The 144,179-nt window shown below is 38.5% G+C and overlaps 5 protein-coding genes across 8 annotated transcripts; 3 read left to right on the top strand and 2 right to left on the bottom strand.

Annotated features, from left to right (window-relative positions):
- Positions 1 to 317: 317 nt before the first annotated feature.
- ppip5k1a (diphosphoinositol pentakisphosphate kinase 1a) lies at positions 318 to 56,182 on the bottom strand. 3 transcript variants are annotated; one of them, XM_088004499.1, is made up of 30 exons: positions 56,071 to 56,182; positions 50,450 to 50,909; positions 49,270 to 49,465; positions 48,428 to 48,518; positions 48,252 to 48,337; positions 46,992 to 47,146; positions 46,066 to 46,167; positions 44,927 to 45,088; positions 42,733 to 42,854; positions 42,549 to 42,650; positions 41,500 to 41,586; positions 41,350 to 41,425; positions 41,153 to 41,262; positions 39,853 to 39,938; positions 39,162 to 39,287; positions 38,752 to 38,873; positions 37,532 to 37,714; positions 35,072 to 35,213; positions 34,764 to 34,987; positions 33,996 to 34,123; positions 33,798 to 33,912; positions 33,597 to 33,704; positions 32,934 to 33,062; positions 32,717 to 32,857; positions 32,432 to 32,522; positions 30,131 to 30,256; positions 15,374 to 15,436; positions 4,690 to 4,827; positions 4,492 to 4,605; positions 318 to 3,614 (listed from the first exon to the last, which is right to left on the bottom strand). In XM_088004499.1, exons 2-30 carry the CDS (start codon positions 50,585 to 50,587, stop codon positions 1,444 to 1,446), a joined length of 5,634 nt encoding a protein of 1,877 aa, XP_087860625.1. In that variant the 5' UTR covers positions 50,588 to 50,909; positions 56,071 to 56,182; the 3' UTR covers positions 318 to 1,443. The 3 variants fall into 3 exon arrangements, with proteins under 3 accessions (XP_087860625.1, XP_087860626.1, XP_087860627.1); XM_088004500.1 differs by lacking the exon at positions 15,374 to 15,436; XM_088004501.1 differs by lacking the exons at positions 15,374 to 15,436; positions 30,131 to 30,256.
- Positions 18,265 to 26,990, bottom strand: LOC148160297 (uncharacterized). The gene is made up of 16 exons (XM_088004594.1): positions 26,933 to 26,990; positions 25,569 to 25,631; positions 24,724 to 24,786; positions 24,392 to 24,487; positions 24,060 to 24,143; positions 22,082 to 22,150; positions 21,783 to 21,848; positions 21,484 to 21,549; positions 21,139 to 21,213; positions 20,812 to 20,895; positions 20,527 to 20,601; positions 20,199 to 20,282; positions 19,902 to 19,976; positions 19,606 to 19,662; positions 19,301 to 19,375; positions 18,265 to 19,212 (listed from the first exon to the last, which is right to left on the bottom strand). The coding sequence occupies exons 1-16, from the start codon at positions 26,988 to 26,990 to the stop codon at positions 19,112 to 19,114; spliced, it is 1,191 nt and encodes a 396-aa protein (XP_087860720.1). The 3' UTR covers positions 18,265 to 19,111.
- Positions 56,183 to 61,157: 4,975 nt separating the features above from the next.
- Positions 61,158 to 78,435, top strand: LOC106924562 (aggrecan core protein-like). Of its 2 annotated transcripts, XM_014998321.2 has the most exons (20): positions 61,158 to 61,500; positions 64,613 to 64,707; positions 64,799 to 64,890; positions 65,547 to 65,838; positions 66,215 to 66,389; positions 66,665 to 66,792; positions 66,873 to 67,166; positions 68,400 to 68,699; positions 69,582 to 69,756; positions 69,829 to 69,956; positions 70,031 to 70,324; positions 70,404 to 70,502; positions 70,578 to 72,284; positions 72,874 to 72,948; positions 73,600 to 73,713; positions 74,579 to 74,737; positions 74,813 to 74,895; positions 75,895 to 76,039; positions 76,469 to 76,651; positions 76,734 to 78,435. In XM_014998321.2, the coding sequence occupies exons 2-20, from the start codon at positions 64,620 to 64,622 to the stop codon at positions 76,799 to 76,801; spliced, it is 4,599 nt and encodes a 1,532-aa protein (XP_014853807.2). In that variant the 5' UTR covers positions 61,158 to 61,500; positions 64,613 to 64,619; the 3' UTR covers positions 76,802 to 78,435. The 2 variants fall into 2 exon arrangements, with proteins under 2 accessions (XP_014853807.2, XP_014853808.2); XM_014998322.2 differs by lacking the exon at positions 73,600 to 73,713.
- Positions 78,436 to 80,225: 1,790 nt separating this feature from the next.
- Positions 80,226 to 103,422, top strand: znf408 (zinc finger protein 408). Its single transcript, XM_014998320.2, has 9 exons — positions 80,226 to 80,639; positions 82,199 to 82,448; positions 84,776 to 84,834; positions 85,909 to 86,078; positions 90,071 to 90,642; positions 91,344 to 91,553; positions 92,038 to 92,161; positions 93,877 to 94,110; positions 96,381 to 103,422. Exons 2-9 carry the CDS (start codon positions 82,203 to 82,205, stop codon positions 96,869 to 96,871), a joined length of 2,106 nt encoding a protein of 701 aa, XP_014853806.1. The 5' UTR covers positions 80,226 to 80,639; positions 82,199 to 82,202; the 3' UTR covers positions 96,872 to 103,422.
- Positions 103,423 to 111,680: 8,258 nt separating this feature from the next.
- Positions 111,681 to 119,151, top strand: LOC106924559 (alpha-2Db adrenergic receptor-like). The gene is made up of 2 exons (XM_014998319.2): positions 111,681 to 112,042; positions 117,945 to 119,151. Exons 1-2 carry the CDS (start codon positions 111,761 to 111,763, stop codon positions 119,070 to 119,072), a joined length of 1,410 nt encoding a protein of 469 aa, XP_014853805.2. The 5' UTR covers positions 111,681 to 111,760; the 3' UTR covers positions 119,073 to 119,151.
- The last annotated feature ends 25,028 nt before the right edge of the window (positions 119,152 to 144,179 follow it).

Genomic DNA, 144,179 nt, shown 5'->3' on the forward strand with positions numbered 1-144,179 from the left:
ACGCCATTTTGTTTTAAATCCTTTTTTTTTTTCAAATCCAGCATGGCGCATGCGCACTGACAATTTCCAGCTATGGTTTCCAGTGTATGGAGAGCCATTTACTTAATTTTGCCTGGAAAAATTAATTAAAAGGCATAATTGGTAGACGTCTCGTTTAATGAGACATCCTTTAATTTAAAGTGAAATCATTTTTGTAAATGTGTTTTTCTTAACCAGTGAAACAGGTTTGGAATAGGTTAACCAGGAGAGAGGATTGTTTAAATTATTTAGCAATAAAAAGGACACAATTTTAAAATAACAGGATGGTTGCAACTGGAGACAAGTCCAAAATGTTTATTTGAGTGAACCGACCAGAAATTTGACACCAATCACATTGGTGTCGTGTTTTATCTGTACACACAGTAAGATCGCAGACTCACAGTTTGTATTTATTTTCTACAGTTCATTGAAATGTACCATGACAGCACACAGCGCTGCGGAAGCTAGCATGCCTCCTTGTGCTACATTGCTGCTCACAATAAAAAGCACAATGAATGTAAAATGCCCTCATTTTTGTTCAGTGATCAAATGAGGCTTGAATGTGTTTTTAGCAAAAATATACACACACCCAAAGCCATGAATACACTATACAGTTAAATATCTAATGTGCAGGTTCTTAAAAATAATTTTTTTCTTTTTTAAAATAAATCTCTGTTTCTCTCTAAATTAAATCTTCACTGAGGGTTAAGGACTTTGGCGATCAGCGGTGCACACTGAACAAAAACACCAACACTGAGGATGGTTCAGTGTTCTTACAGATTACAAACATTCTCAGCAACTCTGACGGAAAAACAAAACTCAGTGAGGATTCACTGCAAAAACACTACATATTACCAAGTACTTTTGGTCAACTTTCTAGAGCAAGTATCTTAGCCCAAAACTAACTTACAAGCACATTTTCAGCAAAATATAGCAGTTTAAGTCCTTAATATTGCCAAAAAAAAGGTACTAGTTCCTCTGGCAGATTAATTAACTTATGACATGGAAAATGTTTTGTTGTAAGTTAAATAAGTTGCCAATGGTAGTAGTGCTTTTTAAGGTCAATATTAAGGAATTGTTTACCTAAAACAAGCTCCTATTTCTAGCTGAAAAGTTGTTTGTAAGTTAGTTTTTTCCTATTTCAAGTATTAAGATGTGTGCATTAGAAACTCAACCAAAAATACTTGGTAGTATTTTGTGTTTTTGCAGTGTAGGACAGACGACTGCAGTAAAATGCTTAAACGTCAGAGATCTGCTCAGCCGACCACATACAAGCGTCTCTATTTCCAGATTAAATGTAATATTTATTATATTCTCCCAGGTATTAAGACTCTCTGCTCTCCTCTGGTTGGTTTTTCACCCAATGGCTGTTGTGAATAACAGATGAGCTTAGATTAAAAACCCAGTCTGACGGGACCGCTCGGTTCACTGCTCCAACGGCTGAGCTGGCTTTGGGTCCAGGGCGGTGTTGGGCTGCGGGGGGGGCTGTGGGGCGTCTTCAGGCTGCGGGGCGTCTTCAGGCTTAGGGGCGGTGTGGGGCTGCGGGGTGGTGTCGGGCTGCAGGGTGGGCTGAGGGGCGGTGTGGGGCTGCGGGGTGGTGTCGGGCTGCAGGGTGGTGTCGGGCTGCAGGGTGGGCTGAGGGGCGGTGTGGGGCTGCGGGGTGGTGTCGGGCTGCAGGGTGGTGTCGGGCTGCAGGGTGGGCTGAGGGGCGGTGTGGGGCTGCGGGGCGTCTCTGGGCTGCGGGGTGGTGTGGGGCTGCGGGGCGGTGTGGAGCTGTGGGGCAGGCTGAGGGGCGTCTTTGGGCTGCGGAGCGGGCTGAGGGGCGTCTCTGGGCTGAGGGGCGGTGTGGGGCTGCGGGGCGTCTCTGGGCTGCGGGGTGGTGTGGGGCTGCGGGACGTCTCTGGGCTGCAGGGTGGTGTGGGGCTGCGGGGCGGTGTGGAGCTGTGGGGCAGGCTGAGGGGCGTCTTTGGGCTGCGGAGCGGGCTGAGGGGCGTCTCTGGGCTGAGGGGCGGTGTGGGGCTGCGGGGCGTCTCTGGGCTGCGGGGTGGTGTGGAGCTGTGGGGCGGTGTGGGGCTGCGGGGTGGTGTCGGGCTGCGGGGCGGTGTGGGGCTGCGGGGTGGTGTCGGGCTGCGGGGCAGTGTGGAGCTGCGGGGGGGGCTGAGGGGCGTCTTTGGGTTGAGGGGCGGTGTGGGGCTGCGGGGCGTCTCTGGGCTGCGGGGTGGTGTGGAGCTGCGGGGTGTTGTGGAGCTGTGGGGCAGGCTGAGGGGCGTCTTTGGGCTGCGGAGCGGGCTGAGGGGCGTCTCTGGGCTGAGGGGCGGTGTGGGGCTGCGGGGCGTCTCTGGGCTGCGGGGTGGTGTGGAGCTGCGGGGTGTTGTGGAGCTGTGGGGCGGTGTGGGGCTGCGGGGTGGTGTCGGGCTGCGGGGCGGTGTGGGGCTGCGGGGTGGTGTCGGGCTGCGGGGCGGTGTGGAGCTGCGGGGGGGGCTGAGGGGCGTCTTTGGGTTGAGGGGCGGTGTGGGGCTGCGGGGCGTCTCTGGGCTGCGGGGTGGTGTGGAGCTGCGGGGTGTTGTGGAGCTGTGGGGCGGTGTGGGGCTGCGGGGTGGTGTCGGGCTGCGGGGCGGTGTGGAGCTGCGGGGCGTCTCTGGGCTGCGGGGCGTCTCTGGGCTGCGGGGTGGTGTGGGGCTGTGGGGCGGTGTGGGGCTGCGGGGTGGTGTCGGGCTGCGGGGCGGTGTGGGGCTGCGGGGCGGTGTGGGGCTGTGGGGCGGTGTGGGGCTGTGGGGCGGTGTGGAGCTGCGGGGCAGGCTGAGGGGCGTCTTTGGGTTGAGGGGCGGTGTGGGGCTGCGGGGTGGTGTCGGGCTGCGGGGCGGTGTGGAGCTGCGGGGCAGGCTGAGGGGCGTCTTTGGGCTGCGGGACGGTGTCAGGCTGAGGGGTGTCTTTGGGCTGTGGGGCAGTGAGGGGCTGCGGGGCGGTGTCGGGCTGCGGGGCGGGCTGCGGGGCGGGCTGAGGGGCGTCTTTGGGCTGCGGGGCGGTGTCAGGCTGAGGGGCGTCTTTGGGCTGTGGGGCAGTGAGGGGCTGCGGGGCGTCTTCGGGACTGTCTGTCCACAGCTCCACGGACTCCTGCGTGTCGAAGAACTCGTCGGGCCCCTCAGGGGACTGGGGCGTCTGCGAGCTGGACCCGGCCTCGCTGCTGCTCTCCCTCAGCTCCAGCAGCACTGGCAGCGACCCGGGCAGGCAGTAGCCCTCCATGCGGCCCAGACTCAGCTCTGCCAGCGCCACGCAGGCCGGCCTCTGCTCCGGGATTGGCTCCAGAGCGCTGCAGGACACCTCCTGTCTGTCTACTGCTGGTTCTGGGTCGTTGGGCTGCTTGTCGGGCTGCTTGTCGGGTTCAGGTTCGGGTTCTTCTTCTGGGGAGTTGTTTGGAGTCAGCGGGACTTCAGCGGGTGGCGGCTGGGCGGAGGCGTTTTGGGAGGAGTGGGTTTCCTCGCTGCTCTGCGGGGTGAGCGACACCTTGTCGCTGAAGCTGAACCGCGGCGAAGTGTCTGCCGTGGTGGGGGAGGACGGGCCGGCGCTGGAAACTGTGCTGGATGGACCGCTGCTGTCTGCGGGGACGGAAAACACAGAAAATCTGCTTACAGGGGCGGCATCGTGTTCATCAGTCACATAGTCTCCATTTTATAACATAATCAAGAAGCTATGATCAGATGGTAAAAAAATGTTGAGACTGTCTCTTTAAGAAGCTCCTGCTGTTTCTGGTCATCACAACATGGCTCCTCTATTAAACCTTGAACAACGTTTTTACCAGAGAAGTAGCTCCTCAGCCAAATGCTGCTGGCTAGTCTGAAGGAGCTGAGTGGAGGAGGAGCTTTGTCCTCAAAGGCGGGGCTAGGCCCACCCAGGTGTTTTACACACTGAATAGTTGCCATGGAGATGAAAGGATTTCTCAAACATGCATGAAAGAATTAAAGCAACAATCCAAATCTGTTTCTGATGAGGAAATAACATTAAGACATGATGAAAAGATAAAAAAAAAAAAGTCAATTTTACATGATACCGCCCCTTTAAGCAATATTCAAACTAAAAGGTTTACTTCTCTCTTTGGAGTCACATTCACTGTTTACTGTCACTCTGCGCTGTGTCAAACCAACCAAACCGTTTGGGGGCGTGGCCAGAAGCATCTTAATAGGATTTAAAGTGACGCCCTAAAACAGCTCAATATAGGTAGAACTGAGCAGACTAAAATCTCATCATCTAAGAATGATTACGTGAAAATAATGTAATGAACATGTTTTGTATAACCTGTTCAATGAGGCACAGTAGGTCACCTTTAAGAGAAACTGTAATAAGCTAAAACTGGTATCAGAAACTGGCCAAAACAGCCTGACTGGTAGAGACTGAAGAGATGGTTGTAAAAGATAATTTTATGTGATACATAATAAACATATTGAAAATGGTTCTGAAGGAGGCGTTGATACTCACACCATGGAGGTCTGTCGGTGCGAGATCTGAGCGACATGGAGGTTGACAAGACCCTCTGAGGGATGTAAGCGTCCACCGACGGCTGATTGTGAGCGCCCAACATGGCCGACAGAGCTGTGGGGGGGAAACACAGAGAGCAAATTAAACTGAAGGAAGTTACTGCTACTACTTTTGAAAAGAACGGCGAGGTTTCCTGACCTCTGGAGGTTCTGGTGTGTGTATCCCCGGCGCTCTCGCAGACTCTGGTGAGGAACTCGTTGACCTGCCTGAGCGACAGCGAGTTGTGCAGCGTCTCCAGCGGGTAGATGGAGGGCACCATGGAGCAGCCTTCGAAGCCTGCAGCAGAGGAGACACATGGCACCCGCGGGCGCATCAGCTTAAACCCCAACACTGCAGGAAAATGGTGACGTCCATCACCAAAAGGCCCGGCAACTCCCACCCAAAACCCCCCGACACGGTGCTGCAGGAACCTGTCTACTGGTCTGCGATCTCCAGCCGTCCCGTTCTGTTTGATTCCATACAGGCAAGTTGCAAAAAAACCATGCTGAATGCCCGGAAAACGGGACACAACTAACAGGTCTCCATATGTTTGCAAAAGCAAGCAGGTTCCTCTAAAGCCCCCCAACCAAAAACATAAAAATAAAAACATAAACATCCACCGTTTCTCTGAGTCCCTGTTCCTCTGACAACACGCTCCCCAAGCTGGTTAGTTCACAACCAGAGCCGTTCATCAAACCGCAGCCGGAACAACCTGAGATGACGGTGCTTTAACTAGGCCGGTGTTCGCCACAGAGACAGCAAACAAGCAGGAGTTGCATGCTGGTTAGGGTCAGGACAGAGGAGCCAAAGCGCCGAGCTGTAGGTCCGGTTCCTGTCTGAATCCGGACTGGGAACTTGCAGACTCGTGCGCCGTCATTCAGGCATGTTTACATCCGTAAAGCACAACCCGCTGCAGTATGACGCTACGCACTGTGCCAACATGCTCACAACAGACGATTTTTGCACTCCACCTTTTCTTTATGTTGCATAAAATTCAACATTATGAGGAAAATAAACTCAGTAAATAAAAGTTTGAGTGAAAAAGTACCAAAATGCTCAAAATAAAACTGAAATTAGCAACAAACACTCCAGATTTAGATCAATCTGAATCTGAAAGTTGATTGTTTTACTTCATCAGTCTGCTTTGATATAAAGACAGTTTCTGTTCATTTATTAAGCTTCTTTAGACCTGAATGTTGGTCATTTTGTTATGTTAGTTCCAATGTTAGATCGGTATTCCTGCTGTCTGCTATTCAGCTATCTTCTACTAAGGCGCTAATAGCTGAGCTAATTTTTTGTTTTACGCTTTAGCTAAATTTGAAAACGTTTAGCGCACTTATCTTCCTGTACATAAATAAATTCTCCAGCGCTAACTTACTTGGATGTTTTGTAAACTTTCAGTGAAATAAGGTTTGACATTTGTGTTGAAGTTTTGGTTACTGACCAAGTCAGATGTTTATATCCATGCTCTTATTTTGAAATGGGTGTATACTGTTTACACATCATTTTTGTTTCCTCTTTTCCCCAAATCACTTTTTAACTAAACTGATCAGAAAAAAAAACTACACAAGTATAAAAACAAAACACAGACGATAGAGAACAAGATGTAAATATAAATATAGTTTATAAGGGAACTGAAGTAAACGCATTAACATTAGTTACTGCTAAATACAATATTGGTGTAATTTTGGCAATAGCTTCCCTAAAGAGCTACACCATGTTGGTGTAGCTCTTTAGGTTTAGCATCCACTAGTATGTTGCTATAGTGCTTTAGCATTAGCTTAAGCTAAATACAATATAGTTATAGTGCTTTAAAGTTAGCTTCTGCTAAATACTGTGCTGGTATATCGCTTTAGCATTAGCTTTTGATAAACACTGTGTATGTATTGTGCTACAGCGTTGGTTTAAGTCAAATACAGTGTTGGTGTAGTGCTTTAGAGGTAGCAGAGGGAGCATCTATGAAAAATGCTTTAGAGTTTAGCACAACTATCGTTTTAGTTAGCGGCGCTCATTACTGGTTTTGGGTAAAACAAGTAACTTCTGTGAAGGCAACACATCAACCAAAATCAACAATATTTGGAAGAAATTATATCAGAGAAAAGCCCAGCTGGCGAAATGTTGAGATGAAGAAACGGCTATTTGTGTGGATCACACCTTCCTACATGAGCATTAGGTCAGGAGGAATCTGGACTTATCCCGGAGTTTAGGAGGCTCCTTACAGATGTTCATAAAAGTATTCACTCCCCTTTGAAGTTTCTCACATTTTGCTACGTTGCAACAAGGAAACAAAAGTAATGCATAATACTAATTAAATGAATTAAAAAGAAAAAGGGGATCTTGTCCTAACCCTGCTCTAAACTTATTTTATTTTACAAAGTTTATTTTACTGCATCCCACAATGCAGCACATACCTGGCTACGGAAAGCCATTTGGCTCAAACCCACCATGGTGTAGCAAGCACACCAAAAACGAAACCGCCAGAGTTTGTTTGGAACCGTTTGGAGACGAATGTTTGGATCCGCAGTCAACATAAACAAACCACAATAAGGAAGGAAAATAAACCACAGTGAACATCATATGGAGGCTCACAGGATTCTCTGGGTTTTATTTATGCGTATCAGAATAATGGGGGCTAAGTATAAATGCACATCAAACTTCTAAGGCTTTAATTTAGAAAGAAAATCCTCCACTTTCTATAAAATCCACCCAAGTGTCTGGCTGAAAGGTCACAAAATGTGAAAAATAATCAAAGGGTGTGAATACTTTTGCTAGTTTCTGCATCTTGAACGATTCTTTGGTTCCAGTTACGCAGATTACCAAAATCTGTCTGGTGATTGAACAGAAATAAGTAAAAAAGTCCCAACAAAACCTTTAAAAACCTGAAAAGAATCAAGAAAATGTGGAGGAATAAATATTTTTCTGTTTTTAAAGACGGTTTTAGATGCAATTTGAGGAAAATTTGAAGATTCCAGTCAAATGGATAATATTTACAACATGGTTTGGTTGCACTACAAAACTAATCCGGTTAACATAATCCTTGTTAAATTACATTTTATAAATAAATCAAACTGAATTTAGCTGATTAAATCTAAATAAATCATCAAAGAGACAGAAAGTACAAACATTTTATTTCTATTAAATAAGCTTGTTTGTGCTTTTTCTACTTTATTTAATGTTATACATTATTCATAATGGTCAGACTTAGATCAAAACTATAATTAATGATATTTAAGGAAATTCTAACCAACATATTTGCATATTTGGAATTTATATAACCTCACAAAATATAATCTAGTATAACATAACTTAATATAATAAGTTAATAACATAAAAGTATCTTTTAAAATACAAAATAATTTTATATTATATATTATAATGCAATATAACATAATTTAACACTGCATAATAATTTTATACAAATATCACAATTCAACCTAATATAACTGAACATAATAATAATTTTATATAACAGTTTATATAATTTCACATAATACAATTTAACATTTTAATATGACATACTTTGATAAAAATTCATATAATAAAAGACAAAATATAGTATAAAATATGATCTAATATAACATTAATATCATAATTTAACATAATATACATGTATAGTCATGTTTGGGTCAAACCATTTATTATAATTAGCATAATTTTATAAAATATAATTTCATGTAACATAATTTAATAGTTTAATATCACATTATTTGGTATAATTTCAATATAATAAAATATAACTTTTAATATAAAATAATATAATATATATTTTTATAGTTAAGTTTGAGTGAAAATATTTAATCCTCAGATGGAAATTTCTGCATATTTGGTATTTATAGAAGATAAAATGGTTGTAAAGTTTCCTTATTTTGAGAAATAATTAATTTCAGCATTTTCAAGGCGATTATAGTAAAATCAGTAATTTGTGTGGTAAAATGGCGGCAGAGCTGAATTTGCTGAGACTTGCGGCTCAGGCCGCCGCAGCCGGCAGCAGAAACAGGCAGGCATGCAGAAACACCAGGAGGCGAAGCAACGGGGGTCAACCACAGAGCAAGCACAGTCCCAACGAAACCAGAGGTTAATCAGAGGCCGGGGGAGCAGGAGGAGGGCGGGGCCTGGGGCTGACCGTGGAGGCACTCTAGGGGGTCCTGGCCGGAGATGAGCCAGTTTCGGAAGAGGCGCAGGTGGTAGGAGCACTGGTGGAGGTGGTGGGCCAGAGCGTGGTCCAGAGAGAGCTGGCGGCGGCCCGAGCTGAGGTCGGTGGATAAAAACCTCAACAACTGGGCCACATGGTGTTCCTCCACGGGCTCTGAGGAAGAAGAGGGAGAGCGAGTGGACAGAGCAGTGGGGGGAACAGAGGATACACAAGGTTTGATGCTCAGGGGGGAGAGAAGGTCTGAGGTACGACAGATGAGACAGGAGGAAGGAGGCGTGTGCAAGGTTGGGCGAATTTATCCACGGGAAGCAGCCGTTTATCGTAAAAACACCTTACCAAAAGGATTTTGACGTTTGTATGATAAAACATTTTATTTCTGCTTTTTTCTCAGCGTTTCTTCCTGGAGAGCTTCAGTGAATAGTGAATAGTTTTTAGGGATGCACCGATTGCATGTACGCGCTGCTAAATGTGCTACTGGGGCAAGCAACTCACCGCTGAAGAAGAACCATTTATCCGCCGTCAGCGTCCGTGGCTATGCTAACTAGCTTTAGCCTTCACAACAGGCTATGCTAGCTGCAGCGTAGCAGAGAGCAATGGGGCAAAGGATAGGGAGAATGAGCAGCGCCACAAATACTGTGATTGACAGCACTAAGACCCGCCTCCTCGCTCTGATTGGTTGTTTTTGGTCCGGAATCGGTTGTAGTAGCTCAGATTGAAAACGGCAGCAGAACTTGATGACCCGTCTCAAACTGTAACGTCACGACTTGGTGACAGATTCAACAAATATGTAAAATATTTTTCAGAAATGTTACCTTTAGTTTTAAGACCGTTTTTGAGCAATTTGGAAAGTTCAAAATAAATATGTATGGAAACTAGACAGAATTAGAACAAGAAGAAAAAACGAAACAACTATTTCTTCTGGACAAAACTCAGAAAAACTGTGATAAGAAAAACGATCATGTTTACGTCATGTGGATTTACTGATGTGCAGGTGGTTAATTTTACCAGGCGGTGCTGAAGACGAGTTCAGAAAATTCACTTATGTGTGTTTTTCTCCAACTTGTGAAATCAAACGATTTTAACACATATTAATATAAATACCATATAAATATTTAATGGTATTTAATTGTTTTTAACCATTTTTAATTATCTTAAACAGTTTTTAACGGCATTTAGTCGAATTTCTGCTGGTAAAATGCTTTTCAGAGCTGGTTGATGGAGCTGCAGCACTTGGTGATTGTGTCCCAATATTGAAAAGAAAATCTAGATTGGGAATCATGACAATGTGCCTGATCTATGAGGGCGGATCTATGCAGTCTAATTCTGTGCTCTAAGAACGCCATTCTTTATTTTTATTTTACATTGGCTGTTCTACTCTTAATTTCACTGTAAAAAGTTGTTCTTACCCATTTGACCATCCTTGTAAAGCTGTTGGTGTGTTTAAAACTGTGCAGTTATCAAATAAATGTGTAATTCAGCACCCTTTATGTCTGTGTTTAAAAACACATTTTAAACAGTATTCACTTTTCACTTCCAAATCAGTATTGGCAGTGATCGGTGCATCCCTATTTTCAGTCCTTTGCCTTGCTTATATCTTTTATCCAGTTAAAGCCATTGGATTTTTTGGCAACTACTTGATCAATTTTTGGACTTTTATGTCCATTTAAATTGTTCCATCCAAATAAAAAGCCCAAATGTCTTTTGTGTGAACATGTCGGCCGTTGTCATTTGCTGTATGGACGGATGTCGGTTGGAAAAGCGTTGCACATCGCCCAACCTTAGTGTGGTGCACCGTGTGTGTGAGGGATTTGCTCTCATTAACGGCAGCAACAGCCAACAATCAGAAGAAGCAGCAAATCATCCGGGAAGTGCCCAGCGTGTCAGTGAAGCTGAAGGCAATGCACAGAAAACGACACGTTGCTCCTCTGCAGCCTCTGGACAGAACCGAGCGACCCGACGACGGACAACGAGAACCGCGAAGGAGCAAGAGACACAACAGCAGCAGCAGCAGCAGCAGCAGCAGCAGCAGCAGCAGTAGCTACAGGAACCAGTGAAGCCCAAACTTCCCCCAGGGTTGTTAAAACATCAACAGACTGCCTGACGCCACCCGGTAATGACACACGGCCCATGGACGTGTTAATACCAGCACAAACCAGCAGCAGGACCGGTCAGGGCTGTACCTGTCCAACTGCACAAGCGGGACGCAGACGATGCGACGGTGGACGAGTCGTCTTGTGTCCCTGCGGTGAATGACACGTCAGTGACAACAGGACAATTTCAGGATTTATCAGCTGCACAGGCACTAAACAACTCACAAAACCACCAAAAAAAAATTTTAATACGGCAATTACTCTGTCTAAAAACGAACAACAGTCCCCAATCCGCCGAGCGGAACCAAGAAACTACCAAGTGGAGTATGAATGAGAGGACATAGTTGCACCTTTCTGCTCTGAAATCTGGATTTTCACAAAGCAACAACACAGAGAAGCATGAGAAGAGCAAACGGGATGACCTTTAACCCTTCCCCTGTCTGAGGATTACAGATTCAGCCGGTCGGGGCAGAGAACAGAGAAGGGTTAAATCCTGGCATGTTGCTTTAAATCGTCATGGCAACTAGGCCTGTCACAATACATTCCACTGGACGATAAATTGTCCCACAAGTTATTAGAATAAACGAGAATATCGTAGTTCTGAGACCATTTTCAAGTAATATTATGTTAATGGCAAAATAAAAATGTAAGAACATATTCTTAAAGATCAATAAACATTAAATTCTAAAAAACATTTATCACTGAAACTGGAAGACTCTTAAATGTCCAACATAAACAAAAACATCAAATTAAATGAACTATAATATCTCTGCATACAAAACTGTTCTTCAAAAAAGGTTCAGTTGAGACCAAAGCAGCAGACTGAAAACTTTTATCATCCAGTTTTTGACAGAAAGAGAAAAACGATAAATCATGCCAATGGAAATTATTGAGTTCATTTTAATTTATTATGCAATTCATTTATTGCGACAGGCCTAATGGAAACAAGTGTGTGTTCAATGTGATTACATGCAAACACACACACACACACACACACACAGACACGCTGCTGAACAATGACTGATGAGGTGGTGGCAACAGGTGTATGCAGGATGTAAAACAGGGTTCCCACCTGAGGTTCATGATTAACAACTTTGATTTAAAATCATGGAAACTGTGAAGAAATTATTCGAATTTTATTTATTTTACGTAATTTTATAAGATTTTAGTAGGGGCTAAATTGGAGAGGATAGTCGTACTTAAAATTCTTAAAATGGCTTTTATTTCCATTCACACCAACATTAAAGTTACTGCATATTTTATTCTGTATCAAGATGCAATAAAAATGTTATGAAATGTGTTTTCAAACGATGGAAAGTGAAGAAAGTTACACTAAAGCTGTAAAAAAAAAAAAGATAATTTTCTTCAAATGCCAAAATTTACACTATAAAGTGACATAACAGCAATGCCTTGGCTTTTAGCCGGTCATAAGAGGAAGAAAATGGGGGTTAGTTTTTCAAAACGCTATTGCTATTCATTTAGTTATTTACATATTTAGTTGAAGAATTTGTTTAAATTAATATGAGTTACAGCAACTTTTAATTTTCCTTTGGGATCAATTGTGTATTTTTGAATTGAATAAATATCAAACTAAATATTTAATTGGGAAGCTAAATATTTGGCTTCAACCTAATATTTAGCTAATAATCCAAGTCACTTGCCAATAACCGAAAGTGGACTACCAAAATAAAACCGCCTTCTATGGTGGCAGGCAACTTCCACTTATTGGCAAGTGACTTTCAATGTCAACTAAATATTTAGATCTGAAGCTAAACATTTAGCTCTAAACTAAATATTTTTCTAACTAACTAAACATTTAGTTTGAAGCTAATATTTAGCTCAGAGCTAGATATTTAACTAATACACAAATTCACTTTCCATTAACCAGAAGTGGCAATCTAAATATTTAGATCCGAAGTTTTGAAGCAAAAATATTTAGCTTCAAACTAGGTATTCAGTTTGTACTAAATATTTAGTTTAAATATTAGCTCGAAGCTGTATATTTAGCTTCTATCTAATTTTTAGCTCTGAGTCAATATTAGCAAATCTTTGCCAAGTATACAAATCTATTAGCCAAGATTTCCATACTAGGCTAATATGCAAATCTCTTCTGAATAACTGGAACTACCAAATTGGAGGCTTTTACTTTGGTAGTGAACTTCCAGTTATTGGCAAGTGAATTTGCATATTACCTAAATATTTAGATTTGAGGCTAAATATCAAATAGCTAAATGTTAATTTAGCTATTCAACTGGAATAGTATATTTTCTTCACATTTTTCAGAGTTCGAGTTCAATTTTTAATAAACTAATGATAATGTTAACTGATTTTTAGCTGAGCAGCCTAATATATGCTATATTAAATGCCTTGACATGCATGCAACATCTAAGCTGCACAGCTAGGGGGTGATGCTGTTGTAATAAACAACATAAAATAAAAAAAAAGCATCCTGAGCATGGCTAAAGCAACGCTAGGCTAAAAATCTCCAAAAACAACACCTTGGTCACTGATCATCCTAACCTCGCACATGTTCGCCCATGAAATCGGCTCCACAGACAATTTTCCTGTGTTTTCACATGGATGCACAACAAACTACTAGAGTTTGCAGTTAAAATTTTGCCTCAGTCAAAAAAGAACTTGAACGGCATCTTCAAATAATGATTATTACTGAAGTCAAAAATCAACACTTTGGAAAGCAAAGCGGCAAAAGTAGCACAAAACTCTGTGTCTTGCAAAGCATGCGTGTTAGTTTTTCTAAATTAATTGTGTTTGATGTAACAATCTTCTGTGAAGTAGAGTTCTGTAATAACTATTAGTGTTTAGTTTGAAGTCAAAATGTGTTACATTTCAGGGGGATTAAATGTATTTCAGCACCTGTTCACAGCAAACATCACATCCAGACTTTATAACACAAACAGCTTATTTCCATGATACAGAAAACCTAATTCTGCTTAAACTCAAATACTGTCTCATTTCTACAAAATGACTTATTTTAATCAGTTTGTGCTCTGCTCCATTATTAGGAAGTGAAGTTAGGGGAAACTTGATAGTAAAAATAAATAAAAACAAACATAAAAATGAAAAACTTATCCAAATCTGCCACATTAACCAGCATCATCATTCTTAAAAAATATGCTTTAGTCCAACAAAAAGGTAACACTTTATTTGAAGGGGTGTGCATAAGACTGACATAACATCTGTCATAAACATGAACAAGTCCTTATGAATGTTTATGACTGATGTCATGAAGTGTCATTCGGTAAATAATGACACTCTTAATGCAAAGTTGCTCTAAAAGTTGCATTGAAAGTCCATTAAAAATGCCAACGTTGCATTAAATTGTCACTATTTACAAAATCATGCAAAGTTGGCACTTTTAATGGACTTTTAATGCAATTTTTAAAGCAACTTTGCATTAAAAGTGTCATTATTTACCGAATGACACTTCATGACAACAGTCAGACATTCATAAGGACTCGTTCATGTTTATGACAGTGTTATGTCAGTCTTATGCACACCCCTTCAAGTAAAGTGTTACCAAAAACACATTAAGAGGGCATTCACACCAGCCCTGTTCTCTTTAATCAAACTGGTTCGTTTGATTAGAACGTCCATTTCGTTTGAATGTGAACTCTAATCCGCCTATAAACCTCGGTCTGGGTTTGATTGAAGTGAACTCTGGTGCAAACGTGAACGGCAAGCGAACCAGAGCCCGTTCCAAAAGTAGGAGGCAGACTACAGTGCAGGGCATTCTGGGTAAAGACAACCAAAACAAATACACTAAGCTACTGCTGGCAGGAGAAATGACTCGTGATATTAAGCCAAAGACAAAAGAAAAATCCTTCAACAGCTAAAATCTGACGCCACTCCATTTTGTTTACATTTCCTGAAGAAGGAAGTTGCGCTCAGTGTCTTCTTCAGAGGTTTTTGTGTTGTTTCCTTCAATGGTTCTTGATGCAGCGCCCCCAGAGGAGAGGAGGGGAACGGGTTGCTCAAGTAGTTTGGTTGGTTTGACTCAGAGCAGAAAAAAAAGGACCACAGCAGCTGGAAATGTAATAAATGTTGCAACTCTGGTTCCCAATCAAACTGAGTTTATCCAGTCTATCAGGTGTGAAAACACCTTAAATAATCCTGGTTCAAACCTCAGGAACCATGGGAAACCATAAAAACAAACTAACAACAACCAGGCAGGAAAAACGTTTCCAGTTACAGCAAGAATGAGCAACAGGAGGATTTCTGCACGGCTCTACATAGACAGTTAGTAAAATGTTTCCAGTTATATTAAAATTGTTCTTTAACAACCTTTGGAAAATATGCTGACATTCCCAACATTTGTTCAAAAGGTTTAAAATGAAGGATTAGTGGGAACCCTGGTTAGACAGAGAATGTCAGTGTTAGAAAAATAAGAGTCCAAAGTGAATGAATTAAAGAAAAATTTGGTACAAAATCAACAAAATAACGGAAACCTGGAAATGCTGGAGGGCCATGTGGAATAAAAAATAAAAAAATATCCAAAGTAGAAAAAAAAAAACTAAAAGTTTGAAGGCATGCGAGACAAAGGGAGGTGCAGTGGAAAAATACTTGAAAGAAGCAGACGTACCATTAGTCGGATGCTTTGCAAACGACACAGAAAATCGTTTTACTGCCGGCATAGACAACAACTCTGAGGAAATAAAAAAATAAATAAATAAAAAATTCACTAGAGTCACCATGAACCAAAACAGCTCACATGTATCATGTTGTGTAATTCCCTGGGCTTCCCTAATGTGCTCGGGGAAAAATAAATGAACCTAAACGAATGAGCGGTTCGAGAATCAGAAGGATGTCCTGGTTTCAGGTAAAACATGCAAAATGTTTGAAGATGTTTTACTCATGGCTGTCAATGGAACATCTTCAGATGAGGAAGTGACATGAAACCATTAAAACTCAAACGAAAAAATAAAGAAAATTCAAGCCTCTGCTTTCCTCAAAGCAACACGAGCCAAACGACGACACTCAGGTATTCTGAATAAGTTGCTAAAGAAAAACATGCACTAACTCTTTAAAATGTGGAAGAACAGGCTGAATTAGTTTGATTCCTTTCATTCCTGAAAACGAGGTGCAACAAGATGGATGACAAAGACCAACGGTGAGACAATCAGGAGGATGGAGGCGAGTCGGCACAGTCCCACACTGACACCTACAGGACAACCGCAGCACAGCAGGCACTGCTCAGCAAATGGTTGCTGAGCAGTGCCTGCACTGCACAATAAATTAATGGGAATTTATTTGGATCTTTATGTTTTCTCCTCTTTTTAAGCATGTCTGATAGATACATGCACAAATGGAGTCCAGATGTTTTCACAAATCTGTCTGCAAGTGGAGGAAGATGGTGGAAAGTGTTGGGCTGGGCAATATGTCAGATTTAAATCTAAAGATCCAGACTCCAAAGAGCCTGGAGAACATCTGATCAAGACCAAATTTAAAGGAATATAAGAAAGTAAAGCTAATCAGGATTAAAAATCACAACAGCTCAACAATAAGACAACTGACTGCTTTATTTTATATTCATCTTTCTTACTTTTCTTGTCAGACTAAAATGTTTCAGAGCATCATTTTAATATATCATGAGGACAGAAAAATGTAGTTTTCCATCATATAATCCTATTTCCTATGAGCATTAGAGCCTTGGTAAGAAAAACATTGACGGAAATAAAGTTACATTGCAAGAAAAGTTATAATATTGTGAGAAAAAAGTCAGGAAAAATTAAGTTACCTTATTATCCGAATAAAGTTGTATGACGGTAAGTCGAAACAATACGAGAAAAAAAATCATATTAATGTAATAATAAAGTCATACAACATAAAGTCATAATATTATAAGAATAAAGCAGAAATAATGTGAGAAAAAAAAGCAATGACCCATAATTAAAGTGCCAATATTACGGAAAGTCGCATTACCATAAATCAGAATAATGCAGGAAAAAAAATTAATTATAATACGAAATTGTTATCGTATAAAATAAGTCAAAATTATGAAAATAAAGTTTAATAAAACAACTGAGTGTGTGATGGACTATATAAACTTCTGTGTGGAAAACAACATTCCCAAGAAAACACAGATAATAATAAACCCTGTATCACCAGCGAGCTAAAGGAACTGCCAAATAAAAAAGGAGTTATTGAGGATTACACAGAATCCTAATCTTAATCAAAGTTAAGATTAACAACAGCAAAGAGAAGAATCTAGAGAAGAAAGTGCAGAGGAACAACATCAGAGACGTCAGAGTCTGGGTAAAGTTCAAAACTGCAACAGAGCAAGAAACTGTTTCTCACTGAGCCATATTAAATAAACATTTAAAACCCAAAACAATCCAAAGAAATCAAGTACATTTTCTTTCTGCTAAGTGAATGTAATAATTACTGACTAGTGAGTAAAGAACATTTTAAAAGTTGATGTTTCCTTACACATTTTGTAGCATTGTTGGTAAGTTTGCATAGGGAGACACAAAGGCATGAAAAAGTTTGGTTTAGTCTGATTTAACTACAGACAGCAAGAAAAAAAGGTGTCTATTTATTGTGTGCATGAAAATATCTGGTTTCAACTGAAAATAATGTTTTCCAAATTTAGGGTTTTAATCAAACATTAGATTATTATAAACCTGCACAGCTGGAATAAGGACTTTATAGAGAAGTCCAGCACTTTCCAAGCCCTAAAAACACCTAATTGCATTTTCAAGGCTTTCAAGTAACTGTATGAACCCAAAGCTTCCAAATAACATTGTATCATTCATTTAAAAAATGATTTGCAGAGTATTACAAATACTTACTATAAGGGTGATAACATACAAGAACAACTTAATAGCAGCTGACAGTAATTAACTCCAGTTGGTAGGTCAAAACAAAAATAATCTACTACTTTTAAGTGCATTTTAAGTTATGATAAAAGCCACAAAAACCCCAGGAAATATAAAATAACCTGAACCGGTTTGCCCACACTGCCACCTGGTGGTGAAGGATTCATGTAACTGCTTTGCAGAAGAATGATTTAATTTACCTGTTCTTACCTGTCTCTCTCCTGTGATTTATGTACGAATCATCTGCATTTTCTGCTGCCCCACAAATATTTCAGAAAACCTTCCAACATGGACACTTATTCTGCTGAAATGTCTACAATAACTCCAAACAGGCAGGAATGCCGTCACTGTTCTGTCTATTGCTCACCAGCATCTTCATCTTCTGGTGCACTCTCGTTCTTTCTGTTTCCATCTTCAGTATTTCCACCATCTTCTGATTATAAAAAATATGCTGTAAGTAATAACTGGATTTCATATAAAGCCTAAGGAAACAAGCTAATAAACAACCAATACATTTTAAATCTGGATTTCACAATAAAAACTGAAGTTAAAATAATGCAAACTCTCCTGACATGAAAATTATTAACCTGGCATCTTTCTCACCTGATTCCTCCGTTTTATCACCCTCACTTGTCTCTCTTTTCTCAGCCTCCTCTCTTTTACCAGGTTCTACTACTTACAAAACAAAAATATAAAATAAAGTGTAAAATACATAAATAAATCCACATAATATCAACATTAGCCTTAATCTCATAAATATTTATATTATTCCATAAAACTGAGTTTAAATCACGGTAAAAAAAAAAAACTGAGCTAAATGTGACAAGTTGAATTAAAGTTAATTTAAAATCACATTAAGGAAATCTGACATGATAATCACTTTGTGGCCTCAACTCAAACCACCTGGCATCTTTCTCACCTGATTCCTCTGTTTTATCCTTTTCACTTTTCTCACTTTTCTTAGCCTCATCTTTTATACTCTGTTCTATTAGTTAGAAAACAAAAATATAAAGTAAAATGTATACATATATAAATATATTCATAATAACATAGAGCCTTACTCGCAATAAATATTGAGATAATTACATAAAACTGAGTTAAAATCAAGCTCAAATATTTAGCTGAGTCTGACAAGTTACATGAATAAAAGTTAATTTAAAATCACATTAAAGAAATCTCCTGAACTAATAATCACTTTGTTGTATTAAATCATTTGGCATCTTTCTCACCTGATTCCTCTGTTTTATCCTTTTTACTTTCCTCACTTTTCTTGGCCTCCTCTGTTTTACAGAGTTCTACTTGTTGCAAAATAAAACAAAATATCAAAATAAAGAGTATTTATAAATCTATGATAATATCAATAAATAAAATAATTGTCAGCAAATATTGAGATTATTACATAAGAATGAGTTAATATCAAGCTAAAAATTTTTTAGCTAAATGTGACAAGTTGAATTAAAGTTGATTTAAAATCACATTAAGGAAATCTCCTGAACTGATGATCACTTTGTTGCCTCACCTGATTCCTCTGTTTTATCCTTTTCACTTTCCTCACTTTTCTCTTTTTTCTCACTTGTCCTAGCCTCATCTTTTATACTCTGTTCTATTAGTTAGAAAACAAAAATATAAAAGTGATATATATATATATATATATATATATCACTCATAATCACTTTGTGGCCTCAACTCACCTGATTCCTCTGTTTTATCCTTTTCATTTTTCTCACTTTTCTTAGTCTCATCTTTTCCATCTTTTATACTCTGTTCTATAAGTTAGAAAACAAAAGTATTCAAATAAAGTACATATGTGTATAAATCTATGAACAATATCAACATATCAACCTAACCTTATTCTCAATACATATTGATATTATTACATAAAACTGAGTTTAACTTAAGCTCAGAAAACTGAGCTAAATGTAACAAGTTGAATTAAAGTTGATTTAAAATCACATTAAGGAAATCTCCTAATCTGATGATCACTTTGTGGCCTCACCTGATTCCTCTGTTTTATCCTTTTCACTTTTCTTAGCCTCATCTTTTATACTCTGTTCTACTAGTTAGAAAACAAAAATATAAAATAAAGTGTATACATATATAAATCTATTCATAATAACATATAGCCTTACTCTCAATAGAGATAATTACATAAAAATTAGTTAAAATCAAGCTAAAAATATTTAGCTAAGTCTGACAAGTTACATGAATAAAAGTGAATTTAAAATCACATTAAAGAAATCTCCTGATCTGATGATCACTTTGTTGTCTTAAATCATTTGGCATCTTTCTCACCTGATTCCTCTGTTTTATCCTTTTCATTTTTCTCATTTGTCTCACTTTTCTTAGTCTCATCTTTTCCACTCTGTTCTATTAGTTAGAAAACAAAAATATAAGTGTATATATAATATCAACATATAGCCTTATTCTCAATAAATATTGATATTATTGCATAAAATTGAGCTTAAATCAAGCTAAAAGAATTAGCTAAATGTAGCAAGTTGAATTAAACTATAATTTAAAATCACATTAAGGAAATCTCCTGAACTAATAATCACTTTGTTGTCTTAAACCATTTGGCATCTTTCTCACCTGATTCCTCTGTTTTATCCTTTTCACTTTTCTCAATTTTCTCACTTTTCTTAGTCTCATTTTTTCCATCTTTTATACTCTGTTCTATTAGTTAGAAAACAAAAGTATTTAAATAAAGTGTATATGTGTGTAAATCTATGAACAATATCAACATATAACTTTATTCTTAATAAATATTGATATTATTGCATAAAACTGAGTTTAAATCAAGCTAAAAGAATTAGCTAAATGTAACAAGTTGAATAAAAGTTAATTTAAAATCACATTAAGGAAATCTCCTGAACTAATAATCACTTTGTTGTCTTAAACCATTTGGCATCTTTCTCACCTGATTCCTCTGTTTTATCCTTTTCACTTTTCTCATTTTTCTCACTTTTCTTCATCTCATCTTTTCTACTCTGTTCTATTAGTTAGAAAACAAAAATATAAAACAAAATTTATACATATAAATCTATACATAATATCCACATATAGCCTTATTCTCAATCAATATTGATATTATTGCATAAGAGTGAGGTCAGAAAATTGAGCTAAATGTGACAAGTTGAATTAAAGTTAATTTAAAATCACATTAAGGAAATCTCCTAATCTGATGATCACTTTGTGGCCTCACCTGATTCCTCTGTTTTATCCTTTTCACTTTTCTCACTTTTCTCTTTTTTCTCACTTTTCTTCGTCTCATCTTTTCCACTCTGTTCTATTAGTTAGAAAACAAAAATATAAAATAAAGTGTATACATATATAAATATATTCATAATAACATATAGCCCTACTTTCAATAAATAGAGATAATTACATAAAATTTAGTTAAAATCAAGCTAAAAATTTTTAGCTGAGTCTGACAAGTTACATGAATAAAAGTTAATTTAAAATCACATTAAAGAAATCTCCTGATCTGATGATCACTTTGTTGTATTAAATCATTTGGCATCTTTCTCACCTGATTCCTCTGTTTTATCCTTTTCACTTTCCTCTTTTTTCTCACTTTTCTTAGCCTCATCTTTTCCACTCTGTTCTATTAGTTAGAAGAAAAAATAAAAAATAAAAAAAAATATATATATATATACACACACACACATAATATCAACATATAGCCTTATTCTCAATAAATATTGATATTATTGCATAAAATTGATATTATTGCATAAATCTGAGTTCAAATCAAGCTAAAAAACTGAGCTAAATGTGACAAGTTGAATTAAAGTTAATTTAAAATCACATTAAGGAAATCTGACATGATAATCACTTCGTGGCCTCAACTCAAACCACCTGGCATCTTTCTCACCTGATTCCTCTGTTTTATCCTTTTCACTTTTCTCACTTTTCTTAGTCTCATCTTTTATACTCTGTTCTATTAGTTAGAAAACAAAAATATAAAATAAAGTCAATATATATAAATCTATACATAATATCAACACATAGCCTTATTCTCATAAATATTGAAATTATTACAAAAGAATGAGTGAAAATTGAGCTAAAAAATTGTATCTAAAAGTGACATATTTAAGAAAAGTTATTTTCAAAATGAAGTGAATTGATAATCACTTTTTGGCCTCAACTCAAACCACCTGGCATCTTTCTCACCTGATTCCTCTGTTTTATCCTTTTCACTTTTCTCACTTTTCTTAGTCTCATCTTTTATACTCTGTTCTATTAGTTAGAAAACAAAAATATAAAATAAAGTCAATATATATAAATCTATACATAATATCAACACATAGCCTTATTCTCATAAATATTGAAATTATTACAAAAGAATGAGTGAAAATTGAGCTAAAAAATTGTATCTAAAAGTGACATATTTAAGAAAAGTTATTTTCAAAATGAAGTGAATTGATAATCACTTTTTGGCCTCAACTCAAACCACCTGGCATCTTTCTCACCTGATTCTTCTGTTTTATCCTTTTCACTTTTCTCACTTTTCTTGGCCACCTCTGTTTTACCGAGTTCTCCTAGTTGCAAAATAAAAAAAAAATCAAAATAAAGAGTATTTATAAATCTATAATATCAGTGACGTGCGGTCAGTGTAGGCAGGTGAGGCAGAGCCTCACCTGTCATCATGGAAGAATAGTAATAAAATCATTTATATTGCTATTTTCACCCTGTGGTTTGTACTATAAAGTACCTATTTTTTACTTAGCTTAACCAATTCTGATTATTTTTTTCTTGAATATTGCTGGATTTTCGTATTTTCACATTCAAATGCTCAGAAGCGAAGCCGGTGAGGCAGCAGGAAGCTGAGCCTCACCTGGACTGATCAACCTCTCTAACTGCACTGGCTGCCATTCTATGGGAGCAGTTCCTCCTGTCTGTACGCCGGCAATAAAATGGCTAAAAAACATTTAATATATGGACTGATTTTCCATAATTTCGCTTATGTATATAATGTACAGTGTTTTTTGTCACCAACTGTGTGTGTATCGTGTTTTGTGTGCGGAGGAGCGATCAGAAACGGCAGATAACAGACTCCAGGGGAGGCAGGCAGTTCTCCTGCCTCATGGCAGGGGGCGCTCATGATCCCAGACATTGTGATTCCACAACTGCAGAGTAAGACACAGTGAGCTAGCCATGGAGCTAGCCACACAGTAAATAAGTACAGCGATATTTTTGTTTTCTCCTCTCTTCCGACGTCAACATGAAAGACTACATTTCTGCACTTAAACAGTTTTCTAAAGTGGATTTTCAGTTGAAGCAGGAGAAAATAACTAAAGGAAGACCAACACCGGAGCTGAAGGTTTTGCTTCCAGACAGTTTGATGATTCTCAGACGGAGCAGAAAAGACATGCTGAGGATAGACTTGGCTTTGGATGAACGGATATTTTTATGCAGAATTAGCGGTGCATGGATTTCATTGATAAGTAAAGGTAAGGCAGCAATAAGATGTTTTTGTTTAGTTTTTTAATGAAATGTGCGTTTTGTGGGCTACAGTTTGTATGTCTAAGTAATTCACTAAAGTAGAAGCGGTAGCTAATCTACCACAGAAATTATTTATTAATAAAACATTAAGCCTAAAACATACAACAACAGACTAAATGTTCTGTGCACAAAATTCTTGAATGTTTTTTTAGTGTTAAATCCTAAAACATGAAGTGGCATTGTTGTCAGTTGCTATGGCAACGAGTCTGCGCAGCTTGGTGAATACCTCTTTCCCTTTGCTGTGGATCATAGCAAGAAATTAATACCTACATTTCTAAGTTTCGCTGAGTTAACGCGGCTATGGATGACATGTAAATGATTAGTCTTTTGCCCCCCAGCGTTGTATGCCTGTGCGAAATTTCCATACGTCCAATAACATGCATGGTGTCTATATAAGTCGTAAGTCAGAGCAATGAACCTCACCGCATGTCACTGGATAATATCAATAAACACAATAATTGTCAGCAAATATTGAGATGGTTACATAAGAATGAGTTCAAATCAAGCTCTGAAAACTGAGCTAAATGTGACAAGTTGAATTAAAGTTAATTTAAAATCACATTAAGGAAATCTGACATGATAATCACTTTGTGGCCTCAACTCAAACCACCTGGCATCTTTCTCACCTGATTCCTCTGTTTTATCCTTTTCACTTTTCTCACTTTTCTCTTTTTTCTCACTTTTCTTAGTCTCATCTTTTCTACTCTGTTCTATTAGTTAGAAAACAAAAATATAAAACAAAGTGTATACATATAAATCTATACATAGTATCAACATATAACCTTATTCTCAATAAATATTGAGATAATTACATAAAACTGAGTTAAAATCAAGCTCAAATATTTAGCTGAGTCTGACAAGTTACATGAATAAAAGTTAATTTAAAATCACATTAAAGAAATCTCCTGAACTAATAATCACTTTGTTGTCTGGCATCTTTCTCACCTGATTCCTCTATTTTATCCCTCTCTCTTTTCTCTCTTTTCTCACGTTTCACATGTTTCTTGCCCTCCTCTTTTCCACTCTGTTCTATTAGTTAGAAAACAAAATATAAAATAAAGTCTAAATATATATAAATTCATGCACAATGTCAAGATACAGCCCTTTCCTCAAAAAATATTGACATTATTGCATAAGAATGAGTGAAAACCAAGTTTAAAAAATTTAACAAAATGTGACAAGTTGAATTAAAGTTAATTTAAAATCACTTTAAGGAAATCTCTTGACATGTAAATCACTTTGTGGCCTAAACTCAAACCATCTGGCATCTTTCTCACCTGATTCCTCTGTTTTATCCCTCTCACTTTTCTCTCTTTTGTCTCTTTTCTCACGTTTCTCACTTTTCTTGGCCACCTCTCTTTTACCGGCTTCTACTAGTTACAAAACAAAAAAATATCAAAATACAGTGTATTTATAAATCTATGATAATATCAATAAATAGAATTATCCTCAGCAAGTATTAAGACTATTACATAGGAATGAGTGAAAATCAAGCTCAGAAAATGGAGCTAAATGCGAGTTGAATAAAAATTAATTTAAAATCACATTAAGGAAATCTCCTGAACTGATGATCACTTTGTGGTGTCAAATCACCTGGCAACTTTCTCACCTGATCCCTCTTTTTTATCCTTCTCACTTTTCTTGGCCACCTCTCTTTTACCAAGTTCTACAACTTAAAAAACCAAACAAAAACATATTAAAATAAAGTATGTACAGTGATCCCTCATTTTTCGTGGGGGGTGCGTTCCAAAAGTAGCCCGCGATAAGCGAGATCCGCGAAGTAGAGTTACTTTTATTTTTTACGGTTATTACACAGCATAGTTAATTACTCCACATTGAAACCAAAGAACAAAACCTGTTTTCATGTCAGCGGATGTGCGTGTGCATCAATCGGGCCTTAATCTGATCCGGTGTCATGTCATCAAAGCGTCTCCTCCAACCTGCCCTGCAAGTTTCACAGCTGGATCTACGGCAGAACGATGGATCTCGTCAAGCGAGCCTCCGGTCGGGTTTTACGCTGATTCTGGCCAGTTTTTTCCAGCAGGCATTCAAAATTTCAGTTTTCATCTCCTGAATGGCGAATCTGTATTACTTATTTAAATACTGTAACGTTATTGGCACATAGGTGGAGAAGGAGCTGGGAGACTTTTTAGCCAATCAGGACGCAGAACACAATGCACTGTGAAAAAAACGGCACAAAAAAATCCGCGAAGCAGCGAGACCACGAAAGGTGAACTGCGTTATAGCGAGGGATCACTTTACATATAAATCTATGATATCAACAGACAAAATTATTCTCAGAAAATTTGGAGATGAATACATAAGAATGAGTGAAAATCAAGCTAAAAAAATTGAGCTGAGTGAGACAAGTTGCAAGAATTAAAGTTAATTTAAAATCACATTAAAGAAATCTCCTGACTTGATAATCATTAAATCACCTGGCAGCTTTCTCACCTGAGTCATGTTTCTTTCCTTTCTCAGTCTTCCTGACCTGCTCTCTTCTCTTTTGTTCTATTACTCAAAAAACAAAAAAAATATTAAAGCAAAGTGTATATATAAATCTCAGGGGTTACATTAACAGATTATTTTGCTTGTTCTGTTTTTAAATGACGGAAAAATCTGAAAGCCATTAGATAATCTGTTCTTTTGACAGATTATAATTTATGCCTGCACTGCTCTGTGCACATCTAATACATCTGACTCAGAAGTGATTCAGAAGTATGCAAGTCCAAAGCTGTAGGAGTTAGCTCAGATATGTGTGAAAGAGACAAATGGCAGCTTTGATTCAAAATGGCCGACTTCCTGCTTGGTTTGGGACATGGCTCCAGGAGACTTTTTGGTTGGTCCTGCCATGATAAACATATGCAACAAATGCCATGATTGTCAGTCAAAGCATGGCTTTATAGACTTCTAGTACTGGACTGGATTAGGACCAATCGTAGTAAGTTTGGTGCAGCTCAGCTCATATCTGTGAAAGTCAGAGCCAAACGTATGGCAATGGCATGACCTCCGACTTCGCCACGCCCATGCCTTACAGCACAAACTCTTTGTGCTTTAAAAAAAGTGAGACCAACTTGTTATCTGTCTTCTGACACAAGATCATCCTGATTAGGTCAAGAGGGTCAGAGATGGAGCTTTCCAAAAAAAAAAAAAGACTTCCTGTTTTGAGGGGGTGTGGCTTTGATGATGTCAGCATATGACCACATATTGTTGTCGATCATCCAACATGGATGCCTCATACCAAGTTTGGTGTAAATTAGTATTTCTATATGAAAGTTATAATGTTTTGTTTGATTTTGCCACTTGGCAAAGTGTGCTAAAAAACTCAACATTTTGATAACTTTTAATCCCCCATCACTAAACTGCATGCTGAGCAAAAATGAACCAGACAGCTTAAAATACCCCAGAGGAGTTAATTAAAGTTCGAGGTGTGAAAAATGGCCAAATTTGCCCTTTGACCCAAAATGGCCACATCCCTGTACATTTTAGGACATACATCCAAGAGAGTTTTTTTCCTTATCTAGGAGGATCTACCTATGTATCAAGCTTCAGATCTCTGCTATGTACGGCTTGGCCTACCTCAGTTCAGCAACGACTCCATTAAAACCCTTAATGGGACAATTTTGACAAAGAATTTTGCAAATTTTTGAAAATGTTTAGGCACCAAATCTGCGACCTCTGGCAGAAAAGAATAATAATGACACAAGATCCATTAAATAAGATCCACCAGGCCTTTGCAGCATTTCGCTGCTCGGGCCTCATCACTCTCAGTAAATATTGAGATGAGTACAAAGGAACGAATGAAAATGAAGCTCAACCTGGCAACTTTCTCACCTGCTCCCTGTTTCTTTCCCCTCTCAACTCTCCTGGCCTCATCTCTTCTACTTTGTTCTATTAGTTAAAAACAAAAAAAATATTAAAATACTGATTATCATGTATATAAATCTGCACAAAATATCAATATATAGCATTATTCTCAGTAAATACTGAGATATTTACATAGTAGTGAGTGAATGAAAATCAAGGCTAACCACAATAGATAAATGCCTTCTGTCATTTTCACAACATCAAATGGGACTCATATGCTGTTAGAATACTTTAAAGACTTTTAAAATTAAGTAGAACAGATGAAGATTCAAAACAACTGACATCTGAGACCTGATCAACCCACTGTGGACAATAAATTCACATTAGTTTGACTTTCACCTGAATTTGGACATTTCAGCTTAAAAAAAAGCCACCAGATTTCCAAAGCTACCTGGTTGGGGGGGGGGGACACACACACGCACGCACGCACGCACGCACACACACATACACGCACGTTTCCATTAGAAAGGTGTGCAAAACTTTGTGTGCAAAACTTTGTCAATATTCGACTGGTGTCAAAAAAATATGATTTCGAAATCTAGCGTTTTCATTAAATAAGAGACACAATTAAAATCACCTGTAAAAAATTTTGTTCACGCAATAAGACAATAAGAAACAGGCTGTATCCAACCACTTCCTGTCGTCTTCTTTGTTATTTCTGCTAATAGTAACTTCCGGTTGTTGATCATGTGGAAAAAATTGTCTCCATTGCAATTGTGCAAAATACACTAGCTTGGATTCTAAAAACCCATCTCAGTGCAAAAACATGTTTTAGATTAGTGTTTCCATTAAGCAAATTTATTTTCATAATCCCAATTTGAAGGTCAATGGAAACGCAGCTTCTGCTGCAAAGTACGGAGGTATTCCTGAATCTGCTAAATATCAGTTGTGCCAAACTTTAACTCCTCCAGAAGGTTCAAAAAACAAAAACCTCAAATAATCCAAGTTATTTTCAATGCCATAGTCCCATCTAAACCAATATATTACATTTTCTCATCCTCACCAGTAAAAAGAGGGAAAAAGCTGCAGCGTCTGAATCTGAAGTCATGCAAATAAGCTTCCAAAGTGCATGCACAGTATGCAGAACAGAAGAAACAGGAACTTTGCTTTTATGACTGCTGGTTGTTTTTTAAAAGTTTAACTCTCATGGTGGCATTAAATACAGTGTCTATAAAGAGTATTCACCTTTTTGAATGTTTTACCCTTCTACTGCTGTTAAAAGCAATCATGATCAACAAGATTTCACTTTTCTGATAAAAAAGGTTAAAAAAAACATTTAATGTAGATTTCTACAAAATACCGACAGAGTGGCAGTTAGAATCCACTGTTGAAGAAAACTCAGATCATGGATTGATTAGAGTTTGCCAAAAGGCACATGGGAAGACTCTGTGGTCAAGAGGAATAAAGTTATTTGGTCTGAAATCGAAATTGAGCTTTCTGGCCACCAGACAAGAGTGTGAAGCATGGTGGGGGTAGCATCATGCTGTGGGGAAGTCTCTGAGCTGCAGAATCAAGGAGAATCCTGGAATACTGAGAACTATGGCTTCCAAGGACATTTATTTGAGGACATTTATTTTCCAGCTAAAGCTACACAGAGATATTTTGAACACAGCAAAATGGATGTTATGGAATGGTCTAGTCAAAGCCCAGACTTGTCAGAGTTTAGCTGGAAGTTTAGCAGGAAGAATGGAGGAAAACTGGAGCGTAAAGATGAGACCGACTGATCCACACAGACTTTATTATTTTTAATACATATTTTTACTTGTCATTATTTTGTAGTAATCAGATTTCACTTTGAGATTAAATGTGTTTTTTTGTTTTTTTATATTTTATTGATCAGGATTTTTTATGAGCTATAAAAAAGGATAAAACATGCAAGGGTGTGAATACTTTTTGAAGACATTGTATACATTGTGCAGCTGTAATATTCCTGCCATATCGCCCAGCCTGTCTGCAGAGACCTGAGAGACAACATGAGGGTGAGATGACGGATGAGAGCTCACCGATGCAGCTTCATGCAGCTCCACCAGGATAAATAAATCAGCCTACATTTTAATAAAAAAGTGTGGATTAACTGTAAATATTACAGTGCAACTACAAGGAAAACGTCAAACCTATCAACCAGCCTCACATTTATTTTATCTGAAGGAGTGTGCATAAAACATAAGCACTGTCATAACTGTGGCTTCACCAGTCATGAGCATGAAGGAGTTTTCATGAATGTTAATGACTGTTGTCATGTTTGGTAAATAATCACATTTTAATTCACATTTTTACGGGAATTTAAAAGTGTCATTAATACCCGAGTGAAGGTGCCCCTCCCACCTTCTCCAAATCTAACAAAATTAGTGTCAAATGTTTGTGCTGCCTTTGTGCAGCTTGAAGATGTTAAAGAAAGTTTAAGGTCAAAAGGTTTGACACCAGTTTTGTTAGACTTTGCAACATGAGTTCGGGGAGTGGTTGACCTCTGATGACCTCTGGAAACGTTTTTATTAATACATTTAAAATGACAGCAGAACAAATGAAAATTTTTACTGCACAAATGTAGCACAAACACTTGACACCACTTTTGTTAGATTTGGACAACGTGGGAGGCTGGTTGACCCTTTCACCTAACATCTTCAAAGCAAAAGCAGCACAAAGGAACATTTTTGCTGCACAAACATTCGTCATTATTTGGTGTCATTATTACACTGAGGTGTCATTATTTCTGTTTGTGGCGCTATCATTTTTTGTTAGTCATTATTTACCGAATGACAGGCACTTCATGACAACATTCATGAAGACTCCTCCATGTTGATGACAGAGGTTATGTCACGTTTATGGAAATGTCAAGTCAGTCTTTTGCACACTCCATCCTGTAAACGTTACCCGATTTCTAACTCAGCCAGCGAGGGGGTAAAAAAAATGTTAAAAAAAGGTGAGGAGGGTAAAATGGTGACGAGAATGAAAACGAACTGACACTTTCTACCACAAAACAAAAAATGAATGAAAGTGATGAACATGTATGGGAGTCCATCACACCTGGTGGATTCCTGCTCTAATGATGAACTGTGTGGCATATTTTTGCAAGCCGGGGCTTGTGTGTCTGATCTACTGCTGGCCTCTGTGCAGGTTGGTGAGGAAGCGCGGCGGTCTCAGACACATACCGTCTTTGTAGGACAGACTGGCGGTGGAGTATTTTTTGCGGTGTGCACGTGCGTAGTCCTGCAGGTTAGGGGCGCTAGAGGAGCCACCGAGGACGGTGGTGCTGAAGAGTCCGGCGCACTGAGAGCCTGCGAGGGTTAGTGACCGGAACATAAACAAGCTGTTACTCAAACAGCTCACCAGCAAGAGAGAGACAGAGACAGAAACTGACAAGCAGAAACAAAGACTGGAGGTTTTTAAACTGTCTAACACGAATGTGGTCCTCATTAGATCTTCAAATGAAACAAATACAACAAAAGAACCTCAGATATTAATACAAAAACTTTCAGAACCATGGTATCTGCAGGTTTCAAGTCAAATTTAAGACCTTTTTATGCCACTTTGAATGAAATTAAAAAGAACCTATGGTGCAAAATTCACATTTTTGATGCCTATATTTCCATTTTGGTTTCCACTGCTTGTAAAAACTATACAAGCGCGAAAAAAAACAACAAACTCATCCAGACATTTCTTTAATAATAATTAAACGGGGTTTTTTTTGGTGTCTGGAAAATGAGCCATCTCAAAAATCTTTCCTAATGCAACACCAGAAATCATCAGGCATTACCCCGTTACCTAGCAACCCCAGCCTGTTACCTAGCAACCCCAGCCTGTTACCCACCAACCCCAGCAAAGCCCAGCCCGCCACCTAGCAACCCAAGGGGAGCTCCTCCACATTTGGTCAGCTGGTTTTACCTACATTTGTCTCCAGAAAGCTTTGGCATATCAGAGAGGTTCATTCCCAGCAGCCCTGTTTAAGCTGCTTTAATCCAATTCCAGTCCGTTTGACTGCAAAGTCCGGTTCGGTTTGGGAGGATAAACTCTCTAAATCATTCCTTAAGGGTGCCATTTTTGCAAATGTGGCATTTTTCTGTAAATTTTTCTTAATTCCGCAATATTTTGTACAAAACCATCTCAGTGCTGCCCTCTATGGGTTGAGCGGTGGTAACTGCAGTTGAATTCTCCCAGTGGCTCCAACAGTGTGGCTTGGTTGATGTCTGCATCTGATAGCCAGCCGTTTGGGTCACTCAGACTCGCCCCCTGGTGGTGACTCAGAAGAATAACGAGCATTTATCGAAAGCGTTTCTGATTTATTTGCAACGTGATCTTCTCACCTTGGATTCACTTCATTTTTAAACCTCTAAGGACTAGTTCAAGTTTTTATTTCCAAAACCTTCCCTTTGAAAAACCTTCAGTCTAAAAAAATACTATTGTCTTTTCCCCTTATCATTTGAATGTGTCAGAATTAGCATCACCATGCAAACAGAGGGCAGAGAAGGAAAAAACTACAGTGGAAAGAGCCGGTGTGAAGGATGAAACGACCAAAACCTGAATATTTATCTGTGATGCTTCAGGCAGCTCAGACTGCAGCAGCAGAAAAGTTCTGATGGTTCTGACTAGAAAGAGACCGCAGAAGTACAGATACACATGGAGAAATGATTCGGAAGAACTGTAAACTCAAACTGTGGCATTTCCTCCTGAAAAGACAAATCAAAGTTCTGAACAGGTGCGTCTCAATAAATTAGAGTACCGACGAAAAGTTCTGTTAGGTTGGTGCCAGCTCCTGGATGGAAACCCAAATCATTACAAACATAAAGCAACCTGGATTTTTCTATTACAGCTTTTCCTTCCACTCAACTTTCTACTTATATTAAAGCTGGAGTCACTGAGCAAACAACTGAATAATTTGAAGAAATTAGCTGGACACATTAGATCTCAATAACTAGAAGCTTTTTCCATAAAACAACTTTTTTCTTGTAATTTTTAGACGACCTTCTGGTAAAAGGCAGCATCAGTCGGTAATACTATGACATTATTCTCATAATTAAACAAACATACTCATACAAAGCTTCATTAGCATTAACGTTTTGCAACTTACTGAAGTGAATTCTGCGTTCATTTCAGTATTTAAACAAACATTTAAAGTATAACTATAATTAATCTATAAAATTAAATTACATTTTTGCTGAATTTTCAACTTTTTGTTAAGTTAATCTAATTTATTGAGATGTAGCTGTTGATTTCAGGTTAAATCTGAACCACAGAGGAAGCAGTTTGAAGTTCTACTTTCTTCATTTTCTTCTTCTAAACTTGCAGTCAAAGTTCAAAGGTCATGTTATGGAAACACACAGCCTGCGCTACATGTTATTACATCTCCTCCAAACATAAACCATAATCTACAGGGAACCGGCTGATGATGTGTGCGGTTGCCGTAGCAACAAGGTGGTTCTTTTTTTGTTGTTGTTTTCTTTTTCTCCACCTACCTAAGCCGCTTTGTTTCATCTCTGGAGACTGACGTGAGATGGAGAAGAGACGGTAGCTGCCGGCTTTAGAGGAGGTGGATTCTGAGAGGACCTGGGGGTCAGAGGGCAGAGTGACGTAGTGGCGTCAAAACCACAGAGGAAAGGCTGCAGCTGCACAGAATAAACCAATTTTGCTCAAAAGCAAATGAATGTGATGTGATTTTATGTTTACAGACTAAAGCATAAAACTAAACAGCCGTTAGAGCTAAAAATGGTGGTTCCACTCCTTCCTGGGCTCAGTCTCACCTCCATTGATCCGGTTTTGTGATTGCGAATGAGCGGCGACCGCCTCTGAATGGTGATCGGCTCCGACACGGGAACGGCGCGGTCCGTTTCGTCTCGCGACAGGTCCTCCAGACTGCCGCGCTCCTCCTTTTTCTGCCCGTTCTGAGGAACACGACGGACACAGCTGGAGCCTGGATGTCCTCCACATCAGGACGTTTTTAGACTTCATGGTGTTTACCTGTCGCATCACCTCTGCTGAGGCGGGTCTGAAGCCGAATCCGTGCGGCGCGTGCTCGTCCTCATCCACGCCCTTAACGCCGGGGCTGAAGTGGAGCTCCACGTGGAACCGCTCCTCAGAGGAAATGTCCTTCAGGCAGACAACGTTTAAGACATTTAAGTTTTTAATCTGTTTGTTACAGACACACTGAATGTTATTGTTTACATCTGGAAATGTCACGCACGCGCACAACTCTGGAGGTCAAAAAGACGATTCTAACTGTTGCTGCTAACTTGACAAAATGAAGGTATCATTAGCTTAGTGCAGTGCATCACAGCAAAGGGAAAAACCGTTGAAGAAAAACTTAAAGCCACTCGTAACCTTCCCTTTTCCCGCTCTCCGTTGGCTATGCTGCACGCAGATCCGTTGCCATAGCAACCGACTAGCAACAGGTCCACTAGTGTATCAGGATTCAACAACAAGAAAAAACACACAAATATTTCCCACACGAAGACGAGAACATTCAGTCCTTTACAGTTTTCTGTTTTCAGGCTTGATGTTTATTAATAAGTGATCGCTGTGACAGATTAGCTGCCACTGCTATTAGCTAATCTAACACAGCAGTGGTTTATTAGCTTATTTAAATCTACTGATGATCGGTCTCATAAAGCATCAGTAACTCACCTTGTTGTTGTCTTCGTAGAGCATGATGACAATCTGCGTCATGTAGTTGAGTTCGGAGACCTCGTTGAGGTAATCCATGGCGCGTTTCCACTGCTGGTCCTTCTCCTCCTGTCTCAGACACAAACGGAGAAAATATCACCCTGATCTTCACGTCTTTTCATAAAAACACTCCAGAACCTGCAGGAATCACTGTTTGCTTACGTCGAGCAGGCCTCCATATCGGAAAATGCTGAGCAGGGAGTGGACGTGGCTCTCACTGGTGAAATATAACCGAGTCCTGACGTGACGACCAGGTGACATAATGCCACGAGAATACCTGTAAACAGGAAGTAAAACAAAACATGGCTACCTACATTTACTCTCTGTTGAACATCTGTTTTGCATTCAAACTTAACTTACAGAGGATGAAGCTTGTGAACAAACTCGTCTCCGTGCGTCCTCTGCAGGTCAAGCTGGATCTTCCTGACCAGAGGGAGGCAGTAAGCGTAAGCTATGTCCAGCTTCTCATCTCTATTTATGCCGTATTCCTGCAAAAAAACACAAAAAATAAACTACTCAGGCGGCTCAATTCATTAACATTTCAGGACTTCGCATCCAGAATGTGATGGGTCATATTAGTAAATATTTACACTTCCCCACAGATTAAAAACATATCCAAACAAAAGAAAACCTAATTAAATATACAAATAACCAGTGGTGGGAACCTTTAGCTGCACTAACCCTGAAGCACTTTATGATCATAAACATCAGTTTATGATCATAAACATCAGTTTATGATCAGTTGATAAACAAACCTTCAACCACGATGTCAAAGTTTATTCAACCAAAACTTTACAAAACAAATTAGTGCTTTAGAATTTATTCAGAAAAAGTAATTTAAGGGAAGCTAAGAGCTCTAAATGTTTTCAAAGTTAGCAAAGATGTTAAACAAAGAATTAGCCCTGCTATTAGTGTGTTAGCATAAGTGCGCCCAATATTTTAAGTATTGTTAATCAAAAGCGTAAGAAACATAAGCATCTGAACACACTAGTAAAAATGTGTAAAAAATTTTTAAATAAACATTTTGTCACAGTACTACAGCAGACCCCACCTATTTTCCGATGGCCTCATATATTACTAACTATTTAATAAGAAGAGCAGCTCTAGGCTCCTTCGTCGTCCTCCCACCTGTGGGATGACGATGTCGGCCAGCGCTCGCGACAGCCGGAACAGCTCCTGCGTGTCCCGCAGGCCGAGCGTGGCGTTGTGAATGACGTCGTACTTCACGCAGTCGTAGATGTCGGGGATCTTGCTGATGTCGTAGCGGCCGTTCTTCATGCGGAAATCCCTCTCCAGCTTGGACCAGCGCTGCAGCATCAGCTCCAGAGTCTCGCTGTGGTACAGCTGCAGGTCTGGAGGCAGAGGAGAAAAACATCCTGCTAGCTGGAGAAACGTAGCCGAACAGGTCAGGAAGGGTCGATTTCATGTTTCTGTACCGGCAGACTTCGGGTCCTCCATTCTGGTGCGGATCTGAGAGGTGAGGCTCTGAATGAGCGTGTAGACCTGATCACATGTGGCCACCGGGTTCTTCACCATTTTCATTGAATTCAGAAGAGAAGCAGCGCAAGTCGGGGCCAGCTGCAGCAAAACAAAACACAGAGCGGCGTCAACAACGAGTAAACAAACAAAACAAAACATGTCGCTTCACTAAACAGACATGTTGGCTGGTTTTTAAAGCAACAGATGCTCGGGTCCAATTTCGTCCAAACGGCTTCTTTTCATGTGACTCTCCAGAGTTTAATGTCATTTAGCTATAAATATGAAAAAAATTAAACCCAAACTGAACTACAGACCTGGAAAGAAAGGATAGAAGTGCACAAGGAAGGAGGGAAACAAAGAGGGAATGAAGAGTAGGAAGGAAGGAAGGAAGGCAGGAAGGAGACAAAGGAAGGATAAGAAGGAAAGATAACAATGTAGGAAGAAATGGAAGATAAATGGAAAAGAGAGAAAAAAGTAGGTAAAGGGACAAATAAAAAGGAAAGATGGATAAGAAGGAAGGAAAAAGGAAAAGAAGAAAGAAAGGATGGCAGGAAGGGTACAAAGGAAGAAAAAATAAAAACGTAGGAAGGAAAAATAATAAAGTAGAAAGGAAGAAAGAAATATAAAAAAGGATGAAAAGGAAACAATGAACAATAAGAAGGGACGAAAAGGAGGGAAAAGGGAGGAGAAAGAAGGATGCAGGAAGAAAGGGAAGATAAAAGGAAGGAAGAATAAAAGAGGAGTTTAGCTTGAAGAGAGAAACAGTTTGATAAATCTGACAATCAGAAAGACAAAGATCAAAAATAAAAATTAACTGAATTTCTCCTCTGTGGGAAAATAAAGGCTCTTCCTGTCTCCATCTTCATTAAGTTATTTTAACTTATATTTTATAATAATGATTAGAAAACAGATTACATTCCTAAAAAAATTTAATTCACAATTTAAAAATTTAATGGATGAAATTTTTTCTAATCTTCCCTCCAACTTTCTGGGGCTCCTCTAGCGCCCTCTGGCGGCCACCGCTTAGAAAAAAACAATCAGCACAACTAATACAAATCTTTATCTTTAGCCATAAAATAAACTTAAATAGTTTATATTTTTTGTTTTTTTCATGCAGGTAGATGATGTAAATGTCCGGGTTTTTATGTTTTCTTTAGATTTTGATCTCGTTCAGCCTGCTTCATTCATGTCGACCGTATCGGACAGTTTCTGCTCTGAAAGCATCTGTTTTCTGGTGGTGGTTGTTCTTCATGGCTACTTTTCACACTCTGACCATTTCCCTGTTGAAAAGGTTCTGCTTCGGTTTAACCGTGATGTTTGTGGGAGTCGTGGCGAGTTAAAAATAACGAGCTGAGGTGGAGCAGCTGTCACGGTTTTGCTTTGAAACATGGGAACAAAATATGTTTTCTTTAAGCAGCAAACCACAGAAACCGCCTCAGTCAGGGCTGGAAACTTTAAAGCATTTATTAGTAGGGATGTACAATACGGCATGAAACTCATATCACATTTTCTATTGTGATGGGTGGCAGTAATGATAAACATCACAATATGTTTTTATAGAAACAAAAAAATCATACTAATTGAGTTGAATGTATATATTTATATATGTTCAAACTTATTTTAGGTCATTTAAATCAAAGTTAAATAAATAAAAGAAATATGTATCGCTACATGGAAACACAATAGCTTTACTGTAACGGGTGTCTGTGTTGAGTCCTGCTCTCCTTCCCAGAGTCGAGGCTGGAACCTGTACTCGGCTTTAGAAGCACATGCTTCGCTTTAAAGTGGTGAAACAAAACGATTTTCTTGTGAAATCTGATTTTTTTCTTTTTCGCGTGGATGTTCACATTTCCATTTGCAACTTGTATGTGATCTCCTGTGTGAACTGCAGAAGACCTGAACGTGTCCTGCATGCGCAGGAGATGGCGCAGCAACGTCACACAGAGAGAGATCGTGCTCAGCGTTTTTCCAACCGCCATAAAGAAGAAGAAGAAGAAGAACAAGAACAAGAAGAAGATGATGATGATGAAGAAGCGCTCCGTGTTTGCGGAAGTAAACATGGATGCTAATGACAGGAGCCAGCTCATTAACGACTTAATCTTCATTATGGTGCTCAACGATTGTTGCTTTTTTCCCCGCTTGCGCTTATCAGGACTCAGAGTAGTGACGTTTGTTGAGTATCAATGACGTTCAGGTCGGATGAATAGCGACCTGGCCATACAGACACAGGTCTAATTTGAAAAGATCAGATACGTGTCGTTTATCCAGGTGGACTGGGTCGCATTCGGAAAAATCCGATCTGTGTTGTTCAGACTGGCCTGATGCAGGTCGCTTTAAGGCAAAGGAGCCAGCGTGAACGCAGCCTGTCGCGGGTTCCTACTTGTTAGTGTGATGAAATATGTTGTCGGACTCGTTACCCGGTCGTAGTCCTCGTCGTTGAACTCGCGGTCCCGCTGCAGGATCTCGTGCAGCCGGGCCTTGACGCGGTGCTGGCAGCTGCTCAGCGAGTCGCTGTCGCTGTCCAGCAGCCCGTTCATGTTGGCGCTCTTCACCATCTGCACCAGGATGGGCGTCAGCTCCCCCTCCAGAGCCAGCAGGCCCTGCTCACACAAACACACACGCACACACACACACACACACACACACACACACACACACACACACACACACACACACACACACACCAAATCTGTCTATTTCTGACAATGTTTCTAAAATGAGTGGAAAACATCTCTTTCTGGACTGGATCTCTGAACCTGTCCAGCTTAAACTGTTTGGGATCTGCAAAACTTCATTCTGCTTCTAAAAAATACAAATGAAACATTTAGATGGTGCCACATGCAGGGCCGTTGCGAAACACAAATGCTTGAAGTTGGACCCACACTCTTCTCCAGCCAACTCCCGAAACAGGAATGATCAATGATTCTGTGTTTTTCAGAGCATTTCTCTACATTTGGTGGAGGAAATTTCAGGTTCACTAAGGCAGCAGATTTGGGAAAAATAAAAATAAAAAATCTGACTTTAAATTCAGAATCCTAACTTTCTTTCTCTAAATTTTGACTTTTTCTCAGAATTGTGATTTTAATCCTCTAAAAGTCAGAATTCTGAGATTAATCTCAAAATAATTTTTTTTCTTTCATTGGCCCTAATCCTCTTCCGTAGAACTGATTGAAATGAGAAAACAAATAAAACTCAAATCAATTATATTTAACAATACAGAAGTAGAAAAAAATCAAAAAGACTTTACAAAGGGAACCGACTCATATGATCACGACATGTTTTGTTTTCCTAAGGAAAATTAGTCAGGAGGATTTTATTAAAACCAGAAAAGTTCTGGAAATCTGCAGATCTTGACGCGGTGCTGGAACATCAAGATCTGCAGATTAATATTAATCCTGCTTCCAATCGTCTGGAAACCAGAAGAAGCTGTGAAATCTGAGTGAACATTTAGCTTTAGATGGATCTCAGGCACCAACTGAACAACTAGAGGTTAAAATGTTAAATTCAATTTGTAAAATGGTGGAAACTCAAATATTTTTCCAGACCCAGAAAAACACACAGTAAATAAAACCTGATAATTTTCCGCTTATTGTTGGTTCATCATTAACGTGATCATTTGCTGAATATCACAGAATACCTTTGCGAAGGAAGCCGCCGTCATCTGCACCCGGCCTTCGTCTGACGCGTAGATCTTCAGGTCGTGTCTGTAGGTGCTGTGTAACCGTAGCAACCCGCAGCCCGGAAATCCAGCATAGTCTCCTACATCAAACCAGCAAAAATGGCGTCAACAAACATGGATGCTGCTTTCTAAACACAATGAGCCATTTCACATTTTGCTTCTTCAGGGGATTTTATTGGGATCTTCTGTGATGAACCAACAGAAAACAAAGAGGTGGAAAGAAATCCCAGTGAAATAAAAATCTGAGTGGTGTGGCAACCAAAACAAACATCTGCAGGCCTGCTGGAGTAAGCGATTAATCAATCAATCGTACGACAGATCAAAGGGAGCTTGATAAATTCTATTCTGATGATTTTAGTAATTCTCACCTTGACCTCCAGGGTACATGCAGCGAAAGGCTCTGCCCAGCTCCTCCGCCTGCACCCGGCCAGCAGGAGTCAGCTCTCCTCCCCATTTCAGCACCAGCAGCAGGGACTGGCCTTCCTTACGTGTGTCTGAAATGGACCGAACCAGGAAAATTAAAAACCGATATGAACATAAACCTTAAAGCTGCAGGATGTAACTTTTATTTAAAAATATGTTTATTTGTTAAAACTGTCACCATGCTGTGCCAGTTTAATATGAGACAGATCACCTGTGAAAAAACAAAATCTCCTTCACCTCCACCATGAGCTATGGTTGCAGTCAACATCCAATCAGAGTCAGGAGGCGGGTCTTAGTGCTGTCAATCAACCTTGTGAACATGCTACCAAGTGGGCTAATGATGGAGAAACAACTCACCACTACAGGCACTGTTATCCACCATAATCCATGGCTATTCTAACTAGCCTTAGCATTCACGGACATGATTGACAGCGCTAAGACCCGCCTCCTGGCTCTGATTGGTTGTTTCTGGTTAGCACTGGGAGAAGGTGGAGAAGCTCGATTTGTTCACAGATCATCTGTCTCATACAATTCTGTCACGACATGGTGACAGTTTCACCAAATATGTAAAAACATATTCCTTATAAAAGTAGCAAACTGCAGGTTTAAATAAATGAACAAATAAAATGTGTGAACCTTCGTCTTCACTGGAGGTTTTCGGCTGCCCATGGGGCAAGTAAGTCAGCTGCACTTTCCTGTTGATCCCAGAGAAGTGACCGTACCTTTAGAACCAGAAAAAGATCAAAAAATAAAATTACTTCCAAAGTTTCTCAAGCAGTTTTGATTTGACAATCATAGCTAATCAACATTAAAACTGTAAGTCAGACCAGTGAAAATTATTTTAAGTGCAGAAATGTTAAAACTGTAACTTTTGAGTCTCTGTTTCCACCAGTAGTGGTCAACCTGCTGGTGTTATCTCTGTCGTTTGTGGCTTATGCACCTTTTTCTACTGCAGATTTTCCTTCCACTTTCCTTTAACATACCATATTTTCTGAACTATAAATCTCAGGTTTTTTTCATAATTTGGCTGGTTTATGCATATGTTTTCTTCGTTCTTCGTTTTGACAATAAGTATTTGGCAATCAGTTAATGTTTTGCTGTGTCTGGAAACAAGCCATTTAATTTCCCTTTTGAGATCAATAAAGTATTTTTAAATTGAGTTCATTGTTATGTCACATTCCAGGGCCGCTGCGCCGTTACCTAGCAACCCTAGCTGAGCAAAGCTCTGTTACCTAGCAACCGAAGCGGAATCCAGCAGGATTGGCCAGCTTTTGTCTTTGACTCACCATCCAGAAACCACTTGCTGCATTCCTGTTGGTTGTGCAGGAGGCTCTACTAATGCTTTTCAAAGATGTACGGTTGTATAATTACGCATCTGCTTGAAGCCATTTTCAGGTGCGAGTTAAACGTTGAGGTGGGGGAAGTGGCCAGCAGCAAATTATTTGGATTTAAAGTGACAAGATGCCCTAAAACAGCTCAAAAATCTGATTATCTAAGGATGATTTTGTTTAAAAGAATTTAATGAACATGTTTTGTATAGGCCATATATCTATTCTAACCTGTTGAAGGAAGTGTAATAAGTAATTTTTACATCACGTCGTGTACCGTCTGTAACTGAACTCACTGCAGGCTTATCAGAACCACGGCCTTGTAAAGACGGATTGGTTTCAATCACAACAGAAAGTCCAGAGCTTTCTGATGAATCGCTGCTATGACCTCATAGGTCTGCTTCCACTCTTTTCTCAGCAGACGTTTATTTTATAAACAGTGAGAAAACTGAGCAGCGAGCTTTTAAGGAAGTTGGAGGAGAACAAAAATGTCCAACAAAAGCTAATTTATCACAGGCTGTGGCCATGCTTGTGCTTTTAATAACCTGGTAAGAAGTTGCCATTTTCAGGAGCTTCCAGGGAAATGAGGTCAATGAGTCTACACCTACATTTCTAAAACGGTCTTCAGCTGCTCCAGTTTGGACTTCTTCTCTTCGATCTCGCAGTCGTTGCGCTGCCCCAGTTCAATCAGCAGCTGCCGGGTGATGTCCAGCACCTCCTGTGAGACGGTCAGAGGGAGAAACCATCAGAGGAGCGGCCAGCGCTGACATTTCTGCTCCTCAGACGTCAGGATCGACTGTTTCACCTGCAGCTGTTTCGGCCTTTTGAGTTTCAACTTCCCGGTTTTGTATCCTTCGTATTTTTCAAACAGATCAAAGAACCTGAAGGGAAACAAATGAACGGTTGGTCTTCCAATGTGGCGTTTAGTAATCGGGCTGCAGAGGGAAGAACTCACATGGGGTTGCGAACTTCCATCTTCATCTTCTGTTTGGGCGTTCTGTCTCCATGACGGATGACGGCGATGACACTGCGCAGCTCCATCCTGGCCAGTTCAGAGTAAATTAATGAGAACATTTAAGCCACGGAAGCTACGTTTCCATTATCTGGAAAGGTGCAAAACCTTTTTCAAAAATACACAATTTCCCAATTTTGGTGTCCCCCTTAAATAAAAGACACGAATAAACCATAATTTGTAATCACTTATCATGCGCCAACGAATGCGAACATTTATAATGCCGGCGATCATCATAAATAATCTATGAAGACATATTATGGCCACTGTAGATAGAAAACAAAACTCTGGAATTTTTAGATTAAACTAAGAAATTTCTAAAAAATAATAATAATAATAATAAAAAAACAAAACAAGACAAAAAAAAAAACGCAGGAATTTCCTGAATCAAAAGATCTAAAATTTGCAAAATATTTTTCTGGAAAGTTTCAAGTGAAAAATTTTCAGAAAATTTCAGATATTGATCTAGAAAGTTTATCACATCTTAAAATTTCTGACATTTTTTCTTGTGAATTTTCAACTTTTGGATCTCAGAAATTTCCATGTTTTTTCTATAACATTTCTGAGATCAATTTCAAAATTCCTGAACTTTTTGGGAGAATTTTTCTCTTCTGTCTACTATGCAGCTGTAGCTGTCAGACGAGACGTCAGCGTCTTCTTCACGACACGCCTCTTATATTTGGGAGAAGTTACTTTTGTTTGCAACCTTTTGGGAAAATTTTAGTCTGCAATTCTTTTTTATTCTTTACAGCCACGGATTCAACACTTTCCAATGAGAAACTCAACTTTGATGAGCTTTGCGATGCTGTCAAGCCTCTGATGTTCAAGGAAGCCAGTGCCAACAAATAAGCTGCTGGAAAACAAATATTTTGCTTTTTCAAAACCGACATGTTTCCATTAAGGAAATGTATTTTTGTAATTCCAATTTGCACAGTTTTAAGACCAAAGGCAACATAGCTAGTGATGAGGTGAGCCCATTAACTGGGTCTTACATGGTTCCTGAAGTGGTGGGAACAATCGGGATGTCCTCTGCCTCCGTTGGGATCGACCAGGGAATCTGGAACTGAGGCGCCAGCTCTCGCATCACGATGTTCCTGAGACATTTCATCAACACCAACAGCTCAAACAAACACTCAGAAACGTTGAAAAAGGCAGGTGAGAAATAAAAGCCGGTACCCGAGGATCTTGGCGCAGTCGTCGTAGTATTTCATCGAGTTCTTGACGAAGCTGAAGCCGTTCACGTCACAAACGTAGGAGTGTCCGTTGGCTCGGAGCAGGTCGAAGCCGCACACCGTTTGCTGCAGAACAAGAGTAAACATGGACTAGGGCTGAAACTAATGATTATTTAGTAATCAATGATTTTGATGATTAGTTGATTAATCAGATGGAAAAAAAAAATAGGCAAACTGCAGAGTTTTCATTTAACCATTGGAGTTTTTCTGTACAATATTAAAAATATATTAAGAAAATACAAATAAACAAATTAATTCATTTTTTAAACATCAAAATAAATTTCCTATTGCTTAAAATCCAATAACAGCATTCCTTTAGAGCAGTGTTTTTCAACCACTGTTCCGCGGCACACTAGTGTGCCGTGAGTGATCGTCAGGTGTGCCGTGGAAATTATTCAATTTCACCTAAGGTACCGTATTTTCCGGACTATAAGCTGCTACTTTTTTCCTAAACTTTGAACCATGCGGATTGTAGCCCGGTGCAGCTTTTCTGTGTATTTTTCTTCAACCACCAGGGGGCTCTCTAGCAGGAAGTGAATCATTAGAAGTCAAAATTGTAAATCAAAGAAGAACGCGTTAATTTTCATTTAGAACAACCACATGCTAGCAGCAGGCACGACGGAGAAATGTTTTCAAACTCATATGATGTAGCTTTTAAGTTGAGGGCTGTCGATCTGGTACTACAGGAGGGAAATAAAGCCGCTGCATTTAAGCTCGGTGTGAACGAAACCATGGTTAGTAGTGGCCAGCGGCGTCATCATGTAATTTTCTTACCGCTAGATGGCAGTAGGTACAGAGCATTTTACATTAAAACAAGAGAATTAGTGGAAAGAACATGGGTCCATTTCCCACAACATGTCTGTGTGAAGTGAGCTTCTCAAGCCTGGTTACTATAAAAACTGAAACCAGAGAGACTGAGAGCTGTTGAGGAAGAGCTTTGTCTTTCTTCAATTTCTGCCAGGAAATCAGCTGCTTTCATCCAAACATGCACAGGTTTCACACTAGATGGGTAAAATATACAGATATTGACATTTTGTACATGCAACTCTTCATATTGTAACAGTGAAATCTTTCCCAAATATTATTGCTTCTTTCAGAATAAGAATTATTTTCTGTATTCTGGCTAAAAGAATGCTTGTGGATTAGTTTGTAAAACACTTTGAAGTTTTCTACAACTTCTTTAAATTTAAGACCACAGTGTTGTGGTACTGTTCAGGTGTATTTTTGAAGTGGACATGTAACGTGCAATTTGAAATAAGAAATGTAAAATGTGATAAAAATAAATTTTTGTGTTTATTTGATTCCTATTCAAGACACTTTGATAAGAATGACTATATATGTAATATAGGTGGCTACAGAGTATCTTTGTTTACATTTTTGGTTGGTGGTGTGCCTCGAGATTTTTTCAATTAAAACAGTGTACCTTGGCTCAAAAAAGGTTGAAAAACACTGCTTTAGAGTACGCTCAATTATCTGTAGGAAAGGATTCATTTACAGACAAAGTCTTGTTTAATCTTAAATCCAAGATGTATACGTATTTGTACAGTTCTGGCTTAATTACTGCTCTGACTGTGTTGTTCTTTCAGTAAATGACATTTTTTTGAGTCTATACTCCAGTAAACGATTAATCGATAATTAAATTTGTCGACACTTATTTCAAGAATTGATTAATCACGAGTAACGCGATTAATCATTTCGTCCTTAACATTTAGGAACATATTTACAAAGGTTTTATGTCTAATATGCAAAATATATATATTATTTGTACAGTTTTGGTTTTAAATTGCTCTGATGACGCAGTTCTTTCAATACAAATTTTAGAGCTTTTATACTCCAGTTAATAATTAGTTGATTATTAAATTAGTTGGTAATCATTTCAAGAATCGATTAATCACAAGTAATGTGATTAATTGTTGCATCCCTAACATATGCAGAACATATTTACAGACAAAAGCATTGTTTTTTATCTTAAATGCAAAATGCATGAATGTTCTACAGCTTTAGCTTAATTACTGTTCTGATTATGTTGTTCTACTAAATTAGTTGGTAATCATTTCAAGAATTGATTAATCACAATAAATCGTTTCAGCACTAACACAGATATGACGGAGTAAACACCCTGGTGGTGGCTGGAGTACCTTGAACGCCAAGCAGACTTTCCGGGCCACCAGTTTCTCCATGGCCGACAGCATGACGGGGTATCGGACCTCCTTCCCCTCGCTGTCACGCTCCACCTTCCCGTCCAGCGCAGGAGACTTCCGGGCCTCGGCGTGGGCGTAGTCCGGCCCGACGGTGTACACCTGCAGTCCGACACAAACCAGCAGTTCTGTTACATCAGAGCTCCAAGTCTCAACCAGTAAACTTAGACCCGTTTATCTGCTGCAAAACTCATGAAAATCAAATGTTTACATGTGCAGAAGCAGAGGTTCTGTTGTGAGTTTGAGAGTAGTTGATATGTTACTGGCAGGTGGCAACAGGGCCTACGATTAGAAATCCTCACGTCCCACCATGTGAATACATAAAAACATTACAAATTAGCTGTAATCTGTGATTCAAACACAAATGTGAAGAGAAATCTAAGTGCAAAACCAATTAATAACTGAATTAATTGTTTTTCTTACAGAATTTAAACCAGGTGAAGTTAAAACGACCGCTTATGAAGTTCTGAGAAAGAACTTTCTACATATGCATACATATTTTTGTGTAGTCTGTATACGAGACCCTATGTCTCGTATTCCTGTTAACAATTACTAAATTAGTTGATGAATATTTCAATAGTCAATTAATCATGTTTAATTGCTTCAGCCCTAGTTTCCACCTTAGCTTGCTATTGCTGATGCGAGGAGCGGCCATATTGGATCTCAAAGTCCATGTCTGAAAAATTCTCAGACTTCCAGAGTGGGAAGTTCGACGTTAAAACTGAATAATCCATTAAATTATTAAAAACCTTTAATTTATCTGATTTTTCTGTATCAGATGAGTAAATGCAAACTTCTGGCCTGGACTGCAGAAGTCTGGTTATTCACAGAGAGAAACATGTCGGCCATTATCATGACGTTCCATGTGAAACACGTGCTGCAGAGCCAGCCTCTGCTCTGCTGCAGCTCCACTCCTGACAGCTTCCTTGGACTGGCTCCATTTTACTCATTTTAAGGCCTTTTGTTTGTTTCTAAATGATTAAATGGACTGGGTGTGAGTGTGAGTAATCTATGTTTATATGAAATGAAAACACAATAACTGTACCAAGCTGAGGTATCTCAGCGTGTTCTGCCCAAACCTTGACATCCGTGCCGTCAGTCGGCATGAACTCTTCATAAATGTAGGAGCCGGTCTTCCTCACGCTGCTCTCTGGAGAGTAGACGCTGCTCCGGCTCCCGATCTGCACAGAGCAGAGACCAACTTAGGTTCTTCTTCTTCTCTTTTCACACAACTGAGACGCAGGTTTAACTAAAATGTAAAAACTTGCATTTATTTGTAAAAAAAAAAGAAAAAAACAAAGCTTCCAGCTATAATTGCAGCCAGGGTCCAGATGATGACAAAAAGCCATAAAACATAACATAAAAGCGTTAAGTGTGCTCTTATTTTGAAATATTTTGAATTTCCTGACTGGAAAATGTGTGGAAATAAAGTCTAACATAGAGAGAAGAAACTTTTTCTGACTCCTGATCAGCTTGTTGCATTTTTAAGAGTCTGTTTTCTTTAATCTCTCCTCAATGTTGGACGCATTTCAATTAAAGAAACTTTTTTTTTGTACAGTTTGGCTCAGTTACTGATCTGAATACATTTTTGTTTTGTTGTTGTTTTTTACGAAATGGCCTTTTTTGACTCTGTCACTAACCAATTAATCACAAAAAAATCTAAATGTTTCAGCTCTAAATTTTTATTCCTCTTCTTCCATATAATTTATTTATTTTTAAAATGTATTTAAAATATATGTTTAAAATAACTATATATTTAGTTACTGATTATAAGATATTAGTAAAGCTAAATATTTTACATCGTTTAAATTTTTATTTAATTAATTAAAAAATATAAAACAATAATAAAAACAATAAAACGTAGTTAATTCTTGACTTTGAAAACACTTAATTAAAAGTCACACAGGAACCCTGTGTATGATAAGGAAATGTGAATGTTTGCTGCCTGTAGTTTGGTCGGACTAATCTGAATCACTGAACGAGTCAGGAGTGTGGAGGTCACGACCTTTCTGAAGAGTCTCTGGCTGCCGCCGCCTGCTGTCGTGGGGTAGTAGATGTAGACGTTGTGGTCCTCAGCACAAACAGGCTTCTCCACAAAAGGTTTCTGGAAGATTTCCCCGTTCACCTCCACGTGGTCCTCCCCTTCCACCAGGTTACACTCTGAACACACACACACACACACACACACACACACACACGCACACACACGCACGCATTGGGCTGGACGATATGGCTGAAAAACTTTTCACGATTAGGCCCGTCACAAAAACAAATGTTGCTGGACGATAAATTCTCCCAGAAGTTATTGTGATAAATGATAATATTGTTGTTTTGAGACCGTTTTCAAGTAATATAATGGTAATAACATAATAATGTAAAAACACTCAGAACTGGAAGACATTTTAATTATCCAAAATAAGCAAACAAAATTAATTATAAAGTCTCTCTAAACAAAATTGTCCTTTAAAAAAAAGTGGCTGGTTGAGGCCAAAGCAGAAGACTGAAAACTTTGTTTTCCAATTTTCAGTAGAAACAGAAAAAGAAAATCTTGCAAATGGAATCAATTTATTACTTGATTTATTGATTTTTTGCGACGGCCATATAATCACTATATAATCAATTATTGATTATCAAGAGATAATCAATAATTATCCTTTGATAATTATTGATTAGTTTTTGTTTTAAATATCTGAAATCCTGCCAAGTAGGTGGCATGATCTTTGTTGTTTTATCCAGTTTACTCTCCACGGCGTTGTTTTTTATTTTTAAACAGATACTTTTATTTTTATTTTCATGAGCCACTATAGGGAAACCTGTGCAAGCTATGCAGCAGGTTGTTGCTAGGCAACCAAAGTTGGGGGGGGGGCTTTAAATCCCCTTATCCAACAGGTTGTTGCTAGGTAACCAAAGAGTCAGTGAGTTAGTTGATTCCAACAACCTAGCTTAGGTAGCAGCGAGAGAATATTCTATAGATGTTAGCTATCGTGATCAATATAGTTATTGATTTATTGTGAAGCCGAAGACACACAGGAAACGTTGACCCTGCGGTGTTCACTTCTGAGGCCTGAGAAGAAGCTCTCCTAAACACGTAAAACATCTGATCCGAGTGCCAGAACCTTTATGTCACAGAACCTAATGAGGGAAACTTGTCCCTGCAGAACATCCAGCACTATATTTATCCCATAGCTGCCACAGAACCAGAACCCGGCTGAATAAATGAAGCCTGATACAATAAGTTCAGAGCACAGAGGAACATGAGGCTGACCTTCTGGTTTATCTGGGTCGCGGTTCAGCACAGCATAGCGCGGCAGCTCGATCCCCTCCTCCTGCAGGATCCGATACACTTCTCTCCTGGAAAGCACACAAAAAACCCTGAGGATAAATAAAAGACACCAATACATGTTTAATTTGTTGGAGACTGGAAGGGTGAGGTGGACGCACCTGTCCTGAATATAGTATTGCATGTTCAGGTCGTTGATGAGTAGAGGGCTCCTCAGAGTGGCGTAGCTCACCGCCTTGTCCAGAGGGAATCCTACGAAAAGAAAGACACTTTTAAACCTTTAATATGGGGAAACTTATCGATTAAAGCTGCAGAATAACTTATGCAAAAAAATATATTCTTTTACATATTTGCAGAAACTGTTAGTATGGTATGAGACCGATAATCTATGAAAAAATTTAGCTCCTCTGCATCTGCTAACTAGAAACAACCAATCAGAGTGAGGAGGCAGGTCTTAGTCAATCACCGTCTTGTGTGGCGCTGCTTGTTCCCTCTCCACTCCGCCCTTGCAACAGCTTTCCCCATCAGCAGATCTTATGTTAATGCTAAGCTGAATAAAGCGCTATTAAAATGAAAACTTAACTTAATGAACTTGTCAATGTTTATATTTATAACAGGAGCTGCATAGAGCGAATGTTTCATCCCACGTCAGATTCTGTTTGGATCGTTTCTCTTTTACGTTCCAATATGGCCGCCACCTTCATTCCTGTATCAAATGGCTCCTTTAAGGATGACCAGCAGCTCCCTCTGCTGGACAACAACCACACTACAACACTAACAGGAGGACTACACAGACGTTATTAGTTAATCGACTGGAATTAATTTTAAATTGATAGTTAATCATAAGTTGATTAATTGCTTGCGTCCAAAGGGGAAACCCAAGCATTCAGAAAAATGTCAGCAGAAAATGATTGGAAAGACACTGCAGATTAAATATGCATGATTTGCATGTCGGCCATTTTGTCAGTGTGCATGCACTGTGGTGGGGGGGGGGGGGAGGCACCTTTGGAGTGGAAGGAGATGAGGCAGTCACACAGCGGCCATTTGTCCACAGGCTCGTTGAGGATGGTGTCCTCTGGGAAGATGACCACGGTGATGTACTCGAACCGGCACAGCCTCTCCAGAATCTGGGTCATTGGCTTGGACTTGGACTTCTTCATCATGCAGCAGATCCCCACCACGATCTGTCGCTCCGGGGGCTGAACGGGACGGAAACAGATCAATCGGACAAATCACTCAGAACTTAGAGGCCTCAGCCTTCAAAGTATTATTATTGCAGTAGCATATTGTTCTCAAAATAAAAATAATTAGAAATATCAAACCTGCAAATAGAAGACATTTATTCAGTGCAGAAAACAATAAAAAGCAGTGACCTATTTTCAGTTTTCTGGCAGAAGCAATGACATTATTCAGTTAACAGGCTTCCAGAAGAAAAACAGATATGAGGCTTTTCCGCATGATCGTCTTTTGTTTTTCGCTGCAGCCACCTCCTCGTCGGGCGTCTGCAGCTGAAAATAAAATCTAAATCTCCTCCAGCCCAAGCATACGGTTCTAGTTAAATCCCTGAAATAAGTTTTGAACTTTTTTTCAGTTTCACAGTCTTTGAACAAAATTCATAGCCTTTTACAGCATCTTAGAACGGAGCTAAACCTGGAGCCATGAAGTAAAAAAAAGATGTTTTTTTTCCAAACCTTTCTGCAAGATACAGGAGGTTGTTTTAAGTCAACAATTTCTTTATATTGATGAATAACTGCTCGTTCCACTGGCAGATTATTTCATTTATAACAAGAAACTTTTTCCGTATTATAAGTGAAATAACCTCCAAATGGAACTAGTAATTTTTCATAAATATAAAGAAATGATTTACTAAAATAGTAATCTATGTCTTGCAGAAAATTTACTTTTAAGTTAGTTTTGTCTCATTTCAACTGTATGGAAATATTTGCACCAGAGACTAGAAAATAAAACTTTTTAGGATTAGGTGTTTTTGGTGCCCATTGCAGCACTTAGGCTGCATAATTACTGACCTCATTAGTATCTATTTACATTTATCAGCATGTGTGAATTTTATGAATTCAGTTTTGAGTCTGTACCTTGAAACTGCCCCTTGGGGACAAATAAAGCAAACTGAATGTCGTGATTTTAAATACAGAAACACTAATAATCAGAAGCGAGATGCTCACCGTGTCTTCGTCGTCCTCATACAGGTCCATGTCTGTCCTCATGCTGTCCTCCTGCACCTCGCTCTCATCGTCCTCGCAGCCCACGAAGAATCTGGGAGCGCCACACTGGCTCTCGCCCGGGCTGTTGGGCTCTGACATCACAGTCTCCCGCAACTGCCCTTAGCATCCCACCGCGCCATCAGACACCAGCAAACGGCCGGAGCGGGCCGCCGATGGGAGGGCCCGAGGCCTGCGGCGAGGGACGAGGACCCCGCTGCTCGGACTGCACAGCAGAGGCAGGTCAAGGTGGCGAGACAGAAAGGACGGGGCTAAAGGAAGAGAGAGGCTGCAGCGTTGCTCCGTCTTTTATTTTCTAGTATTGGTTCAGCTGATTGTGATTCTGTTTGGCTGAATATTCAGCAACAAGCTCCACTTATGCGATTGTAGTTCTTTCCTCCATTTGCAGAAACAATGGGCAGTCCTGCATTAACGCCAAACACAATGAAAAACATTATCAATCAATACAATCAAACATGTTTTTCTTACTGTGGTAACCAAGTCAGTTGCAATTAGGCCTGTCACAATAACAAATTTTACTGGACAATTAAACGATAATATTGTTTCAAGACCTTTTGACACTGATTTAATGGAAATGACTAATAATGCATGTGATTTCCTGCCATGGATAGATGCACTTAATTTACAAAAGAACACATAACACTGGAACTGATAAAGTAAATCAGTTCCAGTGTTAATGAATTAACAACAACCGTACTTGAATGAAAAAACTAAACATGAAGCCAAAGTGGAAATAAATACTGCATTGAACCAAAAGAGTGCAGATTATGAAGTCTGTATACTGTATTGCCCTTCAGTTATCACTAGATTTAAATAAAGAAGATGGACACATCCGACTACCTAATGGAGTAGTTCATACTACACAATTGGGAGCTTAACGCAGCCTGCTGAATGTGACAGGTAGCCAATCAGAAAGAGGGGAAATTACGGAGGGGAATCCCAAACAGCTGACACAGCAACCTGAAGTCCAGCCGACATTGGAGATGATATGTGGAAACAACATTAATATTTATTCAACATTTTGTGCAAAGAATATAGAAATGACCAGGAGAGGAGTTGGAGCCGGGCAGTTAATAAACCCGGTAAGTTTTCAGCTGTTCTTCGTTAACGTGACATAAATAGGTTATAATGATTTTCATTCAGTCAGGACTTTACGCTGACTCTAGCCACATGCATCACAGGTTCTAGTAAAGCATTGATTAATGCCTGGTTTTAAAATTAGTTAACTGGACTTGTAGCCATTATTTTGTGCCCATGTGGCTGGACACCACACGGCACGACGAACCCGATCGAACCGTTTTACCGAGGATTTCTGTCGGCTAATGTGTCTCAGGTTTTGAAAATGGGCCGACAGTCGGCCGACAGCTGGTGTAGAGTGTGCTGGACATTAGACTAAGGAAGTAGGAAGGGAGGGTCAGTGGAGAGCACCGGAGCTGAGCTTTTTTCATTCAGTGTCATCAAGAGAAAGAAAAAAGACAGGAAGAGACGATAAAGCCGATAATTAAAATGAGGTCGATAGGTTTAATTTATCGTGCGATTAATTCATATATCGTTTATCACGACAGGCCTATTTGCAATAATAATCTTTTTTTTACTCTGGTAACTAATACCGTCATAATCAATCATATGATAAATTAAAGCAAGCTCAATAATTTCCATCTGCACGATGTATCGTTTTTCTCTTAAGCAGTTATGAGTCATGGAAGAAAAACCTGAAACTGCCGCTACGCCAGTTACTAAGCAGGTTGTTGCTAGGTAACCGAAGTTTGAGGGGAACTTGAAACTGCTTGTTACCCAGCAAGTTGGTAACAACCATCATCTTAGTAGGTGAGCACAGTGCAAAGATGAACCATGGCTTCCCAACCAACAAAAAGAAAGCAGAGTACTCAAAAATTATAATTGAGTAATAGTTGCAATGTACTTATACCGTTTATAAATTAGATATTAGCAAAACAAGAGCTACTTCTTATATTGTGGCTAGTTTATTGTTGTCATAGCAACTGTCATGATGGCTAGTTACGTATGCTTACCAAGATGGCCGTCACCTACAAAGTTTCCAGAAGTGTGACACCACATGAGAACTACTGTATCTATATAATAAATACTGAATATTCTATCAGATTTATTATTTATTGATATTGATCGTGTCTATCTCGATATATTGATATTGATTTACTGTCCAGCCCTAATTAAACAAAAAGTAAACTAAAAAGCATTAGTTGGAGCCCTTTTTGATTATTGGCAACATGAATTTAAACAAGTCCAAGTCTGGAGACATCAGACTCCAAATGAAATGTTTATAGTTATAATAATGCTGCTGCTGTTCTGTAGACATGTAAACATGAAGGAAAGACTAATGAAGAGGCCAGAGTCTTCAGATTTTAACTACCTGATGATTAGCAGCTTAAAGACAGGAAAGTCAGCAGACAGACCTGATTATTGCTTTGTGACATGTTACAACACTCGCACATCAGGAATGTAGGACTGCAGACTGGCTTTGCAGCAGTGAACATTACTGTTACTGAACGTAGCTCAACACAGCTGAGATAATAAACAACCCGTCTGGGAGGTCAATGCTAAGAAAAACAAACATGGCTGCCAAAAAAGATCAAGATCCCCTTGAAGAATTTTGTTGTTTATCTGAAACCATATTGATTGAATATCAATTACCTCTCATTTCCAGTTAAACAAAATGTCCAACATTTTCTAATGCAACTTAGAACTGCTTGTAATTTTTATTTAAGGCTATTTTAGGAACATTTGTTACCGTCCAGTTTTACTTTTGTCTTGACCTCTAAAGATGATCTGATGATCTTACATGTTAAGCCATAAACACAAACACAGTAAAAGGTGCCTTTGCAGCCTCGACTCCTAAACTAAACTTTTTGCATTGTGGGTCATAATTTTGTTTTTTCCAATTAAAAATTAAATTATTTTATTTATGTCTCACTAAACATCAGTATTTCAATGAAGAAGTAGAAAATTTAGTGTTTTAGGTTATTAAAAAGTCCCAATTTACCAAAATAAAGTTTCCTTTTGAATGAAATATTTTCTATTTTCTTGGTGTAGAAATGTTTATTTCCACCAACAAGAAAAAGTTTCCTTTAAAACCCTTTAACCAAGCTCAATGGATATATGAGAAACAAAAAAACATGGTTAAAAAATAAAAATAAAAAGGGAGGCATTTAACAACAGCTAATTATAGAACAGTAGTTTACTAAGGAGTCTATTGTATTAAAATGTGGCTCTCACCCAGCAGGAAGTCTCTCGGGGCTGTTTTAGTTTGGTTTCATAAACTCTCACATTTCATGAGGCTGAATCTGAAATACTGTTAATGGAAATTTAAAAAAAAGAAACTATTTCCTAAAATAAAGAACAGCTGTTAACAGTGTTTATTGTGATTTTGGTTGCCATGATGTTGATGAGCGTTGGGTCACATTTTTACTTCCTTGCATTGATTTTTCTGCCACATTCAGCAAATGCAAATAAAAAATTTTAAATAATCTGGTATAATCCATAATCCCAGGTGAACAAAACTACACCTCAAATACACCAATATGTCATAACTTTTTAGACAAAATTGGAGTCCAGATGTCTTTTTAAAAATTTAAATAAACTACATTCAAAATATTCTGGGTAAGTAAAATATGTAAACAGTAAAAATAAACATTATGTACTTTATTTTGCAATAAACTGGTTATTACTTGAGTATGTCAGTTGAAGGTTGGTTAGCGTAAATGCATGACAAAACTGTAAATAATGGGAATAGTAGCAGTTTTTAGATAGTAGGATTTAATAAATAAAAAATGTAAGTGACCTTTCAGTGGTTGCTCCTTGACCAATCTAAAATCAGTCACTAATTACATTTTTAGCTTCCTTGCCTTTAAAGATCCGGCTTCAGTCAATGATTTAACCTGACCTTGACTCCTGGATTTCATGTCTGCTTTACTGCATTCATTCTTTATACCTGAACATAAACTAAATTGTTTTAAGGTAACATTTAATGTGAATTTGTGGCTTATAAATAAACTGAAACAATTTGATTTTATTACTCTGATATAATATTATTACATGGTTAATACTGCATTGGTTGTACCAGTGCAACTGACAACTAGTCAAACAAGTTGACCAGGTGCAAAGTTCATTTTTTTTAATAACTGTCTATTAAGCGAATTTTGATTTGTAAAAGATGAATTAACAATCTAATAAACACAACGTTATTTGAATTTGAAGCAGAAATGCACAAGATGTGTAGTATATTTGAAGTAATTTTCCATAATCTATCAATAGTCTATTATACAGTTAATGTGTTTATGTGTCTCCAATGCCAGCAAGAAAGTCCTCTGTTTGTTTTTTTTAATAAACTCTGGTCATAATTCACAAATAAATCATAGCTGCACCATATTAGGAAAACAAGCATTATTGCGATGACAGTTTTAATTCATCCAAACTCATCTCAGTTTTTTATCACTCTTTTCAATCTTTTTTGTTTTTAATCATGATTTCCTCGTCAACCTGCATTTGCATGCAGTGTTTGAATGTCTCCTATCAAACACTGCATTTCAGAAATCCTGAGTGATATTACACACAGTAATATTGCTCTAAAGCTAAAGCAAATTATGTCTGATATTTATGCTTCCCAATTATGATTTGTCTCCATAAAATATGAAAATGACATTGGTCATTTTATAAGCACAAAATGGAAAGAAAGATGCATTTACATGAGTGAATTAAAGGTGGGTGACAATAACTAGAGGAATAAATTGACCCGCTGCTCCGGTTATTTATTCTATAAGAAATTGGCACAAATGGGACAAAAATAATTATATTTGTAGGAGTTAAGTAGTTCACAGGAAATGGACTGCAAAAATAGATTATGAAAATGAGCAAATGGAAATATAAATTATTTAGTCTTCATTAAAATTAGCTAATAACTACCAAATTTATGTTACTTATCATAAGCTGTTAATTGATAATAGACTGTGTATGAGTGTTAAAGTAATTAAAAAGGACTTTTAGTCATGTAAAGAATGAAATTTCAATGAGTTAAAGGGGAAGTGCCATTCATCTGGCTCTACATAACGCTTCAGTTGGCCTGACACCTTTACCTGTGTACGAAATTACGTCAAGGTGACGGATTAAATGAAATATAAAAGTACAGTTCTTAGCACGGGAATGTTAATACAATGCAGTTGATATTATTATTACAGAAACACATTAGTTTACCCAGCGAACATCTGACTGCAAGTTGAGTTTACACTGTTGTAAATAAAAGAAAACTAAAATATTATTTAAAACTGTTATTGTGAATTTAAATGCCACCTTTATTATTTCTCGTTTTGGAAGCAGCTGCCTGAGCTAACGTTAATTTTGACGACATATTTTAGCTGCTGTTAGCTTGCGTTAGCATTCGACTAGCCGCTAATTTGGCAACGTAAACAAGTCTTCTGCTGCCCTTACGTCAGAATTTGACACTGACACTACATAATACCACGGACATCAACACTTATCACTTCCCATTTATTACCATTCATCAGCAACAGGAGGTAAAATATTAAACTTACGGTGCCATAAAAAGGTCTATTGCTGCTACTGCTGCTGCTGCTTTGGAACGCTCGACTCGCTGTTGTTGACAGTTTCCACGAAGCCAATTTGACAGATGAATGATTGGCGTCAGAAACAGCCAATTAGGAAGAAGTTTTGTTTGAGAAGGCGTGGCTAAAACCCAGTGTGGGCCAATAACAAATGGTCAAGGCAGGTAGGAGAACGTCGGCACCGCCTATAGGTGAAAATAAGGACTACACCTTCTTTTCAATGAAGACATGCGCACATACAGCAGCTAAAATAGGATAACTAATTATTTAACGTTAATAACTAAAATAACAGATAGAATAACCATTTTAATGCGACAGACTGGCGACCTGTCCAGGCTGCACCCCGCCTCTCGCCATGCACCAGCAACCCTCCCGACCCCACTAGGGACAAGGGGTATAGAAAATGGAACTATTTTAATTGCATTTTTACTCTTTCAAAGGTTATGTTTTGAAATGTTATAGCAGTGTAACCTACCAAGGGGCAAAATATGCTATTTTTTCCCCTTTTATATGAAATAAAGCAATAACTAACTATAAATATTCAGTTTACTGCATGACTTTGATTAAACCAGTGGTGTCCAAACCTTTTGCCATTAAGGCCAAAAGCTTAGAGAACTCAGTGGCCATATTTTTTAATTAAAATTAAAAAGATTTATTTTATAATTCATTTCTTGTTTTATCTTTCCAATAATATGGTAACTAGACATTATTTTAATGAAGTAAAGTAGTCTAATTCTGGTAGAAAAATAAACTGTGAATTGTTGTTACTACAAAATATAAGCAGAATCTTGCAGAGTTAAATGGGAGGTAAATATTTCCCAAAGCTTTTTAGGGTTATTATCTTTATTTAGTTTTCTTTTATTTCATTGTTATTTTTTAAGTTTGGCAACAAATGTAGTACTTGCTGTATTCAGCAAAAATATAATCAATGAAAACAGAAATATTGTTAACAAAAGAAAAATACTTTGTCTTGCACCTAGAAAAAAATGTCTTGGAGCATTGTATTTGTAAATAAAATAAATAATAATATATTTTATTTGTAGGCACCTCTCTCAACATTTAAGATTATGTTACATAGCTTAACAACAAAAAAACAGACACAATTTTGAATTATACAGTAAAATTAAGTACAAAATATGATTAAAAAAGATAGAGAAGTTGCAATTTCACAGACTTTTGTCTGTGAAAATCTTGAATTAATTATGAATTCACTCTTGATTTGTGGGCCAATCTGTTCTTTGGACATCCCTGATTTAAACTATCTCTCTATCCATAGTTTCATCCATAAAATATTCAAAAGATAAAACTGTCACATTTGAAGCTTCCTCGTTAATGTTGCTGGTAAACCACCAGTCCAGGTCTTGCTTGTCCTATTACTGGTTTATTGCACAAAAAGTTCACTTTCACTGAAAAAACATCAAATTTCACCAAGTATTTTTGTCAAGTTTCTGAATATCTTATTACACTTGATATAAGACAAAACTAACTTAAAATAATATTTTAGCAACAAATATGACATTGTTTAAGTAAATAAGTCCTTAATATTGATGATAAATTATTAGTTCAACTGGCAGATTATTTCATTTATAACATTTCTACCACTGTAACTAAAACTTTTTTTAAAATCAGTTTTAATGAGTTATTGACTTAACAAGCTCCTATGTCTTTCTGAAGAGTTACTTATAAGTTAGTTTTGTCTTATGTCAAGTGTAAAAGGGTATTTGCCCTAGATACTATAGACCAAAAATAGTATTTGGTTTTTTGCCTTAACTGATGCTAAAGTCCAGATATGTGGTGTGATCTTGTCTCCATGCAGCAGGACGAGCTGCAGCTGCAGCATGAAGTGCCAAAGCTGACGTCTTCACCGCGATGATGCGTGTCTGCAGGAGGCTGTTATTGGGGCTATGAAAGGGGCATTCTGGTTTACAAGGCTCCTCTGTGAATAAGTTGAACATGAGGGGTGGAGGGGCTGGGTGGGACGGCTCACACAAATACCATAACTGTGAAAATAAAAACAGCAGAACCTGCAGTTTACCTCTTCAGAGGACAAACTGCACTGTCTGCAGTAAGAGGAAGCTTCTCTGCTTTCTTTTTTGTTAAAGTTATTGACTTCCAGCTGCAGGTCAGAACAGGACAGGATTATTGTTTTAACAGTTCTGGCCTTTGCTTTTGGACTCGGCTGCCTTCTCTTCAGCAGGCGGCAGATCTCCAGTTTCTATTGCTTTTGGCTCAGATGACCATGCTGTACCACCGTCCTCCCCTGCCAACAGAAACCTTGACGCATGATGCGGCCGTCAACAACTAAATTCATGAAAAACACTGCATTATTTCTCTAAACATTTTATATTACACCTTGTTTTAATTTCAGATTTAATGGGATATAAAAACGTATTCACACCTTCTGAACATTTTCATATTTTGTCACATTGAAACCACAAACCTGAAGAACCAAATACCATTTGCATTTATATTTGTGTAGTTTGCTCAATCTTTAAAGAAATGCTGCCATTTAATATCAATGAGAAACTGCCATTTTGAAAAAAATATACATTTGACACACATTACAAAGTAGTTAGTTTGCACTTTTATGTGGTTTAAAAGTCCAGCATGTTTGGTTTGTGCTGCACAATGGCTGCTGGAAAACTGCTGGAAAAGTGTTTTTTAGTTGACTTACCATTCAGAAACCACTTGCTGCATTCTTGTTAGTTATGCAGGAGGTTCCAGCTCTGCTTTTCAAGGATGTGTGGTTATGTAATTGCAGATCTGTTCACAGCCATGTTCACCTTTGATGGTTAGCATTGAGTGAGGATTGAGTGCCAGAAGCAGCTTATTTGAATTTAAAGTGACAGGAGGTCCTAAAACAGCTCATTCTGAAAGGAACCAAGTAAAATCTCATCATCTAAGAATGATTTTGTGTAAAAAATGAGTAATGAATATCTTTTGTATCTCCCAAAGAATTATTCTAACCTGTTCAACGAAGCATAATATGTTACCTTTAAATCTCAATCTCTATTTTTGTCTTCTTTACTTGTATTTTTTACTTGAATGTACTTGTGTCTTTCGTAAAGGTGATGATGGTAATGAATAGTTTTCCAAGGGTCTGTCAATACGGCTAATGAAGCTGGTGAGAGTGATCCTCAGCTGCTGAAACACAAACAGTCTAACCCTCGTTAACCTTCCTGTTTCTCTAAACTCGGCCTTTCAAACAGTTTGGCTGTGTTGACAGAAAATTCCTCCAGTTTGTCAAACGGTTCAGTCATTTCACCCGACCTCGACTCCAGTGTAAACACCGTGGCTGGGGGACACACCTTATTCCAAAATATCGCCAAAGAGAGGTGGGGAATCTAAATACGGCAAGGAAACTTTGAACAACTTGGAACAGATGGAGACATAATCTAACTGTACACAGACTCCACAAACTGGTCGCTCAGTTGGGCTTAAATTCACTGGTCAGCCTTTAAAATGCATCATTCTCCTGATTCCTGAGTGTGGAACTAAATTAGGGCCATAATGTTTGTTCACAAAAACAAATTTAACTGAGAAAAAATCTTGAATTTGTAAAGTATTTTTGAACATTTCAAACTTCTTTCCAGTTTCACACGTTTTTTCAGTTTCAAAATATTTTTTTTTAATTTTAAAACTTGTTTAAATTTTAAATTTTTTTTCAGTTTTTATTATTTTTTATTTCAAACATTTTTTCAGTTTCAAATCTTTTTTTAGTTTCAAAATATTTTTTGGTTTCAAATCTTTTTTTTCAATTTCAAAATATCTTTTTAGTTTCAAACTTTTTCAGTTTCAAAAGTTTGCTTCCAGTTTCAAAGTTTTTTTTAGTTTCTTTTTTCAGATTCTAACTTGTTGCAGTTTCAAACTTTTTTTCTTTTAAACAAACTTTGTGGCCCCAATGTAGCTCCATACCTGAGTCCCAGCATCCTCTCACGTTATGAAGGTTGAAGCAGCGTTTTATGGAAACAACAGAAGTCCAGTGTGAGCTCCTGCTGATAAAATAAGCTCTGGCTCCGCTTAATGCCACTTAGACTGAACAAACTCCAGTCTTTGGGTAATTAGGGTTCATTTGTTGCCGCGGCGACGCAGTTTTAAGGCCCATGAACTCGCTGTAATCACCATTTCCTGTCCTGCTCAGTGCTACTGGACTGAAAGAGCAGCTTTGTGTCCTCTTTTGAGAACTTTTTTCTCTATTTGAAGAAATAAAGTAAGTTAAAAAAGAGAAGAAATGATAGTTAAATATTTGAAAAGGTTGAGGTTTGGCCAAATCATTGTCTATAATTTCTGCAGAATCTGATTCGGTCACTTTGCTGTTTAGAGTCAATAAACAGCAGCTATAAATTAGGAGAAACTGCTGGAAATGAAAAGAGATGATTATGTAACAGACTAACTCCACATCAAAACCTCATCACTGAAACCCTTTACCACTTTTCTGCACACAAAAAACTAAAAATAAGGCAAATATCCTCCAACCCTTTCAAAATAAAACAACATGGTTTTCAGACACTTCCAAAGATAATCTGTTTTCTCTGTGTTGTGAACGGTCATGAAATGACCCAAATGCAGCCAACAAAGATAATAAGATGCTAGATAACATAACAGATAACAAAAAAATAATAGATTAACAAAAATCAAACAATGGAGTTTCACAGAGGAAACCATGAAGATAAAAACCCTAAAGGTGCTGATATGGTTGATTCAGTTCAAAATTTCAAAATTAATTTTGGATTTACTTGATTTATTATTATTATTATTATTATTATTATTATTATTATTATTATTATTATTATTATTATTATTATTATTATTAAATCACTTAAAAACAACCATTTTTATTGTTTACTTTTATCATTATATTTTATTTGTGATTTATTATTCATCTGTATTATTATTAATCTTATTATTCATGCTCTTTCTTAGTAGAAACAATTTTTACATAAAATGAAGTCATTTTACGGTTTGTTTTTATAATACTTCTTTATTGACATTTTGTATGACATTCATTGAGTAATTGTGTGTTTCATTAATATTCTTTTTTTTCTGTTATTTATATTTCATGCTTGTGTGAATTTAATTATTTTGTGTTTTTATATTATAATAATATTTTTCATTATTTGTCATTGTTATTACAAACATTTCAGTGGCTGTGAGCTTTTATTGTGAAAGTTGATTTCAGCGCCTCAGCTTGAGCAGCTTTGTGGTTTCTCCTCTCTGAGGTTTGGGAGCCGGACCCGGTCCAGGACTTTTTCCTCTGTGTTCAGCCAAGCATCCAGAGCTGCTGCTGCTGCTGCCGGTTCTCTTGTTTAAACTCAGAACCAACAACCAACGGACCGGCCGAGCAAAAACACAGCAGAGACAAAACATCAAAACATTCCACTTCAGGAAATCTCTGAACAGGTAAGACAAAACTTTTTTCACTGGGATGAAATATGCAGACTTGAAGCAAGAGTTGCACCAAACTGCTGCACAGACATGAAAAAGGTAACAGTAATAACATTATGTTTGCAAATAAAAAACTAGTTTGGTTATAATCCACTTTAATATAATTATCATTATTTTTTAACATTTTGTGCTTCTGGTCAAAAGTCTTTCTGTGAATTTTTGTAGGGTTTTTTTCACCCATTTTCTGTTCAGTTCCAACTTTTTCAGTGTCTATCTTTTGACATAAAAATCATTTAGGCACAAATCACTGTTAGACCAAAATATGTCTGACTAATTAAGATAAAATACATATTTCATGTATCTTTGAGCTTTCTGCCCGGTTTCACAAATTCAAGACATTTCAAACTTTATTGTCAAAATACAGAAAATCCATTCAGTTTGGCAGAAAATAAGACTTTTAACCCAACATGTGATCCTCAAAGCGCTAAAAGCTGCAGACCTGGTGGATGCTGCAGCATTCAGACCCAGATCATTTCAGAACCAGGAAGGATTTGATGCCTGATCCTCTTTCTTTTGTTACTGCAGACAAACTAGACATAAAAACATGATCATTAGAGCAAAATTAGACCAAAATAAATAACTCTAAATCTTTTTCCAACTCCAAAGTAAAATATATCTGTGTGGTTTAACTAATACATAAAAAAGTCAGAATGAATAAAATAAAACAAGTTTACCAAAATGCACCTCAATTTGCACACAATAAATGTTTCATGATGGCAGGAAAAAAGTATAAAAATAACTTATCTTGGTCTCATTTAGTATGGCATTGATTCTATTTCCTTCTGTTTTAAGTCAGGAGCTGCAATAGAGGCAGTAATGTAAAAGAAAAAAAAACCCAAATCCCCATAAATAAATTATAAATATAGATAAACAAACATAAATAAATAAATAAATAAATAAATAAATAAATGAATGAATGAATAAATAAATAAATAAATAAATAAATAAATAAATAAATAAATAAATAAATAAATAAATAAATAAATTTTAGTTGTTTTATTGTGATCTGCCAGAAGAGCAGAAAAAAGCCCCTAGAGATCATTTAAAAGCTTGGAAACTTTGTGATTAGATCATTTTAAACCAATAAAGCCTTGAAGGAAAACCGTCCCAGTGTCACTTCCTGTGGGACTGGAACTATAAAGAATACATTAAAAATGACTTCAACTCTCCACTTCCTCATCTTTAACATGGAAAAGAAAAAAGGTCACTTATTTTTATGTGTGAGAATAAAAAGAAGTAAATGTTGCAGAAATTTTTTTTTTAATTAAAATAGTAAATAACGAGCAGAAAGAAGAATAAATTTCTGCCAAAAACTCAGAAATTTTTGATATTAATCTATAGAAATGTTCTACAAAAAAACTTGGAAACTTCTATATTCACTTTTGGAAATTTTCTTAGTTTAAAAAGTCAAAAATCTTCAACTTTTCAAAGTGGTAAATTTACTTGTTTTTTCTAGAAGATTTCTGAGATGAATGAAAACATTTCCTAGTTTTTTTCTAGCATTTTTTTTAACTTTTGAAACTCAAAATGTCCTTGATTTTTCCGGAGAATGTTTGAGATTAGTCTGTTTTTTTTTTGTGCCAAAATTTAAAATGTTTTGGCAAAAAAAAAAAAAAAAAAAAAAAAGTTTGTAATTTTTTTCTATCAATGGACTTAATACACTATTATAAATTCTTCACAAATCTTACATATAAAAGACCAAGTTATTAGTGTATCTGTATGAGAAATAAAAAAAGAGAGAAATATTTATTGTAAAGGTTGCAGAAATAAACCTTTTAAAAATAAAATTGTAAATTATATAATGGGGTCATTAAACAGATTTAAAAAACTAATTTCTTCCAAAAAGCTTAGAAATTTTTAGGTTAAACTAAAACGTTTAATATACAATATTTGGACATTTTTACTTTAGCTTTTGGAAATATTCTGAGTCTCAAAAGTCAAAAATGTTAGATTTTTTCAAAATCAGAAATTTCCACCTTTTTTTTAGAAAATTTCTGAGCTTAGTCTCAAAATTTCTGAAAAAAATTCTCGTTTTTTTTTCTATTAGCATTGACCATAACAACCCATACAATTTATTTACAATTTTAATTTTAGAACTTTTACAACCAACATTTATTTTTTGTATTCTCACACATGTATATATTTTTTTATGTTTGACTCATAAAAATGAGTCACAAAATGGTGAATAGTAGAAAAAGTGGCAGGTTTTAGTCATTTTTAGTATTTTTTTTTGTCTATGGTTCCAGCATTTAAACAGATTTAACACTGTTTATGTTTGTTGCGCTGGAAAGCGCTGGAGCATAAATGTGACATAAATGAAACGCCTCATCCCAAACCCTGCTCTCCAGAGGGAAAAGGTGTCACTTAAAGAGGATCAACGTCCTGCGTGTGTCACGCTTTCCCTGTCCTGCCGCCTGAATGTGGGCAGTGTTGGGACGTGACGGAAACGTTCCGGGGGGAATGTGGAAAATTCACGCTGCTGTTTGCAGAGGTCTGTGACGTCACTACGGTTGAAGCTTTCTTCACGTCGGCGGTTTGAATGAGCGCAGTGTGGAGTCGGTTCTAACGAACTGTCACCGAGTCCAGGCGCCACATCCGGTCCAAAGGAGGCGTTTTCACTCCGATGTCACTGCCGATACAAAAAAAGTTACATTTAAATCATCTGGACAGCTGAACTCATGTAAAGGGGCGGAAAATGTTGATCTCACAGAAGAAAACTAAGTGAAATCCAGAGTTGGGTAGTAGTAACAATTACTGGAGTAACTTTTTGAAAAACTTTTACTTTTAGGAGTATTTTTACTGCACTGCACTTTTTAAGTTTGAGTACTTTTATTATGAAGTATTTCTTATTTGAGTAAAATTTCTGGGGTCTCTGCCCACTGAAAGAAAAACAAACATGTTTAAACCAAAAAGTCACCAGACACAAACACTCACCTGCAGTTTCTGTTAAAGTTTCATAAGTTTTTTTATTCAAAGAAACTGATTTAGAAAAATATTTATTTTTTGTTAGTGACATTAATTATTGTAATACGTAATAAGATATTTTTTTTCTTTCCACCATTTTAAGGTAAAATATGTTAAAGTGGACCGTGCTCCTGTCTTTATGTTTAAGTATCTCCTCTGCAACATTTGACTATCTTTATGAGCAGAGATCCTTCATGGGTAAGTGTTTCTGTGTTTTTATTTTCATATTTATTTTCACATTTAAGACATTTCACGTGAATTTTCTGTCTTTTTTGTGCTTCTGGGACAGATCCAGAGGATATTCTGACTGTGAACATTCCTCTGCAGGGCTTACAGCGCCCTCTGCTGGGAGAAACTCTGCTACTGCCATGCTACTTTCAGGTCACATTTCAATCTTTTTCGTTTCTGGATTTTAATCTGCTTCAGTGCATGTTAGCGTGGCTATTGCCTTGATACGCGATTTCACTTCTGAGTTTTGAAATATGACGTCGATGTTCTGCGCTGCTTTAATCATACCTGTATTTGAGCAATGGCAGCGGAGGAAGTGAACGAAGCTGTTCAGAGCGTGTTAGCCACGCTTTCAAATGTTGAATTAACATCGGCAGCCATCTTGTTTGGCTCGGCTCTTCTCTCTTTGCACTGGAGGATGGTTGTTTATAGTTCAGAACTAGAACTTGCCAGAGGAACTGTGCATCCTGTCTGGTCATTCTGGAGGACCAGTAGAGTTTAAAGGTAACTGATGACTGGGGTCCTCAGAATGACTATCACTGAAGAAATTGGATGACTCAGTTTCTTGGAGAATGTGCCGCTTTGACTTGATCATAGATAAGAAGAAGACACTTGATGAAGAATTAGTACAGAGTTTGATTGTATTTCTTTTTTAAAAGTTGTACTGGCTCTTGGGACAGTGGTCAGCCAGGAAAGTAGCCCAAGAGGTCATTGGGCCAGAACTTCAACCTATAATGGCCATGTTGGGCTACACTCTACCCCAAGCTTGGATTATCTTGTTTTATGTCTTGTTATTTGTCCATTTGTAGGACCACTCTGTTGAAGATCCTGGTTCTCCCCCCGTCGTCCCCCTTTCCCACCGTATCAAATGGAGCTACATCACAAAGGAAAAGGCGACTACCATCCTTGTGGCTTTGGAGGGACAGGTCCGCATCAGTGAAAGTTATCTGGACAGAGTTCAGCTGCAGAGCTACCCCCAGACTCCAACAGACGCCAGCATCAAAATATCGGAGCTATGTTCCAGTGACACAGGAGTGTATCGCTGTGAAGTTCAGAATGGCATTGAGGATGCTTATGACATTGTGCACGTCCTTGTTCAAGGTACTCAATTTTAATCAAGTCAGTCATAATTCCCCTTAAAGAATAAGTATATAGCAACCATAAAACCCTCCACTGGCCTCCTGTTTGTGTTGGTCTTGGACTGAGTACACCTGAGTTTTTTTTTTATTTATCAGACATGCTTCTCAGAGAACAGCTTACTCAATGTTCCCAGGGCCAGAACTAAACAAAGGGAGGCAGCTTTTAGTTTCTATATTCCTCAGCTCTTCTCTCCGACAACACCTGAGATAAGCAGAAACTGATGACTCCTTCAAGTTAGAACAAAAAGCTTACATTGTTTTTACTGCTAATGCATTTAGCGTTTCTTTGTATGAATGATCCCATACAATATATATTTACCCTGCCTTGGCTGTTTTAGGTATCGTGTTCCACTACCGGCCCTTTATGGGTCGCTACACTTTGACCTTTGAGAAAGCGAAGGCAGCTTGTGCCCAGAACAGTGCAGTCATTGCTTCTCCAGAGCAGCTTCAAGCAGCATTCGAAGATGGTTTCCACCAGTGCGACGCTGGCTGGTTGTCTGATCAAACAGTGCGGTGAGTTAGTCAAGCAACTAGCAACCGTTGCTGTTTTATCCAAATCTGGGATGTTCTGACACATTTTGTTAGTATTTTATCACATTTGCCAGATTCAATAGACACAGGATTGAGTCGTCTGCAAAAAGGTGAACTAATTTGGGCCTATCTGATTATCAAAATCTACAGCAAGTAACATATAAACCTTTTCTTGAAAGAGAGGAATGATATTTGAAGATAAAACTTTTGAAATGTTGAGCAACAAGTATGAAGTCATTTTTTTTGTCAAACTACAGGTACCCAATCCATGAGTCTCGCATGAACTGCTATGGCGACAAAGAGGAACTCCCTGGGGTCAGGACGTATGGCGTGAGAGATCTCAATGAGACATATGATGTTTACTGCTTTGCAGATAGGATGCCAGGTACATAGACATGGTCCATGTAGTTTATTGGATTTTTTTTCCCAACATCTTCCCAAACAAAACTTCCTTTTCTGGAACAGGCAGGGTTTTCCACAGCACCTCTGCAGGGAAGTTCACCTTCTCTGAGGCTGTGCTAACGTGCTCCTACCAGGGAGCTCAGCTAGCCACCACAGGTCAGCTGTACCTTGCATGGCAGGGCGGTATGGACGTCTGCAACGCCGGCTGGCTGAGAGATGGGAGTGTCCGCTACCCCATCAATGTTCGACGGCCACAATGTGGAGGGGGTCTGCTGGGGGTGCGAACAGTTTATCTCCACACAAACCAAACAGGATACCCACTTCCTGACTCCCGCTACGATGCCTTCTGTTACACAGGTATACCAAGACTCTCACAAGATGGATCTATTGAAATCATTGTTACTTTGGAATAATAATTCTTATGCAAAGAGCAGATAGTAATGCTAATTACATAGGGATACCTTCATGTGCACAAAAACACAACACAGGCTTTTCATTGTCATTTCTGTAACAAAACATATCAAAATTTGTGAAATTTGTGGGAAAAAGGAATGCTCTTCCTGTTTTCACAAGATGGAAAACCGTATCCAGACAATGCTAATCAGATACAGTTCAATAGCATGCCTATAAAGCAGTAGGTTAAAGACATTGCTGGTCTGAAGCAATGACCTTAGAGACCTTAAAGAAGCAGCTGAACTAGCCTACATGCCAAAGTATTGTAGAGTTACATCTGAGTCCATTGGTCTAACAGCCAAAACTTGGTACAGACTGGAGCCTCAACAGGAGCATGAGTCCAAACACGGCCTCAAATCTTCAGTACATTTAAGTTGTTGCAATAGTCCAGTCAATGTCCAGACATCAACCATCAACTAGACTTTGCAGAAATGAATATCTGCAAACTTCATTAAACTAAATCAATGCTGTACAGAAGCTCATTTCTCCACATTGGTGAGAAACTGATGAAGTCATACACAAAGACTTAGTTCCCAAACTCCCTTCACAGTTACACATTTTGTTTATGCACATTTGGTTAGATCTTAACCTGGATTTACATTGATGAATATTTCAGAGCAACTGCTTCTCACAGAGATAGATTCAGGAAGCAAAGGTTAAAATAACCTATTTGGCTTCACATGCGTCACTGCCTGGAGTGGAAACTGGCTGATTTACCAAACATGGGTAAAACAAGCACCAGTTATCAAAACTGTGTTTGCAGTGGTGAAGATTGTGTTTTTAACCCAACACCATGACACAAATTCAAAACTGCATGAGCTCAGCTGCTCTAATTTTAAAGCAGACAGGCCCTGGGAGTGGTATGGACCCAGACAGAACTCTGGCATCCATCTGGTGTAGTGTAACAACAACATGCCTCTGGGATTATTGCCAGTAAAGCTTGGCCTCTACTGAAGCTGACAGATATTTGGGTGATAGATAACTATATTAAAACTTACTGTTCTGTGCAGCAGAAGCTGTTTGGCTGCTTTTAAATGCTTTGTAACTTTCAGCCAATGTGTTTAATAGGATTTTTATTGAGATCCTGCCTGATTTGTTCCTGTTTGGTTCCTTTTTGTTTCCCCCTGTTATCTTCAGATTCCCCTGACGATGAGGGCTCAGGCACAGATGAGGGGAGTGGTGCTGTGATTGTTACCACGGTGACGGAGAGTCCAGAGGTGTTCTTCAGCAAGACGACCACAGAGAGCGAAGCAGTTGGAGAGGTGGAGACCCAGCAGCCATTTGATCTGAGCTTCACCAACAGTGAGAACCCCAGCAAGCTGCCACTTCCTCAGCCAACAAACTTCACAGATTTCACCTTTGACCTTATTGAAGCCGTCACCAGCCAGTCGGCTGTACAAAGGGAGCCCAGCAAAACCTCTGTCATCTCTCCAGCAGGTCAGCAATCAAACTGTTGACTCTTGGATAACAGCTGCATCCAGACTAGCTCTTTCCTTCCCAGCACCCAGGCTTTCCTACATTTCCTTAAAGTGGTCCAAGAATGATTAACATTCTTTCTAAAGGGTTTAATAAGAAAACAAACTGAGTGATAAGTCAGACAGAGTGTAAAGAACTTCACAAACTATAAGCAGTGGTTGAAAATGGTAGATTGTCTTTAGCACTTTATCAAGTTGAGAGGACCCCACAGTCATACGTTCAGTCATTCACCCATTCACATGCTGATGGTGGGGAGCTACATTGTAGCCACAGCTGCCCTGGGCAGTCTGACAGAAGAAACGGTGCCATGCACCTGCACCACCAGGACCTTTTGCAATCAGCAGCAGATAAGTATCTTGGCCAAGGATACAACAAGAGAAACAAACAAAGCAGGAGTTTGAACTACAGCTTGTAGTTCTACAGGCAAGAGTGTAAAATCTGCTGATGTTATCAATTTAGCAAAATCAGATCCAGAGATAGCAAAACTAAACAATTACAAAGCTGAACTTCTGTTCCAAGGAATCACTTCCTGAAGCGCAGTGGTTGGACAGACGTCCCAGCACTACCTTTTGATGATGATACTCTGTGTTGTAGTAGCTACATGTTGTGCCAATGTCACATGATGGATATCAACCTGATTGAATTTAGTGCCTTAACATCAGCTCCCACTAAATACTGTGTTGGTACAGCATTTAAGCTTTGGAGTTTGTGCCAGTAGCATTTTAGTTAGCATTGCTCACCCTTGGTCAAGAAGACCAATGGTTTGAAATATCACTAAGGTCGGGAGATATGTTAGAGATGTAGTGAGGAAACTGGTGACTAGCTTCTTCCTTTAAACTGTAGGCGTGGTCTTCCATTACCGCTCACCCACTGGCCGTTATGCTCTCACATTCGTTGAGGCTCAGTTGGCCTGCCGGGGTGTCAGAGGCTCCATGGCCACACCGCAGCAGCTGCAGCAAGCATACGAGGATGGATATCACCAATGTGATGCAGGTTGGCTTCTGGACCAGACTGTGAGGTAAATCCCAAAAGTAGGTTTTCGAATCTATAGAAGCAAATATTTTCTAAAATGTATTTTGCTTCTGTGTAGGTATTCTATCGTGTTTCCTCAAGAAAAATGTGCTGGAGATCTTGGAGATCAACCTGGAGTTCGGACGTATGGCCTCAGACCAGCAGAGGAGAGATACGATGTTTACTGCTACACCGAGGGGATCAATGGTGACTAATGTCAGTCTTACCTGGTAAGTTTTAATTCCAAGTAGGTTGTATAACCAAAGGTTTTCACTGCACAGGAGAGGTTTTTCATGTGGGATCTGCTGAGGGTTTCACTTACGACGAGGCTGCTTCTGCCTGTGAAAACCACAGTGCGGTTCTAGCCTCCACTGGAGAGCTCTATGCAGCCTGGAAACTGGGCTTGGACAAGTGCCGAGCAGGCTGGCTACTGGACCGCAGCGTTCGCTACCCCGTCAACAGTCCCCGTCCTGGGTGTGGAGGAGAGAAATCAGGGGTCCACACTTTGTACTCTCCTCCAAACCAAACACACTACCCTGAACCTGATGCCAGATTTGATGCATACTGTATAAGAGGTAGACATCGACACGTTTTGGCTCAATATTTGTTAAAGTGGGAGATTCATTATTTTCTTTTACTGATTTATCATTGCAGTTGGCTTTCTGTCTGAATCAAATGAAACTGAACTGAACATCACCGACATCCAGAAGGCCCTACCTAACCAGACATCGGATACTGACTTATTAAGGCCTGGTAAGTTCAAATAATATGTGGATTTTGGGAGTTTTACCCATGAATATTAAAAAGTTTGCTCACGTCTTGTTTTAGATGGTTTCTTCATCGTTCCTCCCATTCCTGTGGAGATTTCAAGTTCTGGATCTGGTTCAGGAGACTTTGATTCAGGCCCTGCAGGAGATAACTCTGGAGTACAAGTTAACTCTGGAGACCAGGTGACCTCTGGAGACCAGTCTGGATCTGGAGATCAGTCTGGATCTGGAGATCAGTCTGAATCTGGAGAGCAGGTTACCTCTGGATATCAGTCTGGATCTGGAGACCAGGTTACCTCTGGAGATCAGTCTGGATCTGGAGACCAGGTTACCTCTGGATATCACTCTGGATCTGGAGACCAGGTTACCTCTGGAGGTCAGTCTGGTTTTGGAGATCAGTCTGGATCTGGAGACCAGGTTACCTCTGGATATCAGTCTGGATCTGGAAACCAGGTTACCTCTGGATATCAGTCTGGATCTGGAGACCAGGTTACCTCTGGATATCAGTCTGGATCTGGAGACCAGGTTACTTCTGGATATAAGTCTGGTTCTGGAGACCAGGTTACTTCTGGAGATATATCTGGTTCTGGAGGCAAAATCACCTTTGGAGACCAAGACGGGTACACAGAGACTGTGCTTTCCAGTGAAGGATCTGGTTTGGCCAGTGCATCTGGTTCTGGGTCAGGTCTCGGAGTTGTTTTCTCTGGACCCTGCATTGCAGTAGAGGGCTCAACGTCAGGAGAACCTCAAGAGGCTGGAAAAGGAAGCACAGACATTCTTATAATCCCTTTGTCTGCAGCTGATTCAGGGGAACTCAGTGGAAGTGGAGATATGTCCGGGTCTGGATCTGGATTTGACTCCATTGAAAAGGATGCTGGACATCTCACTGGCACAGGTCTTATCTTGGACCAGGAGTTGTCAGGTTTTAGTGGTTTTCTATCTGGATCTTCATCTGGAAGTGGACGATCTGGAGACATTTCTGGAAGTGGAGATGCTCCGATCTTGATAGCAAATGACGAACTGATTGATGCAAAGAAGGAGTACAACCTTGATGGAGGTTCATTAGATTTCAGTGGTTCTGGAAGCTTATCTGGATCTGGGATTCTCAGTGGGTCAATCTTTGGAAGTGACTCTGAGTCTCTTACTGGTGTGACTTTTATGGGTTCAGGCTTCACTAAGCTTATTGGGTCACCTTCTGGAGAACGCGAGGAGGCTACTGGGGGTTTATTCTACAGCTCTGGACCAGAAAGTGGGGGGCAGATATCTGGATTTAGAATCTCAAGTTGCAGTTTTGATACTAGAGCTGGAGTATCTGGATCCGCTGTCTCTAAATCCGAAACATCAACAACCAAAGGTGAGGAAGAGGGCAGTGCTAAATTTTTCACTCAGGGTCTAATGACAGAAATGCCTGGAGATTATAAGGTCCCTCTGGAGCCGGGAGAAAACTCAGTGGAGTACAGTGGAGAAGCAAGTGGCAACAATGGTTTCTACTCCGGTGACGGAAACAAGGACTTATCTGAGGATCACACCTTCATGTTGGGGGTTTCTTCTTCTGGAGATTCTTCTGATCCACTCCATCCCGCTCCATCAGTTGGCCCAGCACTAACAGAACCCACCATAAGAACAGAGGAAGATATTCATGGAACTGAACTGACACACAATTCCAGAGTTTATGTTTCTCCAGGACCAGCAGTTGTCCCTGCAGGATTAGCAGCTCCTTCTGCAGAAGTCAAACCAGCTTTTGTGCAAACACCAGTTGTCCTAGGAGGTAGGTCATCCTCATCTCTTCTGCTTCTCTCTTCATGTTTGTCATTTTGCCTAATTGTTTTTTCATTGGTTCGTTCCTGACCTTTTGGGGTGGAACTTGGTAACAATCATTTCTTGTCCACCACAGAGATGGTTCAGCTTGAGAAATGATGATTTTCTTAAACATGCATATTATATTATCGGCGTGCGGTGACATGAGACCAGTTTAAGGATGTTCTAGCACCTCAGGTGTTTAGATTGATTAAAACAAACTACCTCCAAATAGGAAGAGACAAAATGGTTGGCTCGTCTTGAGAGTTAAATGAAGGCAACTTGGTCTATTTTGTTACTTTGAAGATAAAATGTCTTCAAGATAAAAATAACTCTCAAGAGATGAGAGATGACACAATTTCAGATCCCTCGGATGAGTAACGAAATGTCTTCAAGTGCCTTTGATGACAATGCGTCTTCAATATAGCAAGAGAAGTTCAGTTGCCTTCATTTTAACTCTTAAGACCGCTATGTCCTAAATGATTGAGAATACACCCTTAACGTATGGTGACACATCTAATCAAAAAACAATTCTTGACTGATCTTTTCTATCTTTGAAGCTTCCAACCCATGTGAACCAAATCCTTGTGGCAATGCTCCGTGCACAGTAGAGGAAGGAGTTGCTTTCTGCTTTGGTAAGCTTTCCATTTATTCTCCTCTTCTCAGTTTTCTGTCGTTTTGGTGGCTTTATTCATAAATGAATGTGTACTTTTGTTGTTGGCATGTTTTGTATTGTTTGTGCATGCCTGACTGTAAGGGACTGTGTCACTGCACCTTCCCACCAACCTCATCGTTGTTGTCTTGTCCTGGTGTGATTTGCATCAAACTTGCGTTTTCATGTGTTGTTTTTACGTTTTTATGCAGAGTGTTTGTCAAACATGCATCAGCTCTGCTCTGGTGATGCTTCCCCTCCGTGTAAAATATGGCACGTACATCTATGTTGTTTTTTGGTCTGCTCTGCCTGCCCGCACTGCCTTTGCTCTGCCGCTTTAAATTCATGCTCGCATTCTTGAACTTCTTCGTCCAACTGGACTTGACGACTAATCTGTTGCAACTAAGAACGGATTCAAACATAAATATTCAAATTTCAGCCTCTTTAATTTGGATAAAAATATTTGGAATTTGCAATACTTTGGATCTGAAGTTGCAGCATCTACAATGTTCACAGTCTTTATTGAAGGTGTGGTAGTCGTTTATCACATCTCCAATTATCTCAGCCTTTTGGTGCATCTTCGCCCTCGACTCCCACTTAAGCCGTAGTGTCAACTGCCCACCGTGTTTTCCAGAGGCAGAAGTGTGCCACCCCAACCCTTGTTCCAACGGAGCCACCTGTGTGGAGAGTGCAGACTCTTTCAAATGCTTATGCCTGCCCAGCTACGGAGGGGAACGCTGTGAGATCGGTATGAGATCAGCTTCAGCTAATAAACACTAACAAGGACCAGTCAAAAACAACTACAGGAGGGTAAACCTGGGAAACCGCGTGGTGCGGTTCCCAGAGTAGAGTCAACGCTGTTTGGAGTCGACTTTATCTTTATCTTTGTGATTTTACTTCATTTTCAGTAAAATTACAAAAACTTTGAATGCATATGTTTTTATGTGAAGAGGTGAGTGTTTTGCATTCAGTATGTTACCTGGTGGTAGGATGTGGCGTCCAGGCACACTTCTGGTCATCTGGCAATAGTGGCGCTAATACAAATTTAGCACATTTATTTCCCCCTGAGATAATTTTTGCAGATAAACTGTGAAATTTACTTGGCTGTTTGGTAAACTTTGAGTTGAATAAGGTTTGACGTTTGTGTTTAGGGTTTGGCTGTTCAGAGCTCCTCAGTTAGCTGGACGTTTGTCTCCAGACTTGTCATGATTTGTGGGTTTGTAGGGCTAGTATAAATTAATGACTAATTTCTCAGGGAAATGTATGTTTTATAGTATGGAAATAAAACAAATACTGTTCAAACATTTAATCTTTTAAGATATTAAATGCAAAAATAGTTTAATTGATTTTTAATTTAAAAAAAAAAATCAAATTACAGAAAGAAAGTAATTCAGATGTAGCAGCAGATCAAATAATGTTTTATCAACAAAAACAGTAAATTATTTGGATGGGGTTTTTGCATTTTAGTACACAAGAACACATTTTCACACAAATGTGAAATAATTTGATACCAGCAAAAGATTCTTACATTTAAAGACTGTTGCTTAAAGTTGCAAATGGAGGCTTTACGTCCTGCGAGTTGCTTCATGGTTTCCTGTGTTTCGTGGCTGCAGAGGAGCAGCGATGTGAAGACGGCTGGACGAAGTTTCAGGGAAACTGCTACCTGCACGTCTCTGACAGGGCGGAGTGGCTGGAGGCGGAGCAACGCTGCCGGCACCTGAACGCTCACCTGGTCAGCATCATCACTCCAGAGGAGCAGCAGTTTGTCAGCGGTGAGCGACTCATCTGGATCAGTTTAGGGATTTGAGAGGGAATGAAGATGTTCTGAGTGTGTTTGTTTTTCACAGCTAATGCACAGGACTACCAGTGGATCGGCCTGAACGACAAAACGGTGCAGAACGATTTCCAGTGGACGGACGGCTCTCCTCTGGTGAATACAGGGTTTAGCTTAAATTTTCAGACAATTCATGTTAGGAACAAACTACTTTTATAAATGTGGAAATAAAGAATTAAAATAATTAAAATTTACTGGAAATAATTGTATAACCAACCCACAAGGCAGAACAAGCTCTGTAAAGGCAGATATGTCAGCTATTAACATGCGAAGAAAGTAAATATTAGATTCCTAACAAAATATGAAATTTGTAAGCTAAATATTTAGTTCACAAAGTAAATATTGAACTCAAAGTTAAACATTTATTTTGTTGTCTATATATTTAGTTTTTAAGCTTCCTAACAAAGTATTAAATTTGCAAACTAATTTGCTTTGTTTGTGGACAAAATGTTTAGCTTGTGAAATTAATATTTAGTTTGGAACTCTGACATTTATAAACGTATGAAAAACATGATGAAAATAAAACCTATATAAAATTTCTCTGGCTAAACGAACCTAAATCCATCCATTTTCTAACACCCTTGTCCCTTAGTGGGGTCCGGAGGGTTGCTGGTGCCTCTACAGCAGACGTTTCGGGTGAGAGGCGGGGATGAACCAAAATATTCCTTTACCAACGGGACAAAATAACAAAAATAAAATTCAGAATGGCTGCTAAAGGTTCATTAAGAGATAAAATAATCAAAACGACATGCAAATTGCTACAAAGTGACAATACAAGCTTAAATGGAAAGTAATAAGAAAATCTACATAATAGAATGACCTAAAATATATAAGTTTAAAAAATATATAAAATAAAACACAAAGACACCCCTCCCCCCAAAACAAAAAACAAACAAAAAAAAAACAGTGCAAACGAATCAACTGAACATATAAAAATAAAAGATACATATAAAAAGATTATAAAATACATAACTACTGGAAAATCAGGTTTCATTCTCTTATTCTGTTAATTCTAAATGACTTGCTTCATAATATCAAAGACGAATATCTTTTTGTATTTCTATCCTTTTGTATTTATTTATTTTAATTTTTTAGCAATATGAGAACTGGAAGCTGAACCAGCCAGATAATTACCTGAACTCAGCAGAGGACTGCGTGGTTTTGATCTGGCATGAGAACGGAAAGTGGAACGACGTTCCCTGCAACTACCACCTGCCGTTCACCTGCAAGAAGGGACCAGGTATGTGAGTCCACCAAACCGCATCTGATCCGGGCCGCTGCACCGAGCTCAGAGCAGTACCTGATTCTGGCCACCAGGGGTCGCAAAGAGCACAAAGCAGCAAAGTTACTGTACCTTTCTAAGGCGAAGAGGAAATTCATCTCTTCTCTGCTTTCATCTCTATCATGTGGGATATAATATTTTTGACTTTTCAAAATTTTTGGTGAAAATTTACTTCTCTCTTTGTTTTTCTGTTTGCAATAGTCTTGGCAAACCGTCATACATTTGAGAAAACACACAAAGACAAGAAAGAAATTAAAATTCTCCTGAGATGATGCTGAACATGCAGCTCTGACGCCCCCTGGTGGCTGTGACCTCGTTTCCTACCAATAAAGTTTAAATTTTTACAGGAATCAGTGACTCAGGTGGTTGTTTGTCTGTTGCCTGCAGTGTTTTGCGAAGCTCCGCCTGTGGTGAAAAACACACGCATGTTTGGAAACCGGAGGTCGGAGTATCCCGTCAACTCCATCATCCGTTATCAGTGCAACCCAGGATTTAGACAGCGCCATCTACCTGTGGTCCGGTGCCAAGCTGACGGGACCTGGGAGAAACCCAAAGTGGAGTGCACAGATGGTGAGCAGAAGCCCTGTAATGTGTTTTACACACTTATTGAAGTATTTCTTGTTTGTTATGACTCTTTTCTTCTTCTCTGCAGTAAAAGCCAGGAACAGAATAAAACGCAGGAGCAGCAGAAATTCACCAGTGAGCAGAAAAAACAAATAAAATTTATTTAAGGTTTTAAAAGCGAGAAAAATCTTTTCACATAATTTTTATAATATAAATTAAAATGGTTGAATTCTCATTCTTTGGGTGCTACTTTATGGTAGCACTTGTTTAAAACCCTCATCCCTTCTCACTAATATATTTAATGTCTTTAATTGTTTTTATTTTACACAAATGAAGTCAAATTGTTGCTGTTATTCTTTATTTTCCTTCAAAACTTTCATAGAGATAAAGAATAAGGAAACTTAAGAAATGAAAGGTTTGGTTTGGATTTTTAAGTGCTTCTGCGATGTTTCTGCATGGTGGAAATTGGGGCCTGAGATTTGCACACCTAGCATGCAAACGATGGCGCTAAACACAAATTTAATAACCAATTGAGAACAAACAACAGATGAGGCATATTTTTTTTTTAACTTTATCTAACCTTTGTCCTTCTTTTTGAGCAGAACTGAGAGCCAGATTAGCCTGAGCTGCCGTTTGTGAAGTTACACAACCGAAAAGTTTAAGCAACAATTTGTGTTATTTAGCCGATTAAAGGTGGTTTATTGTTCAATATCATATTTTCACCATGATATTTATTAATTCATAAGTGTCACAGTTTCGGATGGATGGATGGATGGATGGATGGATGGATGGATGGATGGATGGATGGATGGATGGATGGATGGATGGATGGATGGATGGATGGATGGATGGATGGAGTAAATATTTGGCTAGCAAACTGAACAGTTAGCATGGTACATATTTAGCTTGAATCTAAATATTTACTTAGCAAGTGGAATTTTTAGCTTCAAACTAAATATTTAGTTTCAAACTAAACATTTGACTTCAAAACTAAACATTTGGTGCACTAACTAAATATTTAGCATTAAGGTAAATTGCTAACAAACTATTTAAGTTAATTATTTACTTTGCAAGTTAAATATATAGCTTCAAACTAAATATTTAACAAAAAATTCAGCTTCAAACTTAATAGCTTGCTAGCAATTTAGTTTGAAGCTAAATATATTTTGCAAATATTTAGTTTGAACCTAAATATTGAATTTTTAAACTAAATATGTAACTTGAAACTATGACATTTATAAATGAATAAATAACATTTTACAGCAGGCTGTGTACTCAAATTGTTAATTTTTGACTTTTTATATTTTTTGTGCAACTTTTCAAACGCTGTCCTATATATTAGGATGCTCAGTTAAAAAAACCACGGAGGACAAAATATTTACACATGAATGTCCAATATTTCTTCTAGATCCCACTAATATGAATGTATTCAGCTGAATGCTTTAGGTTCCAGGTCGTCGTTCTGGAGACAGAAATGACCATTTTTAGACAAAAGTCTGTACATTTAGAGACTTGCAGCAAACAGGAAGATTTTAGAGGATTTTAGAGTTTAAAGCAGCAGCAGCTTGTCATGTTGGTGGGATTATTTTCAGCATTGTCTCTGTTTTATCTGATCACCAATGCTGTGCAGTGCACAGATCTTTATAAATCACTGCTGTAAACCTCCAGGTTCCTTCACTTGATGTCGCTTGTGCTCGTGTGTTGCATCACTGTTGCCGTTTGTGGGGGCTGCGCCTCCGTTAAACATGTTGTCACCTGCTGCATAATAAAATAAAGACGCTGTAAACGTGCCTGTTGTTTGTAAAGGTCACTTTGTTTTCTGTTGTTTTCATCCCACATCAAAATTTCCACCAGTTTGAAGGAGATGGTTCAGATTTAAACTACAAGCAGCACAAGTCTTTGAGAATCTGCAGCTTTTTTACTCTGATTTTTCCTCATTTATCAGCTCAAAATATAATAATGTTTTCTTTTCCTGCCTTGGACCCGTCCTTGTTTCAGAGCATGAACTCACACCTTTCATAAACAAATACATAATGTGGAAACTTAACATCAGAATTATTTAGGAAAAGATATTTTTTCTGCAAAAAAAAATCTCAAACTCTTGATTCTAAACTTTTCTTGATATATTTTAGTGTTTTGTTGTGTTTTTTTTTTATTAGAAATAACTTTTTTTTTATTTCTGTTAATTCCTTTTCTGATAATTTTCCAGAAAATATAAAAGTACAGATAAGCTGATTAAAAAGTACAACACTAACATTTCTACTTGAGTAACAAGAAGTCCTTCCTTCTAAAATACTTTAAATATTGAAAGCAGTAGTACTTGTTGAATGTATTTCCCCAATGCAACTGTCTAGAATATCATTACGTATACATAATATATTACGTATGTATATTTTCTTTGTTAAATCAAAAATGTGTAATTTTAAATAGATAAACTTTTTATTTATTTGTGACTTTCAGCATATTTCTGGGCACAATTCAAACTCTCCACTTATGGCTAAATTTAGACATATAAACTTTACATTTTATACAAAAATAAGACCTGAAAATTTTCCTGAACAGTGAAAAAAATATGGGAAACTAGAAATATGTTGGATTATTTTGAGCCATATAAAAGAAAAATATGCATATTATATCTCTATTGATAAAAAAAATAAAGAAAATATACATATATCAACTTTTATAATATATACAAGTATATACCTTAGACTACATACAGTAAGGACATTTAATTGCCTGAGTGACTGATCAAATTCATCCAATAGTAAAACATAAATATGTGTTGGAAAGGAAAACTGATTCAATAAATTGTTGAATGAGAATAAACATAAATTTTGCTTGTGCAACATCCTTTCTGCTGCTAAAGTAAGAATGAAATCCCTGTTTTGTGTTAGTGGAACAGCATCGCCAGCAACTCCCTGATGTTTTTGGAAAGGATGACTAAAACACCTTTCACCTGTTTGCCTGCGACTCAAAGCGTTACGTGTTCCTGCAGCAGCAGGTGGGATAAGCAGACAGCTGCCTGACTCATGAGAATAATAAAAATATGGTGGATTTCTGTTTGTCTAACAGGCGGGGTTGGTGTCAACGTTTCCTCTACTCTGAATGGGCTTTTTTTAAGGATTTCCAGCTGTTAAAGGTCATGACAGGAAAGGTGTGCAGCAGATTCACCGCAAGGTAAGATTGTGGAAAGATCAGAGAAACTGCAAAAAATCCAAAAGCTCTAACTAAAACCTGACTTTAATTTATTGCTGCTAAATGTTGATAAAAGAAATAATATAAATATAAATAAAATATAAAAATAAATATAAAATAAATAAGTCAAATAAAACAAACTAAAATTGTAATAAAACATTTACAAATATTTTCCCTTCAGATATAGAAGTTATTAAATTACTTATTCAGATTAAAAAAGAAAAAAGTTCTTTTTTGGGGGCGGGGGAGGAATTTACTTATCATAAATGATAGTACATTTGAATCTATCTATAAAAACGACCTCTAGATGGCAACTTTGTTGCATCTGTGGCCGTTTGTATTAGTTTAATTTACTAATGTGACCAAAATAATGCGGCTGGGGAGACCTAAAAGTGCTGACATGTATATGAAACATATCTTTTGTAAATTAACTCGTTAAAATTAAATTACTGGATTCAGAACACTACCAGTTGTATGTTATAGTATATAAACCCAATGTTGTCTTTTTTAAAATAACTTTTATGATGAAAGAATCTAAATAAAATATAAAATGTGCTTAAACTAATATATCTATATTTTTAGGACGATAACTGACCATACATCAAGCAAGTACACTCACATTTGTTTGTAACGGTTGGGCGGAACTGAATAAAACAACCCATGTTTCCGACCGGACTTCCGCTGATTTGTTTTTCTTTGCTGGATAAGGATAGCTTTCCCAGAGTTAATTTTAACGGATTTAACGGTGTTTTTTTTTAAAACAAACACCACTCGACTCAAGACACCGATCACATTTAGTGTATGTACAAACCCATTTGTTCCTAATCTGATTTTTTAAAACCGTTTTTCTGTCTAGAATATGAACCGGTTAGCCTTCGCTAACCGATGCTAAACTAGTATTATGTTCATTTCTATAAACTCCAACATTTAGTTTCACCGCCAGCTTTAGCGGTTTATAAATCGTTCCGATGTTTATTGAATTGATTTTATGAATATTAGAAATCATAGAACCCTTCAAAATAAAATTGAGTTTAAACTCATTCGAAATACGTTTAGCATCATGCTAACAGGTTCATTTCTGTTGGTCAGCTGTGAGTTTCTCTGAGTTATGAGCTAAACTAAATGCAATCAACACAATAATAATGGATTATTTGTGTGTTCTTTTTTTAACCCAGTGGAGCTCCAAATGTGCCACAAATAAGTCATTAAAATATAACTTAAATGCGTCCATTAATTAATAAATTTTCAATAATAAATAACTAATAGGGATTTTTTTGGTCTCCCAAAATACAAAGTAAATTTAAGGAAAATGTTACTAGAAATATAAATTTAATACAGGAATTTGCATATCTTACTGTTCCCTTATGCTTGAAATTATCTGTATTTTAGAGTAGGGGTGAAGCATATGGTTTTTTTTTTTTTTACAGGTAAACCACAATTTTTGATCAAAATTTCCCTACACACAAACTTAGCTATGAAGCAGAAATATTTAACAGTTCAGTTTGTCTGATTAACAAATTGTTTAGGAAGTTAAACTAAGTTTATGAAAATACAAGTGATGGAAAACAATAGACAGAATGACTTTTAATATGACGTCTTTGTGTTTGTGGTTCAGTTACATGTTTACTCACCCTTAATTTAGATCTGTGCTTCAGTTTTGGCTCTCATCATTGTATATTTTGACAATTAAAGTCAACATATTTAATTTGAGTTATTCACCACCGGCTCCTTTGTTGTGGGGAAGTAAATACCAAAGGATTTCAGTAGTTGACTGAAGTGTCTCACCAATAACAGTTAAATACATTTTGCTGTAAACTGTGACAAGGCATTGAAGTTAGCAAAGCACTGGAGCCACATGCCAGAGTTTAAAATAACCAACTGAAGTTGACAATGTTATTTAAGTTAAATCTATTAAAGTAAGTCGTTTTGTTTGTAGTTCATGTTAGTCTGGATTTGAACTAATAAAGATCTTGAAAAGAGCTTAAAAAACTTGGGTTAAACTTAATTAAATTATTTTAATCATTTTAAAATGTGTTTTTATTGTTTGTTTCAAAACAGAAAACCAGATATGATGAGGACATGATGCATAAACTCAGCAGCTGTGAACTTATCGGCCTTGGTTCTAAGAATAATCCAGGCAGCTCAGGTCTGATCCTCTGTCTTTGTCCCTCTGCTCTGAAGGAAAGTCTGATTAGGAATTTCACGCTTTGGTTTTCACTGAGGAGCTGAGCTTCAAAGCTGCTGAAATCCCGATAGGTGGCGATAATCTGCTCCGCTTGTTATCCTGTTCCAACGTGACAGGCACAATCTTAGTTGAATAATAATTAAAGTCTCTGGTACGTTTATTTCCCTCCCCAGGTGAATGGCCCGTCTTCTGCCTGATCTCGCCTCCTTCCTGTCCTCGGTTCTGCCCCGCGGCTTCGCGTTGGGCCCTTCGCTGCTGCATGAAGGCAGCGTGGGGCTTTGGTGGGTCGGTGGCCCGCTGGAGGCCGGAGCCCCGCTGGGGACGGAGGGCGACGCACCGCGGGCCGCCAGGACGCGTTCAGACCCGCTGAGCAGTTCCTCTGAAAACGACCAATCAGGAGCTGCTTGTTCTGAGGATGAGCAGGTGAAGCTTCCTCCTCAAACATATTCAAACTGTTTCTGTCATTCAGAAATGAGCTTCAGTTGCTAATTTACTTAATTATTAAAATATCTTAAATGTTTATTTGACGCTTTGTTTCAGGTGGAAATAAACAGAGTTGAATTTATTTACTTAATTATATTTACTTGAGTCACTGTTGTGAAAAAAATACTTCTAGGAGTATTTTTATTACGCTGTAGTAATTTTATTATGAAGTATTTCTGTGTTTTGTTCTCAAGTAGTTCCTTTTTTTTTGAAGGACAATTTTGTTTACAGAGACTTAATTAATTTCATTTGTTGTTTCTGTTACTTTGTTTATTAATTTGTATATCAATCAATCAATGAAGTTTATTTGTGTAGCATATTTGAGCAACAAGGCATTTCAAAGTGCTTTACATCATAAAAACTCAAAAATAAAACGTCTGTTTTATAATTAACAACTTCTATGACAATTTATTGTCCAGAAAACTTTATCTTGGCAAAATCTTATGATTATAAGAAATTTATAATAATGAAAAATAAACAATAAGTGGTAGCATGTAGAAATTAAATAGGAGGGGTCCTAGGACAGAGCCTTGTGGTTGCCCAGGTGTGATTTCTGCCCATTCTGATGAGAATTTACCTATTAAAACAAAGAAATTCATGTTCTTTTGGTAAAGTTTGTACCATTTAAGTGTTGGAGCAGAGAGTCCTATCTGTATGTACGCTGCATTAAGTGTCTTTTGATCCAAATACTGTCACTTATCCTGATAGATTGACAGATTCTGCAGTTAATGTCCATAGATAAAAACCACCAGACGTGTCAGTGGTGGTTCTGTGAAGGAGCTGCTGAAAGGAACCACTTTCCTCTGACGAATGAAGCTGGAGTTTTTACCCCTCTCCTTGAAATTTCCCTCATTCTTCAATTAATAGCCTCTGTTTCTAAACTCTAAAATCTTTGTATCTGCAGCTGACGCCCATTAAGCTGCATCACATGAAGAGATTCGGTTTCATTCAGAGCTCCTTTCATGGATGCAATCCTTCACAGATTTTCCTCATAGTGAGCATATTTTAAGGCCTATAAATAAGAGAAGTAGTGAACACTTTGTATCAAAGATGCTGATTATTGTCTGCCTGTTAAATGGCCTGAATCCTCCATGTCTGAGTGACTTCGAGACATCAGCTACTGTCAGCCTTGAAGTTCTTCATAATGGCGTCTCGGTCTGGTGCTGGTTTGCAGAAGGAACGAACGAACTGAGAATCACTGCGCTCAATTAATCTCTGACCCCGTGGGAAGATAACGAAATTGTCCTTGTAATTTTCAACAAATGTTCTGCTGAGAAATGTACAAAGAGACGCAGCGAGGCATGAAAAGATGAAGCAGTGATATGTTTTCAGAGAGGCGCTATTCAAAGCACAAACGATGTGGACAGAAATTACTGCTGGTTATATTTATACCGATGCCTAATAGTCAGTCCAGGTGTGAAAAGTCATTAAAGAGATTAAAAGTACCAGATTTAATGTAGCAAAAGGAACATTAAGAGAGAGAAGCTTTGGGTCAATTTCTAAGGAAAATAATAAATGATTGTCATGGGAAATCTTGGTTTGATTAAACTGCTGGATTTTGGTTTTAGTTGAAGTTTGAAGTAAAATGCATGGACTAATTTTTCTGCATCTGTCAGCTGACATCTAATTCTGGCAAGATTGGTTCTAGAAACCCATTTAGGATGGGATTCCTGGTGTTTGATCCACTCTAATCCAACTCCAGTTTGTTTGCCTAGAAAGTCTGGTTTGTTTGGGGAGGTGTGAATGCACAATCGAACTCTGGTCCACATACAAACCTCGGTCTCGATTCGGTTGAAGTGAACTCTGGTGCCGTTTGAATGCATATGTGAACACCAACCGGACCTGGAACCACTCCAAAAGCAGGAAGCAGGCAGTTTCTTTCAGTGGTTCTGGGTACAGCGCCCCCACAGGCGAGGAGGGGAACAGGTTTTTCAAAGGCTTTGACTCAAAGCAGTGAGAAAGAAAACGAAGCAGCTAAAAATGTTGCCACTTGTGTCCCCTGAACCGAGTCTTCTGAGCTCTTAAAAACACGTCCTGGTCATTATCTCTAGAAAAGTACTTACTAAAATGACAACTGAAAATCAGTCACTAAGAGATCTTTGTAGTCTGAATAACTTTTTGGGTAAATACAGCAGAGTATCATCAGCATATTGAGTAATTTTATTCAGTTTTGTCTAATAGTTGGCAAGGGCAAAGCATGTAAAACGATCTGGTCGGAGCATAAATAATAATAAATACTTATTTATTATTATTTATTGTGTTTATAGGCACTGATGGGGGGACCAACCACTCAGGAAGCTCCTGCACAAAGAGCCACATGGTTCAAGTAAGTCCACACAATAATACAGTTTCAACTCAACTAAGTGATGCAGATTCTACTGAGAGCAAATGATTAATGTAAGACATTTTTATTCTCTTTTTCTACCTACTTGGTCTCATATTTGTTGATTGTTACCAGAGATGCACCGATTCAATATATCTGTCAATGTAGATCTGGTATCAGTGACAATAAGGGCAGATCTAATCAGTCTAATTCTATGCTTTGTGCTCTGAGCGACATCATGCTTTATTATTTATTTTACATTATATTTAGAATTCATAATTACATTTCTGAACCATTTGAAAGGTTTGTTACAGTTTATTTCTGCGTGTTTGACCAAAGTAGTCGGTCTTTGTTTTAATTATTGCAGTGACTGGACAAATTAAAGTTTAGTTGTTTTACATGTTTGATCAAGCTTGTGAAGCTGCTGGTGCATTTAAGAGAGCTGTACTGGTGCAGAGTTACCAATTTCTGTGTTAAAAAAACAAAACAACAGCCGTTTTTCTGAACCGGGTCAGTGTCGGCTGATACTGGGCCTCAGATATCGGTGTCGAAAGTGGAAAAAAAGTGGATCGGTGCTTCCCTAATCGCTACTCCTGTCAAAGCTTTGAACTTTGTGTTTCCCTCGGATGCTAACCTGATACTTTTTGGCTCTAATTTGTTTCTCTTGAACCCCAGAATAGTGCCGACTCAACACTTTGGCTCAGCGTTTCAGCTTGAGCTTTTTTGATGCTTCTGTTAACTTCAAACTCCAGATTTTAATTTCTAAGAATGACACATTGTGTCACTGCTGCAGTCTGCATATCATCTGCTCCTCTGAGGCGCCCTGATTAAAATCTGCCCCAGTTTTCTTCCCCACAGAGTCTAATGGGGAACAATATAATGCACCACCATGTTCCTTTGATGAGCCACTTAGAGACATAAAATAAATATTTATCCTGATATCCATACAGCCTGCTCTTCTCATAATATGGACTGTTCCTCCCATGCCATCGGCGGCCTCCTGCTGCGTTTCATTCTACGGATGCTTTCATGCAATCGGAGCTGCATTCAGTTTGCCACCGTTTGTTTTTCCCTCAGCTTTGCCTGCCAGGCGCGATGCAGGGCCCAGCAGAACGTGGCGGTGCGGTGCGCCTGCGGAGGGTTGTGTGACGATGCGTGTGTGGGTGTGTGTGTGCGTGCGTGTCAGGACATCCATCCGGGAACGGAGCTGCTGGTGTTCGACGAGGCGCTGGGAAAAGGTCAACCAGGTGAGTCCAGCGATTTCACAGCTGATTTATAACCCCAGCTGGGCCTGGCATGGCTACACATTTTGCTGGACGATAAATTGTCCCAGAATTTATTGTGATGAATAACAATATTGTTGTTTTGAGACCATTTTCAAGAACTCTGATGCTGATTGCAGAGTAAAAATGCAAGGACAGATTCTATAAATAAACTTTACATTCTAAAGAACATTCAACACTGGAACTGTCCGAGATTTTAAATATCCAAAATAAATAAAAACTACAGAAACAACAAATAAGATTAATTATGAAGTCTGTAAAAAAAAAAAAAAAAAAACTGTCCTTCAAAACATAAGAAGATAGTTGAGACCAAAGCAGCAGATTGAAGAGTTTTACCATCCAGTCATTGGTAGAACAAGAAAAACAATAAATCATGCACATGGAAATAATTGTTTTATTAATTAAATTAAAAACAATTAAATTAAATTGGGACTGGGCTAACACTGACTAGTTTTAGGTCAATCGGCCAAAACTGTAGATTCAGTTTGTCCTGGACTCATTTATCATGAGGTGAATAAAAGTTTTTCATTCCTTCACATTACGGCTCTGCGTTTGTATCGAAGGGCCAGAAAGTTGCTCCGTCTCCGTTATAAATATGTACAAATCTTTCTGTTAATGTAAAAAGAAAAAGTTAAACTGCGACATTTCCATTAAATAAGACATGAAGTTAACAATGATTTATTGTTTTTCTCTTTTCTCTCTTTTACCAAAAACTGGACGACTAAAGTCTTCAGTCTGCTGCTTTGGTCTCAACTAAACTTTATTTTGAAGGACCGTTTTGTTTACAGAGACGTCATAATTCATTGTGTTTGTTGTTTATCTATTTTGGAAGTTTAAAATGTTCCAGTGTTAAATGTTTATTAGAATTTAAAGTTTATTGATCTTTGAGAATCTGTTCTTGCAGCGTATTACCTGAAAATCGCCTCAAAACAACAAAATTATCATTTATCGTAAAAATAAAGTTTTTATCATGACAGACTTTTCTGTGAGAAATATTTATGATCAAAGTCTTTTGTGTACGCAGAGTGAGCTGTGCTTCATATTTTTAAATGATGTATTTGGTTTTAAATAGAAACATTTAAAGTTGGCATCAGACGACCATCTGGTCGCTTCGCCTCTGAAGTTGTTTCAGTAAAGTTTTTAGTGCATTTTCAGTCTTTAATACCCTCAAAAAATTAATTCACCGAGAGATTTTCAACACAACTGGATGCTCAATGATAGCAATATTAAGATTTAAAATCAGTTTGCTAGTCAGCAGGATTAAACCCGAAACGAAGATGAAATCTGGAGATAAATAATAGTCAGGAGGAATAATTTCATTATCAGATAAATGAAAACTCAAGCAAGAAAAGAAAACCATTAGGGGGCGTTTGTCATGTTAGAATTGGACGCTCTCCAGCTCTGATAATCCTTTATTGTTTCTGCTTGGCGGAGCTTTTAAGTGCTGCGATTGATGCGACGATGAGGAGGAAGAGCCCTGCAGCAGCGCGCGGTGGATGTCTTATTAAACTGGCTTCCCTCTCTTAGCACGCTGATTCAGACACATTGGGACTGTAGATCTGAAAAGTGTCTTTAAAAACAATTGGAAATACTAAATTAAAGATAAGACGATAGGCGGCGGATGGCTGCAGGGAAGTCATGTTGGATTTGAAAAGAAAAGTGGAGGGAATAATAATAATAACCTGGTGATGAAATGAGCTTTGAAATGATGAAAGAATGAAAAGAAGAAATGAAACTCAATGCAAACATTAGAAATCCGTTCTTAATACATCTGCTTACAAAATAAACATTTTATTTGATGAGAGGGTTGAGACATAGTTTAATTCACAGAAGCAATAAGTTTTCCTAATTAACCAATTATTAAACTAGCAGTAATCAAAGTTAATTGGCGGCTCTGTTTGTTGTTTTGCTTCATGAGCACAGAAACATCCAGTGGCAGGAAAATCATCAGGAAGAAATGAATAAAATGTCCCCTGCAAAAGTATTCAGACCCCCTGAAATCATTTTGTTACGTTACAATCATAAACATTAATCTGTTTCATTGTGATGTTATATTGCAGACAACACAAAGAGGTGAGATGAAGTAAAATAACTTTTAGTTTTGAACTCCACAAATCTGATCTTTATGGAAAGGAAAGTAAACATGTGGAAGATGGTTTCCTACTCAGAGGAAACAAAAACTAACCTTTTAACCTGAATCTCTGAATACAAATTTAATCTCAAAAACAGATCATAAAGCGAATTACCGTATTTTCTGGAATATAGAAGTATAAATCACATCATGAAGAGGAAAAGACACGTAGAATCAGTCCAGGCTGTAAGTGGCAGGACCAGACCGAACTACGAAAAACAGTGAGAAATACGGCCGAATATTTTCATTCAGAAACGATTATCTGCATCAGACTGAAGGAAATACAAATTATTTGTTTGAAACTTGCACTCTGCGCCTCAGCCGTTTTTAGCAAAGTAGTGGAACCAGTTCTGGATAACAAAACAATAATAAATATTGGATGGTAGCATTTAAATGCAAGGAAATAAAACCACTCCAGACCTCGCATTTGTACGGAAAAGGATTAGGGTCACTGAAAAAGTTACTTTTTACTCTGAATTCAAACTATTTTCTCTGAATTGTGATTTTTTTCAGAAAGTTCAGACTTCAATCTTCTGAGATTAAAAGTCAGATTTTTTTATGTGGTCTTGATTCTCTTCTATACATTTTGACGTTTCTCAGTGGATTCACCTGTTGCAAAAGTGCCAAAAACACTGTTATTACACAGCGTTATGCTGCAACGAAACCTTTGCACCTTTCTCCCTGCATTACATTGGATTCGCTGCTCCATCTTCACTGATGTAGCAGAAAATCAGACGCAGAGCAACAAAGAAAACAGCCTGGAGCTGCAAAGAGCGGAGCGTCCTTGAAAAACAAGGAAGGCCATTCTGCACATTTTTATGTGGAGGAAATTTGTCCTTGAGATTTTCATTCATTTTTAATTTGTCAGAATTGTTAGGAGTCTCCAAGTGAGGAAATTATAACAATGGATCCCTGTTAGCCAGGAAGCTGCTCTTCAAAATGAGAAACGTTTGACAATGAAATCACTGAAATATTTAATAGATCTTGCAGAAATATTTAAAAAATAATTACAGCTCATATAAAGTGTTGATTCGTTTATAAAATGTATAATAATTAACCATTTCAGTTATAAGTATGTTGCTCCTAAATGTCTTCTCCTTTTAAAACCTGACTTCTGTTCAGCTTTTATGAGAGTTAATGTGAATTTAAATTGTTCTTTAACTGAGCAAAGAAAAAACTTTGGAGTCTTAAGACTCCAAAGTTAGTCAAGTTTTGAATATATAGTGTTTATATGAGTCCTGCTAGAAAAATTCAATTAAACAGTTAAAAATCTGTATTGTATTTTTTCTGCGTATTTTCCTTTATAGCAATCAAGTTCAACAAAGTTTATTTGTATTGCACATTCCAGCAACAAGGCAGGTCAAAGTGCTTTATATCACTAAAACATAGGAAAAGCATCAGAAACTCATAATCACCAGTTGTGAAACCAGTAACAAGCAGTACATTTTGTCAAGAGCCTTCATCAAAATCATCAATTCATATCATGTATCCTGGTCAATGTTTCAGTTATTATTAATCAAAATCAACTGCAACCAGGTGGGTTTTAGTATAGATTTAAAGGAACTCACTGTTTCACCTGTTTTGCATTTTCCTAGAAGTTTGTTCCAGATTTGTGGTGCATAGAAGCTGAATGCTGCTTCTCTGTGTTTGGTTCTGGTTCCGGATGCAGAGCAGAACCAGAACCTGAGAGGTCTGGAAGGTTGATTCAACAACAGCAGATCTTTAATGTATTGTGTTGCTAAGCTGTTCAGTGAACAGAAGTATTTTAAAGTCTATTCTCTGTAAAATGTTTTGTAAATGACTAATGTCTTGTTTTGTTGGACAGATACGAATATGAAGCAGGAGCCAGAGAGCAACAAAATAAAGACTCTGGGAGAGGAAAGGCTCAAAGAGAAGAAGAAAACTCTGCAGGATGAGGAAGAACATTGCAGACTGACTGCCAGTGTCATCAAACCTCGTCCTTCCCCTCAGAGGAGGATGAGGAGGAGGAAAACCGTCCCATGTGAGCCGAACTCAGACCGTGAGAAAGAGCAGGACAGGTTGACAGACAAACCAAACCTTCCTGTTCCTCCGCCCGTTCGCTCCAGCTCCCGTCTGGCTGCTAAACCGCGGCGGTTTCACAGCATGTCCGCCGGATCGAAGCACCATCCTGCGTCCGACTCATCCAAAACCACCAAGGGACAAAGCAAAGACTCGGCCGAGGCGCCCGAGGTTTCCCCGGCCGCCGGGTGGTCAGAGGTCAGAGAGAGACGGTACCGGTGCTCCAGCTGCGGGAAAAGGTTCTACCAGCTCGGTCACCTCCGGAAACACCAGTTCAGCCACACAGATGAGAAACCCTTCCGCTGTCGAGACTGTGGGAAAAACTATACCTCATCGGAAAGTTTCAGAGCCCATCAGGTAACAGATACAGAAATTATGTCTGTTATATTTGTAAGTTTAAATGAAACTCACGGAAAATTAGATTTAGCTTTCTGCTTTGAAGCAAAAGAAAACAAAACCGACATCACTCCACTGTGAGTTTTTGCATGTTTGTTAAATTAACACCCCGTCATTTTACACAAATGTTATATTTTCCTGTATTTCTCATTTGATTGTTTTTTGTTCTCTTGCCATTTGCTTAATAAAGTTTCTTTAAACAAAGTCAAACAAGGATGTGAGGAGTGGAAATGGACCAGCTGCGTAAACAGACTTCAAAATTAGAGCATGAATATAAATGTCTAATGACATGAAAAATAATTAAATCTTCAACACAAATATTGAACTTTATTCAACGGAAGTTTACAAAACAGCTAAATAAATTAGAGTTTGAAATGAGCTCTGCTACTATCACATTAGAGGAAGTGTTCCCTCTACTTTCTGGAGAAAATATACGGAGAAAATATGATGCAAACATCTATATCATAAAATCACAATTAGGTACATTTAAGTTTGCAGTTGACACAAAGAAACAGGGTGTGAATACAAGGCAAATCTACCAGTAATCAAAGACTGGATGAAATATGTGATTCTGAAAGAAAATCAATAGTTTTCCTCTGGATGATTCTCTGTTGTCGTGTCGGAGAACAGAAGAGGTGCTAAGACAAATGATTTGTTTCTAGTTGAGTCACAGAGGTGAGCGGCCATTTTCCTGTCCTCACTGTGAAAAGACGTACGGCCTGAAGCGAGACCTGAAGGAGCACCTGGTCCTGCACACCGGAGAGAAACCCTACACCTGCGAGAACTGTGGGAAATCCTTCGCACGACGCCCCTCGCTGCGCGTCCACCGCCTGCTGCACTGCAGCAGGAAGGTCTACATGCTGTCGCCAAAGGTAGCAACAATCAGGATGGTTTCACCTGCTGCATTTCCATCACAAATATCCACAAATCTTTGTCTATATTCTGCTAATGCAATTTCATTATTGCATTATTATTTAGTTCAATTAAATGAGAAATAAAATTAAAATCACATGAATTAAAATAATTAAAAATCATGACAGCTGCACATTGACTAACAAAAAAAGATATAATCCTGCTACTGTCGTCTTCATCGTTTCCACCAGAAACATCCAACTGTTGATCATGTGATGTGAAAAAAGTGTTTCCACTGCAGCTTTGTGTCTACAGTGGAACAAACTTTCCAAATTGGTGTGTTTCATTTTAGATCATTTATTTTTGCAATTTCAATTTGTGCAACCCTACGGATGCATTTAAAAGCAGCTACTGACGCCTCTCCTGTTCTGTTCAAATGAATTTGAATCCCAGCTTGTTTATTCCCAACCAGCCTCCTGACCCATTTTGTCTCCTCTCTCCCAGGTGCAGTGCTCCGTCTGCTCCAAGCAGCTGGCCAACCCCAATTCCCTGAGGAACCACATGAAGCTGCACACCGGGGAGAAGCCGCACATCTGCCAGCACTGCGGGAAGCGCTTCAGTCAGAAAGGTAACGCCGGCTCCGCAGGTGTGATGCTGCAGCTGCGGCCGGCTCTGATCGCCTCCGTGTCTCTGATAGCTGGGCCAGATAAAGGCTCTGAACGAGGAGAAACCAACGATTTGATGAAAAACATTTAAATAGTTAACGTTTGATTTAGATACAAGATTTATACACAGTCAGGAAGTTTTTCTGATTAATAATGTTCCAGATCTGGAAAAGTATGGAAAGAAACCAGATTAACTACAAACAACATCCATCCGTCCGTTTCAAAGTAGTTTTGTACAATAGGATATTTCTTTAATTAAAATCTATTTTCCTCCGATCGAGCAGCTTTTTGTTGAAGGCTGTAAATGTTTGTTTTTTGATGAGCAGACAGCAGCGCTGAGACTTTCCTGGAATAATGTGTCTGTAATTAGCTGCTGCCCTCCACATGCACCTCATTTTAACGTGTGATGAATCATCCCAGGTCATTTTCTGTCAGATCAGAATAATTGAACTGATAAGTCTAGACAGTCAGCTCCTTTTTAAAAACCCTCACAAAGGCGTGATCATTTCTGTTCTCAGCTCTTAACTCACAGAAATTGTTTTTTAAAAAAGAACGACTTGGCAGATATTCTTAGCCTTCAGTGCAGACATCTGTTGACCTCCTGGCTCTTCTTTGCCTGAATTATTGTTGGATTTTCATTCCTTTTTTTCTTATTATGTTAAACAAGAGGACATGACTGAGGTTACCAAGTGACGTTGCCATGGAAACCGAAGGACTCTTTGGGAAATAAGTGCTTTTAGTGTGAAATCTGATTTCTTGCTTGGAGATAGATTAGTGAAGATTTGATTTGGTGCCAAATTAGCAACTTTACTGATTTCTCTGATGATTTTCAAAATTTCTTGGTGACCTTTTAAATTAGGCAGCCAAACTTAACTACTATAAATATGGGAGACTTTAACACAATGCTGTTGTAGATGGAAAAAAGGAGTAAAATTCCAAGATAAAAGTCAGAAATTTCCAGGGTTTTTACTAGAAAATTTCAGATTTTTTCTCTCTGAAATTTTTGAATTTTTAAATTCAGATATTTCTGAGTTCTTCTTGAAAATTTCTGAGATTAATCTCTGAATTTATTTGGGGGGTTTTTCTCGGAAATTTAGTCCTCTTCTTTTATTTTTTTTTCCTATGCACCAGGCACTGTCACAGGTAACTCATTTTATGTACTTCATGTAGATATTTTAGATCTTTCCCTTATTTACTCATAGTCATTGTTAATTATGCTAATTCCAGAGGAGTCCAAATAAAAAAATTGTGTTGAATTGAGAGCATTTCTACGCAAAAAGATCAGGGCCAAATTCACAAAGAATCCTAGCCAAAAGTTACTGCTAGTGACAATTCCTAAAATTTCTGAAATCCTAAGATTTTTCTTAGAAAATCTTCAATTAAACTTTAATTTAGTTTTTAAGTTTTATATATATTTCTTTGCCCACAAGATCTCTGTTGTTACAAGAAGTTTGGACATCCCTGCTTTATGTGGATTCAGTTATCATTAAGTGGAAACTTGGACCAAACAGTTTTTTCTCTTTTTAGTTTCAGAGGAAACTTCTTTGATCAGTTCCTGCCGTCTCCCATCCATCAAAGAGACAGCACTGATTGCTGGTTTTTTTGGAGGCTAAAAAACCAGTTTCACATTGTTGGACAGATGCCTCTTCATTCCTGCCTTCCTGTCTGTCGGCCTCAGGGAACCTGGAGAGCCATCTGAGGGTTCACAGCGGGGAGAAACCGTTCCACTGCCCTGAGTGCCTGCAGACTTTCACTCAGAAGTCGGATCTCCAGCGGCACATGTTCACCCACACTGAGGGAGGGTTTCTTTGTAGCTACTGTGGGAAATCTCTGAGGGACCCCCACAGTCTGAGGTACCACGAGCGGCTGCACACCGGAGAGAGACCCCATCGCTGCTCAATCTGTGGCAAAGGTGAAGATGTCACTCTGAACACAATCAAACAAGTTCTGCATGTAGAGAAAAATCATCTCATATCTTCTTCCTTGTTTTTCTGAGCCCAGATTGATTTTCCTTCCTCTTTCAGAAAGAACAGTTTTTTTATGTTTTATTCTGGTTGTCATGACTCCAAACTGAAAGTAAAGAGAGTCTCAGGCTTTTGAAAAAATAAGAGATTTCTAACAAAAGCTAAAAAACGATCCACATTGTTGCTGTAGCTTCATTGTTGAGGTGAAGGTTGATTATTAGCAGGAAACTTTGAAGATCGAGGTGTTTAAGATGACATGAATCCAGCAAAAGAACATTTAAATGTGTCACCCTAATCAGACTCTTCTGATGTATTTAAATCTTCAGTTAGCTTTCAGCTCCATCCATCATCTGTTTCCACCCAGCCTGAAACGTAGCAGCCAGGAGGATGAATAGTTTTCAGCTGAACTGCATTTCAGTTTTAATACTGAGGCTTTAACAGTGGATTAACACACTCCTGCTAATCTGCTAATCCATTAATAGCAAAACTAATTTATCGTTTAGCATTTTTGCTAACTTTGCTAACATTTGTCGCACTTAGCTTCCCTGCAATATTTTTAAAAATCTAAAAGCTAATTTACATCATTGCGTTGTTCCAGACAGTGGTGGGTACACTGCTTGGAGATAATCCATTATTAGCGGCTAATTTCTGTGTAGCGCTATTCCTAACTTTGAAAAAGAGCACTTAGCTTCCCCAAATATTTTTTTTTCTAGATAAATGCTAAACCACAAGTTTACTTGATTGTTTTGTAAACTTTCAGTTGAATAAAGTTCAGCATCTGTCTTGATGTTTTGGTTATCGGCATTTATGTTCATGCTCTTACTTTGAAGTGATTGTTTCCGTTTTCTCTCCCTGTGGTCTTTTTTTTTTTTTCAAAATGCACGCCACACTTTCCAGATTTTTCTTTGTAAAAAATGTGAAAACCACGAATCATTCTTAAGACAACACTGTAGTTCAATCACATAACCAATAAAATACGATGAAGATTGTGGTTGAAATGTGACAAAATGTACTCAGTGGCGCCCTCTGCAGGTTATTCTGCGTCATTTAGATTAGTTTTATTACCAAACCATCTGTTTTTGGTTTTCATGACTGCAGGCCTCAGATTGACATCTGCACACAGACAACTAGATTTATAAGCACAAGAGTATTGTTCTTATAAAAAATGTGTGAAAAGAAAAAATGTGAACGACCTTCAGAAAGTTAGGAACGCTGCTGATCAGCACTGCTTTAGCATAAAATATAAAGAAATTAGATGCAACTTGAAACTTCCTCAATGTTATTTATTGTAAAGATGTTATGTAGCTTATATCTTAAAGCTTTCAGAGACATTTGCATACATTTTATGCCTCAAGTTTGTCCTTTCATCATGGAGTTAGAGGAGTTTCAGGGCGGAAAAACTGCAGCTGAGGCGAAGCAGCGATACATGAGTTGATGATAAAGCCAGTTGGGGGCGTGAAGCACAAACCGGCACAATTCCCCGACCTCTTCCTCCTCCAAGCAAGCGCCGCCGTTTATCTCGCCCAGCAGGCTGCAGACGCTCTGTCCTGCATGCATGATTGGAAAGCACAAGCTGCTGATGACTCCGCACATGTTCACAGATTCTGTTCATCAAACGTTCATCAGTAAAAGAAAAACTTGTCTGCTGACTTCACTGGTTTCATTAACAATAAAGTCAGAAGCAAACAAGATATTTTCTGCCTAACGTGCAGAAAAAGCTGGAGAAAATAGATATTCCTGGTCATGGAGACAGTAGACTGTGGAGAAATATATATTTTTGCTTTTGCTTTCCCTTATACATGCGTTTTTGTCAGTGACGATATCAAGCAATCAAATAGAATATTGTCCTGTTCTGTGATAGCTGCTATAGCTAGTAAAAGAAATATATGAATGAGAAAATTCTTGTAGAGAACAAATCAATTCCTTTTTTAATAAGATTTTATTACTTAAATACTAAACGATTCAAACAGCAATTTAAGTCTCAAGTTTGAGATTTGGAAAAACTTTAAGTGCAGAAAACATGAGAATTAACATATTTAATCTTCAAAAATTAAAAAGGCATTGAGGCATTAGTAAACATTGTCTTTTATATTAAACTAAATTAATTAAGATTAGGTTAGACTAACCAATTAATCAGTTAATCAGATATTAAAATAATTGTTAGTTGTGGTCCTATAAAGCAAAAACTTTTTCACCCCACTGTTTGTTTCCTCCTCAGGCTACACCATGGCGACCAAACTGAGGAGACACATGAGGTCTTCCCACCTGAAGGAGAAACCGTACAGTTGCTCCTGCGGCGCCTCGTACACCTTGAAGCAGAGTCTGCTTCGGCACGAGGCTCAGCACCGGCCCAAGACAGAGGAACCGATGGCTTCGGGCTGCGGCCACCTGAAACCGGCCCGAGGAAGACCGAGGAAGACTGGGCTTCATCTGGAGACCAGAGGAAAGGATGAGGCACGGGAAAAAGACGAGAAAACGGTGAAAACATCAGAGACTGCAGGCGACGTCCAGCACACCGTCATTTACGTCCACACAGACGAGCTGCCTGCAGGGACGCAGCCGGAGCTGGTGGAGGTGGTGCTGCCTGACGGCGCGGAGCAATGCATTCTGGTCCAGGGGCAGCAGCAGCTGGGAGAGCTGCTGTTCCTGCAGGAGGAGCCGGACGGACTCTGCAGCGTGGCGGAGACCGTGGAGATAGACACGGTGTAACCCGAAGCCGACGATCAATCAGGTGATTGATTAATGAGATCCACCTTCCATCAGCCGACCTCGTCTGCATTTAAACTCGCTTATTAGGGAAAATTGTCCTTGAGCAACCTTCGTACGACAGATGTGAATGAATTAAAGCTGATTAACTGCTGATAATTCTGAAAAATACTCACAGTTTTCATTACCCAATGAAACCATCCATTTTCTGTACACCCTAATCCCAGTGGGGTCGGGAGGTGCTGGTGCCTCCAGCCAACGTTCCGGGCGAGAGGCGGGTCACCTGGACGGGTCGCCAGTCTGTCTCAGGGCAACACAGAGACAGATTGGACAAACGACCATGCACACACACCTAGGGAGAATTTAGAGACCAATTAACCTGACAGTCATGTTTTTGGACTGTGGGAGGAAGCCAGAGTACCCGGAGAGAACCCACCATGCACAGGGAGAACATGAGAACCTCATGCAGAAAGACCGGGACGGGAATCAAACCCAGAACCTTCCCTTCCTGCTGCAAGGCAACAGCTCTACCAACTGCACCACTGTGCAGTTCCCAACAAAACCAATAAAAAAGAATTTGCTTTGCTGGACTGAGGGCGAAAACGGGTCTTTATGTTTGTAAAGGTTGCAAAGTGTTTTACATCATAAAAACATCATACAGTCACCAGTTATTAAAGCAGCAAAAAACTGTACATGTTGTCAAGTACTGTAATCAAATTAATCAATATACATCAAATATATTGATCAGTGTTCCAGTTATTATGGATCACAGGAACTCTATCAGGTGGGGTTTTAGCCTTGATTTCAGCCGGTGTTTCGACTGTTTTGCAGTTTTCTGGAAGTTTTTTCCAGATTAATGGAGCATATCTTGATATTTCTGGGAATCTTTTAATCCTGAAAATGTTGTTCAGGTGATAAAAGGCCGACTTTGTAGATGAATTTATGTGTTTCTGGAGGTTTAGGTCTGAGTTTTAAAACATTTTTATGTAATTTATTCCTAACTATTTCTAAGTGGTGCTGGTCAGATGTCCGACCATTTTGTCAGATGTGCCAAATAATAAAAATAGAACATTTTTATTACTTTTAATAATACTTATGTCTATTTTTAACAACAAAACCAGGATTTGGGTGAGTATTTCTTTTTAAAACATTAGTTGTGTTTTGTTGTGGTTTTTATTATTTTATTAATAAAATGCAGATTTGAGTGAACTCTCATCTAAAAGATCATGAACATTTGTCAAAAAGAGCAAAATCCATGATTACCAATAGATAAAAACTTTTCATTGTTTCTAAAAATTTTCATCTCAAAAGAATATTTCAATCTATGAATGAGTGGAAAGACTTTTACGTTTTTGTTCGTAGATGTTTTCCACCCAATCAGACTGAGTTTGATCTATTTTGCAAAGAGGAAAGGACTAAAAACTTCAGTCTGTAGATGTTTGAAGGAGGCGGAGACAAAGTTCAACTGGGCTGAACATAAATATTTGTATCAAATAAAATTCAAACAAAATACTCAGACATTTGTGGTTTCAATGTAAAAACTTGGCAGTGAATAGTTTCAAGGTTGTATGTTTGGTTTATTTTTAAATAAACCTTTGACTGCTTTATGTAGCTCTCAGAAACTTTCTGTCAAAAATAAACGGGCCTAAAATAAATTTAAAAAGACGTCAGTTATGTTCACATCTGCTCACCTCAGAAAAGCCAAGCAGATGGAAATCTTTTATCAGATGCAGATTACACAACTTCTGCATCAAAGTCTTTTCTGTAAATGTGGAAAAGGCTCGTCGTGATCTGCAGCGTTGAACCCTCTTCCTGCTGCACAATGACAAACACTCGGCGAAAGCTCTCCAGCCTGAAGGACTCCTGACGGCAGGGAGAAACCTGCAATTAAATGCCAGTCTTGTTCAGGAGGACCTTGTTTCGAACTGCAATGGATTTCATGTGTTGCATAATAAAGAGTCCAGCGAGTGTTATTTCTGTTGCACAAAAATGCGTGAGTAGGAGTTGAAAAAAGGATCGCTCAAGGATATTGTTCTTTGAAAATAAAATAAGAAATGCAAATCAAAAGAAGCTGCACACATTGGGTCTCTGTCGGGTTTCAAGGCATTCGCCATGTAATTGTGGTTTCTCTGTGTGGAGACTGAAGCTGCAACTCATCTCTCCAGTGTCGGCTCTCGCGGGAAATATCGGCAGTAAAACTAAGCAGCAGCCAGGCAGAACGTAAAATCATTAAAAGAAGGATCATTTAAATTCAAGCCATTCTGGAACCAACTACTAGAAAACTGCAAAACAGCCGAAACACTGAGTTCCTTTAAATCAAGACTAAAAACCCACGTTTAGAACTGCTTTTAAATGATAATAAATGGAAAATTGACCAACATATTTGATCCACGTTGATTATTTTAATGATGACACTTGACAAAAATGTACACTGCAAAAACCCAAAGTCTTACCAAGTGGTTTGGTCTCATTTATAGTGCAAATATCTGAATGGAAATAAGACAAAAATAACTTTGACTTCAGCAAGAAATAACAGTTTGTTTCAATCCAATAATTCCTGAATATTAATGGAAAAGTTTCAGTTTCATCGGCTCTAATAACATGAGATAAACATGTTGTTACAAGTGAAATAATCTTCCATTTGGAACAAGAAGTTTATGTTTTTCATCAATATTAAGGAATTATTGAGTTAAAACAAACTTCTATCTCCTGCTGAAGTTATTTTTAAATTAGTTTTGTCTTATTTCAAGAGACCAAATACTTGGTAAGATTTTGTGTTTTTGCAGTGTAATGTCTGTGATTGGTTTTCACAGTTGTTGACTATATGGTGTATTTATGATGTTTTCATGATGTAAAGCACTTTTTGCTATACAAATAAACTTTATTGATTGATTAGTAAATCAGGGTTCTTAAAAATTTTTAATTCAAGTATCTAAAATAAAGGCATAAAAATATTTAAATTTGTTTAAAAAATCTAAGTTGGCCTTTAATTGCAGGTGTTAAATTGTGATGCAGCAGGAACATCGAATCCTGTTTGTATTTCTATCGTCATTCATCTCATCAGTCTAAACTCTGGGACATTCACTCCTGTGAAAACTGGCAGCTGTCGTTCATGTTGAGAAATTTCTTCCTCTCTGTGTTGAATAATTCACTTCAACCGTTTTGGATCTGGCCTTTTAGCAGCGATTCATGTACGATCACCAAGTGTGTCAAATCCTGCCAACAACGCCAACATCTCTCAGGGGAAAGAAACAAACTTTTTGTTTGAGGAAAGGAGCTGGAAATGCAAGTTTATTTGTTTTTAAAAAGCATTTTAGGTAGAAATGTATCTTTCTAACTGTGTCTGAGATGGAGCTCTTGGGTTTTTTGCAAGTTGTCTGATGTAAGATGATTTTTTTTCTCACAGTTGTGAACAATCTTTCACCTTTTCACCTTGCTCCATGATCCCTCCCAGACTGATCAGAAACATTTGCCGTCGTCTTTCCATCCTGGGAGAGTGTCTCAGACTTTCCAGCCATGCAATAACATTTCAGCCTTTAAAGGATGTATGTAAAAAGTTGTATGTCAACAGCAATAATCTAGTGCAGCTCTCATCTAGAAAAAGCTATTCTACAAAACGGCCTTGCTTTTACAGCGGTAACATCTCCGATTGTTCTCCAGCTGTGAGGTTAACGGCTGAATAAAAACAGGTAACCAGTTCTGCATCATCACCTCAGACAGCAGCAGACCCAGCCTGACAAAAACCACCGAAGGCTGAAGGGCGAGCCGCTGGACAGCCTGAGTGTCGGTGCAAAACGAGCAGGTTTCACCGGCTAACGGGTGTCTGACGCACAGAGACCAGAAAACATTCAGTGTTGTTGTGTTTGTCTAAAGGAAGAAGCGTTTCATCCAATCAGGAGGTTTTATTCTGATTAGCTCATGGTTCACCTCAGCAGAAGGAAATAAAATGCAAAAATATCCTAATCGTCACCCTGATTGGGTGATTTACCCACAAATCAATTGTGATCAGCAAAAATTAGATTTTTTCTCAAATTACAAAAAATTATAGTTTTATAGTAATCAGTATTTTTGACATTTATACTGTTGCTGATGTCAAAACGGCTTAATGTTTTTAATATGGATGAACTAATGTAAACACTAGAAAAAACTATTAGAAAAAAGTAGCTTGGCTTTGATAAGTTATCCTTAAATGAAAATATATATATTTTCTGGTAATTGGATCTAGAATAATAAGAAGTTGCATATAAATGGAGTTGAAAATAAAAAAATGTATACAAATTTTTAGGTATAACTTTCACATTGAATATATTAGAAATTTTACAAAACAATTGGCATATTGCTTAAAATAAAAAATTTAATAAATGTAAAAAGCTTGAATATTACATAATTATCCTTTGTTACCCCCTATGTACAAATAAAACAACTATTGAGAGAGTAATTAAATTACAAAATAAAGATATTAGGTTTATTAATAAAGTGGAATATGATGTAAAGCACAAATAAAATTTTACTGAGTAACTAAAACTTTTTATTCAAGGTAATACTTTAAAATTTAAAAACACTATAAATAAAAATACTGGATATAATGTATGAAGCATTGAACAAAGTTTTCCTTCTGGAGTTCAGAAATTATTGAAGATAAGAGAATAAAATTAATTTTGAACTGCTGATGTTTAGCTTTAAAATCTTAGGAGTTTAGATTTAGTGATAAAATAATTAATTCTGCTTCAGCAGTGCAGTGGGTGTTAGCAGATTTTTGATGGTTGATTAAATTTCCTTTGACTTGCAAAGTTTTTAACATATTTATCTAACATCTTAGTTTTAATAAACCTTTGCACAGAAAGCAAAGTTTTGCCTCCAGAGTTGCACTGTAAAAACCTCCTGTGGCTGAAAGCCTTGTGTGGGAGTGGAGGCTGTTAAAGCTGCAAACTAAAAGCTGCAGAGCTTCAAATAGTTGGAGAGCTTCGGTTACTTTCCTCCAATAACCACACAATCACGTCCTCTTCACAAAGTGGAGGGTCAGTTTGTGGAGGTGAGAGAGACAAGGCTGCGGCCATCACTTTATGCATTTGTAACCACCTGTAATACCTTCATGGAACAAAAGTCCAGAGGAGTCAAGAGATGACAGGCTTTACGCCTCGTACTCAGTTTGCCAGCAGAAACATCGTCAGAATGGGATGAGTCCTGCGTTTCTCAGAGGAAATTTGATTCAGGGTTTCAAAGGGGCGTCATGGTTGGTAGCACTGTTGCTTTTCTGAAAATTAAAGGTTTTACCTTCATTTTTAAAAGCATTTTTACTGAAGGGTTTTGAACATTTTTTTCTATTTTTGAGTGTATTTATCATATTTTCTGCTGATTACTTTCAGATACACCCAACTGAGTGCAGGTCAGCCAGTGGCGACCCAAAGGGGGGACTAAAGAGGGCCGTGGCCCTGTTGAAAAATGCTGGTCATTCCCAAGAATCATGTTTGGTTCATACAACAACATACAGAGTAATGTTCTTCAATCAAGACATAAAAATAAAACAAAAATAAATACATGCAACGTGTCTATACATATGTATGCATAAACCGTTGCATGTCATTGTTTACATACAGAAATTTTGCACATGCACACAATGCATATTATATCATACATCCATTTTATTAACTAAATGAAACCTGGAGATGTAGGTATTATTAATTTAGCACAGTGTGCTGCAGCAAAGGGAAAAATAATGCAGAAAAATTGTTGAAGAACAACTCACTTGTTCTTCAACAAGTGAGTTGAAGAACTCACTTGAGTTGCGTAGCATGCGTAGCGTCGGCAATGCGTAGCATAGCCGACGCATAGCTTTGCGTCGGCTATGCTACACGCAGACTCGTTACCATAGCAACTGACTGACAACAGTTCCACTAGCATGTCAGAATTCAACACCCTAAAAAAACACAAACATCTCCCACATAAAGAACAGAACAGTCAGTCCATCACAGTTTTATGTTTTTAGGTTTGATGTTTATTTTACTATTATTAAGTGGTCACTGTGGTAGATTAACTAGTGCTGCTATTAGCCAAGCTAACACAGTGGTGGTTGATTAGCTAATTTAAACCCCTGCTCTACTGATGATCTGTCACAGTTGGTGTGATGGTTATTTTATTTTATTAACTGAACTGAAGCACATCTACATGTTAAGGTTGTCATAGTCAAGCTAGCATAAATGATCAACTTCCCTCTTCCTTGCTATTTTTTTTTTCTTAATTAAAACTTTTCCTGACTTTGTTATATAGTAGTGTTAACGAGTAGCAGCAAAGGACTGTTTTTGTTTTATGGGTACATTTGAGATTTAGCGCATTATGTTGATAACTTGACAGCTGAAACCACTGCCAGCCATCATCGGCTAGCAGTTTGTTTTTATTGATCCCCAAGGACAAACTGAGGAAATTGGATCCAAAATGTTAAATATTACAAACATATCCACAAGTGATTTATAACACAAGTGTTGAATATTCTTAGCAATTTTCTCGTATATATATTATTTTGGTCTTTGAAATAAAAATGTGTCGGTGTTAATTCATCTCAGTTTCCTGTTTGTTTATAGTCACAGTAAAAAAAAATTCCCCTCTCACCCTCCGGGGGTGGTCTCTTTCATCCTCTAAGCTCGGGTCCTCTACCAGAGGCCTGGGAGCTTGAGGGTTCTGCGCAGTATCTTGGCTGTGCCTAGAACTGCACATTTCTGGACTGAGATGTCTGATGTTGTTCCTGGGATCTGTTTGAGCCACTGCTCCAGTTTGGGGGTGACTGCCCCGAGGGCCCCGATGACCACAGGCACCACTGTGGTCTTCACCTTCCAGGCCTTCTCCAGTTCCTCTCTTAGGCCCTGGTATTTCTCCAGTTTCTCATGCTCCTTTTTCCTGATGTTGTGGTCACTTGGTATTGCTACATCCACCACAACGGCTTTCCTCTGCTCTTTATCCACCACCACAATGTCCGGTTGGTTCGCCATTACCATCTTGTCTGTCTGGATCTGGAAGTCCCACAGGATCTTAGCTCGGTCATTCTCCACCACCTTTGGGGGTGTCCCCCACTTTGACCTCGGGGCTTCCAGTCCATATTCTGCACAGATGTTCCTGTACACTATGCCCGCCACTTGGTTATGTCGTTCCATGTACGCTTTCCCTGCCAGCATCTTGCACCCTGCTGTTATGTGCTGGACTGTCTCAGAGGCCTCCTTGCACAACCTACACCTTGGGTCTTGTCTGGTGTGGTAGATCTGAGCCTCTATTGCTCTGGTGTTTAGGGCCTGTTCCTGGGCGGCCAGGATGAGGGCCTCCGTGCTGTCCTTGAGTCCAGCTTTTTCCAGCCATTGGTAGGATTTCCTGATATCAGCCACTTCAGTTATTTGTCGGTGGTACATCCCATGTAGGGGCTTGTCCTCCCATGATGGTTCCTCCAGCACCTCTTCCTCTGTTCCCCATTGTCTGAGACATTCGCTGATCACATCGTCCGTTGAGGCTTTGTCCTTGATGTATTTATGGATCTTGGATGTTTCATCCTGGACAGTGGCTCTCACACTCACTAGTCCTCTGCCTCCTTCCTTACGGCTCGTGTACAGTCTCAGGGTGCTGGATTTGGGGTGGAACCCTCCATGCATGGTTAGTAGCTTCCGAGTCTTAACATCCGTGGCCTTCATCTTCCGAGTCTTAACATCCGTGGCCTTCATCTCTTCCATTGGCCAGCTAATTATTCCGGCAGGGTATCTGATTACTGGCAAGGCATAGCTGTTTATTGCACGGATCTTGTTCTTGCCATTGAGCTGGCTTCTCAGGACTTGCCTTATTCGTTGGAGGTATTTGGCTGTGGCTCCTTTCCTTGTGACCTCATCGAGGTTGCCATTTGCTTGCTGTATTCCCAGGTACTTGTAGCTGTGCTCTATGTCTGCTATTGTTCCTTCTGGGAGTGAGACCCCTTCTGTGTGGACGACCTTCCCTCTCTTTGTAACCATCCGGCCACACTTCTCTAGTCCGAATGACATCCCAATGTCAGTGCTGTAGATCCTGGTGGTGTGGATCAGTGAGTCGATGTCTCGCTCGCTCTTGGCGTACAGCTTGATGTCATCCATGTAGAGGAGGTGACTGATTGTGGCCCCATTCTTAAGTCGGTATCCGTAGCCAGTCTTGTTGATGATTTGGCTGAGGGGGTTCAGGCCTATGCAGAACAGCAGTGGGGACAGAGCATCTCCTTGGTATATGCCACATTTGATGGACACTTGTGCAAGTGGTTTGCAGTTGGCTTCAAGGGTGGTTTTCCACAGCCCCATCGAGTTTGCAATAAAGGCTCTTACAGTCCTATTGATGTTGTACATCTCTAAGCATTCAATGATCCAGGTGTGTGGCATTGAGTCATAGGCTTTCTTGTAATCAATCCAAGCGGTGCACAGGTTGGTGTGTCGGGTTTTGCAGTCTCGGGCGACTGTGTGGTCTACAAGGAGTTGGTGTTTGGCTCCTCTACTATTTATGCCGATGCCCTTCTGTGCCGTGCTCATGTATTTATCCATGTGTCCGCTTATCTTAGCCGCTATGATGCCTGACATGAGCTTCCATGTTGTAGAGAGACAGGTTATCGGCCGATAGTTGGATGGGACTGAACCCTTTGAGGGGTCCTTCTGGATCAGGATTGTACGCCCTTCAGTTAACCATTCAGGGTGAGTCCCATTTTGTAGCAGCTGGTTCAGTTGAGCTGCCAGTCGCTCATGGAGGGCAGTGAGTTTCTTTAGCCAGTAGGCATGGATCATGTCGTTGGGGAGGTGTGAATGCGTAATCGGACTATGGTCCGCCTACAGACCTCGGTCTGGGTTCATTTGAAGTGAACTCTGATGTGAATGCAATTTTGATTCCAAATCAAACCAAGTTAATCCAGACAGTTAGGTGGGAAAACATCCAGAATCCCCAAAGACGGAGTAAAGTGACACAAGGTCAGATTTGACTCATGTAAAGGTCAGATTTGACTAATGTAAAGGTCAGATTTGACTCAAGGAAAGGTCAGATTTGACTCAAGGAAAGGTCAGATTTGACTCATGTAAAGGTCAGATTTGACTCATGTAAAGGTCAGATTTGACTCATGTAAAGGTCAGATTTGACTCAAGGAAAGGTTTGGCTTTACTCAGGGTGTTTTCACACCCAGGTAGAATCGGTTCGATTGGGGACCAAAGTTTAACATCTGTTTCATCTCCAGCTGCTGTGGTTCTCTTTCTTTCTGCTCTGAGTCAAAACAACGTGTTCCCCTCCTGGCCTGTGGGGGCGCTGCAGCCACATGAAATCCCCCACATGAAAACACTGAGCACAGCTTCCTTTCTTCACAAAATGTAAACAAAAATTGAGTGGCGTCAGATTTTAGTGGTTGGAGGATTTCTCTTTTATCTCTGGTAAAAGACCACAAGTCACTTCTCCAGCTAGCACTAGCCTAGCATGTTTGTTTTGGTTGCATTTACCCAGAATGCCCTGCTACGTAGTCCACTTCCTACTTTTGGAGCGTCCCCGGTCTGCTTCGTGTTCACATATGCATTCAAACCAAGACCGAGGTTTGCAGACCAGAGTTTGATTAGCATTCACCTCCCCAACTGAACCGGACTTTCTAAACAAGCGGACTGGAGTTTGATTAATGCGGACTGAACCGGTCGGTGTGAATGATACATCATCAGTCTGTAAACCGTCTCTGCTGTCGGCTGCATTTAGTGAAGAATGAGTAGAATAAAACTCTTGCTTCCTGCTCCAGGTCGAGACGACCATCGGCTCCTTTGCTTTTTAATAACCTTTGTTCCCGTTGCAGGATTAGTTTCTCCATCTTTGGCTCCTGGACCCCAAAAAAAGCTGCTTCTGCGAGGAGCCTCATTTTCTCAACTGACAGCTGCAGAGAAACGTTCTTGGCTGTTTTTCTGTTTATCTCGTTAATACTTCCTCTCTTCTGTCAACATGTTTCCCTGCTTCCCCTCCTCCTCCGTCAGAGTTGGAGAAATGACTCACCCATGGACCCCAACTGCATCTTTCCAGCTTGTTAACTGGATAAAATAAACATCTGTGTTTTGCAGGTTCTCTTTTCAGGTCGACCAGGATTCAGGCTGCAGCTTCGGGGGGATTCAGTGGCGCAGACGATCCACGGTGCTTCGCCTCAGATGGAGGGTTTCATTACCGCTGCTGAACACTTCCCTGCAGAGGTGAGGCCAAATGGCCTCTTTAATTCTCACCTCAGCAGTTTCTGCTCCTAATCCGCTCTTCCCCCGATCAGGAGGAACAGCCTGGCGCCACACAATAATGCATTCAGCCTCCGAATTACTGCAATTTCAGAAAATATCTCCAACAGGACATCCTAGGTTCAGAGTCTCACTGCTGGAAAAACACGTAAGCATCAATAATACCTTCACTCTCTGACCGGAGGCCACCAGGGGTGTTCAGAGTGCGGCGCGAGGGCCATTTGTGGTCCTGGACTGATTTTGTGCGGTCCAAGTGCAATTCAGGAAAATCACAAATCTGACCCGATAGAAGTGGAAGTTATGGAGCTTCATAGGGAATATGGGTGATATTCTAATTTTCTTTTGCGATACCTCATAATAAATGTAGCATTTCCTTGCAAAATTCACTTCAAATTAATGCAGAATTATAATGTTTTAAGACCAAGTTTCACCAACTCAAAATTAATAATTTTTAAGACCCTTTTAAGACAGTTATTTATGAAATTTAAGACCTGTGTCACAACAGAAATGTAAAAAGGAATATTGCAAAATACACGGGTTTTCTGCAGGTTTTACTAACTCAGATTTAAGACTTTTAAAACCTTCACTTTCTGGAGATGCTTAGAAATAATCTATTTTGGCACACAAGTATTTTTTATTCAAAGATTTTGGCTCGTAACAAAAAGTTTGGACACAACTAGATTAAGTTAAGCTGAACTCATTTTAACAATATTTTGTTTTTCTAGCACCTCACTGGTTTAGATCAGTTGGACCTTCATTTCATTCCTGTTCTGTTTTAATACATCTCATCATTTGTGTTTCTGTTTATAACAGGAGTTAGAATCTCAAAATTTGGTTTGGTTCTGATTATTGGGGCCACGGTTTGATTTACAACATCTAAAATGTTCGACTGGAAATGGGTGGAAAAAAGCGAAACCTTCAGGTTTTCTGCAGAGCGAGCCAATATGACTGATTAGAATGTAAATATAAGGACTCTTGGATTGCATCAAGGATTTTTAACAGCATTCTGCCACTACACTGTATAGTGAGGCATTTTTATTATTTACCACCACATATAAAAAGTCCAGCAACTCCAAATATTCTCATGGAACTTTCTAAGTTTCCTGAGTCCTCTGGACTTCACAGGCTGCAGAAAAAGTTGCATCACTTCTTTTCTTTCTCCTTAGAAGGTCTGATTCATCGGCCCCCCGGAGCCCCATCCTCAAATATCAGATTCTCTGAGAATATTCACTTTTCTGCACAGTTAATAATACATGCATGAAGAAAAATTGAAAATCTAGACTCAGGTTTGTTTGCCAAAAAACTTCTTAATTCCCGAAGGTTTGCTCTAAAAATGAACTAAATTGGTGTTAGATGTATTTTAGGACATTGATAATCTGATAATGACAGTTTGTCAGCATCAAAAAGAAGAAAAAAGAGCAAAAATAGGAATATGAATTTGATTAGAATTGATCAGCCGTCTAAATAAAAGCCAATGCCTCAGTCGTAAGAGCAATTACCTGCTCACAGGTTCCCCTTAACGAGGCAATTATTGGTAATAAATCAGATATATATTCAGCAACATATATCTGCACGAAAGAAACTAACTGAAGATGCTAACCTAATCTCAATAGAACATCAAAAACCTGCGATAAATTATTCATGACTGCGACTGTGTGTTCTGGAGCGAGATCGATCATATTCCTGCGCGTCGTCCAGGAGCGATTAGGAGCAGATGAGTGAGCCACGCCTCTCGCAAAACGCAACTGAAAAAAGTCTGCAGCTGAAAAAAACAGCTTCTTCTATTTCACAGCAGAGAGGAGAGGCGGGTCAGCACCGAACAGCAAGCTGGAGCTAAAAATACGCCTCTTTCTAAGGATTTTACTGAGTTTTGATGAAAACTGGAGCAGAGGGAGTTTATTGTTTCCACATCTGTCCGTCTCACTTCACAGTATTTACAGTTTTAGTCTAACTTTGGACCCGATTGAAGGATTAAATGATTAAATGAACATTCCTAAACATTGATAGTTTCTTTACTTTAAATGTTTAAAACCAGTAACATGACAAAAGTAAAGAAAGTCACAATAAATAAACTTCATTGGTTGGTGACAGAAGTGACCCGATGGCTAGCCAGAATGTGATTCAGCCAACTAAATTTGCACTTTCCCATGATGGACATAATAAAGTTACCTTTATTAGCATCTAGCTTTATTAGCAGCTACCTTTATTAGCATCTAGCTTTATTAGCAGCTACCTTTATTAGCATCTAGCTTTATTAGCAGCTACCTTTATTAGTAGCTTGTTACCGGTTGCTGCAACTTCCTCCAGTCACAGAATGTGACCAATCTTTGGTACCTTTGAGGATTTGGGGTTTTATTTTTTACTTTTGTGACAGATTTTTTAAAAATAAACATTTTCATATAAGCCAACAAGAGAGAGAGTTTTTTCAGATCAATCAAGTTTATTTGTGTAGCACATTTCAGCAACAAGGCAGCTCAAAATGCTTCACATCATAAAAACATCAGTCACTCATGAAACCAGAAACAAACATTACATTGTGTCAAATATCATCATCAAGTAAATACACATTAACATGTTTGTCAATATTCCAGTTGTTATTGAAACGTCGACTCAGTGTTTCGGCTGTTTTTCAGTTTTCTGGAAGTTTGTTCCAGATTAGAGGAGCATAAGTTTCTCTAGATCTTGCTGAGACATGAGTCCTCTGATCCTGGAAATGTTCTCCAGGTGAGAGAAGGCCGGGTTTGTAACTGTCTTTATGTAGCTCTGAAGGTTCAGGTCAGAGGTCAACCCGATCTCTAGTTTCTATCTGTAATAACTCAAGCTGTGCGTTGACTCTAGATCTATAACTCTACAGGTATTACTCTAGATTTATAACTCTAGAGCTATAACTCCAGATCGTTCCTCTTTAGGTCCAAAGATAAAAACTTCAACTTCTGTTCAGAAAGTTTTGGCGCCTCCACACATTGATCTGTTTATGGGTGACTTTGTAATGCAGAGCTGTGTATCACCTGTGTTGTTATGGTAACTAATCCTGTGTTTCTTATAATCTGAGCTATCAGGAGCATATAGATGCTAAACTGGAGCAGTCCTGGTGTTGAGCCTTGCGGTACTCCATATCTTCTCCGATGAGAAGTCCTGCTGGAAAAAAGAAATGCCGGCATAAACTGGATGGAAATTTTCCCAAAACATTGATTCCACTTCATGTTCATCCAAATTCCTCCATTTCCATTGGAAATACCAGATTAATCTTCCAGCAGCGGGAGCCATAGTTAAATACAAATACACACTCAAAAAACACAAAACCAAATAACATATGTTTGGTCCAGTTTCTGGTGGAAATCTCTTAGAACACCTGAAATAAGAAAACATAACTTACCAGTAACTTTTCAGGAAGATATGAAAGTTTAAGTGAATAACTCCTAATATTGATGAAAAAGTGCCAGTTAGATTATTTAACTTAAAACATTTTCCACTTGTTACAAGTGAAATAATCTGAACAATCATCGATATTAAGAAATTATTTACTTAAAAGAAGCTCCTGTATGTTACTGAAAAGTTATTTGTAAGTTGTTTTCTCATCTCATGTGCTCTATGATGTTTGTAGTAGGAACTAGATGGAAATACTTGGTAAGATTTTGTGTTTTTGCAGTGTGGAGCCTTACGATCAGCTAAAATCTAAAACTTAGAGTCACAAACATTACATAACATTTTGAACTATAGGAGATTTGTTGCAAAGCAGCTTTTCAACCTAACAGAAATATATAACCAGTGAATTAAACAGTTATGCCATTAAACCACTGAAAAACTGCTAAAGCCTGCAGTTATTTCTGATCTGTATTTATAACTGTAAGTTAGTTTTGTCCTATTTAAAGCATAACAAGATATTTGCAGTAGAAACGTTGTAAGGTTTTGTGTTTTTGCACTCACCTCGGTTGGATTAATGGGAATTAATTGAGGATCAAAGTCAAAGTGATTTTTTTCTCATCCTCCTGTTCTCTGAGTTTCATTCTTTTGTTTTCATTCATCCGTCCATCTCATCCTTTCTCTTTTCCCAAATTCCAATCCTCTCATCATTTCCATCTTCCCACTCCTCTTCCTCCTCTCTCAAATCCCTCTTGTCTTCTCCTTCAAAGATCTGCTGCTCGCTCGCGCTCCTCTTCACGGATCCCTCGCTCTTTCCTTTCATCTCTCCTGTTAGTCTCTCCTCCTCCTCCTCCTCTTCCTCCAGCACAACAGAATCAGTGCAGCAGCAGCAGAGTCACTTCGCTCTGCAGCAACCAAAGTGGGGACCTCTTCTTCTTCTTCTTTTTAAATCACATTTTCAGTCATTTCTGATCCACTTTCTTCCAGTTGTGTTGATTTTCCTCAGCAGCTGCAGCAGCATGACGGTTCCTGTCCTTGCGGCTCCAGCGTGCGGACGCATGCTCTGCTTCTTTTTGCTTCTCGTTGGGAATAACTGGGCCACCGTTTCTGTCAGCTTCCATGGATGTGATAGTTTTTAAAAAGTGTTTGATGATGCTCGACCTGAAGATTGGCATCAAGCAGCCGCATTTCGACCGTCACCGATGAGGTCGAACATCTAAAACCTGCAGGATTTTGGTTTTTATTTCATTTTCTGTCAGAATCTTGAATTTTTTTCTCCATCAAATGAACTGGAGGCTGAAGGATGGACTTCGCAGACGACTCAAACTCATCCGTCAACCAGACGTCGTCCTCCTCCCTGACGAAGTCGCCTCCGTTTCCTCCTCACTCGCAGGCGGCGTCGGTGTGCATCGTGCTGGTGGTGGCGGTCATCATCCTGGGGACGGTGGTGGGGAACGTTCTGGTGGTGGTGGCCGTGTTCACCAGCCGAGCCCTGCGGGCCCCGCAGAACCTCTTCCTGGTGTCGCTGGCGTCAGCGGACATCTTGGTGGCCACGCTGGTCATCCCCTTCTCGCTGGCCAATGAGGTGACGAGTTTACTAACACTTTAAATTGAAAATATAACAATAAAACTAAGAATGTGTTTTATTGGATGGTTTCCATGTTTTTACATTTAAAAATGTGAACATTTGGGTTTCAGAGCGTGTTTCCTTCCAGGATATGGAGTTCAGTTTGTAAATTTACAGCAAACTTTCAGTAGAAGAAAGTAAAATATAACTTCGCTTGTGAGAATATGTAATCAAACTCTACAAACCTCGGTCTGGGTTCGGCTAATGAACTCTGGTTCGGTTTGGATTCATATGTGAACACCAAGCAGACCAGAGACCGCTTCAAAAGAAGGAAGTGAACTACAGCGCAGGGCATTTTGGGTAAATACAACCAAAGCTAACATCCTGGCCTAGTGCTAGTGGGAGAAATGGTTTGTGGACTTTAGCCAAAGGCAAAAGAGAAATCCTAAAATCCGATGCCACTCTACCTTTGTCTGCATTTCGTGAAGCACAAAGTTGCGTTCAGTGTCTTCAGAGGTTTTAGTGTTGTTTCCTTCAGTGGTTCTTGGTGCAGCGCCCCCACAGGCCAGGAGGGGAACAGGTCGCTCTGAGAGTTTGGTTGGTTTGACTCAGAGCCAAAGAGAAACACAGCAGCTGGAGATGGAGCAGATGTTTCAGTTCTGATCCCAAATCGAACAGAGTCTACTCGGGTAGATTTCTGAACAAACCTGCATGCAATTCTTTTCCTTTTCTTTTTGACCTGATAATTCAGAAACAGAAATGTCTGCTGCTTTCAAAACATGAAATCTGCACAACAGAAGCAGTAACAGGTTCAGATGCTGTTTGGAGAACTCTGCTCGTTTAGGATTTCCCTTTGGGGGAAGAAACACGCTCCCTGCCAGAAACAGCCGGGTGCCCAGAGGGAACGTCCTGATTTGAACGCAATTTGGCGAGCTTCATGCAGATCAGCGACGGGTGTGTGAAGGTTTTCACTCCGGAAGGAGCTGCAGTGCTCAGACCGACCACCGGAGGGCAGTAGCGGTTCCATCACAAGCTAAAGGTCCGAGTTATCAGGCTGGAGATCAGACCTACAGGATCGATTATTGAAGCATTATAAGCATGGCTGCAATTTTCACAACGAAGCATCAAGAAAAAAAGGGGTGAAAAAAGAGGAAAGGGAATTTATTGTCCATGATGCTTCTGATAATGATTATATATATGTGATACCTTTTGTAAAGTTGAAAAAAAGAAAAGGAGGTTAATTTTTAAAGTCATATTTCCACCATGTTATTCATTCATTTATAAATGTCACAGTTTCAGAATAAATATTTTATCAGCAAACTAAATGTTTGGCTTCCAAACTAAATATTACGCTCTTTATTAGATAAATATTTTGTTTGTAAACTTTATATTTAGTTAGCTCTGGGCTAGCTAAATATTTACTATTCAGATTGGAGCTAAATATTTTATTTCCTAAATAAATGTCTACTCTAAGTATTTAGTTAGCTCAGAGTTAAATGCTTAGCTCCCTAAGAAAATATTTAGTTTGGAGTTATATGTATTTGCTCGTTAAATAAATATTTACTCTTAATAATTAGCTAGCTCTGAGCTAACTAACTATTTAGCTTAGAACTAAACATTTTGCTCACAAACTCAATATTTAGCCGTTGGCCAGCTGAATATTTTGTTTGTAAACTCAACTCTGCAATGTTTTGCTGTTCTATTTCATATGAATTTATTCTGTTTAGCTGGACAGAGATACAATTTGCTTGAAGAATTGATTCCAAAGGGAAAATATAAACGACTGAAAATGGAGAATCACAAAAATCCCACAACAATTGAACATAAAAACAGCGGTAATAAAACATAACCGAAAAGTTAAGTAGAAGCAGTAGGTATCCTTTGCCTCTCCTGGAATCAGGTGGAGGATGTTTTCATGATGCATGAGTTTCTGCTGCTGGAGGAGCTCCGGGGGAATATGGATGGGGTTGTGCATCGATGAGGGAGGGGGCAAAAGAAGCACATTTTGATGAATAAAACATGATGACATATGAAGCTTAAGAGTCTCCCTGGAGTTTTGGAGAGATAAAAAAATACATGGAAATACCTCTATGAAGACAGAAATAGCCTGTTCTGTCCTGTTTCCTAACCTTCCTCTGAATACTCACCAGTATTTGTTGAGGCACAAAATTTTAGACAGATAAGTCCATATTTAATGATATATCATAAAAACACTAAAACTTTCATGGCCCTGTTTTTTACCTGTTGCCTGCAGGTTTTCTCCAGCAACTCTGACTTCTTCCCAAAGCTCGAAAGCAAACTTGTTAGTTCATTTGCAATCATGGGTCCAACTCATGATCGCCTCATTAGCCGTATTGGACTGGCAACATGATGACCTTTGACCCCTTTGAGACTCTCTGTAACCCTAATCATGACTGTTATCACAGGACAAAGAAGCTTCTGTGCTACCAGCTAAAATAAATAACTGTTTTAAGCTAGAAAAGTCTATTTATAATTCATTCATATTAATAAAATTATAAATAATAATATAAATCATTAATATAAATTATAAAGGAAATATTTAGTTGGCAGAGATGGGTATCACTAACTAAAAAGTTAGTTGAGCTAATACTAAAGTATTAATTAAAACTGTTAGCTCTGCTAATGCTAAATGCAACATTGTATTTAGTGAAAGCTAAATATGCTAAACACCATATTGCTAACTTCTACCAAGTTGAGCTAAATATTTAGTTCGCAAGTGAAAGCTAACTTTTACCAACAGGACATCAGTAGATTTTAAACTGTTTACTAGAGTTATACAAAAATATTCTGGAAGGACAAATATCGTTCATCAAAAAAATTAAAATGACTTTTTTATTATCTTCAGTTATATATAGAACCATTAAAATCAAGTTTTAAGTTTTAAACCATTCCTGTATGTTTCTAGATTTAAATAAAGTATTCTAGGAGAAAAAGGAGAATGTGAGGAGAGGAAATGGAACTGCGGCATAAAAATAGCACCCTTTCAAAATAAGAATATAAATATAAACGTCTTAATTAATGAAGAATTCTTAACAGTTGATCAACAAAACTTAAACACAGATGAAAGTTTACAAAACAGCAAAGTAAATTAGCACTTTGGAGTTTATTTTGAAGCATTATTTCAGGGACGCTAAGTTCGCTGAACGTTTTCAAAGTTAGCTAAAGCGATAAAACGCTAAGCTGTTAGCGCATTAGTGGAAATGTGTCCAGTTACATTACACCAACCTGAGTTGGAGAATCTGAGTAAATTCTGGTCAGTTTTTTCACCTACTGGACTCAAACATGTTGAATATATTCATATTTTTAGCATATTTGAATCTGTTTGTGAGCCTTTCTCTCTCTGTGTGGAGCTGGTGGTGCTTATCCCCCACTCCATCCCATCAGTGTCAGCCGGCTGCTTTTCACCAGCCAGTAATAATTGCGATCAATCGGAGGCTGACCCTTATTCCCTTATTCCCACATGCCTCGGTTGTGTTTCCGCGTCTCTGCAGGGAGCAGCTAACAGCTTTATTGTTGAGGTTTTTTCATGAAACAGTCGGCTTTGTTGTCTGGATTATTCTTGGTTTTTTTGGTCTTTATTGTTAATCAACTTATAATTAAGTGTTTTCCAGTTGATGGACTGATGGAATTATAATGAGGCGACTCATTGTTGAAAGAGCGAGAGAGGAAATGGAAGAAAAAAAACACAGAGTGAAAAGATATTTCAACCAAAAATAACAATATGTGTGATGTTTGAGTCCAAACTGAGTCCAATTTTATAGAAAAAAAATTTTTTTTTGAATGAAATATTTCAACAAAACACCCAGGAAAAGGATTTAGAATAGCATTTAGTTTCAGCTTACATCTTGGTTTCACTGCAGTAATGCCTGGATCACTTTGTAGCTAAATTATTTATGAAATGATTAATATAATCATCTTTAGTTTGTCCAGATTGATTTCACATAATGAGTGGGTTGTGCAGCAGATGGATCAGAGGAGCGGTTTGCTGCTGTAAGTCAATCACATGATATTTTGCCTCTTATGCTAATTTAACTGAAAACATTAATGTCAGGTTCTGGGAACTGATCATCACCTTTATCACAGTTTTAACCGACCAAATGTTCCGGTTTAACTGACGTTTTGAACAAGAGAATATTTTCTGTTGCTGTCCCTCTTCCTCTGCCTCGACTGGCGCTCCTGCTGACTCTAACAGAAACCTGATTTAATTCAGAATTAAATCCATAACAGACACATGCTGGCAGCATCAATACCCCCATATTTTCATTAATATAGGTAGAACTTCAAGCAAATGTAGTGTGTCTTGGTGGGATACTTTGAGAATATGGATGTTGTTGTGGTTTCCTGTTGGACCGGTGTGACTCCACACGTGTTCGGTAAAAACAGAATCGGTTCTGTGCGGACGCAGTGTAAATGCTTTCGTTGATAATGGGTGTGGATTTACTGTGGCTCCAGAATAGAGCAGAGTGGGACCAGATGGAGTAAATTAGGAATAAGAAGTTAGTGGAGCTTTTGCAGTAGCCTGGTAAAACCGGCCCCTTGTTCTACGTTTTGATTCCTGCTGACCCTTCGCAACTTCGCCACTAAATCACTCCAGGCGCCATGAGGGACGTCTGAAATGAGGGAGGAGTACTGAACAGACGGACTGAAACTACTTCCGTTTATTCATGGCCTCTACTTGTTTGAGTCAAACTAATGTGTCTGTAACTCTCCTGGTTGGGCTCATAGTCGGCGGGATTCACAAAGTTGGAAACAGCTAGCTTAGAAACCGACCCGAACCGCCTCCCTCCTGACGTGTTGATCAAATTACCGATTTTGCCTGAATTCACACCACATGATTTATTATCACCGTCATAAACAGCGTTTCCCTTTAAACCGGAGCAGCTTTAAAAACGTACAAAAGACGAGAAGCCAACCAGTTTTTTCCATACATGCTAGGCTACATGACGGTGCGGCACTGTCTCCATGGTTACTAAGGGTTAGAGAGGCGTCCCTTCTCCTTATGTAATATTTACGATCATCTTTCCAATTATACTTATGTATAAAGTATATGTTAATATTCTTACCTTGTAAAAAGTGTAAATCCATGATCACACCGAGGGCTGCTAGTCATGATTGACGGCTGCTGTCCATCGCCGCCGGATATTTCCTCATTAAGTCATGAAATAAAGTGACAAGTTTGGTTTTCATCCTATAACCATGTTTAATGTGAAATCAACTAAAGAGAAGCGATATTAGGTTACAGATGTCTGTTTTTGACTAGCTTTAAAGGAGTCTAGGTTGTTTTGACGTCCGTCGTGGCGGAGTGGGCGGAGCTCTGGGTAGTGTGATCTCATCAAGGGTCAATCGAGGGTCTGGTTTTCGAGGGTCAGCATATCGCTGAGAAACGATACACTTGCTGGAGGAATGGACTTATTGTACCCAATCGCTAATGTTTACCCAAGATGCAATGCTTTCCAGGATTAGCATTCAGGAAAGTGAACAGGAAAGTGCCAAGCCAAACACCGTCTTTAACATTCCTCTGGCTCCAGCTTTAGTTGCTTGGAAGAGTGGCCAATGCCATGCCCAAACTACAGCCAGACTAAAATTCTAAAACACTGCAGAAAATGTACATCCTTGTTCACAACTTCTCCTTATGTTCACTGATTGGCTCAGTAAGTGGGAGAAATCCCAGATAGAGCACTGAATAGAGATTAACATCAAGCGGCATTGCATTGGAAGGCAATGGCCAGGCTAGCAAGGCAGAGGAATATTACAAAGTCAAGATGTCAAGATCTACCAAAGATGATCCTGAAACTGAAGTGTGAGCACAGTTCTGCAACCCGATCACTGCAACTTTTCTCAAACTTTCATTAAAAATCCACACAAGTTCAACTCTGACTGCTTTCTTGTCCTTTTTTAGGTCATGGGGTACTGGTACTTTGGCTCCACCTGGTGCTCCTTCTACCTGGCTCTGGATGTCCTCTTCTGCACCTCCTCCATTGTCCACCTTTGTGCCATCAGCCTTGACCGCTACTGGTCCGTCACCAAAGCCGTCAGCTACAACCGCAAGCGGACCCCCAAGCGGATCAAAGTGATGATCAGCATCGTGTGGCTCATATCCATCGTGATCTCCTCGCCGCCACTCCTCATGTCGCAGAAAGACAGGGATTTAGAGGGAGAAGACAGGAGCGAGGTGAGCCGGCAGGAGTGCCTCATCAACAACCAGACGTGGTACATCCTCTCCTCCTGCATGGTGTCCTTCTTCGCCCCCGGCGTCATCATGATCCTTGTCTACTGTAAGATCTATCGTGTGGCCAAGCAGAGGGCCTCCACCGTGTTTGTGGCAAAGAACGTGATGGAGAGGCAGCCATCGCAGTCCGAGACCTGCTTCGTGGGCGGTGGCGGTACCTGCCAACGGAAGGGCAAGGCCCAGTATGAACTGGAGAGTCCCCAACCCGGACACCGACGCAGCTCTTCCAACGTTGACAGCAACAGCAGCAACCACAGAAGAGGAGAGCTGGATGATATCGACTTGGAGGAGAGGAATCCGGACCCAGAAGTAAAGGAGTCCTTTTCCTCATCCCTGAGGTTTCCCCGGAGAGTCGGTGGAAGAGTGAAAACAGACGATGTAGACGGTACAACAAACAGACTCAAACTGCCCCCTCCGCCACCGTCCTGCGCCTCCATCTCCTGGGCCTCGTCCGACCAGTGCTCCCAGAACTTCCTGCTGCCGTCGCCGCTGCCCGTCCGCAGCAGGCAGATGTCGCTGTCCAAGAACAAGGTGGCACAGATGAGGGAGAAGCGGTTCACCTTTGTCCTGGCGGTGGTGATGGGCGTCTTCGTGCTGTGCTGGTTCCCGTTCTTCTTCACCTACAGTCTGCACGCAATCTGCCGAGAGAACTGCACCATCCCGGAAACGCTCTTCGACCTGTTCTTCTGGATCGGATACTGCAACAGCTGCCTGAACCCCATCATCTACACCATCTTCAACCGGGACTTCCGCAGGGCCTTCAAGAAGATCCTGTTCCACGCCCATAAAAGGACATGAGCGTCTGAGCGCGTGCACAGCTTTGGTTCCTGTTCTGCACTGTGCTGTCAAAGCGACATTAAAGGGCTTGTCACACGGCTGGCTGCTGCTTCTTATTCCAGGGTTCCTTAAAAGTTTGGGAAAGTTTGGGATTTCAGAGTTTTTAGGCCTGAATCAGTCAAAAGTTTAATCCCAATGTTCTTCATCCATCCATCAATAGTAACTCCATCATTCATGTACCTATTAATCTAATCTAATCTAATCTAATCTAATCTAATCTAATCTAATCTAATCTAATCCGCCATGGGAAAGTAACAGAGTCAAATGTGTTTCAGCTTTTGTTTTCTTGCTGCAGCTTCATTCCTGTGTTTCTCAGTGAAGCTGAATAGTAATCAGACGGAATCGGCTGCAGGGCGTAAACTCCGTCCCTGCAGATTATCTGGATTTCTGCAGCCCGATCTGTAATCCATATATTGACTCAATGCAGGGAGGAACCACAGGGAGATCAGACAAATGGCTCTGTGAATAAAATCACCAACCCTTTCTGAAAGTGAGTACACATGAGCAGCAGCAGCTCCAACTTTCATCCAGAGGAGCTGCCACAATGAAAGTTTCTGGTTTTCCACGCTGAAACAATGTTCTGTTGACACCACCAGCTGGAGGGCAAAAACATTAAAAATTCATGCGCAGCGAACAGACGGGCTCAGCTGCTGCAAAAATGGAAAGTTACAGCGAGAAAAGACAAAAAACCAAAGAGGGTCTGGGTGAATACAATGAAGCAGGAGATAATTATCTTCTGAAGGATGAAACAAGCGGAGCTGCATGACTCAAAGCTTGCATCACTGGAGAGAAACGGCGAGGTGAGCGAACCGTGGATTGGTTCATCGGTTCAGGCACAAACACATCAGGTAGTTCACAGATCCAAGAGTTTGTATCTTTTAAAACACATTTTAAGTGTCTGCAGCTGCACAGGCAGCGATAAATATAAATATATACTGGTTGCTAAGCAACTCTAAGTTTTACAAATAACTCATCCATCCCTCTTTGGATTCTACTTCATTTTTAAAGTGTTACTTAATTGGAACTTTCTATATATTTTTTAAGACTGCATGTTATTACTCAGCAGGAACTGGGATAATATATGATCAGGACCATTTACACTGCAAAAACATCAAATCTCACCAAGTGTTTTTGGTCTAGAGTCTAATAATCTTAGTACACTATAAATAAGACAAAACTAACTTACAAGTAACTTCTCTGCTTGTTTTTAGTAATTCCTTAATATTGATGAAAAAGTAACAGTTCCCGTCATAAGACATTTTTCCTCGTGTTAAGTGAAATAATCTGCCAATGGAACTAATTTTTTCATCAATATTAAGGAATTATTGACTTTCTGAAAAGTTATGTAAAGTTATTTGCAAAATAGTTTTTCTTATTTCAAGTGTACTGAGATATTTACACTAGAAATTAGACCAAAAATACTTAGTATTTGTATATTTGAGGTGCAGACTTTAAGTGTCTGCAGCTGCACAGAGAGCAATAAGTCTTAAATATATACTGGTTGCTAAGCAACGCTAAGTTTTACAAATAACTCACCCATCCCTCTTTTCTTTGGATTCTACTTCTTTTTCTTTTTTAAAGTGATGCTGAGTAGAAAATATTCCACATTTTAAGATCGTACACTCATTGCTCAGCTTGGGAAACTGTGACCACACTGTAAAAACACAAAATATTACCAAGTAATTTAATCTAGTTTATGATGCAAACATCTTAATTCACTTGAAATAAAACAAAACTAGTTTACAAGCAACTTTTCAGCAAGAAATAGGAGGTTGTTTTAATGAAAACATATGGTAAATTATTTATTTAAAAGAATCTCTTATATGTAGGAAACGGAACTACTGCATAAACTGTCTTCGCCTTTTCAAAATAAAAGCATGAATGTTTAATGTTTAATTGCTTGAAGGATTATTGAACTTCAACACAGATGTTGAAGTTTATTCAACTGAACAAAACAGCCAAATAATTTAGAATTTATCTGGAAAAATTATTTTAGGGGAAGCTAAATGTTTAGCCAAAATCGCTAAACATGATATTAGCTCTGCTATTAGCACATTAGTGGAATATAAATCTGATTAGAAGCATTTTCCATTGGAGGTTTTCCTTCTAGTTCAGCACACAAACATTTAAAACTGCTTCTAAAATCTTTCATTATTTTATTGTCAGAACAGTTAATAAAGGAAATACATATAAAGTTTTCTAATATTTTAATGCAGAGGTTCTTTCCTCTTCAGTATTTTCTGGTTATTTTAACCATTAATCCATCAGATAAACAAGAAAATAATTTCTGGTCTTTATTTTCCAACAGTGAGTTTTAAATGGAGACGTTTTCAGCCATGGAGGCTCTGGTGTCTCAGCAGGAGCGCGGATGTTTTCCAAAGCTGGCAGCTCGTTAGGTTGAAAGACCAAACGAGGAGCACAATGACTCTTCTGCTGCCAGGTGGAACCACGCAGCCCGGCCCGGGGCTCTGTCCTCCCACTGATGCAATTCTTCACAGCGGCGGCTGGACCAGCGCCAGGCAGCCGCTGCAAACGGAATAATTTACCGCTCAGATGTTGGAGAACAAGCTGGAATATGAGGGAACGCCACAAGTTATTCAGGCTTAAATCATGAGGCATAAATATCAGATGTACAGTTTAGAAAAAGACACAGAAAGTATAAGAAGAGTAAGACGGTGCATAAGGGACCGAAACAAAGAGTAGATTTCCACCAAAAGAACTGACAGTTTTAGATTAATCTCAAAAAGTTTCAAGAAAAAAAGAAAATCTCAGCTCCAAAAGTCAAAAATTTTCTTGAAAATCTGAAGTCTTACATTAATCCCCCAATTTTACTAGTAAAATCAAAGAAAATTCTGAACTGAGTGAAAATTTGCTTATTGACACTCAGAAATGTTTAGATTAATCAAAAAAACATCTAGGAAACATAAGGAACATTCGGATCTACAAAGTTGAATATTTCCTTACGAACACCTGGTATTATTGAGAATAAGCTCAGAAAGTTACTAGAAACACACGGTAAATTCTTAACTTCAATAATCAAAAATTTGAAAAGAAAAGACAAGAAATATTTTAGATATATTTTAGAAATTTTCTATAAAAATATATAAATCTCCTGAGTTACAGAAGTTGAAAATGTGCAAGAAAAAAAACTGGAATTCTTAGGTTAATCTCACAAATTTACTGAAAGAAAAAGAAATTTCTGAGTTTCAAAAGTTGAAAATTTTAAATAATACTCAGAAATGTCCACATTTTTTGTTGCAAACTTCTGGGTTTTTTCTTGCAAATTTTTGACTTCTCGTAGCTTTATTTTTGCATTGTCATAATTTTATTCTGATTATTATAACTTTATTCTCATATGAGTTCATTCTCTTAATTTAATTTTATTATTTTTTCTTCGTAAGGCCCTAATAATTCATTGTAAACTCCAGTCTGCAGGGGGCAGTATTTCTTACTTTTATAACACAGCTGACTCAGCCGTCTTCCATTTCCAGTTATTGTTTGTGATTTATGCACAAAGTAACATAAAGCCCCATTTAATATCATACATAAACCCAAACATTGCAAATTATATTGCAAATATTTCTAAAGTAGCTCAAAGATAATCACAAAACAATCATGAAATAATGGAGGGACTGACCAGTGTGAAAAGATGTTCAATATTATTTAATTTTAAAATATTTTAACAGTTTGTTAACGTGTTTTATGGATGCATTCTGGGATAACTGGCCCTTTAAGAACACTGATGATCATCTCAGTGTGGGTCTAAGCTAAAATGAGTCTGACGCCCCTGCAGCGTTGAAAGGTCGCGACCCCTCAGTGCATTAGTGACTCCAATCAGCCTGTTTGACCATATAAAGTCCTCAAAATGGCAGCTGAGGCTTTATGACGCCGCGATGAGGTCAGACGTGTGTTTAGCTTCAGGCAGCAGAAAAACGATGCAACTGTTCACATCCATCCATCCATCCATCCATCCATCCATCCATCCATCCATCCATCCATCCATCCATCCATCCATCCATCCATCCATCCATCCATCCACCCATCCATCCAAAGAATCACTCATCTGTTAGTCAGAATAATTCAGTCGTTCCTTCTGCATTTTCCTCTTCATTCAAAATCTTTTCACAACACAAACTTACGCTGAAAAAGTAACACAGTCAAAATGTAACAGCAATAAAATGAGGTTCATTTTTCACCAGGTTCTTCATTCAATTATAAATGTTACAGTTTAAAACTAAATATTTAGTTAGCCAGCTAAATATTTACTTTGAAGCAAAATGTTGAATTATTTAGCTTGCTAACTAAACATTTAGCTCCAAACTAAATATTTAGTTTGGTATAGTCATATTTAGTTTAGCATAGTCAGTTTATGCAGTTAGCAGGTTAAATATTTAAGCTTCAACCTAACTAAATGTTTAGTTTGAAGCTAGAGATTTAGTTTACTTTATTTATTTTTATTTTCACTAGTTTACTTAATTAGTTAGTTTGAAGCTAAATATTTAGTTAGCAACCTAACTAAATATTTAGTTTGGACCAAAATACTTTGCTATAATAGTTTAGCTTAGCCAGTTTACTTAGTTAGCAAGCTAAATATTTAACTTAAATCAGAATATTTAATTAGCAAGCTAAATATTAAGCAAACTAATTATTTAGCTCCAAACTAAATAATTAGTACGTTTTTTAGTAAGCAAAAGGACGTTAGGTTCATGTACTACTGCTCGTTAGTTTTTAGTCTTAATGCAACTTAAAATAAAATCTCTCTCTCTCTCTCTCTCTGATGTCTGGAGTGAAATAAACTTTTGAAATATGAAAGTCTCTAGGATCATAATTCGGATGTAAGTTCACTTTGTGCTGCAGCAGCAGCGTCTTTTTCATGACGGCAGTGTTGTGGTACTCGAAGTTGGTCTTGGTCTTAAGACCGGTCTTAAGACCATTTTTTGATGGTCTCGGTCTCGTCTCGGACTCGACCGCATTTGGTCTCGGTCTTGTCTCGGTCTCGGGCACTGAGGACTCGGCATTTTATTTCAAGACCAGTCAAGACCGCAACTGTGAAAATATCACTAAACGTGCAGCAGACTGTCCAGTTTATTTGTTAACATCTTTGTTTTCAGTGGATGCAAAACGCACCAATTAAAATCCAAGCAACTACGTGTTTCTGTTACTCCCCCCACCTTCCCCACCTTTCACTCTCCCTCCTCCTCCCCTCCCCACCTTTCACTCGCACGCGGCGCTGCAGGACATGCGCAGTGGTTTCCTCTCGGCGGCAGAAAATGTTTGTCTAATCGTCAGTAATATAATAGCGCTGCATAAATAGTAAGAAATCCGATGGCCACAGCTAACTCAGCAGCGCTTCGCTTTCACAGACGGTGGGGACGTCTAACTTTTTTCGTCACTTAGAAAAGTAGCTCAAAGAAGGTAAGTCCGTTAATGTGATGTTAGCAAAGCTAGCTGTACAGAGACACATAAGCATTGTGATGAAAAATGTTATCACTCACTGTGCTGAATTATTGTGCGGAGATGTTGACTGACTTGTCGCATATATGGGACAACGCTATGTCCAAAAGTCTGCAATATAGTGAGGTGACATTCAGAAACAGTCGATTCTTCTCCACGGCTCTTTACTTATTAGATAGGACTGGAGTGTCACTGAGAGCCGTTGTTCTATCAGATAGCCATACGCTGTCAGGATAGCATACATGCATTAAGCATTAAGAAATCCGACCGTCAGAGGAGTTGTCAGTTCACCATACGCAGCAAGTTATGATGAACATAAGTCATTAAATTGTTTTCAATGATAACTATATAGATATACATGTGTTGTCATGGTTTCAAAGTGTATTTAAAGCAGGTCTGGCTGCAGCTAGAGTCAGCTACAACACACGCTCATGTAAAACTCACTTAACCGCTAAGTCAGGATGCCATACAACTGTTAATAACAAAGTGTATGACGATCTACATCATGATTCTATGTTGCTGATTAAATAAAATCATATGGTAATGACAGCGTATGCATGTCTGAGCTAAGGTATGACTATCTGACAACGTATGCTGATCTGACAGAACACCGTGATCTGACCTGACAGAACACCCATTCTTTGTTCTTGTAATGCTCTGTGTACACAGCATCATTATTTTATTTTATTATGTACGTTAATATTTAATTTAACAAATAACTAAAACAAGAACAAAAGAGCACGCAGAGCATGCACATTGCTCTTTGATTGTTTTTGTTCAAAGTGGCAGCTGTAATGTCTGCCATGGTGTCAGACTACCTGGCTTCATGTACTGGGATAGAGAGTGAAAACAGTCACGATGAGCGCCTTCTGTTTGGTTACTTCTTGCTTGTTGCTCCTTGGTCAGTGTTCATAGTTGAGCGTTATTTACCGTCAGGGCATTCCCTCAATTGCTATGTTTAATGGTGCAGACAGTGGTGGTTTCTTATATGAGCAATATGGGCAAATGCCCAGGGCGTTATGTTTTTTGGGATGGCACGAGACCATCACACTTTTTAGCACAGAAATGGAATATTTAATATTGGTAAAATGTATTAAGTATTTAATATCTAGGTGTTTTATGGTAATATGGATCTTTCAGATTATTTTGAGAAGCAATTTCGATCATATTTTACATTTTATTGTATCATATAGCGTGGGCCGCTGGTCTTGGTCTCGACTCGGTCTCGACTTCCCTCGGTCTTGGTCTTGACTTGGTCTCGGACCCTAAAAGTCTTGGTCTTGTCTCGGTCTCGATACACTCTGGTCTTGGTCTTGTCTTGGTCTCGGGTTGGGTGGTCTTGAACACAACACTGCATGACGGAGATGAAGCAGCAGCCTGCAGAAGCACAAAATGTGCAGTTTGTTCAGGGAGAACAGAATCAGAAGAAAAACCAAGAGTAAATCTCCTGTCAGCAGGAAAAATCTTCCTTCGTCGCCCTTCAAACCACGAGACAGAATATAGAAAATGTTTCTGAGGAAACAGGATTATTATAAAATGACCGCAGCAGCAGCACAGACCAAAGAACCTGCTGGTTCTTCTGAAATCGAAATAAAACAAGAAAAATCTTAAAACCTCCAATAACTAATATCTGGTCATTTAAATAAAGGCATTTTCTGTCTTTATGTGCCAAAGTGACTCATTTACTCTATATTTTTTGTCTTTTGTAAGGATGTTTTTGTAGGAAAATTAAAAAGTATCAGTTGTATCATACAACTGCTGTTTAGTCTTGTCTAATTATATTTTGTATATATTCCTGAAAGAATATATACAACCGTCAGCTAATGACGGCTTTGTAGCACCTTTCTAGGCTTCCAGTGTTTCAGCAGATTTATCAGGGTGTGTGTAGAGCTCATCTGCACAACCTGCAAAGGAAATCATCAAAAGTGTATGTGAAGCTTCAGACCATGAACCGTGTTTCCATTAAATGAAGAGAATATGAAGAAGCGTTAAAACACTGATAATCTCATGTTTTAAGTCAGAAACAGACCCAAATGCAAAGAGGAGTTGTGGTGAGATGGAATATTTTAATAAAATAAAATAACTTTTAGAGCAAATAGATATAAAGTAGCTTCAATTTTGATCAAAACTCGGAAATGCTTTTTATATTTAGTCAAAGCTCCTTCTGAATAGCTGCCACTCAGAGAACTGTGGGGAAGGTAAGATACTGCCTGCTTGTTACTATTCAGCACAACCCCCACTTTTAATAATCATTTCAGGTAAAGTTTTGTTACAATCTTCTCTAGTTTTCTGTTTTTGTTAATAAATAATCTGCCTTTGTTGGGATTTGAGAAAAAAACTGTTTTGGGATGAATTTGGAAGTCCTGATCGGCTGTCACTGGACTTTTCTAGTATCTATTGCAGGAAAAACAGGAAGCTTGTTTGTTTTTTCAGGTTGAACACAAAGCGACCGGTTATAATTGTATCATTTCCTCTGACAGTTAAACTCAGCAGCCAGAGAAGTCTTTACCCCTGCTGAGCTCTGAACAATCTGATTTAAAGTTGAGTTAAATTGGAGGACAAAGAGTTGAATTTATCACAGGCTTCATGTAATCTGATAAAGATTGATGGAAAAACCTTTAATTACTTTGTGCTGGGAGTTAAACTACAATAATTAGTGGAGGCGGGAACCTTCCTGCTGTCTGCACAGAGAAAGCTTGAATATGAATTATTCAGTAGATTTTGTGAAAGTGTATGGTTTTAAAAACTGACTCCATGGAAGACGTTAACAATGACGTTAAACTAAAAGCACTGGATGCAACCTGACCGCCTCGCCTCCTGCAGCCGCCCTCCTGCTAACCTTCGTTTCGCTTATTTCACATCGTTACCAGGTGAAAAGTCGCACCTCAGGCGGTGAGGACACAAGTCAGTATGAATCTCAGCATGAAGTTTATTTGTTGCGTTCAAACAAAACAGAACTGAAACTGTGCAGATTCAAAAATATGTGGTAATATCTCAATCTCTACTACAGCTGAACGCCATGTAAACAGAGCGAAGATGAAGGAATAAATTGGCGCTATTGTTATTCCGTAAAGTGCACCAGTCCCTCCTGGAGTCTGGTTTCTACTGCACATAACTTATTACAGTTTGAATAAGACAAAGATTTTCAGCATGATATAGGAGCTTGTTTTAAGCCAATAGTTCTAGTTGTAGATTATTTCACTGTGGGCAGAATACTCAGTTACAAGTGAAATAATCTGCTAGTGAAACTTGTTTTTTACAGTGTGAAAACTTTACTAAAAGATAAAAAGACAAGGAAGCAGTTTGTCTACAACATTGCCTTTTGCAATTATATTTCTAAAGGAAGTGTTAATAATTTTGTTTTATTTTGAAAATTGTGTTTAAGTTAAGGCCACCTACAGAAAATAACAAAAACAAAATTATGTGAATAAAGTCATAATGCTATACTTCTATCCAGACCATTGAATATTTATTGCTGTAATTTTACTTGTAACTTGGCGCATTTAATAAACTTTGAAAACATGAAAGTAATATTGCAACTTCATTCTCTTAATATTATGACTTTATTCTCTTTAATATTATGACTTTATTCTCTTAATATTATGACTTTATTCTTATATTTTTATGTCTTTATTCTGGTATGACTTCATTTTTGTAATATTACTGTTTATTAATTTTATTCTTGCTCTATTACAATTTTATTCTTGTAAAAGTACGACTTTATTCTCATTTTGTTATATCTTTAATGTCATAATATTATGACTTTATATTCCTAAAATTACGACTTTTTCCCATGTTATTTACATTTTCATATGTTACGACTTTCTTCTCATAATATGACTTCATTCTTGTAATATTATACCTTTATTCTCATAATTGTATTAGTTTTATTTATTTTTTTTAGCATGGCTCTAATCCTAACTTCTGTCACAGTGTTTCATGGATGACTCACAATCTTGTTTTGTGATTTACTCACCTGAGTCCCATGTCAGTAATCACCTCTTCATCAGTTACAAGCTGGTTAGTTTCCCCCAGTCACTGTCAAATCTTCCATGCTCCAAATCAGTTTAAAAAGTTTTAATTTTCTCGATTAGTTCCGTAAACAGGGTATAAAGAGCGTCATTTTTCTTCTGAACTCAGCTCAGTAAAATCAGGAAACAGCAAGAAGTGAAAAATCTGAGCAGATCAAACAGATTAGGACTGCAGAGCAGAGGATAACTAAACTGGGAAATATTCATTTCTGCAATGCAAACACCAGCAGGACACTTAATTAAGCAGGGAAAACACTTTTTTTAAATATCCATGCTCTCAGTAGATAATGAGGTTTTATTTCTGTTTTCCCTCAGCTCTATTCCAGCCACACTTTCTCTAGGAAAACATGGATATGTGCTGAGACTTTGCAGCATTTCCATTTGAATTTTGATTCCCTCCATATTTCACTCAACTTGCAGGTTGTGTTTGCATGCATCATATTTCCCTGGAGTCCCTCCACAGCGTCAGCAGGCTAATCAAAGCGACCCAGATGTCTTTGTCAGCCTGGCTGCTTCCTGCAGGTCTTCCAGAGAGCCCGAGCTGTCCCCAGATCAGCATGAGAAAGTCCCGCCGTGTTTTCGGCTCTCTGCCAAGCTGGACACGCCTCAGTCAGAGACGTAACCACCAGATGCTCAAATCACCTCCTCTGAGTGTCTTAGTAGATGTTTTTGTTGTTCTTACCAGCAGCCTGCGCTAATCGCAGAGCTATTGGTTTTATTAACTGCTTTAGCATTTATGCTAACTTCGAAAACGTTTAGCACATTTAGGTTCTCCGAAATACTTTTTCCCCCCAGATAAATGCTACAGGTCTAATTTCCTTGAATGGTTTATAAACTTTCAGTTAAATAAAGTTTAGCATTTGTACTGAAATTTTGTTTATCGACTGTAATCTTCAAGTTAATAGAGGTTTCATGCTCTTATTTTGAAGGGCGTGAAGACTGTTTCCTCTCCTCACGTTCGCTTCTTTTTTGATAACTTATTTCATAACTTTATTATCGTATTATTTCAACTTTACTCTCAAATTATTATGACTTTATTCTCATAGCATTACGACATTTTTCTAATATTATTTCAATTTTATTTTCACAATAAATGACTTTTCTTGCATTATTATGACTTTATTCTTGTAATATTTTGACTTTGTTCCCATAATTTTATTTTTCACGTTTTTTATTTTTCTTAGAATGACTCTAATTGTAGAACAAATTATAATGGTACTTGAAAGTTTTAGCCTTTCAAGAACTGATATAATTTGAATTGAAGTTAGCACTTTACCATTAGCTTGGTTTAGCGCTTTAGCATTAGCGGAACACTGTGTTTAGTGCTGTAGAATTAGCGCAACTAAGTTTTGGCAGCAAAATCAGGGGTTTTCGGTGATTTTGCTGCCACCAGCTGTCAGGGTTTAAACAAGAATATGTGTTTTTATTTGACTTAATCTTTTTTTGTGAGCATTTTAAAGACTCTACTTGTTTTGTGTTTGCTCTGACTCGTCCACCTCAACACGCTCTGACCCGTCCACATCCTCCCACTTGTTACCAGTGAGTGTGAATGAATATGCAGGATGAGTCTGCAAGATGCAAATCCCTAATGAAGTTATCCAAATGGCTGCTCCGGGCGGCTAATTCTGTTTACGTTCAGCCAGACTGAAAACGAGCGTCTGAACTGATTAATGTAAACATCAGTTTGCTAAGGAGAGCCCACTCTGTCTTCCACAGCGCTGAGGGTGGGTGTCTGTGGGAGTCGTTTCTCCACAGTATTGCTCCAAACAAAAGCCAAGGACAGCATCCACATGCAAACTGCAGCATAAAACCAACACCTGTGCATTTCCAACAGCACAAAATGAAATTCATAATTAATATTTTCAGTGGTGAAAAAAGCTGGAGGGAGGCATTTAAAAGAAAGGTTTTGAAAGCAGGGCAAACTGGAGGCAAATTTAGGACATTTTCCGTATTTTCTCTCCCCTTTTTCTTCCCCCTAAATGCTAATCTGGTTTTAGCACCACAGTGGAGGAGCAGACGGTGGGATGAGGCAAAAACATGTAGCTGTTGAGAAATCTGAATCAAAAAATGACTATAAAGGTAAGAAAATGGGTTGATTTGTGTCTATTTTAATAAATAATAGATGGCAGTTTGAGCAGGATTAAAGAGGTTTCTGTGGATGTTTTGATGCAGTGAAAATGGGTCAGTGTGAATTCAAGCTGTGAATTCAAGATGACAGCCAGTGAGGCACAGGGAAGAGACTTCAGAGCCACCTTTCTTATTTAATACTCAATATGGGATTAAAACCAACAAGATGGCCACTTATTACAAATCACAAATCATTTTTTCAAAGTCACGTCTCTAATGACATCTAGGTCACAGCCGTCACTTTAGATTAGAAACCCAAACTGTCACTGTTTGCCCTCAGGTCTAAAAAACCATATAAACATTTAAATAATATATTTACATCTGTTCCTTTTCAAGTATTATGAGCCATAGACTTTTAGGGTTTTTCACACCTCATAATCCAGATTTGGTTTAACTGGGGACTAAAATTGCAAACATTTGCTTCATTTTCTGAGTCAAATCAACCAAACCCTTTGATCAACCTGTTCCCCTCTTCACCAGTAGGGGCGCTGCACCAAGAACCACTGAAGGAAACAACATGAAAACCACTGAAGAGAACACTGAGAACACGGCCTTCTTCACAAAATGTAAACAAAGTGGAGTAGGATTTCTCTTTTGTCTATTTTTCTCCCGCTAGAGCTAAGCTAACGTATTTGTTTTGGTTGTATTTATCCAGAACGTCCTGAAAAAAATCAGGAATTATGAGATTAATCTCAGAAATGTTCTATAAAATTAAGGAAATCTCTAAGCTCCAAGAGTCATAAAATTGCTAACCCCCTACCTCCAAAAAGTCCAATGTTGCAAATCTGCAAGCAAAAAAAAGAACTCTTTTTTGACTTTTGAGATTAATGTCAGAAATGTTCTCAAAATGTTCTTGAAATTTATGAGTTTGAAAAGTTCAAGCTTAACCTTTTTTTTTCTCTAAAATGTCTGAGATCAATCTAAGATTTAATCTAAGGTTGTTGTTGTTTTTTTTTGCATGCAAATTTTCAACTTTTCAATCTCAGAAATTTCTGAGTTTTTTTTCCAGAACATTTTCGAATTTCCAAACTCAGAAATTCTTCTTGTTTTTTTCTAGAAATTTTTTTAATTTAACCTCATGATTTGAGTTTTTCGCAGAAATTTACTCCTACTTCTTCTCTCTTTTTTTTTTTTTTTATCAATAATGGCTCTAATCCACCTTTGTATTCTTGAGTTCCGACAGATTAAATGAGATTTAGAAACTTCCCTGTTGATAAAAAACAAACCTTTTTTCTGTTTGAGATTTTGTACCAACCAGGAAAAGTGAAGTAAAGTTCAGCAGCATTAAGCTCTATAATTTACACATCGTTTTATAGATTCTGCATATTGATTTCAATTTGTTTCAGTGTCACACTGAAGATCCATACTGAGAAAACATCTGCTGGTCATAAACTTTACTCAGCTTTTTAGTGCCAAATGCTTTAAAACATGCCAGCCATGTTGTTCCAGAAGGGAACTGTAAAGAGATGAAATCCTTACCTCATTTAAAACCAACAAATGAGAACGAATTCATATAATGCTGTGAGGTGATGGAGGGCAGCACATGATACTGTTTTACAGCCAGGCATCATTATGAAACTGATATGTCAGGATTATGAAAAACAGAAACCTCAGATCCTTCCTGAAACTAAAACATGAGCATCTGCCGAGGGTAAAAGCAAAACAAAGGAGGCAAATATTCCTAATTTAAGGTCATAATAGAGGATTAATGAGGAGAAGTCTAATTATAACATGACCTGAGTTGGATTTAATGCCTTCTAAGAAGTTTTTTTATTACAAAAGACGGATGTTTTATGACAGAGGAAACCCTCAGTGAAAGAATCTGCTTGGGATTAAAAAAATATACTTAATAAAATAACCAGTGAGACGAGAAAAACGATGCAAACGTGACTCACTAGCATAGAGTTAGAGTTTATGTTTCAGAACCACAGAGACGCTAATATATCAGTGTTAGCAAAACTTAACATGAGAGAAAAACTGAACAACCTGGCAATTATCTCCACTGGAAGCCAGTACAGAAAATATACAGTAAAATATTAGCAGCAGTATATTTTGTTTATTTAGAGTATTATAGAGAAAAAATAGATGTTTATTTCAACGTCATATTTTCACCATGTTACTAATATATTTATAAATGCCATATTAACAAACTGAATATTTATCTCTAAATAAATACTTAGTTCAAAATTAATTGTTTATTTTTTCAAAGTTTTTATGTAAGAATAAATAAATGAATCAAAATGTTACTTAAGCAACAAATGAAGCAAGATGTCATCAGAAACCAACTTTTATTTTGATAGTCCACTTAGCAAGATTACATAGTTTTCTACTTACAACTAAAATACCTGTTGAGACATTTATTTCTCAAATTTATGGTTCAACCAGGAATCCAGGCTTTTACTTTTAAGGTTTGCTTTGTGAAAAAAAACAACAATTTTTGGTCAAATTCTTGAAATATTTGATGAACAGATTATTAACAGGTTTATAAGTCACATTTATCCCTGCCAAACTAAATGCCTTTAATTTCATATAATTGCTACCAAGTTCCGTGTGTTACAGAGTGAATCATGTTGCATTTTGCCATTAGTAAAACAACAATAAACAGAGATAATATTCATCAAACCGACAAATAAAAACATGAAACCAGCATCCTGGTGGAGCATTAAAATGCTCTGTAGATTTTCTGCACCTGGTAACTTTGATCTTTTCTTTCTATATTATTTTAAATGCATGTTTTTGCTCTTTCAAAATAAATGAATTTCCATTCACTCAGAAAACGCAGAGATACTAAAATGACACAGTAAACCGTGAAATTTAAAGAGGGTTCAATTTGTTTGTGCTGCCTCCTTCTCAGTCATTCATGAATGAACAAATGAATGAATGAATCACTCTTAGCTATAATTACTAGATACTGTAAAGGGATTTTGCTTTGATTAGGCTGTTTGTCTCCATCAGGAAAATTGACTGTGATAAGTAAAGAAGTATTTCATCTCTTTATTGTATTTGGAGCTATTAAGAAGATTAGTAGCGGACAGAAAAGAAGAGATAATCCCACAGGATCATTTACATAAATTATTACTGCAAACAGAATCATTTTCCCTTGAGTATCAACTTGACCGTGAATCAATTTCTTTGACATCTTTATGAATTATTTTGTAATTGTATGCATTTAAGGCCACCGATATGCCTTCATTGTGATGCATGTTTTTGATGTTTTGAGACAGAAATATTTAGTTTTGCTTTCCCTGGTGGTAAATGTCGAATCCGCAGCAGCCCACCAGCATTGCTGAGAGAAAGTCTGGCTCCTGGCCATGCTAAACCTCCACCTCCTCATCTGTCAGAGGTTGGGGGGATCGGGGCCCTCGCTCCTCCTGTCTCGCTCTGGAAATGGGGGAGGATGGCCGGGAGGGCGGCAGATAAAATCCAGGAGAAGAAAACAAGATGATGGAAAAGCAGCTCAACAGGATTAGGGAGCTGACAGCAAGGATGAAGGGAGGAGATGCAGAGTGGCCTTGGTTTAAAAAAATAAAGAAATAAACAAACACTTGGTGTGTACAGTTTTTAAAAAGCTGAACGACTCTGCAGCAAAGCCTCGCTGTCAGCATTCGACTCTGTTGCCATGGAGTCGCATCCTCCAGGCCTTTTTACACATGTTGCTCTTACGTCTGCATCCATTCACAGAGAAAACTCCTCTTCTCACCGAGATACATGATCCTCTAAGCAGCCATTAGCTCCGTCAAAGTGACCCGTCACGCTTCATTGAACAGGTTACGATTGGTCTATCTACCATGTTCGTTACTTTCTTTGCAGAAAATCATTCATTCATAAAGATATTTTAGTTTGGTTTGAGCTCCTTTCAGAATGAGCTGATTTGCAGCGTCTTGTCACTTTAAATAGAAATAAGCTGCTGCTGCTGCTGGCCACGACCCCAACTCAACGCTGAGGGGGTTTTGGACCAAACCAGCAACATTTGTTTCATTTCCAGCTGCTGTGGTTCTCTTTCACACAGCACTGAGTCAAACCAACCAAACCCTCTGAAAAACCTGTTCCCCTCCTGGCCTATGGGGGCGCTGCTCCAAGAACCACTGAAGGAAACAACACAAAAACCTCTGAAGACAGTGAGCACTACTTCCTTCTTCATGAAATGGAAGCAAAAGTGGAGGCATTAGATTTTAGTGGCTATAGGATTTCTTTTTAGTCTTTGACTAACGACTACAAGACATTTTTCCTCCTAGCGCTAGGCTGGAGTTTGCTTTGTTTGTATTTACCTAGAATGCCCTGTGTTATAGTTCACTTCCTGCTTTTGGAGCGGTCTCTGGTCCGCTTGATGTTCACATATGTATTCAAACCACACCAGAGTGAGGTTTGTAGGTGGATCAGAGTTTACTTTATTGTCCGATCACACATCACACCTTCCCAAACAAACCAGACTTTCTAATCAAACAGACTGGAGTTGGATTAAAGTGGACTAAACAGGGCTGTGTGAATGCTCCCTGACACTCACACCACACGTGAAAATGACTGCAAACAGATACGTAATTATAGAACTGTACATCTTTGAAAAGCATAAGTAGCGCCTTCAGCGCAGCCAATAAGAATGCAGCAAGTGGTTTCTGGATAGTAAGTAAACAAGAAAACACTTATAAACTCCAGCAGCCATTTTACAGCAGATAGAGCGGGAAACGTGCTGGAGATCCAGTCAGGTTGCTAGGTAACAGAGCTGGGCTTGGCTGGCGTTGCTAGGTAACATGGCAGTGTGCTTTAACAATCGGAAGGTTTATAAAACCGCTCATTTTCCAGACACCAAGACACATCAACTTACTGGATGTTTTTTTTAGTAAGATGGGTTGTTTTGAGAAAAATAGAGAGCCAAATGGACAAGTGGGCAACCAGACTAAACATACAGCACGAGATAAAATTATTTAAACTCAAAGCATATTCATTAAGCAAACAATCAATAAAAAAAAATGTTGATTTAGTGTTCTTAGTTCTATGCTTCTCTCACTTAACAGAAGAATAATGTTGTGAGTTTATTTCCATACACAGGAATGTAAAAAAGGTGGTTTTGAATTCATTATCCAGTGAGCTATAATCTGAGTTTTAATATTTTAGGAAGGTTCCCACTTTCCTAAATCCTACATTGTTTTCTCTTTTCTTTTTACACAAAATCAAATTGATTGTAATATTCCTGCAGCACTGGCAGGTAAATTAACTTGTTTTTTGTTTGTATCCTCTTAAATTATGTCATTGTTTCTCAAAGTTTTGCAGTGTCCAGTATTAACACAGCTGTCAGGTACTTTCAAATTAAAAACACACAGCTAATCCATCCTGAAATTATTCTCTCACTTTTAATTAATGTAAAACTTCGAACACTTTAATAAGGCTTAACAAAAGTCCCCTTCCACCTCCGACTATTTTAACAATCAGAAGTTCAGCCAGAGCTTGTCTCCTTTTGTCTGAGGGCAGCAAACACAAAGTCTCTGCAGTTCAGGACCTGAAGGGCAGATTCATTTTTAACAAAATGCTTTTTAGTAATTTATTACAGTCATAAGCTGCAGGAGATAACAAATAAATCTTCTTATTTATTACGAAACTTTTACTCTATATCAGGAGTCCCCAAACTACGGCCCGCGGGCCGGATCCGGCCCGCCACGTCGTTTGGTCCGGCCCCCTGAACAATGCCGGATCCGGCCCGCCTGCTCATACCAGAGAGAATTCAGTGTTTTTTTTCATATATTGTATTTTCCGGTTTATATGTGGATTTTTCTTCAACCACCAGGAGGCTTTTGAGCAAATGTGAAACTTGAATATATACTCGTCAGTCACCGTTTCACTCACGGTTTTTTCCATTTGCATTCTGGGTAAAAATCTATCTAAAAGCGCGAATGTGTCGTCGTCGTCGTTTCCCCCCCCCCCCGCTCGACAGTTTCAAATACAGAACAACCAAACCCCCCCCCGCCCCCCCCCACCCCGTCGACAATAATTTCTTAGTTTTTTTACTGCAAAAACTAAGACCGGCCCCCGAGCACAGAAAGGAACAGCTATGTGGCCCTCGCAGGAAAAAGTTTGGGGACCCCTGCTCTATATGTTCAACAGATTATCAGAAGAGCAACAGGAGACTTATAAATAAAACATCCAACAAAATACATGTGATTTGAACATAGTTTTCTGACATGACTGTTTATTCTGGATGAAAGAATTTGAGAATAAATAACGTGGTGTGTTTTGACAGGTGTAGTGCAATCAAGCAGTTTGTGATTAAATGTAGATTTAAGAAATGCAAATTATCTCTGGTTTATTCCAATAAATCAGCATCTACTTGAAAAACATCAGCTTTTCTATGAGCTTACATTGTAAGCAGAAAATGATGATGATAATGTGATAATGTGATAATGTGATAATAAGAAAGATGAAGCCATGGTCAGTGGTTGCCATGGTGATTCCCGCCTTTTCTGAAAACACAGTTATCAATTGCTCTGCATAAAATGTGACACATAAACTTTGTTTTTTTCTAGAAAATAATGTGAACAACTTTCTAAAGTTGTCTTAGAAAAAACTTAAGGAAAAAATCAGCAGGCAAACAAAGAGTTTCATGTTTTTTTTTCTTAAAAAAATTAAACGTTTTCACCACATAAGTCTCCCATGATGAATCAGAACTGAGTGTAAGGGACATTTAGACATTTTGCAGTCAAACCAAAAGGTCATTCTTGTTTCTGACGGATGTGTGTTGACTGATGGACATGTGAAACTTTGTTGTCGCTGACCTCGTATCATCTGTCGCCGTTGCTAAGTTCTTTCAATCTCAGTTTTCCCATTTCCTGTTTCTGACCTCTGAAATGTCATTTCCTGTAAATTCACACATCTCATCTCGTTTTCAGCAGTTTTAGTTCTGCTTGTGATTCAGCAAATAAAAACTTCCCCTTTTCTGTGCCTAACCCAGGAAACTCCAGAAAGTTTTGTGCATCCGTGCCCAGAGCTCTTAACGCGACGAGCTTGACGATGCATTTTCATCTGTGAGAAATGTTCACTGTAATGGAGGCAGCGATCTGAACATTTCTGGAAAGTTTCTCTAATTCATCTGTATTGGATGGAAATCCCATAGGCAGGATTGGAGGAAATGGTTGTTCCAAATGAATAGTTTCTATTTATTTCCACTGAAAACAAACCCCATCTCCAGACTTACACACATGGTTGGTAAAGATGCAAAAAGCCTTAAAATTGAATCCATATTTAACTGCAGAAGAACAATATTCTGCTGGAGAATGTAGAAAATCCAACCTTTAATTTGCTTACATTAACATTTCAATGTGAGTAAACAACAGATTTATGCAGGGAACATTTGCAGCACCTGGACTGATTATTCACATCGTCCCCAAAAACAGTTCATAAATAAATTAGGACAAGACTACGACTTTTAAATCAAAATGTTAGATGCAACACAAAGTGGTCATGTTTTCTAAACTTTCTGGTTTCCTCCACATTTACTCATCGACTACACAAATAATGTGTTTAATTAAAATAGTTCATGCTTAGTTTAGTAGGTAAAAAAAAGTTATTTTAGTTTTTGAAAATGATATTTTCATTCAGTCTCGATGTTTGTCTCTTTCAACCAAAGCATTGTTCAACACATTTCTGTCTCATGTTAATGATTTGTTCTCTTGTCTTTCCCATTTTGAAAAGTGTTGTGTTATAAAACATGACCATGTTTATAGTTGGAATACCATCAGTGATTAGTGAATAAATATTTATAGACACTTGGATCAACTTATAAAAGTATAAATAAAACATGAGTTACATTATTTCAGAGGAAACGCTGTTGCTAAAAACTAGATCTGGGACTTTAAGGCATTAATTTTGATTAATTAGCTCCATTGATTTTATTGATATTACACATTAAAACAATTGCGTTGTATTTAGAAACCCAATGCAGTAACTATGTTTACCGTTTCACCTCAGATCATGTTTTTCAGAATTTTGAGAAAAAGTCAAAATTATTTTTTGCAATAATCCTCTTCCATAGAAAAACTTGAATAACAGATTAAAAATATTATATTTTTATTGATATGTAATTTTTACTTAATTATAGTCCCATCACTAATTTTCTCCTTGATTTGGGATTTTTTTTCACCCTTCAAAATAATTTTTCTAATTTTCTCGCAGAGGGATTAAGCTGCTACAGAAATAGGAATTTGTTTTAAAGCTTTTCTTTCTTACAGCCGATAACTGTGAATGTAAACATTCAGGAAGTTGTAACATCTCCTCTTCACATTTGGAAATGGTGAAATGAATAAATCCCCCACAGAGATACAATGGCCACAATAATAAGGAAGGAAGAACAGCAAACCGACATAAAGCACGTTTATATTTAGAGGGACAATCAGAGAGAAATCCTGCGGCAGGAGAGTCTGTCCCTGCCTCCTGCAGAACAATCTGGGAAATGCTGCTTCACATTCTAATAGAAATGAATAATTCATTCAGATTTCAGGAGGAGCGATGTGAAAAGTTGCATCACTGTGGAAATTAAAACGTGGCAGTGGAGGTGGATCCGGATGATCACCATCAGCCTCAGAAATGAGGTGAGTTGGTTTCGTCTTCCTGGATCCGGCTGCGTTGGACGAGCTCTCTGCAGGATGATTTGTACAAAAAACACTTACAGCTCAGACATAAGAGGAAAAACACTGTTGATTTGACGGCCAAAATACACACTTTAAAAAATCACTTCAAAACACGCTGCTCAATTTATCGGAGTCAGAAGTTGGTAAACAACCCGAGAGGGAATTTCAAGGACCTCCTTCAGATTCCTTCGCTCCCGGTTGGACGTCTCTTAAGGTTTTAATCACGGTGCTGGGAAAGTTTACACATAACAAGACTTTTGAACACTGCAAACGATCTAAATCTATAATCCTACTTTAGCTTCCTGTTTTTGATGGTTGTACAAATGAATGCTTCTACATTTTTTGCATAAATGAGAGAAGTTTGCATATTTTAAATCCGGTTCTTCTTGTATTTCATTCTTTCATTTTATCTTTATAGTTTATCTGGGTTCTGATAAAAGCAGAAAGAAATTTCTGAGCTCAAAAAGTCAAAAGTTTGCGAGAAAAAAATTCATACATTTTTAGATTAAGCTCAGTGATTTTTTAGAAGAAATAAAACTAAGAAATTTCTGAGCTCAAAATGTTTCAAAATTAGCAGAATAAATTTTGAGATTAATCTCAGGGGAAAAATATATGGAAATTTCTGAGTCCTAAAAGATAATTTTCTACTTTTGAAACTCAGACAATTTACAAAAGTAAAACATTTATGACCTTATGAAAAGTTTTTTGTTCTAGAAAATATGTGAAATTGTTATTAAAATGTCTAAGGTTTTTGACTTTTCAGGATAAAGTGGCAAAACCAGCTGACCAATCATTATGGAGCTCTGCTTTGGTTGCTAGGTAACGGGCTGGGCTGGCGTTGCTAGGTAACAGGCTGGCGTTGCTAGGTAACAACGCAGCGCCAGGTTGTGATTCAACAATTGGAAGATTTTTCAAACGTCTCATTTTCCAGACAACAACATGAACTTATTGCCAAAAAAAGTCTGGTGATGTTTTTTTAAGCGTTTTTAGAAGCAATTGAGACTCAAACTGAAGAACAGAAACGTACAAAACCTGATTTTCTCACAAAGCGATGACCCATTTAAAAATCAAATGGCTCTAATCAAGTTTTCCATCTTGTGTGAAACTGCAGTTCCAGCTGCACACAGCAATGATCACCAGCTGAAGTTTATGGGGTTTAATTTTGCGTTCATTTTGCCTCACTCCCCAAAATTCATTTGGCGTGAAAACAATAAACATTTGCATCTCAACAGGTTCTTCAAATTGCCTCCAGTGTCTGGGTGAAATTAAAGCGCCAGAAAAACAAACAGCTTGGTTGATACTTGATTGGATATTTTCACATTACGCATAATAAGGTAGAAAGTTTGTCTCCAATGATTTAAAAACAAAAAAGTTGATTCTGAACATTTTCTCCTTGTTTTGATCAAGAATTCAATATGAAAAAGATTTCAGTCATCGAGATATGAAACAATAAACATGTTTTCATCTCAGCAGAAAGACGACGCAGACCAGCAGCTGATCCGCTGTTCATCTGTGACTTCGCCCGTTAATCCACAGGAAGTAAAGACGAGACTCATTTCGTGGCCTGACCTCCTTTGGGTCTGTGGAGCGTCAGCTGGAGGGAGGGCAGGTGTGTGAGGAGCTAAAATGAGCTCTGAAAACAAAACCGACTCACTGCGAGTCGCTGCTTTTCCATTAGAAATCTCAACAAATCTTCATCTTTAGTCCTTAAAATACCAACAATTCCACTTAACTTTATATTTTGGTCCATCTGATGACATAATTTTTAAATAGTCAATGATTGATTATCTGATCAGTTACTCAGTACTTTAGTTGACTTTTTACCAAACACTTTTTACTTTTACTTGAGTAAAAATATTTTGAAGTATTGCTACACTGTAAAAACTCAGAATCTTACCAAGTATTTTTGTTTTAGTTTCTAGTGCAAATATCTTAGTTCACCTGAAAGAAGACAAAACTAACTTAAAACTAACTCATCAGCAAGATATAAGCGCTTATTTAAGTAAATGTTTTTAATATTGATGAAAAAGTTCTGGTTCCGATGGTAGATTATTTCACTTATAAGACATGTTTCTCATGTTATCAGTTGAATAATTTGACATTTGAACGAGAACGTTTTCATCAATATTAAGAAATTATTTCCTTCAAACAAACCTTTATGTCTTGCTGAAAAATTACCTTTCAGTTAGTTTGTGTTACTTCAAGTCTGCTGCAATATTTTCAGTAGAAACTCAACCAAACTTACTTGGTAGATTTTGTTTTTGTACTTTTCTTACTTGATTATAACTTTCTCTTACACCCTCAGGGGGTATAAATAAATTTAAATCTTAACATTTTGGGCAAAACCTTTATGAGGAATAGTTTTTGAAAGATTAAAGCCTCTTTTAGCGGATAATAAAAAATAAAAAAAACTTAAAGGCACGTGGAGTCTTTGTTTACAGAGCGAGCCGAGGTCCCGTGGCAGCTGGACCCACCGGTGGGTCCGTCGGGTTCTAGTTAACCAGAAGTAACTTTATTTCTCACCACTGGAAGAAGACAATACTTTTAAAATATCAGCTTATTAACAACACATTCTGTAGATTATTTTGGCCCTTATTTATGTTTCAAAGTCAAAGTCTGCAGTTGAGACTGATGACGTTATTATATCTGACATTCTGATACACATATAGCAGATCAGACCAAAACATCTATCAGTAGACTTATTTGTTTAGGTCCAGACTCAACATTATAAATTACAGTCCGTCTGGACTGGGAACGACTCCAGGAAGCCAGCTCTGAAAATGGAACGGGGCGAAGTAAATGAATGGATGGAGATTAAATTTGAATTCAATAAATCAAATCTGTTTTGCCAGCAAAGAGAAAAAAATGGCATCAAAACGGAGAAAAGATGAATCTGAATGTCACTGCCGGAGAATAATGAAGCATTACGCACAATAAACGCAGCTTCAATTTATTTTAATACATTTCCAACATGATTGCTGTTCCAGTGCAGCTTCATGTTTCAAGCCGGCAGAGGATTAATGCAATTTTCAATTTAAGGGCTATTTTTCAGGGCAGTAATGGATGCCGTCAGAGAAATCACGACCTCATTAGGAGAAAACAAAACGCAGCTGAGATCCGGCTGCAGCGCCGCACAACCCGCCACCTCTGGGACCAAAACTCTGCTGGCCACACACACACACACACACACGCACACACACACACACACACACACACACACACACACACACACACACACACACACACGCACGCACACACACACACACACACACGCACGCACACACACTAACACACACACACACACACACACACACACACACACACCCCCACACACGCACACACACACACCCCACACACACACACACACACACACACACACACACACACACATTTGTGAGGAAGGAACAATGTCAGGAAATGGAGTGACGCCGCTGCATGAAATCCTTTATAAGGGTCGGTTTCCAGGTCAGGAGTGAAAATGTTATTAGCACATAAGGTGGAAAATGAAAGAGTAAACTGTTAATTCATGAATTATTTATCAAACAATGATGATTAACAGCTTTTGTTTCTACAACATAGATCTACAAAAAACAGACCTGCATCGCAGTATGAGAAACTATTATAAAGAAAGTGTGGTCAGAAATTTACTCATCCCAGACATCAGTATTATTGATTTATGTATTATTGATTTATGGGTTTAATTGTTGCTACAAACATCAGCATGATGTTTGTAGCAACATCATCAGAACCCAGCTGAAAAGAGCTAAAGGGATTTACAAACTCAGAGTTTCACGTTTGGGACGTTTGACGTTATTGTCCAACATCAGTGTCTGACCTCACAAAGCTCATCTCCAAAACCTTCAGGAAGAGTAGAAGCTTTTATTATAGTTTCCAGCTGCGCTTTGGGAGTAAAAACATTTCTGGACTTAATTACATTTTAGGAAATATATTTTTCTGGCTCCTGATTGATAATTTGGGGATAAAATGTGAGAGGAATCTGTTTTCCTGCCAGGTGTTCTCTAGTTTTGCTCAGTTTCTGTTTGAAGTTTGCTCCTATTTTTCTGTCATCTTCATATCTCACCGTCGCTGTAAATGCTTTTATTTCTACAGTAAGTTCTTCCTCATCTGCCTCCAGTTGATTTGCATCTGGGACCTAATTTTCCTCTTCACGTAGCACAAGCAAGTGACACACGATGAAAGTGATGCGGCTCAAACTTTAATTCCCGGGAGAATGAAACCTGTCTCCTCTAAAACTACATGACAGGATCCCAAACACACAGCATATCCACTCAAAATCCACTTTAATTATTGCACTCAATAACATTCGTAACTATTCATCTTTGCTTTTGGAGCTAAAAGTTCCAAAACTTTTACTTGTTTGGTATCTAACTAGTTTTGAATTCGTTTAGTCTCCATGGAAACAGGATGTGTGTTTTTAGAGGCAGGAGTGTGTCTGCATGTAAACAAGCCTGTGTTTTTACTGTCACACTTCTCAAAGCGTCTGCTCTGCTTTCTCATGATTCTTTTTTTTTTTCAGTGATTCTGCGGCGCCGTCTTCCTCGCTGCCTTTTTATATCTGGAATAAAAAAGTTTTTCTGAAGTTTGTCGGCACGGCAGGAAGAAGGTTTTGGGTTTGAATCTCAGCAGGAATTTGCATGAGTTGGTTTTCTCTGGTTACATCAAAACAATGAACTCAGTTAAATAAATGGAGCGATGCCCAAATTAATTAACATATATATGAGCTAGACTTTCAGACAAAGCTCACTTTATAAGTTTAACTTACATGTTTCAATTAAAATATACTTTACTGATCCCAAACAGAAATCAAATGTATTAAATTT

Source organism: Poecilia mexicana, unplaced genomic scaffold (genome assembly GCF_051168715.1).
Source record: "Poecilia mexicana isolate PSO_F unplaced genomic scaffold, ASM5116871v1 scaffold_3, whole genome shotgun sequence".
In the NCBI taxonomy this organism is placed as follows: Eukaryota; Metazoa; Chordata; class Actinopteri; order Cyprinodontiformes; family Poeciliidae; genus Poecilia; species Poecilia mexicana.

Excerpts from the sequence above, each read along its gene's own strand:
- LOC148160297 (XM_088004594.1), bottom strand. The coding sequence starts at position 26,990 with ATGAGGCCAGGAGAGTTGAGAGGGGAAAGAAACAGGGAGCAGGTGAGA. Across the intron at positions 24,787-25,568 it reads AGGAAAGAAACATGACTCAG|TTGTAGAACTTGGTAAAAGA; the intron begins GTGAGAAAGCTG and ends TGGTTTTTTAAG. Across the intron at positions 22,151-24,059 it reads GGATAAAATAGAGGAATCAG|GAGAACTCGGTAAAACAGAG; the intron begins GTGAGAAAGATG and ends TTTTGCAACTAG.
- ppip5k1a (XM_088004499.1), bottom strand. The coding sequence starts at position 50,587 with ATGTCAGAGCCCAACAGCCCGGGCGAGAGCCAGTGTGGCGCTCCCAGA. Across the intron at positions 39,288-39,852 it reads AACCTCCAGTGAAGACGAAG|ACACACGTAAGGAAGGCCAG; the intron begins GTTCACACATTT and ends GGTCCATTTCAG. Across the intron at positions 30,257-32,431 it reads GATGAAACAAAGCGGCTTAG|GCTCTCAGTGCGCCGGACTC; the intron begins GTAGGTGGAGAA and ends TAACCCTCGCAG.
- LOC106924562 (XM_014998321.2), top strand. The coding sequence starts at position 64,620 with ATGTTAAAGTGGACCGTGCTCCTGTCTTTATGTTTAAGTATCTCCTCT. Across the intron at positions 73,714-74,578 it reads AGGGGAACGCTGTGAGATCG|AGGAGCAGCGATGTGAAGAC; the intron begins GTATGAGATCAG and ends TCGTGGCTGCAG. Across the intron at positions 74,896-75,894 it reads GGACGGACGGCTCTCCTCTG|CAATATGAGAACTGGAAGCT; the intron begins GTGAATACAGGG and ends TTAATTTTTTAG.
- znf408 (XM_014998320.2), top strand. The coding sequence starts at position 82,203 with ATGGCCCGTCTTCTGCCTGATCTCGCCTCCTTCCTGTCCTCGGTTCTG. Across the intron at positions 90,643-91,343 it reads AAAGTTTCAGAGCCCATCAG|TTGAGTCACAGAGGTGAGCG; the intron begins GTAACAGATACA and ends ATTTGTTTCTAG. Across the intron at positions 94,111-96,380 it reads CTGCTCAATCTGTGGCAAAG|GCTACACCATGGCGACCAAA; the intron begins GTGAAGATGTCA and ends TTTCCTCCTCAG.
- LOC106924559 (XM_014998319.2), top strand. The coding sequence starts at position 111,761 with ATGGACTTCGCAGACGACTCAAACTCATCCGTCAACCAGACGTCGTCC. Across the intron at positions 112,043-117,944 it reads CCTTCTCGCTGGCCAATGAG|GTCATGGGGTACTGGTACTT; the intron begins GTGACGAGTTTA and ends GTCCTTTTTTAG.